We start from the raw sequence: 144,179 nt of genomic DNA, 5'->3' as shown, positions 1-144,179 counted from the left end.
ATCATAAATGGAACTGTTTTCTTAATTTCTCATTATTATTGTATAGAAACACAACTGATTTCGAATGTCAATTTTGTATTTTGCAACTTTACAGAATTTATTTGTTCTAACAGAATTTTTAGAAGGGTGTGTAGAGTCTGTGGGGTTTTGGGCATTTCCGTACATCATGTCATGTGCAAACAGAGATAATTTTACTTCTTCTCTAATGTGAATGCCTTTTATTTCTTCTCTTCTAATTGCTCGAGAAACAATAGAAAATTGCTCTGGCTAGAACTTCCAGTACTACGTGGTACAGAAGGGTCAAGAGTAAGCATCTTGTCCTGTTCCTGGACTTAAAGGCAAAGATTTCAGTTTTTCACCATTGAGTTTTTCTTAGTCTAGCTAAAGATTTGTCCATTTTATTTCAAAAAGTCAGCTCTTAGCCCTTTTGATTTGTTCTATTGTTTCTCTATATTTCTATTTCAGTTTTTTTCTGCTCTAATCTTTATTTCCTTCCAATTTTGCATTTAATTAATTCTTTTTCTACACTTTTTATTTTTTAATGTAGACATTTATCACTACAAACTTTCCTTTTTAATAACTTTGTAATTTTTTATTTTTTAAATTTGTTCTAATTGGTTATAATGACAGTAGAATGCATTTTGATACATTGTACACAAATGGAGCACAACTTCTCATTCCTCTGGCTGTCCATGGTACAGAGTCACACTAATCCTGTAATCATACATGGATATAGGGTAATAATGTCTGTCTCATTCCACCATTCTTCCCACCCCCACACCTCCTCCCCTCCCCTCACTCCCCTCTGCCCAATCTAAAGTTCCTCCATTCTTCCCTACCCTCTGCCCCACCCACTACGGATCCACTTTTCAGAGAAATCATTCAGTCTTTGATTTTTGGGGTTTGGCTTATTTTGCTTAGCATGATATTCTCCAGCTCCATCCATTTACCTGCAAATACCATAATTTCATTCTTTTTTAAGGGTGAGTAATATTCCATTGTGTATATATACCACAGTTTCTTTATCCATGCATGTATTGAAGGTCATCTAGGTTGGTTCCATAGTTTAGCTATTGTGAATTCAGCTGGTATAAATATTGATGTGGTTGCATGACTGTAGTATGCTGATTTTAAGTCCTTTGGGTATAAACCAAGGAGTGGGATAGCTGGGTCAAGTGGTAGTTCCATTTCAAGTTTTCTGAGGAACGTCCATACTGCTCTCCAGAGTGATTGCGCCAATTTTTAGTCCTACCAGCATTGTATAAGTGTACCTTTTTCCCCACATCCTTGCCAACACTTATTGTTGCTTGTTTTCTTGATGATTGCCATTCTGACTAGAGTGAGATGAAATCTTAGTTTTGATTTGCATTTCTTTAATTGTTAGAGACGTTGATTATTTTTTCATATATTTGTTGATCAATTGTATTTCTTCTTCTGTGAAGTTTCTGTTCAGTTCCTTAGCTCATTTATTGATTGGGCTTTTTTTTTGTTTGTTTGTTTTGTTTTGTTTTGTTTTTTGGCGTTAAGTTTTTTGAGTTTGTTATATATTCTGGAGATTAGTGTTCCAAGGTGCATGTGGCAAAGATTTTCTTCCATTCTATAGGCTCTCTCTTCACATTACTGATTGTTTCCTTTGCTGAGAAGAAGATTTTTAGTTTGAATCCATCCCATTTATTGATTCTTGATTTTACATCTTGCACTTTAGGAGTCTTGTTAAGGAAACCTAGTCGTAAGCCAACATGGTTAAGATTTGGACCTACATTTTCTTCTACTAGACACAGGGTCTCTGTTCTAGTGCCTAAGTCTTTGATCCATTTTGAGTTGATTTTTGTGCAGGGTGAGAGATGGAAGTTTAATTTCATTTTGCTACATATGGGTTTCCAGTTTTCCCAGCACCATTTATTGATGAGGCTATTTTTACTCCAATATGTGTTTTCAGCAGCTTTGTTTAGTATGAGATAATCATATTTATGTGGGTTTGTCTCTGTAACTTCTATTCTGTACCACTGGTCTACTTGTCTATTTTGTTGCCAATACCATGCCATTTTTGTTACTATTGCTCTGTAGTATAATTTAAGATCTGGTGTTGTGATACCTCCTGCTTTACTCTTCTTGCTAAGGATTGTTTTGGCTATTCTGGATCTCTTATTTTTCCAAATGAATTTCATGATTGCTTTTTCTATTTCTATGAAGAATGTCATTGGAATTTTAATAGAAATTACATCAAATCTGTACAACACTTTTGGTAGTATGGCCATTTTGACAAATTAATTCTGCCTATCCAAGAGCATATCCAAGGCCTCTTCTAAGACCTTCTTCAATTTTTTTCTTTAGTGTTCCATAGTTTTCACTGTAGAGGTCTTTCACCTTTTTGTTAGATTGATTCCCAGTATTATTTTTTTTTTTTTTGAGGCTACTGTGAATGGGGTAGTTTTCCTAATTTCTCTTTCAGTAGATTCATCACTGATGGCTAGAAATGCAAAAGATAATGCACCACAATCAAGTGGGGTTCATCCCAGACAAGCAAGGTTGGTTCAACATACAGAAATCAATAAATGTAATTCATTACATCAATAGACTTAAAGATAAGAATCATATGGTTATCTCAATGGATGCAGAAATAGCATTTGACAAAATACAGCACCCCTTCATATTCAAAACACTAGAAAAACTAGGGATAGTAGGAACATACCTCAATATTGTAAAAGCTACTTATTCTAAGCCCATGGCCAACATCATTCTAAATGGAGAAAAACTGAAAGCATTCTCTCTAAGAACTGGAACAAGACAGGGATGCCCTCTTTCACCACTTCTATTCAACACAATTCTTGAAACTCTAGCCAGAGCACAGATGAAAGAAATTAAAGGGATACAAATAGGAAAAGAAGAAATTAAACTTTCCTTTTAATATTGCTTTTGGTATAACCCATAAGTTTTGATACATTGGGTTTCCATTTTCATTTGTCTCAAGATTCATTTTCTACTTTCCCTTTTGATTCTTCTTGTCCCTACTGGTTGTTCAGGAGTGTTAATTTCTACATAATTGTGAGTTTTCCAGATTCTGCTATTAGTTTCTAGTTTCATTCCATTTTGGACAGAACAGATACTTGGATGTCAGGCACAGTGGCACATACCTGTAACCCCAGTAACTTGGGAGGCTGAGGCAGGAGGACCACAAGCTCAGGATCAGCTTCAGAAACTTAGCGAGGCCCTGAGCAACTTAGCAAACCCAGTCACAAAATGAAAAGGACCAGAGACATAGCTCAGAGGTAAAGCAGTCCTGGGTTCAAGGATAAAAGCAAACAAGAAAGAAAAGAGAAAGAGAAAGAAAGATACTTGGTCTGTTTTCTATTTCCTTAAATCTGTTGACTTGTTTTGTGACCTACTCTAGGGGATGTTCCATGCACACTTGAGAAGAATGTGTGTTCTACTGCTGTTGGATGGATTGTGCTTTCTATCTGACTGTCTATCCACACACACATGCACACATGTGGTTGTTAGGTCCATTGGTCTACATGTTGTTCAAGTCTATTGTTTCTTTATTGATTTTCTGTGGGGATGTTCTACCCACTATGGAAAGTGGTGTAGTGAAGTTTCCTACTTTTATTGTATTGCTATTTGTCCCTTCAGTTCTGTCAAAGTTTGCTTTCATATATTCAGGTGCTCTGATGTGGGTGTATGTATAATTGTTATGTCTTCCTGATGGATTGATCTTTATTTAAATTTTTTTTTAGTTATTGATGGACCTTCATTTTCTTTATTTATTTATATGTGGTGCTGAGAATTGAATCCAGTGCCTCTTGCATGCTAGGCAAGGGCTTTACCACTGAGCCACAACCCCAGCCCTGTATTGATCTACTTATCATTAATGTCCTTCTTGACTTGCAGACTATTTTTTAGCCACCCCTGCTCTTTTTACTATTTGCAAAGAGTATCTTTTTCTACCTCTTCACTTTCAGCCCATGCACATCTTAAGTCTGAAGTTAGTATCTTATAAACAGCATATAGTTGGCTCTCACTTTTTAAAAAAAATTTTTAGATGTTGATAGACCTTTATTTTATTCATTTATTTATATGCAGTGCTGAGAATTGAACCCAGTGCCTCACACATGCTAGGCAAGCGCTCTACCATTGAGCCACAACCCCAGGCCCTCACTTTTTTTTAAAATCCATTTATCTACCCTATCTCTTTTGACTGGGAATTTAATCCACTTACACTTAAAGTAATTATTTTTTTTTATCTTTATTTTATTTATTTTCAGGTGGTGCTGAGGGTCGAACCCAGTGCCTCACAAGTACGAGGTGAGTGCTCTACCACTGAGCCACAACCCCAGCCCTAAAGTAATTATTGATAGAGAAGAATAGTTTGTTCATCACCTTCTGCCTTAAACTATGCTTTTTGTTCCTCTTTTCCTCTCTTGTTGAATTCCTTTGGGTTTCATTGATTTTTAAAATTATATATACTTCTTTTGGGGGCGGTCCTGGGGATTAAACCCAGGGCCACTCTACCACTGAGCTATGACTTCAACCCTTTTATTTTTTATTTTGAGACAGGATCTCACTAAGTTGCTGAGCCTAACTCCAAACTTGTGATCCTCTTGCCTCAGCCTCCTGAGCTACTGGGGTTACAATGTGCTCATGGCAAATAAAAAAATTCATATGTTTGGATTCCTCCTTTATTCTTTTGTGCATCTTCTACACATTATTTTTCTTGTGGTTACCTTAGGGCATACATAAAAAATACACTTAACAATAGTGTACTTTAGGCTAATTACAACTTCAATTACACACAAAAATTCTACACTTTTACTCCCCTCCTTACTTTGCTATTGACATTGTAATTTACATATTTTGTATTGTGCATTCATTAATATTTTATAGTTATTTTAAACACTTATGTTCTTTCATTTTTATGCTAATATTAAAAGTAACTTACCCACCACCATAACAGTATAATAGGATTATATGTTTGTTGCTTTGGGTCCCACTAAATTCTGAGGTTGGTCTTGAAATTGTAATCCTCCTGCCTCAGGTTTCTGAGTCACTGGGATTACAGGCAAGCATCATCATTCTCAATTTTCCTTCATTTTTTTTCTTTTTTTCTCTTTTGAATGTTCATAAGAGATTTATTTGTACTAGGAAACAACCCAGATGTCTTTCAACAGTTGAATGATTAAACAAAACTGTGGCACATGCATCCCAAGCACAGCTACTCAGAAACAAAAAGAAACTTCATGAACACATCCTGGATAACTCTCCAAGGAATTATGCTGAGTGGGAAAAGCCAATCCCTAAAGGTTATATGCTGCATGATTCTGTGTATATAATATTTCTTTGAATGAGAGAATTTTAGAAATGGGGATAGACTAGTGGTTGCCAGGATTTAGAGGTGGAGTAGGTAGAAGGAGGAAGGGAGGTGGATGTGGTTATAAATAGCAACATCAATAATCTTTTTGGTGATGGAACTGTTCCTGTTCTGTGTCATGAATACAGTGGTGGACACATAAACCCTATGTATGATAAAACTGTTTAGAACTGCACACACACACACACACACACACACACACGTGTGTAAGTAATGATGGCAAATGTGAATGAAATCAGTGAATTGTATCAATGTGCATATCCTAGTTGTGACACTGGACTGTAGTTTTATAAAATGTTACCATTAGGGGAAACTGAGTAAAAGATAAACAAAATCTCTCTGTTTTATATCTTATATCAGCATATGAATCCACAGTCTATCTCTATACAAATTTCATTTTATAAGAAATGATTTCATATACAGTAAAAAGTATATTGAGGGCTGGGGTTGTGGCTTAATGGTACAGAACTTGCCTAGCATGTGTGAGGCACTGGGTTCCATTCTCAGCATCACACACACAAATAAATAAAATAAAATCCATTGACAACTAAAAAAATTTAAAAAATATATATTGAACCTTAACATTCTGATCATTGCAAAGTTCTATTGTTTGTTGTTGGAAGTATAATTTATTTGAATAACATCTTTCTTATGACTCCTAGAAATGACATAATTACACAAAAAGATTGAAAATAAAGGGATGGGAAAATGCCATACGAGGCAAACACCAGTGAAAAAATGGTAATATTAGTAGCTTATGAAATAATCTTTTGTATAAACATTACTGTTATCATTATAAAGAGTGTCAGTAATGATAAAAGAAATAGATCATCTGGAATATTTAATAATCCCAAACTTGTATTATTTAGCCAACATGGCTTTAAGCAATCTAGGGCAAAAAATTAAGAATTAAAGAGAAAATAACAATTAATAACCTTAGATCTAGAGGTCATCTAAAGCATTTTTCTCAGTAGCTATTATTAGTTCATTTTCATCACTATAAGGAAATACCTGAGGTATCTTCTTTTTTTGAGAAGAAACATTTATTTGGCTGAGACTTCTGGAGATTGAAGGGCATGGTGCTCAACTCTGGTGAAGACCTCATGGCAAAACAATGACCAGAGCACGTATGAGAGGGAGTGATCACATGACCAGGCAGGCAGCTAGAGAGACTCAGGGGTCTGGGGTCACTCAGACTATCATAACATAATGCTCTTTGATCACTTATCTCCTTCATTTTTGAAAGACAGTTTTCCAGGTATAATATTTTTGCTTGGCAATTGTTTTCTTTAGCATTTTAAAGATATTACCTCTCCCATTTCAAACCTGCAAGGTTTCTGCTGAGAAATCCGTTTATTGTCTCATAGTAGTTCCCTTGTACATGACAAGTCACTTCTCTTGCCACTTTCAAAATTCTCTTTGTCTTTGACTTTTGACAATTTGGTTATGTGTTTTAGTGTGTATTTCCTTAAACCAGGTTATCAGAAGTCAGTTGGGTCTCCTAGATTTTCTATTTCCTTCCCCAAATGGAAAGTGTTCAGTCATTTCTTTATTTTAAAAGGTTTCTTTTCTCTCTTCCTCAGGAAAGCTCATAATGCATATGTTGATTGCTTAATGGTGTCCAATAAGTCCTTCAAACTTTCTACACTTTTTTCATTTTTCTTTTCTTTTTATTCTCTGGCTGGATACTTTTTAATTGCCTGTTTTTAAATTCACTGAGCTTTTCTTCTTCTTGATTTGGTTTGGTGTTGAACCCTACTCTACTAAATTTTTCAGCTCACTTATTTCATTCTTTAGCTCTGAGATTTTTTTGTTTATTGTTTTATTATCCTCTGTGTTTAAATTCTCACTTCATCCATACACTGTTCCCATAACCTCATTCAAACAGCTTTATGATGACTATTTTGAATTTTATGTCAGGTAAATGAAATAATTCCATTTCATTAGGACTAGTTTCTGGAATTTTATCTTCTTCTTTCGTTTGGGACATATTTCCTGTTTCTTCATTTTATTTGACTCTTTCTGTTGCTATCTGTGCATTTGAAAACAGTCACTTCCCCCAGTCTTTAGAGAGTGGTCCAATACAGAACAGCCAAATATTCTGAGTGTCTCTCAAACTTTTGTGATAAATCCAAACTACCATGTTCTTCTTAATGTAGAGTATGCTGAGTTCCATTAGTGTTTTTAGACAGGTGAAACAGAAAGCAGTGCCTCAGCCCACAGAAAAGTTAGAAAGTTGGGTGTGCAGTTCAATTCCTTCCTTTCCAAGGGGGAATCTGTTTGTTGGGGGTTGCCTTCCGATTACACGAGGCTATGCTGAGACTAGGGAATATGATAAGAGAGTATATTGGATTTCCCCACCAGCTGGTTGGCTGGATTTGGCCTCGCCTTGCATAAAGCCTCTAGTGGTTTCTGGATTTCCACTGAAGGCAATTTGTCTATTTATTATTGTTGAATTGCTATGTCCATGGGGTGAGGAGTGTTCAAGTCTGTCTATTCCACTATCTTGCTGATGTCACCTGTCTGATTAATTTTAATATTGCAACTTATAAAAAACAGAGTTAGATCTGAACTTGAAATCTGATTTTGCCACTTCCCCCAGACCCACTGAACCTTCTGGGCTTCTGGGAGGAGGCCCTAGCACTGATATTTTTAAAAACTCACAGTCTGAGATAATGGCCACTGATAATAGCAGCAGTAATAGCCATTTGCTATTAACTATTAAATATAAAAGACCCTCTCAAGTGGCTTTCCAGTTCATTGACCTTTTCTGCCACTTCATTTCCCTGAACATACTAAGGGAGAAGATGAGGAGAATCGAGTCACAGGCGTATTAGCTTTTCATTTATATAATAAAATATCCGATATAATTAACTTATAAAGAGAAAAGGTACAGTGTGCATCACAGTTTTGGAGTTCCCAGTCCAGAACTGGGTGAATTACTTTGGGCCTCTGGTGGATGTGCTGGCTGGCAATGATGGGGAGCATATGGTAGAGCAAAACCTCTCCCCTCATGAATCAGGAAGAAGAAAGAAGCTGGGGTCCCACATTCTCCTTCAGGAGCATCCTCCCAGTGACCTAAGGACCTCCCACTAGACCCACTTCCTGAAGGTTCTGCTACTCCCCAACTGTGCTACCTGGGGACTAAGCCTTTAGCTTATGTACCTTTGGGGGACATTCAACATCCAAGCTACAGCACCCAGCTTCAGGACACAGAGATGGCTGTAGATGTTTCCAGGATCCACCATCTCCCGCAGCCTAAACTTCCAGGGCCCACCTCCATCCCATTTCCCTTCATATGCCCTTTTCCAATTTTTCAAAATGAGAATTTGTTGTTTTTTCTTTAATCACAAAAGTCATATTTGCTCATGAAAGTCATAAAGATAAACCAAAAACAATGCAGTTACCATTTTAAAAACATTCCTATTATATTTCTTACTAACTCAAGCCCTCTAAGCTCTTTCTGCTGTCTGAATGCCATCTGCCCATATGTCTAGACTGGATGGTTTTAGTTCAGAGCCTCCTGTGTAACCTTCAGCTTCATGTTCACTATGTTTGGGACCAATATTTACAGAGGCGGGAAGTTTTCTTTTTTGCCATATTCACTTCACACACCACACCTTGCTTTGCTTCTTGTTCATATTTCATTTTGGTAGGAACCAAATTTACTTCAGCAACATGAGTGAAGTGCCTACATACACACAAAGCGAAGGGCACCGTCGGCTTGAATAACTTTAGCTGTTGTCAGGAAAGAATCCAGCTTGCACAGATGCTTTTTACAATATACGTCCTTACAAAGGGAAAAGTAAAAACTGGTAGTGATCATGAATACGAGAGGAATTTAAAAAACTGTCCAGATACCTCTACTTAGGAGTGATCTGATGGGCGTCGGGATTCTGACTCCCCTTCTCGTGATATGGCCTGTGACTGGGCTTCAAAATGCCTACTCCCCACATCCCCCCATCGACAAAAGAGTAATTGGAACCAATAAACTTCAGCCTTAAAATGAAATGACCCCAAGGGGATCCTCACTTCAAAATCCTTTGATATTGAGCAGCTTCTTCCTAACTACTATGTCAGCCAAACCGTGAAACTTGGAGTTCTCGTGGCAAATGGAGCAAGTTACTCTGGGTTCGGAGCACAGGGGTCGGGGGTGGTTTACCTTATAAAATGCTTTTCTCCCCCTGTTGTCCTCACCACTCTCCCACTCCTGACCTTGAAGAGGACGAAAGCTGCTGGAGACACTTCCCTGCCCAGTTTCCTTCTCTTCAGAGGGAACATTGTCAGAGGGCCAATGTGGATACTAAAAGGAAACGTTCATAAAGCCTCTAACATGACAATGGGAACAAGGCGGACACAGAGTCATAGGTAATTGTTACTATTATTTATTCCTCCTCCCTCTCCTGCTCATCACCATCACCATCACCTCACCCCAGCCACATTACTTCTGGCGTAGGTGTGGTGCTTTGCTGATGCCCAGTTTAGATTTCTCTCTCCCTAGAGAGAGAGAGATGAATGTGAGAACTTTCATCCCTATAATTTTACGGTGTTCTCTGATATCACTAAGTAACAGCGACTACTCACATGATCCCCTTTAATCAACCCAGACGTGTCATTAGGTAAAACCTAAATGAGCTTGTGGAGAACCAGCACCGTGGGCTGAAGCTGAACAAATTACTTAGTCTTTAAACTAGGGTCTTTAGATCTCTCTTAAGAGAGCCACCAGGAGACTTGTTGGAAATGAACTGTCCTTAATGTGCAAAATGGAACCTGGCACATCTCATTTCCAAAGGAAAGAAGCTATTCAAATAGACTTGGGAGCCAACACAAAGAAGCATGTACCCATCAGAATGGACCCTAGAAGAGAAATGGTGCTGGATTGAAGCAAATCATATGATTAAATCCATGTTTTTAAATGATACCAAATCAAACAAACAAGAAATTATGGATCATTTTTGTAAAATTTATATAGAGAATAATTATTATTTGGAAATAAATCAAGGGAAATAATAATTTTCCCTGTCCTATTAGAATGGAAACTTAAGATGACCAAATACTGGACACAGGGTTTCTCTTTGTGTAAGAATTCTAGCTGATAGGTGAAGATGGAGTGCTAGAATACAAACACGTTCCACCTACAACAAGGAAAAGGGTTAGATATTGAGCATCAACACTTTATAACATATCACAAGGAATGTGTTAGTCAGCTTTTCATCAATATAACAAATACCTGAGATAATCAACTTATAGAGAAAAAAGGTTTGTATTGGTGCAGTTTTAGAGGTTCCAGTCCATAATCAGTTGGGCCTGTTGTTTTTAGATCTGTTCAGCAGCAGCACATCATGGTGGAGATTGTGTGATGGCACAAAAACACTTACCTCATGGCTGGGAAGTGGACAAGACAGGGGAAGAAATGGGACTTCATAATCCCCTTCAAGGGCATGCCACCAATGACCAACGTACCTCCCACTAGGCCCCATCTCTTAAAAGTTCCACCACCTTTCAAGCAACAAGCTGGGGCCCAAGCCTTTATCACATGGGCCTTTGTGGGACATCCCAGATTCAGGCTACAGCAAGGAGAACAACCCAACACTAGGTGCCTACCAATGGAAGTACACCTCTTCCATCCAGTCAAAATATGTAGCGGCTGGGGATGTAGCTCAGTGGTAGAATACATGCTAAGCATGCGTAAGGCCCTGGGTTTGATCCCCAGAACCACACACAGATACACAAGTGAAATCTGCATCTGATAAGTGGGGCAGCCCAACCATGGATATACGGAACATAAAGAAGAAATGGAAAATGTTAAGCAGCACCTTAGGAATGCAAGTAGCAAACTCTGGACTGGAAAGCTCTATAGGACATGCAGTCGGATTTCCTCAATAAATAAATTGTAAGGAGGAACATAAAAAGGAAAGTGGAGGGTAAAACTATAGCTTACAAGGAACTGAGGCATATTCATTAATTGTGAGGTATGGACTTCATTATGACCCTTAGAGCCTGCCACGAAAGCATTCAAAGAGCCCTAAGAACACTATTTTTAAAAAGGCAATTAGAAATTTGAGCAGTTATGCTATTTGATGATACTAAGGGAATATCATTAATTTCTTTAGGTGTGATGATCATGTTGTAGTTACCTTTTCACTTAATTGACATAATTCACTTATACTAGAATTTAAAATGTATAGATTAATAGTTTTGGGCATAGTCACAAGGTTGTGCAACCATTACCAAAATATTTTAAACACTTTAAAACACCCCATATACCTATCAGTTGTCATTACTCAAACCCTCATTTCCTTCATCTTCTGACAACCACTAATCTATTTTATATCTCTATGGATTGCCTATTCTGGAAATTTCATAGCAATAGAATCATATAATATGTGGTCTTTAGTGTCTTGCTTTTTTTACTTCACATGTTTTCAAGGTTCATCCATATTGTAGCATGTATCAGTACTTAATTCCTTGTTTCTGGTTGAATAATATTTCATTAAGTGGATATGCCACATTTGGTTTATCCATTCATCACTTAATGGGCATTTGAGTTGTTTCTGTTTCTCACTAATATGAATAATACAGCTATGAATATTTGTGTACAAATTGTGGTATTAACATCTTCACTTTTCTTGGGTTTAATTGCTAGGAGTATAATTGCTGGGTCATGGTGACTCTGCTTTACTTGTTGAGGAACTGTTTAACTATTTTCACAGTGACCATACCCATTTTATGTTCCCATCAACAGTGTTATGAGGGTTCCAGTTTCTCTACACCTGACTCAACAGTTGTTATTATGGTTTTTTTATTTTCATTTATTTATTTTTATAGTCATCTCAGTGAATGGAAGGGGTATCTCATTAAAGTTTTAATTTGCATATCTCTAATGACCATGATGTTGAACCTTTTTTCATGTGTTTGTTGGCTATCTATCTACACATGTTTTTAGGGACACATCTATTCAGATCCTTTACTCATACTTTAATTGGGTTATTTGTCTTTCTATTGGAGAGTTGTAAGACTTCTCATATATTCTGGATATTAGCCCTTATTAGATATTTGATTTGCATTTTTTCCATTATGCAAATTATCTTTTTACTTTCTTGATACTGTCCTTTGAAGTATAAAAGTTTTTAATTTTATGAAGACCAATATTTTTATTGTCTCTTGTGCTTTTTTCAACATATCAAGGAACATTACCTAGTCTAAGGTGGCAAAGATTTATGCCTTGTTTTCTCCTAAGAGATTTATATTTTTAGCTCTTACATTTAGGTCTTTGACTCACTTTGAGTTAATTTTCAAATATGATGTGAGATAGGGGTCTAACTTCATCCTTTTTCTTATGAATATATGGTTGTTCCAGTACCATTTGTTCAAAGGACTAGTTTTTCTCCATCAAATGATCTGGGCACCCTTATAGAAATCAACTGACCATAGATGTATGAGTTTATTTACTAACTCTTAATTTAATCACATTTATTGTATTCTTGTGCCAGTATCACACAATTTTGAATACTGTGGTTTTATAGTAGGTTTTGAAATTGAGAATTCAATTTTTTTCCTTCAAGGTTGTTTTGGCTATATGTCCTTTGCAATTTCATATGAACTTTAGGGTCAGTTCATTCATCTCTAAAAAAACAAAAAAAGATATTTGGAATTTTGATTCAGTTGTATTGAATCTGTAAGTCAATTTTAGGTTTCATTGTAACACTATTAAATTGTTCAATACATGAACACAGATATATTTCCAGTTATTTAGGTCTACTTTATTATTTTTTTTCAATGTTTTGTAGTTTTTTTTGTTTGTTTGTTTTTTGTTTTTTGCAGTGCTGGGGATTGAACCCAGGGCCTTGTGCTTGACAGACAAGCACTCTACCAACTGAGCTATATCCCCAGCCCTGCTTTGTAGTTTTCAGTGTTCAAGTCTTGTGCTGTTTGTTTAAAGTTTTTCCTAAGTATTTTATGCTTTTAAATATTATTATAAATGGATTTTCATTAACTGAATGATTAGGTCTAATAGTTTTACATGTATTAGCTTGTGTGTGTTTTAGGTGCAAGATTATGTCATCTGCAAATCAGTACAATTTTACTTCTTCCATTCTCATCTGAATGACTTATTTTTTTTAAGTGTCCTTATCTCTCAGAGATAAATGCTGAAATATTTACAGAAAAAAAATGATGTCTAGGATTTGCTTTGGAATAATGGGGTGAGGGAGGCAGGAAAGAGGTGTAGATGAAACAAGATGCCATGAGTTAATGGTTAAAGCTGGGGGTGAGTATGTGGGGGTTCATCATACTAATCTCTTTATTTTTATGAATGCTCAAATTTTTACCATTAAAGGATGGAACAGGAGGAACATAATTTTTAGCAAAATAAGTCACACTCAAAAAAATATTGTTTTCTCTCATATGTAGAGGCAAGAGGGAAAAAATCCTGGGGTGCAGGGGGAGGGAAGCAATGAAGGCAGAAGGGAGACCATTAAAGAAGAGCGGGGGTGCTGGGGAGGGAGGAGGGAAGGCTGGAGGAGGAATTTAGGAGTGAAATTGATCAAATAATGTTTGGAGGTTTTGTTTTGGTGGTGTTTTGTTTTGTTATTTTTCTTTGGTCCTGGAGATTTTAATCCAGGGTGCTTTACCACTGAACTATATCCCCAGCCCTTTTTATTTTTTATTTTGAGACAGGGTCTCACTAAGTTGCTTAGGGCCTTGCTAAATTCTTCAGGCTGTCCTTGAACTTGTGAACCTCCTGTCTCAGCCTCCTAAACCACTGAGATTAGGTGTGTGCCACAGCACCCAGTGATCAAATTATGTTTTTAATGTATGTATGAATAAGCCATAATAAACTCCACCATTCTATATGATTAATATGAACCAATTTTAAAAAGAAGAATTTTATTAAAAATAAAATGAACATGTCTGAAGTCATCACAGATTTTGGACTCAGACTCTCTGGGACTAATGATTAAGGTATCTTCTTTTTTAACAAGCTCCTAGATTATTCCTACAGACTTTAATATTGGAGGACTTCTGCTCCCATCTGTGGAAGCTTCCCTGAGCTTCTTTGATCCCAGCCAGGATCCACTCCAGGTTTTCTCCTGGTGCTTTGGCAAACCCAGGCCTGTATTCAGGAAGAGGTTATGAAGGAGGCCCCTTAACCTTCATAAAAACCTGTGAGTTAGCACAGTGTTATTTATACATTGACTTATTGTATATTTTGGTTGCTTGGGAATGTTAAATTTCTTGAATTTACCACTTAAATAGGCCACTTCCATTAGCAACATCATCAAAAAAGGCTGTGAAGTCAAGCATAAAGGATTGAATCCGAGTTTCCAAATTAATATTCCACTTGTTTATACCTTTTGTCTTACCATCATCAAGCACACAAGTTTAAGGGTTCATTGTCTTCAAATTAAATATCAGTTAACAATGCAGAGTCACACGAACCTATTTTTTTGTTTCTTCAATAGCAGTTCAACAGAAGCAGGTAGTCGTTTTTTAGAATATTAGAAAAATTGGTTGTTTTTTTCCCCTACCTTCTAGATTTTGGGGGGTGAAATTGCAGGCCTCTGAGTCTAATCTAGGGGTGCTATTTTAAAATCACGTTTCCGCCGGGACCCTGTGTTTAAACCACGCAGGCTCCCCCCACCCCGCCACCCCGGGACAGCCCCTGCCGGGAAGCCTGTGTTCCTGGCTGTGCCTCTCTGCAGCAGCCCCATTGGAACTTCAGGTTCCAGCTGAGACCCGAATTTCTGTGTGATACCCTCTGAGCACTTAAGCCTTTGTAAGTGTGTTACTTTGAGCTTCTTGTTGTTAGATTGCTCTATAAAAAGCATCTGTCGTTCTTTCTCTTTTATGTCCCCCCCCCCCCCCCATGAATCCATTCTGTTCATTCTCTTCACAGTCCCTCAGCACAGAAGTATTCAAGAGATGCTACTGGCCGGCATCCAGTCCTATCCAATCTTATTCAACAGTACACTTGCAGAAACAAAGTATTAAACTATAATGGGATTCTGGGCACCACAAAGAAGATAGTAACTATGCATCCAACAGGATAATAGAGCTTCCACCCAAATGGCTGTCTGGGGCAATCCATGCGTTGCCCAAATTTATGCCCTTATCAGTGGAGCGATGAACGCAAATTCAAATATAAATTCATTTTCAACGGAGCAAACGCTTGTTTTTCACACAAATAAAAGCCGGTACGTCAGTGTTTTTTTTCATTTGTGCCTTTCTGTGGAATTCACATATTACATGACTTCATTGTGAATTAACGCCCAGTGCTGCCAGGGAATTTTCAGGGCTGAGCCCCTCATATTGGCATTTGTCCTCAGCCGGGTTGGCCTTCGGTGTAAGACCTGTTAGGAGAAGCGTTTCCTGGAAGTGGAAGAACAAATTCCTCTGAGCAGTCCTCCTGGTGTGAGGGATAGCTTCTCTCAAGGAAGGAATTGAAATCATGTGACCATCTTGCTCCACCCCTACTCTCACTTTCTGACTTTCTAAGAGTTTTTCAGTGACAGGCTCTACTGAGCTGGGAGGGTGTCGCCTCACATGGCATGCAGAGGGGAGCCGCTTGCCTGAGGGACTCTCACCTCTCATTTCCAGCTGAGTGAGGCCTGTGTGTGTGTGTGTGTGTGTGTGTGTGTGTGTGTGTGTGTGTGTGTGTGTGTGTCTTCTCTTAACAAAGCACAGGACCTGACTTGGATCAATTCACCTAATTATATGATGCCTGTAAAAATAAAGCTATAGGGGAAAAAAGTGAAGTAGTGACATAATACTATGGGCTCTCAGTAAGTTCAGTGTATTTACAGTCTAACTTATAAATCCAGTGTTTCTTATCTTTGCATAACAGCATTAAAGGAAGGCTAGAATTATCCTTGAAGCAGAACCCCGAATTTTAGAGATCCTCCGTAACACATTACTTTACTCTTGCCAAGCAAAATACTTGTCAGGACTTAAAATGGCTTAGAATTAATTCCACAGCTGGCAGTTATGATGTTTGACTTGTGGTGTTCCTTCCTAAGGTTAGGGAAATTCCATCAAACTCCCCAAATTCTTTCAGTCTTTTTTTTTTTTTTTTTTTTTTTTTTGGTATGTACAGCATGTAGAATTTAATGTAGCTTATTTAAAAAAAAAAAAAACTATTCAATAACTACAGGATGTTTGTTACAAATATGCCTTACTTACAGCTCATCAAAATTACTTTTTTTTTTTTTTTTTTTTTTTGTGTTCTGTTCATGATTCCTAAGAATGCACAGCTATGGGCCGTAATTGGCAGCATATGGTGCCATTACCTTCTGTAGAAATTCATTTCCTCCTCAAATTTGATGTTAATAATTTAATTCATGAGACTGAAAATTCAGGAAAAGATTATGAACTTTATTCTCCCTTCTAGAATGTTCTTTCTACTGTGTTGATATTTGCTAAGCTCCTGCTCTTCCAAATTTTTCCTTGGATAAAAGATTTATTTACTCAAAAAGCACATACACCATGCCAGGGCTTCACATACATTATCTGACTTGATCCTCATGACGTTGTGAGACAGTTAGGAATTCCTGTCTACAAATGAGAAAAGCAAAGCACTTGCAAGTTTTAAGAAACTTGGTCAAGTTCTTACAACTGACCAGACATGTTGACTCCAATGCTGGGGGGTTCTTTTCGGACATGCAGCTGCCTCCCAGACTGGAGGGCATATACTTGCAATTCAAGATCCAGAAGGACTTCCTGGAGGAGGTGGCAGGATGGGGAGGTGTCTTAAGAGCAGACAAATGGAAGTTTTCAGAGAAATGAGTGACAAAACTACTAAGGATCAACAACATGAAGAAATTAAATAGAAACACAACACATGCCCAGCAGAATTTGTGCTATTTGCTCAATTGCTCCTTTAGTAAGTAATTCATTTCAATGGTTCTATCACATTTATTGAGCACCTCCAACTTGCCAGGCCTTGCTCTGGGTGCTGAAGATGAACCAAGACAAATAATTTCTGCCACAGAGCAGTTAATAGTATCGAGATGAGGCCTCTCCTTCCTTCCTACCTTCACTTACTATTTCATTTATATTCCCATTCTCCAGGAACCCCAGAATTTAAAACCCTGAGAAAAGCCTCAGAGCAGACTACCCTAGCAAGGCAGAGGATCCTCCAGAGTAGCAGAGATGTACGTTGGCATCAGCTCCCATCCAGAAGTCTGTCTGTTTCACACCTGATCCAAGATGGGTGACAAGCAACCCATTTTTGCCTGGGCGGCTTCATAGTCTGTGAAGTACCACTGATGTCTCCATTCCTCCATTCCCTTTGTTCAGTTTGGTTGACTTGGTCCTTGGGCCTGAGGACTTCCTCGCACACTTGTGCATGCCATACTTCTGTGCTCATCTCATGCAGAACATGCCTGCTCTCATTTTTGTCTCCCTTCCTACACAGAAAACACTTCCAAGTAGAGGTTGGCTTGCCCTTCTCTCCATGCAGCTTCCCACAGGCCAGGGTGTGGGAGGGTTGAATCAGGGTTGAGGACAGAGAGAGAGGTACATCTGAGAACAAAAGCACTCAGAGAAGATAGTGAAAGAAAACTCCAGGCAACATCCTTCTGAAGGGAAGGTGGGGTGAACCTGGTGTTGGTTAGCACTGACAGGTGACAGGTGGTTCATCTGTTTTGGGTTGCTACAACAGAATACCTGAGACTTGGTATTTATAAAGAAAAGCAATTGTTTCTTATAGCTCTTGGAGGCTGGGAAGTCCAAGGTCCAGGAGCTGGCATCTGGTGAGGGCCTTCTTCCTGTGTCATAACATGGCAGAGAGTATTGTATTGTGGGATAGCAGGAGCGTGCAAACTCAAGTCTCTTTCTCTTACAAAACCACTAATCCTGGGTAGGAGCCCTCTTCAAATAACTACAAGATGGCACAGCATGCTAGTATGTGTGCACACGTGTGACTTTATCAAACAACATGGTGCAGCCAGTATCCGTGGGTACATGCTCAGCTCTGTTGGGTAACTTGATGCCTTCAGTGACCATGTATGCATGCGTTTCCCAGACAAAAGGAAGGCCACGTGGCACACTTAGCATGCATGCCCTCCTCCGCTGACATTCGGGCACACACACAACCCTGCTGGGAACCCCCACTCGTGTGCCTGCACAGCTGTGCCATAAGCTATGTATGATTTTATAGTATAGAATACCCACGTGAAATCTATATAGGAGTTAACATGTAATGGGGGGTTGGGGGAGAGGGGGACTAGTAGGGGCTATATAAGGCAAAGCCCAGGGGGGTCATCCTTTGGATGAGAATCTGCCTACTCTGTGCAGGCACTAAATAAACACTGCTTCCTGTGGAACGCCCTGGTGCCCTGTCTCTGTGCACAAATCCTGCAACAAATCCTGCATCACAGGGGCCAGACCCTCATGATCTCATCTAATCATAACCATCTCCAAATAGCATCAGCAGATAAATTTGGGGATTAAGTGCTCAGCACATAAACTTTGGGGGGGATACATCCAAACCATAGCAATGGGTGGCTCTGGGGTTAACTGATGTGAAACTCCATCTTTCACCCTTGAAGTCCAGCTGGCCTCAGGTATCAGCCTTATTAGTCACATTGGAATGGTGATCCATCGAATGTGGTTTCCAGACGTGTCAGTTAAAAAAGTTTATTGGAAGAAGATTGCTTTTATAGCACAGTGAGGACAGAACAAAGGCATCTGCCCGCTGACTCAGAGTCGGTCGGTGCCTAGAGGTGCTTTGTTCGCCTTTGGAGGTTTTTTTTCCATATTTTTTTTTTTTTTATTGGTGCATATGGCTGTACATAATTGTGGGATTTGTTGTTACTTATTCATACATGCAAACAATATAATAGTATAATTTGTCCAGTATCATTCCCCAGTATTTCCCCTTTTTCTTCCCTTTTTCTTCCTGAGGTCCCTTTCCTCTACTCTATTGATCTCCCTCTGATTTTCATGAGATCCTTCCCTCCCCCACCCCACAGTCTTTCTTTTCCTTTTTCCTCTCTTGCTTCCACATCTGAAAGAAAACAACCTTTGACTTTTTGAGTTTGGCTTATTTCACTTGACTTAATGCTCTCTAGTTTCATCCTTTTTCCTGAAAATGATATAATTTAATTTTTCTTTATGGCTGAATAAAACTCCATTGTTCATATATAACACATTTTCTTTATCCATTCCTCTGTTGATGGACACCTTGGCTGGTTCCATAGTTTGACAATTGTATGGCATAGTGTCTTCATAAAAAATTAATTTACTGGGTTGGGGATGTAGTTCAGTGATAGAGTGTATACTTAGTGGACAAGATTTGGCCCTTGGGTCACAGTTGGTTAATCTCTTATTATGGGTTGATCTGTGTTCTTCCAAAATTCCTGTGTTGAAGTTTTAACCCTCAGTATCTCCAAAAGTGACCTTATTTAAAGATAGGATCTTTGCAGAGGTAATCAAGTTCAAGTGAGGTCATTAGAGTGAGCCCTAATCCAATATGACTGGTGTCCTAATAAAACAGGGAAATTTGGATGCAGACACATGCAGAAGGGAGATGACATGAAGAAACCTAGGGAGAGAATGGTCAGCAGCACAGTAAGAATCATGCCAGGCTACAGAAGATAGGAGAGGGGCCTGGAACAAACTCTTCTGAACTTCAGTAGGAACCAACACTCTCCACACCTTGCTCTTGGACTAGCCTGGACAACTGGGAGGGAGTTAATTTCTGTTGTTTAAACCACTCAGTTTGTGGTACAGATGCTAATCAAGTTGTGATGTGGTCATGTCCCCATATTTTGTAAGTTGAAAATATCGTGAGCCAAAAATGCATTTAAGGGGCTGGGATTGTGGCTCAGTGGTAGAGTGCTTGCTTCACATGTGCAAGGCACTGGGTTTGATCCTCAGCACTATGTTAAAAAAATAAATAAACAAATGCTAATATATACATATATCTGTTAAATATACGTATGTTTTAAAAATGCATTTAATAATATAAACCAGCAATCATGTCACCTTAGCAACACAGTGTATCATGGAGTGTCAGTTGTTTCTCTGCATAATCATGGAACTGAGTGGAAGCTGCTGCCCTTGCTGCTGCCCAGTGTTGTAAGAATATCATACAACATATCACTAGCCCAAGAAAATATAAAAATTGGGATTATGGATGCAACGGAATGCATATTGCTTTCACACTGTTCTAAAATTGAATCACTGTGAGTTGGAAGCCATCTGCCCCTTGTCAGGTAGCCCTTGCTGACTGATTCCACCCTGCCCTGATGAAGCTCCATCATCTCTTACCTCATGCTGCATCACAGCATGACACTTTTCCACTTCTGCTTCTGCCTTTCCAACCAGCCCCACCATCCACTCCCCTCAGAACAACCAGAGTTGTCTTTGAAATATCAGGTCACCCCCGCCCCAGCTTGAATCTTCCCAGTGACCTCAGTTGCACTTAGGAAATGAAGTCTCACATCCTTCACCTTCCTTCCTCTCCCCTTCTTTCCTCTCTCACATCCTTCAGCCACAACAGCCTCTTCCATCTGGCCAACTCAGTACCCAGGCCTATGTTGTAATTCTCACCTATGGGTGTCTTCCTCCATAAAAATGAAAATGGTGAACATTTTTTCATATATCTGTTGATTGCTTTAGATCTTCTGTGAAATGTCTGCTCATTTCCTTAGCCCATTTATTGATTGGGTTATTTGTATTCTTGGTATAAAGTTTTTTGAGTTCTTTATTGATTTTGGAGATTAGTGCTCTATCTGAAGGGTTCAGCTTCTCTAGTAATAAGAGAAATGCAAATCAAAACTACCCTAAGATTTCATCTTACCCCAATTAGAATGTCTATTGTCAAGAATATAAGCAACAAGAAGTGTTGGCGAGGATGTGGGGAAAAAGGCACACTCATACATGGCTGGTGGGGTTGCAAATTGGTGCAGCCACTCTGGAAAGCAGTATGGAGATTGCTTAGAAAACTTGTACTGGAACCACCATTTGACCCAGCTATCCCACTCCTAGGCCTATACCCAAAGGACTTAAAATCAGCATACTACAGGGATACAGCCACATCAATGTTCATAGCAGCTCAATTCACAATAGCTGGATTGTGGAACCAAACTAGATGCCCCCCACAGTTGAATGGATAAAGAAACTAAGGTATATATACACAATGGAATATTATTCAGCCATAAAGAACAATAAAATTATGGCATTTGCAGGTAAATGGATAGAGTTGAAGAGTATCATGTTAAATGAGATAAGACAATCCCAAAAAACCAAAGGCTGAATGATTTCTCTGATAAGTGGATGATGATACATAATGGGGGGTGGAAGGGAGGCAAGAATGGAGGAAGGATGGATTGTATAGAGGAAAATGGGTGGGGGATGGGGGAAGGAAAATAATAGAATGAGCGAAACATCAATACTCTATGTGCATGTATGATTATGCAAATGGTGTGACTCTACTTTGTGTACAACCAGAGAAACAAAAGTTGTATTCCATTTGTGCACAATGAATCAAAAATTTTAAGAAAGAATTAAAATAAAAACCATACTAACAATATAAAAAAATATGAAAATGGTGGGCTGGGCATATAGCTCAGTTGGTAGAGTGCTTGCCTTGTAAGCACAGGGCCCTGGGTTTAATCCCCAGTGCCGCAAAAAAAAAAAAAGAAAGAAAAGAAAAAGGTATTTATATTTACAACTAGGTATAAAGGCAAATGTAAGGCAGATTGGGTTTGGATTTCTTATACATAGGAGTCCCCCTTTTCCTTGGGTGACATATTCCAAGATAGAAATGAGGTTTTCAGATGTGCCTTTATTCACCAGCATAATGTGATGGATGCCTGAAATTATGGGTAGTACAGAAGACCATATATATTGTTTTAACCATATACATATACATACCTATGATAAAATAAAATGTATAAATCAGGCATAGCAAAAGATCAACAACAATAACTAATAATAAAACAGAATCATTATACAATGTTCTCTAATAAAATTTACATGAAGGTGGTCTCTCACAAAATATCTTATTGTATTCACCCTTCTTGTAATGAGTTGTTATGACTCAATATCTACATGATGAGATGAAGAGAGGTGAATGATGTAGGCATAGCATTAGGCAATGGTGTGACAGTTACTCAGACACAAACACCATGATACCATGATAGTTGACCTGATATGAGAGTTGGCTACTAAGTAAGTAACAGGCTGGTGGCATATACAGTATGGATATGCTGGACAAAGGAATGATTCATGGCCCCAGGCAGAACAAAGTAGGTCGGCAAAAGATTTCATCATGATACTCAATTGAACATTTGTGAATTGTTTATTTCTAGAATTTTCCATTTTTATACTTGGATCATGGTTTACTATGGATAACTGAAATCACAGAAAGTGAAGCCATAGATAAACCATATATATTCTTTGTTGTTGCATTCACTTTTTTGTTCAGATTTTTAAAGAAATTAAAATATTTTCATGGATCCCTAACAGTATTTTGTGCTCTGCGGACTGGGCCTGATGGGAAAGCCAACCGTGGCAGATCCTCTGCCTAATGGTGAGTCTGAGAGGAGAAATCTTTCTTATCAGGAACAAGGTCCTACATGACCAAACCTGAGAAAATGAGGGGATTTGGGTCATGAGCTCCAGGTAAAACATAACCCAGGTGGAAACAGTGCTGCTGGCTCTGGAAAAGCAGACAAGTTCCCACACCTCATTCAACCAGATTGTGACTAAATCACTCCCGTCAGTGACAACCGAGGAAATTTGTTTGGTGAAAATTTCTTGGGGCCACCTGGAATGATATACTTGTGTAAATGTTGGCAAGGTGCTTGTGCAAGTTGGCACAGGCTCCCACCCACGCCCTTAGCTCTCTAGAAATTATGCAGTCGCCTGAAGTACTGTTCCCACCGGCTCTGCTCTGCCACTCTTGGTGCCATTCCCTCCAGAGGGTCAGCCCTACAGGCTCTCGATGCTCACTGGTAGATCAGTCTCTCTGTTAGGGAAATTAGACTGAGTGACACTTAATACTGTTTCTCACTACATACTGGGTTTTTTTTTTTTTTTTTTTTTTTTTTGGATGTTGATAGACCTTCATTTTATTCATTTATTTATATGTGGTGCATTTATTTATATATGCTTCACACATGTCAGGCAAATGTCTAACACTGAGCCACAACCCCAGCCCCAACACCTATTGGCTTTTATGATTATTGTGTTCTATGTCTGCATTTGCCCACCATGATGTTTCAATGCTTAGCACCGTGCCTGGAATTCAGTACATAGTGAATGAATGAATGAATGAATGAATGAATGAATGAATGAATGAATGAATGAATGAAAAGTACTCGTCATTCCTGAAATTCCACCTAAACAGATTCATTCCTTTGGATCGCCACGACTTTATATCTCCTGGGGTTTTCATTAAGATTCAGGGCTAAGGGTGTAGCTCAGTAGTAGAGCACTTGCCTAGCATGTGCCAGGCCCTGGGTTCCATCCTCAGCATTGCCAAAACTAATAAATGAACAAAAAACCTCAGTGGTTATTAGTTAACATAGAAAATGTCTTTCAGAATGAGATGGAGAGAGAGGAGGAAGGAGCTAGTCAGACACTGTTTCCAAGGTGACCCCACAGAGGACCAGCCCTGTGCTCATATGTGCAGTATTCAAAGTCTCTCCCCTCTTACTTTTGGCCTCTTCTCAGGACCCACAAATTAAAAAGGAACTGGGTTAGGGAGTCTATGTGACCCAACACCATTTTCTTTTTTTTTTTTTAATTTATTTTTATTGTAAACAAATGGGATACATGTTGTTTCTGTTTGTACATGGAATAACAGCATACCATTTGCGTAATCATACATTCACATAGGGTAAGGAGGTTTGATTCATTCTGTTATTTTTTCCTTCCCCCCACCCCTCCCACCCCTCTTTTCCCTCTATACAGTCCCTCCTTCCTCCATTCTTGCCCCCTCCCACCCCCCATTATATGTCATCATCCACTTATCAGCGAGATCATTCGTCCTTTGGTTTTTTGAGACTGGCTTATCTCACTTAGCATGATATTCTCCAATTTCATCCATTTGCCTGCAAATGCCATAATTTTATTATTCTTTATGGTTGAGTAATATTCCATTGTACATATATACCACAGTTTCTTTATCCATTAATCAATTGAAGGGCATCTAGGTTGGTTCCACAATCTGGCTATTGTGAATTGAGCAGCTATGAACATTGATGTGACTCTCTGTAGTATGCTGATTTTAAGTCCTTTGGGTATAGGCCGAGGAGGGGGATAGCTGGGTTAAATGGTGGATCTATTCCAAGTTTTCTAAGGAATCTCCACTCTGCTTTCCAGAGTGACTGCACTAATTTGCAGCCCCATCAGCAATGTATGAGCCAACACCATTTTCAATCACACTCAGTTATTAAGAAAACTGTAAGTCTGGGGATGTAGCCCCATGGTGAAGTGCTTTCCCAGCAAGCACTAGGCCCTGGGTTCCATCTCCAACACTGGAAAAAAAAAAAAAAAAAAAAAATCAAACTGGAGAAGGAAACTGGAGATTAACTTCCAAAAACAATTCTACAGTAATATGGTAGGTGCCACAACCCAACAGGAGCCCTCATGTTCTTTGGGTTTTGTCCCTGCTGGGAACTCAGTCTATTCTAACCCTGGACTCTCTGAGCTTTTGCTCCAAGTGTACATCCTGACTTCTCCCTGTGTTCCTTCAATTCTTCCCTTCCTAGCCAGAATTTTATCTAAAATTTCTCTAGATTTCTGTAATTAATATGCATTCAACATTTGAATAGTTGCACAGTCATTAGAGAGAAATTCAACTCATGTTGATTTTGACAAATAAATTATACATTCTTTGTTGGATGAAATGTATACTAGGAGGAGGTAACATGGAAGCTTAGAAACCAGCAAGAGCCTGGTAAAGACAAAATCTATTATGTCTGATCTGTTCATATATAATGAATCTATAGTTTAATCCTGAGTTGTGATTGTTTATTGTAGTTTCAACTATTTAAAAATATTTTCCTTTTGTCTTTTTCGAAATTCTGGGATCTGTGAGATTCATGCTTTCGTTTTCTTTTTTTTTTAACTTGTTCTTTTTAGTTATACATGACAGTAAATGTACTTTGACATATTATATATACATGGAGTATAACTTCCAATTTTTGGGATTAAACATGATGTGAAGTTACACTGGTTGTGTAATTATATGAACAGAGAAAAATTATATCCCATTCATTCTACTGTTTTTCTTATTCCCATCACCCCTCCCTTCCCTTTATTCCCCTTTGTCTAATCCAGTGAACTTCTATCCTTCCCTCCCCATACCCCACTTATAGTGAGTTAGCATCCACATATCAGAGAAAACATTCAGCCTTTGGTTTTGGGGGGATTGGCTTATTTCACCTAACACGATAGACCCCAGTTCTATCAGTTTACTGGCAAATGCCATAATTTCATTCTTCTTTATGGCTGAATAACATTACATGGTGTATATATACCACATTTTCTTTATCTATTTATCTTTTGAAGGGCACCTAGGTTGGTTCCATAGCTTAGCTATTGTGAATTGAGCTACTATAAACATTGATGTGACCACATCACTATAGTATCATGCTGCCATTTTCAAAGAAGCAATCATGACTGTTGTTCGAAGCTTGCTTTATATTTTCACATTATTTAAAAATGTAGCTTCGAATCTATGGATTTTGAATTGCATATAATTGCACTGTCCATTTTTTATCATCATGTCATCTTTTCCATATATATGGATATGAGCATACTCCAGGATCTAGAGGAAGTCTTTTTTCTAAACCTAGTTTTCTCTAAATCGAAATGCAACTTATATTCACCATCATATGCTCCACTTTCTCATATTCTGACCTAGAAAAAAAAAACATTAAAATGCAGATTTAGGCATTCATAAGTAAACCAAGTCCTACTTGGTGTTGACTTAATTTTGTATTATCATCAGTATTAATAACAACCTTTTTTGTAACTAGCCATTTACGAGTAAAAGTATTTCTTTATCCATTATTATTTATTACTATTTCCTTAAAGTTCTAAGGAAATAATGGCTGTTATGTACAGGGCAAAGTTAGATATTGTGACAGCTACCTTGCCCACCTAAATCCTAAAACCTAAACCTAATCCTTGAGGTTAACTCCAGGAACTGAAAGTCTAATAGAATCAGAACAAGGGTACCAAAAACATGACACCAGACCATTCCTCATGGGGAGGAAAGTCCCCAGTACCATTGAGAGTTCAAATGAAAGCAAACTATTAATTTCTGGCTGAGACCATCATGGACAACTTCTTGGAAAGACTGAAGAACAGGTAGTGAAGAATGTTGCTATAAAATATGCCACAAACTGCTGGTTGCAGTGGTTCACACCTGTAATTCCAGCAGCTTGGGAGGCTGAGGCAGGAGGACTGCAAGTCAAAGTCAGCCTCAGCAACTTAGTGAGACCCTGTCTCAAAATAAAAAATTGTAAAAAAGGGCTCAGTAGTTAAACGCCCTTGAGTTCAATACCAAGTATCCAAAAAAAAAAAAAAAAAAAAGTCACAAATTTAGTGGCTTAAAGCAACATAAATTTATTATCTTATAGTTTTGGAGGTTAGAAGCCCAACCTGGATCTCACAGGTTAAAATCAAGGCACCAGAAGACTTACTCACAGTCCTTTCTGGAGGTTTGAGGGAACAGTTTCCTGCTTATTCAGGTTGTTGCAGAATTCAGTTTTTTGGGGTTATAAGAGAAACATCCCGTGTTCTCGCTGGTTGTAAACTGACAGTCGTCCCAGTTTCTGGAGGCCATGTCATTCCATCTTCAAAGTCAGCAGGGAGCAAGTCCTTCTCATGCTGTCACATCACTCTGACCTACCCTTCTGCCTCATACTTTTGTGTGTGGGGTAGGGGGCTGGGGTGCAGGGGATTGAACTCAGGAGCACTTGACCATGGAGCCACATCCCCAGCTCTATTTTTATTTAGAGACAGGGTCTCACTGAATTGCTTAGTGCCTCACTTTTGTTGAGATTGACTTCGAACTCGCAGTCCTGCCTCAGCTTCCCGAACCGCTTGGATATTGGGCATGGGTCACCCCACTCGGCTCGACCTTCTACGTTTAAGGGACCATTTGATTACTATGTGAATAATCCAGGATGGTCTCCCCATCTCAGGGTCTGTACCCTTAATCACATCTGAAGGGCTTTTTTGCCACTTTAGGTAGCACGTTCACAGATTCCAGGCATTAGGTATAGACATCTTTAGGGGGCTATTATTCTGCCTACTACAAATGGGAAGGATAACAAGCTGAGGAGACGACACTCAGGCCTGGAAGGGCATGACCAGGGTATGAAATAGATCGTATGGCAGAAACAGCTATTTTACTGGACTGGGCGCCTGCCTCAAGCATAGCCCTACACCTGGACACAAAATGCACACACAAGGAAAGAGGGCAGAGGATGCCGGAAAAATAATTGTCACTGTATCATGGAGAACATCAAAGTGTTGAGACTTTCTTCAGTAGGCAATGAGGAGCTCCTGAGGGTTTCTGAGCAGGATGTGCATTAGGAAAACTAATTTGGCTTAGAGGTTTGTAGAATGGGTGGGGTAAAGGAAAAACTGAAACTAAGGAAGCCCACTTAGGCCACTGCATTAATCTAAAAACAAAAGCAGGGCTACAAGCTCAGTGGTAGAACGCTTGCCTGGCATGTGCAAGGTCTTGAGTTTGATCCCTAGCACCACAAAAACATTTTTAATCAAAAAATTAAAATAAAAGGGGATGGTGATGTTGTAGTCTCCTAATCAAGTCCAGTTCTTCACCTGTGCTGTAGGTAGTCTCTGCAGATCTAAGGGATTCTAAGTGACTGATTTTATGGGACTGTTTTATGGCAGCAATGGAATAGTAGCAATATTTATATATATGATTCTCCCATTAAAAAGAACATTACTTGATCCCTCATTCTCCTTTGACTACCATCATTACACTTGCCTAACCTTTCCAACTTAAATTTCTAATGAGAGCTTGTGTGTGTGCATGTGTGTGGTACTGAACCCAAAGTGTCAGGTGTGCTAGGCAAGCACTCTGCACTGAGCATCATCCCCACCCCATTTTGAGACAGGGTCTTGCTCAGTTGCTGAGGCTGGCCTAGAATTTGTGATCCTCTTGCCTCAGCCTCCCCAGTCGCTGGGATACAGGCATGCTACACCATACCCTGCTCCCAATGGAGGTTTGCTTTCTCTTTTCTCTTTTTCCCACCCATCCAGTTTCTACTCTTGTCAATCTACCATCAGAGAATGTACTGAAGCTCCAGTACCTCCATGTTTTAAATCCAATGGAACTTTTTTCAGCTCTCGTTTTACTTGACTTTGTAGTAGTGTATATGTTTTTTGCTTCCTCCCTTCTTCAAACACTCTTCCCTTTGTTTCTGTGAAGCCATGCTTTTCTCCAGTTCCCTGACAGCTCATCTGTTTCCTGTGTAGACTCACCTTCCCTCGACTTTGAAATTAAATGTTGCACACCCTCAACATGTAGGTCCTTTCCCCGTCTCCCGTTCTACTGTTCACAGAGGCAAAGTCAGCCATAGCTTTTGCCTCAGTGACCACCCATGGGATATGCAGAAGACTCACAGATCAGCTCCTCCAACTGCCTTCATGGCATTTCTGTTCACTCCAGCCCATTTCAAAGACAACTCTGAAAACACACTTATGACACTATCGCCCACTTTAGAAACCCAGAAATGATTTCCTTCTTCCTTGACCACAAAGCAATCCCATCTTGGATCTGCACGTTCCACCACTGTTACTTCTCCAGGTCCCTCCATGTGCACGGGCACTCTCAACCACTGTCATGCTCTGGTCAGTTTTTCTCCTTCTAATTCTTGGTTCCCACCCATTCTCCACACAGAGTGATTTCGTGGAAACACATCAGATCATGTCACTTTTCTGCTTAAGACCGTTTCATGACTTCCCATTGTTCTGCATGTAAAAACTGAAATCCCATGAAACCCTGGGTACCCTGGTCTCTGAATATCTCTCCACTTTGCCTCCTGGTTCTCACCCCTTTGTCTGCTCATCACAGTGGTCCCCTGAGTGTCTGAAATGCTATATCATGTTCCTTCCCTTGCAGGGCCTTTTCCCATGGAATTCGGTGGTCCCTCCTTATCCATTGGGGGTACATCGTAAGATTGGTTGATGTTGTTCAGTACTAACCAGATAGTACTGAACTCTTTAATGTAATGCCTTTTCCACCTTAACTAAGCACTTCTCATGCACTGTGGCCATAACTTTTGCAGTTTTAGATGCCATGGCAAAATTTACACTAGTTTCTTTTTCCATCTTCACAATTTCACAAAGATTTGTTCTTACTGTAGATCTTAGCAACCTCAGCATACAATATTTTTCTTTCCTTCTTAAGTGAGGAACTTTCACCTTTTCACTGAAAGGAAGCACTTCACAGCTTTCCTTTGGCCTAGATGAACTGACAGTATCACTACTCTTGTGCTTTGGGATCATTATTGAGTAAAATAAGGGCTGTATGAATATAAGCACTGATATCCCAATAGTCTGTCTGATAATCCAATGGCTACTAAATGGCTAATGGGAGGGTAATATATACAACAGGGATACACTAGACAAAGGGATGAATTGCATTTTGGGTGGACAGAGTGAAATTCCATTACACTTCTCAGAAATGTGCACAATTTAAAACATGAATTGTTTATCTCTGGAATTTTCCATTTAATACTTTCAGACCTCAGGTAACTGAAACTGCTGAAAGCAAAACCTCAAAGAGAGAACTGTGGTACTTTCTCTGTTGCTCATGTTGCTGGCTTCTCATCTTTCACATCTCAGCTGAAGTGTTCCCTGATTTCTGAGACCAGGTTGTAGCCCTGCTATTGTAAGCTCTCACAGGAAGATGTGTTTTTCCTCTGTAGTATTAATCACAACCCCAAATTTCCATTCATTTGTAGCATTATCTGATTACTATTTACTTTTCCCAGTGGACTTGTAGGGTCTATGATAACATCTATGTTTATTTATTATTTTTAAAAAATATTTTTTAGTTGTAGTTGTCAAAGGACCTTTATTTTATTTGTTTTTATGTGGTACTGAGGATTGAACTCAGTGCCTCACACTTGCTAGGCAAGTGCTCCACCACTGTGCTATACCCTAACCCTGTTTGGTTTATTTTCTTAAGACAGTGTCTTTCCATGTTGCCCAGGCTGACCGTGAACTCCTGGGCTCAAGCAATCCTCCTACCTCAGGCACTCAAGTAGTAGGACCTAGAGATGCACACAATGCACCAGGTTTTTAATTTGCCAATACATAATCCCAGAGCTATTTCACCTCATGGGCCTACTTCTCTGTTTACTTCATGTCCCTATTTCTCTTAACATCCTCCCTACTTACTCTCTTACAAGTCCATTCTCTACATGCCTCAAATACCAGGCTTTCTCTTGACTTCATTTCTATCCTCCCCCTCTTCTATCTTTACCTGACATATTGGTTCTTCCTCCCACCTGTCTTCCTAAAGGATATTAGCTCTGGGCCATTTTTCAGGTTCCAACTCAAAACCTAGAAACTCTTAGCCTGGGGTTAGCCATTATCATATACCATCTGCAATGACTGCTGCCTGGTTTGTGTAGATTTCCATTTGCTCTCTGAAATTTGGCAATCTCTTTGTCTGGCTTGCTTCTGCTTCTGTGTGTGAAATCCCCTTATCATAATCTCATCAAAGTGTTCATTTTGTTATAGAAATTGATTTTGTTGAGATAAGAGATTGGGCCTTAAACTTTTTTGTTTTTCCTAAAGCAAGTTGTACCAATATTGACTGCAAAAGATTAGATTAAAAAAGTGAATGAGCCAGGCCGGGGAGACAGCTCAGTCGGTAGAGTGCTTGCCTTGTAAGCACAAAGCCCTGTGTTTGATTCCTCAGCACCGCAAAAAAAAAAAAAAAAAAAAAAAAAACCAGGCGTGGTGGTGCACACCTATAGTCCTGGCTACCAGAGAGGCCTCAGCAGGAGGTCACTTCAGCCCCCAGGTTCAGGGACAGCTTGGGCAACAGAGTGAGACCCCAGCTCAACAGCAAGAATATTAAACATCTGAATGGAAGGTTTTGGAGCATACAGAAGTAAAACTTCACCTTTTCAATGGGATTTTTATTTCAGTTATACACACAACAACATTCTGCTCGTGTTTGCGTATGAAATAGAAGTTGCTGTCAACTATAAATGTGATGAAAAATATGTGACTAGCTGGTGCTGTCATAGCTCACTCAGCATAAGGAGTAAGCTAAGAAGGAATGTGGTAAGGAAGAAAATCTGTTGTAGCAATTCACTTACCAATATAAAGTGTCAACATAAGAATTATCTAAGTGCAGAATGTGATTTGTATCTTCACAGTGTTACTTTGAGCTCTGCTGGGAATGGATCTTCTCAAATTATTGAGCAATACTGACTTATGCAACCACATACTTTATTACTCATCTGAGAAGCAGAGTGGCTATTTGGAGAATGAAGTTACTTCGGCATTCCTGGAGGTGACCAGAAGGGCAGGTCTATGGGGACTGGTCAGGGTGCTGCCCCAGACGGTCCCTGAACCCTGGTCTCCTTCTAACTATACACAGGATACTTCTGTGGAGTTCATGAGTTTAATATTGGAAAATACATGCAGGAATTAATATTTAATACAGAATCCAAAATGTTTTCATTATTGTAAAAAATAACACTTAAAAAGTGGTTAAGGGTTGAGGATGTTACTCACTGGTAGAATGCTTGCCCAGCATGTTATAAAGCCCTAGGTTCAATTCTCAGCACTGAAAACAAACAAACAGGAAAAAGGTCAGGATGATTAAAATTTATTATGTATAATCTACCACAGCTTAGAAAATTAAATTAAAACTTAAAAAGAAAATTAGTGGAACTTCTTAAAAAACACAAGATGTAAAAACATTTCTGGTTATTCATCTATTTATTTATCTATAATTCTCTTAAAAATAATAATACTTACTCTCTGTAAATCTGACTTCCAATGATGTAAATCCTAGGGGAAATGCCCAGGAATTGAGGAAGTGAAATTCTTTTAATAGTTAAATAGCCATGACAAAGTCCCAGTTCTCTGCATAGGGAAAGCTTTTAGGAATAAGAAATTCTATTAGCTTTTACATTACATACAAATTTGATAAACTCAGTAATGCTTCTTAGCTAAAAGCAGAATAGTTGAAAATGAGTGAAGTGTACTGTATTACTAAAATTTGTACTTTCGGTAGCAGAGAAAAAAAGTAGCTGATTACCTAACAGGGGCAAAAAGGGGAAAAGGTTTCCCTTCTATATTTATTCTCAATACTCAACACACTTCTGGCGTTTAAGATATATGGAGGTTTTCCCCCACATAACAAGCAATTCTCCAGCACACATGAACTGGGCATCCTATAAAAATTCAGTTTAGTTCTGACTACCTACCTCAAGTTAGAGTCAGATCCTATAGCTTGAACTTTCAATTCTACAAAACTAACCCCACTTTGGAAGTCAACCTCAAGAAGTTGGTTGTCACCTATACTTCTGACCAACTGGCCACAGTTGGCACTCTCATTACCCCTTTGCAGGTTTGATGAATTTGCTAAGTCACGTCATAGAACTAAGGGAAACACATATATTTACCAATTTATTACATCAATAAGGGACATTATAAAGGATCCAGATGAAAAGTCAGACGTGGAGCTGAATGTATTACTTTCCTAGTACCCAGATGCGTTCAGTCTAGAAGCTCCCCAAATCCTGTAGCTCATGAATTTTTATGGAGGCTTCATCATGCTAGCATGATTGGTTATTACCTCAATTTCCAATCCCTCTATCCCTCTCAGTGGATGGGTGGGGGGCAGGAGGGCTGAAAGTTCCAGCTTCTAATCACAGTTTAATCTTTCTATAACTAGCCCCATCCAGGAACTCACCCAGGATCACCTCATTAGAAAAAAAGATACATCCATTACTCAGGAAATTCAAAGGGATTTAGGAGCTCTGAGTCAGAAACTAGAGTCAAAGACCAAATACTGTTTGTGTGGTGTGTGTGTGTGTGTGTGTGTGTGTGTGTGTGTGTGTGTGTGTGTATGGTAGGTACTGGGGATTGAGCTTGGGGTGCTCTACCACTGAGCTACACCTCCAGCCCCTTTTTTAAACAAAAATTTAAGACATCTCACTAAGCTGCCACCAAGCCTGGCCTCCAATTTGTTATCCTACAGTCACTGGGATTACAGGCATGTGCCACTGCCTTCAGCCTCAAAGACTAAATATTAAAACAAAAGATTTTTCCTAGCACCCTTAGCTCCAAAGGCATTAGGAGTTCTCTCTGGGAGCAGGTGTGTGAATATTCCTTCAAAAAACGACAAAACGGACAGGGAAGGAGGAGTTATTATTTAACCAGTAGAGGTTTCAGTTTGGAATAACGAAACTTTTCTTGAAATGGATAGCAGTGATGGTCATATAACATTGTGAATGTGCTTAATACTCCTGAGTGTGTGGTTAAAAATGGTTAAATTGTAAATTTTGCAATAAGCATATTTTAGCATAATAAAAAAGTTAAAAGAGTTCAAGTTTATCATTGAAACAGAATTCTGGACTAGTAATTCTCAGCTGAAGTTCTTTAAGTTTACAAAACCCAAAACAAAGAACAATGAATCAGGAGATCACCTGGCTGACTCATAGAAATGGGTAATATTTTCAACTTTTACACACTGTAATCACAACATCTTGAGTTTACCTAGAGAAAACCTTATAATTCAATGTTTCTAAACTCTGAAGTTAGATCTATCAAGATTCAAATTCCAGTTCTTTGATCTTGCATAACTTACTTGGGTTTTCTGTGCTTCAGGGTGCTATTCTGTAAAAAGAGATTGATAACCTGGTTGTTTTGTGGATGAAATGAGAGAATGCACAAGCTTAGAGCAATACCTGGTACAGAGAGGCACACAGGCACATACGGTATATACACGTTAATCAATTTTTAAACAGTGGTTTTGCTACTATGGTAAGTTTTGTGATCAATTGGCATTATGTTATCTCTTTTCCTCCCCTTCTCAGTTGCATACATTATGAGGCTGATTGTTTAATTTTTAAAAATTAACTATCCAACTGTAGACGTATCAGGAATGATAACACAAAAATTATCTAGAATCACCATATCCATAGACCACCACTTTTAACACTGGGCTGTATACTGTACTATGCTTTGAACTTTAAAAATTATAAGTATATATATACATGTATACCTATATATATACTTATGTATAAGTATATATATAATTGTATAAGTGTATATATAATTTGTTTTGTATATATACAAACAAATTACAAAATGAGATACCATACTCTATTTTGTCAAATGCTTTTTTTTTCCTTGAACATTTCTATCAGGATGCAAACTCCATCAGGGGATAAATCTAAAAATTTTGCACACCATGGTAACTCCAGAGCCTGGTTTAGTACATGGCTCATAGTAGATACTTAAAAGACAAGCGACAACCACCAAAAAACCAGAAGGAATGAATGACTCTTGTCAAATAAACATGTATCCACAAAACCACTAATCATAACATTCTCCAATATGAGTGTGTCATAGTTTTTCCAACTAAGCCCAATCTTGGAAACTTGTTTTCAGTTTGTCTATATTTATTCTTTTTTTAAAAAAAATTCTCTCTTCTATGAATTTTTTTTTTTTAATTTTAGTTGTCAGTGGACCTTTATTTATTTATATGTGGTGCTAAGAATCAAACCACTGCCTCACATATGCTAGGCAAGTGCTCTACCATTGAGCTACAACCCCTGCCCTTTATTTAGTCTTAAAGATGAGAAAATTTCAGGATATTTTGAAACAGGCACAATGAATACTATAGCATGAATTATGGAATTCTATCACCCAGAATCAACAACTTTTAAAATTTTGGCAGTTTTGATTCCATTTTTTAAATTAAAGAAAGCAAGCATTGTTGATATAATAGAAGTCCTAATTTTTCTCTCCTGTCCAATTTCTCTCTTTCCTTCTCTAAAGGCAACAGTCGTCATGTTCGGTATATTCTTTGTAGTCTGTGTCTGTACTTATATGAAGTATGTGATTGGTACAGGTTCTGTGGATTTTTCTTATTTATAAAGATGGTATCATAGTATATAGATAGTTCTACAACTTGTTTTTTAAAAAAAATTCACACTGATTTTGAATTCTATTTGTAATCATTTATCCTTTGACAAGTACAAAGTCCATTCAGTTAGCTGTCTTATCATGTGAATAAAAAAAACTTTTGTTTTCCAACTCCTCTACTCTTGGACATTTGTGTTGTTTCCAATATTTCACTCTTGGTCTGTAATGGTCACTGTAACCGCAAATCTTCTATTTGACATTTTACACATAAATTTTAAAATCCATTTATGTTAGTAAGCTTTCTGTCAAGCACAAGGCGAACACTCTACGGACTGAGCTATCTCCCCAGCCCCTGAAAAAAACAACTTTAAGAAGGTTTATTTTAATTCATATTAAATGTCAATCCATGGTAGGTTGGATCTGTAGTTTTGGGGTTTGTAGTGAGGTTGAACATCACAGCAGGGACTGAATGATGGAGCAAAGCTACTCACCTCATAGCTTCACAGAAGGGGCTGGCATTCCAATATTCCCTTCAAGGGCACTCCTCCAATGACCTAATCTCCTTCCACTAGGGCCCACCTCCTAAAGATTCTATCACTTCCCAACAGTGCCACAAGCTAGGAACTAAGTCTTCAATTATGGGTCTTTGGGGGAATCCTAAAGATCCAAATCATAATACCATTAAATTCCTTTTACTTTATAATATTCTCCATTTGACTAAAAAAATTATTTTTTCTCAAATAAATTTATGCCTTTGAAGACAGTGCAGGGGCAGCACCTTAACACACACACACAAAAGTCCTCTGGCAGCCAACCATGTGACTTGAGGCTAGGGTGGAGAGAGTGAGTGTGAGAGTGAAAAGATACACAGGTTAATGTAAGTGGAGCTCAGATTTTATAGAATATTGGTTGGAGGCTTATTCTGCTCCCATTTCTGCCCAAAATATCTGTGTAGCAAACAGGATAAGAGTGAAAAATGAAATTGAATTGTAAGCTGCATGACAATGGTTTAATTATTGCAGCACACACAAAAAAAGAGAAATCAGGAGAGACATCTGAGAAGGTACCTTGGAAGACCTAAGAATTTACCAGAATTAGAGAGATGAAGGAGGGGAGGCAAGCGGACCAGGGACTGAAGGCTAGTGAGGTGGTTAAAATAGTCCTGAGATGGCAAGGGATACAGCTCAGTGCTTAAAAAAACCTGTGCATACACATGTGAGGCCCTGGGTTCTATCCCAGCCCCACAAAGCAAGAAATACCTGGGACTAAATGATCTTCAGTATTGTTTCTTCTGAAATTAAAACTTTAAAATGTCACAAGTTTATTAAAGAGAAAATTAGATTGAGGAAAAACTGAGTTAGTCCTCATGGTCATTTGCCAGACTGTAGGTGGTAGGAAGTGTGATGTTAAAAGGAGAGCCAAAAGTAGATTAAGGATTTGGCATCCATTCTATAATTTCTACTCTGCATCTCTGCACAACACCTGCTTATGTCTTTGAACCAAATCCTCAAATGCAAATATGATGAAGTGGCTGAAGTGCAAAAACCACTGTCTCACTTGTTGATATACACATTACTGTTTTGTCCTTTACATGCAAAACCTTTTCATAAAATGTATATAGGGGAGATAGTTGATTAAATTATACCTGATTAACGTGGACATGTTAGTCAGCTTTATTACTTGAGTCCATGTCCCAATAGTTGTCCCACTTTCAGTGACTAGCACCTTCTTAGCAACTTGCAGCTCCCTCGGGCCTGCTAACTTACTTTTTTCACCAAGAATGGAATAAGGTATTTAGGAAAACGTGGCTTTAACGACAGTTACCAACTTTGAATTCAAGAAGAGCGGAGGGGATCAATACAAGTACAGAGGCGGGGCCGGGGGCGAGTGACAAGAGCGCATATGGGTCCGCGAGGCCTGGCGGCTGGGAGGCCGCGGGCAGGTGGCGTTCGCAGCCAAGGCCCGAAGCCGCTGCTGGGCCGGGCGGGACGGGGCGGAGCGGCCGGCTGCCGAGGAGCGAGGGCCGCAGGCGCCCCGCCCGGGCTGGTATGCGGCCGAGAGTGACGCGGGAGGCGGGGTCACGTGACGCCCGTGGAATGCCAACAATGTAGCGAATGTCCCACTTGGGTCTGCGCGTTGGAACCGCGGCGTGAGCGCCCCGGGAAGATGGAGCAGCCACCGCCCGCGCCGCCGCCCGGGGCTCCCCGGTCCCTGAGGGGCCAACAGCAGCTCCAGCCACCAGCGCCTGGTCTCCCGGCGCTCCAGGCCCAGGAGCCGCGGGCCAGGACGCCCCCGAGGGTGTAGACCGCGCCCCAAGAGGTGAGGGGCCGGGACCGGGGGGCGTGGGGCTGCGGGCGGCAGCCAGGCGGGCGAAAGTTTCCGTGGACCCGCAGAGCCTCGGGGCTCTGAGCGCCCGACCTTTGGCCGCTGGGGGCCATGGCTCGGAGAAGGACGCCGGGGCTCGGCGGGGCGGTCGGGCGGAGGAGCGGGGAGCGGGCGGCCAAGGAAGTTTGTCCAGACGGGAGCTGCGCCCTGCCCCCACGGCCCCGGCCCGGCCCAGGGGCCGCCTCCGCCCTGCCGCGCGTCGTCGCGGGCCGTGGGGAGCCCGCCGGGCCGGTTCCTGGGAGCCGGAGAAGTTGGGCGAGAGCGCCGGGCCAGCGGAGAGCGCGTCGGGCGGGGGCCGGCGGGGCTGCGCCGCTTTGTTGTGCAGCGGCTGGGCTCCCGGCTCCTGGCTGGGCAGGGGCGGCCGCGGGCCGGGGGCGGCGTCTGTGACGCTCTGGACTACCCGAGAGGCAGTCAGCGCAGGGCACGTCTCCGCCTCCACCGTCCGGTGGGATGGCGGCTCGGCTTTTACCCAAATGCCCGGTCCGGCGCCCATGACAGCCCCAGGACCGCGCGTCTGGCTGCGCCGGGGTCACACCGAGCTGGGGCGATCCCCTCGGGCCGCGCCACAGTACCATGGGCCAGCCAGTTCCCCACCCGTCCACCGCGGGCGAGCGCCTTCTCCCCTGGGTGCTCCCTCCCCGCCCGGTCCTCCCAGTGCCGAACCATCCACTCCCCACTCGCCCACCCGCACGCCGTCGTCGGGATCCCTGCAAGCTGAGCCCGCTCCTGTCCTCTCCGACTTCTCTTTTCCTGCACCCGGTACCCTGCTGGCCGCGCCGTCCACCTCGTGGGCTCATTAGTCCCGCCGAGGCCGCGCCGCTGTTCCCCGGGCAAATCGTGCTCCGGCTCCCCGGAACCGCACAGGCCACAGAGCGAGCAGGCGGGGAGCCAGGCCCTGTCTGGCGTCCGCTTGCGCGACCCTTGAGAGTTTCCCGGGTCTTGGCGGGACTCTGCTAGAGCTGCAGGAGCGCTTGCTTTCGTGGCTGTGAGAGCGGGGCCGTTGCATAACACGCCTTTCCTGCGCCCTAGTTCTGCTGACTTTTCTGGGACTTGTCTTTCTCTTCTGATGCAACCTCACCTGCAGTGTTTCCCTGCTGGCCTCCGGACATGCGGGTCTTGACAGAATCCTCTAGGCAATCGCTTTTCCTACAACCCCATTCAGGCACCCGGGAAGATTTTCTTTTGGGGATAAAGTCCGGTAGGACTGCCAGCCTAGAACGAACCTTTGTGGAACACAAGACTCCCGTGCCGGGGGTGGTAGTAGCCCTCCAGAAAACCAGGGCCCTGGGTGACCTGGCTGCGGGCAGCGTGTTCTGAGGCCCTCGGATGAAAATGTACTTTTACAAGCATCACTGTGATTTCTAGATTTCTATTAATGAGAAGTTTTTACATGTTCGCCTTTCTCTAGCGTGGACGTGTTATTAATGTAATAATCTAGGCTTTAAAATTCTAACCTTGCTATTCGCCTTTAGAGTATTACGCTTGGCAGGTAAAAAATTCAAATTCATAGTCCAGGAACTCTCTTCACAAAGAATTCAGCAAATATGTAGACTTTTAAAGGAAAGTTTGCCCGCATTTATAAAGAAACTTAAACCTAATGAAATTTAGGTGGAAAACCACAAAAATGTGTGTGATCCTACACAGGTGTTCTGCTTAAAATTTTACTGTAGCTGGGGCTGGGGCTGTAGCTCAGTGGTAGAGTTCTTGCCTCGCACGTGCAAGGCACTGGGTTCTATCCTCAGCACCACATAAAAATACAGATATTGTGTCCACCTACAACTAAAAAAATATTTTTAAAAATGTACTGTAGTAGATTAGGGGCCTTCAGGTAGTCGTGGAAAAAGCAACGTGTGGCTGTTTACTAGAAAATTTGTACGAAATAGATCTTGCTCCATATTTTTAGTTTAATATCAGCTTGAATTTGAATGATGCCCACTATTTTTGAGTGCTAAATCAAGAGACAGAAGCTTTTGTTTTTTTCTTTAGCAACTGCTCTAAAAAGGTATTAACAAAAATATTCCAAAATAAGAACAGACTATTCAGAAAGACTGTTTTAACTGTAATAAACAAGGCATTCTGTTATTCAACCTCTCAAAAATTTTCTCATTATCTAAGTATAGAAAACACTGCAGAATGAATCTCCCAGTATTTCTTTGAAATTAATAAATTCCCAAATATTAACCAATGTAAAATGGTACCTGAACAGAGACCATCATGTAAAAATATTAAGGCAAATTACTAGATTCATTTGTAGAGCTGGAAGTGATTTTTCTAGCTTCTCGATCTAGTTTGAAAAAGTTTCATAAATGTAAATTGGAACTGTATATATTTTTTTCCTTCGCAAATCACAGCGTTTGTGGGAGGGATTTAAAATAACAAGAATACTTGTTATTTTAAATACTGTGTTGTAAATAACCCAGCCCTGGGCTCCTAAAACCCACAGGAGGGTGGGGTGGGGGTTGAAGCTGATCAGTTCATTCAAAACATATAGGAAGGATTTAGTGAAGCTTTGGGCATGGAGTGGGGGCGTGGTGTTTTGTATTGAAAAAAAACCAGACAAATACAACTTTTGAAAAGCTGCTTTTGTATTCATTTCATGTTTTTAATAGCCTGAAACTTGTAAGCAATATTCCTTACTGACCTTTTAAAAATAGGGGACTTGAATAAAATGCAGAAAATAATCAATGCATTTTTTTCTTGATTGCAAATCTGTTCTAAAAAAGGGTAAAAATCCTGACCCACAGAATGAATCAGGCTTGAGACACTGCCTTCTAAATAAAACATTTAAAAGGGCTGGGAATGTGACTCAGTGGTTAAGCACCTCTGGGTTCAATCTCCCCCCAACCCCTATACAAAAAAAAAAAAAAGAAAAAGACCTATTGCTTAGTAATTTCTCTGGACAGACTAGGCCTCCAAATTGCACAAGTCCTGGGCATTGATCCCATTGTATGCTAGGTCAATGCGCCCTCTTTGAAGGGCTCCCAGAGTTTGAACGCAGCCCCTCCCCCCTTTTTTTCCTGTATTTTTAAGGCAAATGTTATTTGATAGATTGCTTCAGTTTGAAAGTATCAATAAAACAAAGCAATGTTGTAAATAAAAATAATTGGTGGTGATGCTAAAATTAGGGTGGAAGTTGGGCATTGCTTAATGTTTGCCCTTTACTCTGCAAAGACTTATGTTGGTTATGGTCTAGACCCTGTCAACTTAATTGTGACAAGTGGTTTCTTTTAAGTTAAATGCTTTTTGTTCTTGTGCCAATATTTGACATACATAGGATTTTTTTCTGGAGGATGAATGGAAAATCTTGTATTTCATAGCATTGATTTGTATTTGCTGTTTACACTGATGGTTATGATACTGTGGCACACCCTATAAACCCTAAATCAGGATGGTAATGTCTTAGAGAGTGTAAATTGGATTTTGAATGGAGTAGGTCTCAGTGAGGAATAGTAAATTTCATTGCATTCAGGCGGTTATCTTGAACTGGAATGCTAAGGGCCAGCACTTTCCATTACTAATTAACTCCATCTTACCTCCTGCGTCTCACTCCTGCTTTTTCATTAAATGTCCCTAGACAGCACTTACCCCCTCCCCAACAATTGTCTGCCTGTTCATTTTTCTTTTCTGTGTTTGAGCCTTTTCACAGGAAGTTCCAGACTCCAAGAATAGCTTCACACTTCCTCCATCAAATCATAGCCCTTCAACCTTTCCAATTTTGGTGAAACATCCTTTCTCTAGAAGGCTTTCTCCGAATAATCTCAACACCTTCCTGAAGAGTGCTCCTCCATAGAAATAAACATGTGTGGAGGAGTTGTTGGAGCAGTCACAGTGTTTATACCTATGTCCATGGCAGCACTTTTAAAATGGAATGGGTCCTCCAGCTCCCTCCTTGGAGCATAGCTGAAACTCTGAGGTACAGAGAGGGCAGGACTTTCTCAAAGATGGAAAGCATCCCCCCCACCCCCCCTGCTGCTGCTACCGCTGGGTATGGCCTTGACTATAAGGAGACCCATCCTGTTCCCTTTCTTACTGTTAAGAATGCTGCACAGAACTAATAATAAACTTATCTTCAACCTGGTCACTCACTTGAGATATCTTGAGTACAAACACCTTATGGTTCCCTTTTATTTATGTCATTGATTTTTGCACGATTTGTATTATACAAGTACCACATACAAAGCTATCCAACAGAGAATATGGTGATCTCCCCCCTCCCTGCACACCCACTGTAAGCTTATTTAGAGGCAAATCCCTGTTTTCCCCGTGAAAGCTCACAATGTCTTACAGTGTCCGGCATACCTGTTACACTGTTGACCTCCCCCTTCCCCAGGCTTTGTGATGGAACTATTTATGGGAGAGTGGGAGTTCTAGAGTGTTCTCCTAAATCCCCAGAGGAATGCAGTCACTGCTTTCCTCAAAGACCCTCATTATGCAGGGTAGCCCTTAGCCTGTGGCTTCCTGGCCTGTACCATGCTAGAGTGGTACATCCGCATGGTGGTTTATAATTCTGACATTTAGCATCTGGCTTGAGGCCTGGTCCGTCTGCCTGATTTAGTTTCAGCTTTGCTAGTTAATTATAGTAGGGATATGATTTAAATAATAACTTGAATTTTAGGTCCAAGAAATACTTTTTAAAAAGTGCTGATGTGTGTCATTAGCATGGGTCCCCTGGGACATTGGTTAGGTTGGATACTATTGGTGCTTGATGTGTGTTTGGCAGCTTGTGAGGATTTGAAGTACTAGGAGAATTAGAATAAAAATTTTTGAACATCTGATAGCATTTTCCAGGATTGGATGGAGGATTGGAAATGGGTTTGGTAGGACCAAATTAAAGGGATGCTTAAAATATTGCTCTCACATTGTTTACTTAAGACACCTATGCTAAGCATGGAATTTGGTAGTCAGCTCCAGATTTGACAATGAGGTGTTTTTGTTTTATAAGTTGTTACAGCTTTAAAATTCCAAAGTCTTATAGTTTCTTTTAAAGCATATTTAAATCAATTGATGATGCTAAATAAATTTCAAAAATTAGATTTACTTTAGTTAATATCCCTGTTTCGGAAAGTCCACATTCCTGAGAGTCATATTTATAAAACTCTTGATGAAAGAAAATTTCCTGTAAGTCAAACCTTAGTAAAATGGTGGAGTATGTCAAAGTAGCTCATCTCCAGCCATAATATTAATTTGACTGATGAGTATTCTCACGAAAAGTTCTTTTAGAAGTTCATAATTTGGCCATGAAATCACCTGCCTTCAAACTAAAGTTTAAAACACAACGTCTCAAATTGGAAAGTACTTTCACCTTTTATGAAACTGAAGGGAAGTTTTATCCTTTCTAGATTATTTTGGTAGGAACAATTTATCATAGCTGTTTTACATACTGTCTTAAGAAGATAGGGACAAACCCTGGGGTGTTCCTAGGACCCGTCCTGGAGTTCCCAGAAGACTGAAAGAAAATCAGAACAGGGAATGGTGTCCTCCTCCTCCCTGCACACTGAAGAAAACCAGGTGGTAGGTTTATGGGGTGTCATTGACTAATCCTCTCAACCTTTCTGTATGTTTGAGATTTTTCATAAGAATGTGGGGGAGGGGAGGAAAGAAAGAAAAACCAAGACTCCTGGCCCTGCTGCTGAATAAGGGCATAGCACCTGGTATTTCTTAGCTCGTGCATAAATACACCAACACAAGGCTCTCCTGCCTTGGGTTTTATGATTGGAATGTTTGCAGGCACGCAGGTACTCCAGGAGCAGGACTCGGTAGAAGGAATGGAGTGCAGTGTGCAGCACCCCCAGAGTTCAGATGTCACTCTGGTTGGGAACTTTGCCAGTCTTTTTATTTGTGAAGCTGTGTAGAAGGGGAACCATTATTTGAACATGAGTTACCTAAATGTGAATAGTTAGGTAACTTCTTTTTCCCATTTTTATTTAAATGGAGGTAAAATAAGTATTACATTCTTTAATCATTCATAAGTATGCAATTTAGTCTAGTGGCATTAAACATTCATGTCATTGCTGCAGATATTACCTCTGTCTATCCCTAAAACTTTTTCATCCACCCATTAAATAACAACTCCCTAACCCCTCTCTCCTGGTAACCTCTATTCTCCTGTCTCTCTGAATCAACTCATTCTTGGTAACCCACGTTGAGTAAGCTCATACAATACTTGTCATTTGTGGCTGTTACTAGCACACTAGTTCTTCAGATCCATCCACATTGTAGCTGATGACAGAACTTCCTTTTGATGGTTGAATAATATGCCATAGTCATGTGGCTTTTTTATACCAGTTCTGCATGTCCTTTCCTCCTGTCCATTTCGTTTACACCTGTGTGATAAACCTCAGAGAAAGCTCCTTTATGGATGCATGGCACTGTGCTCCACACTCTCCTGTAGCACCGCCTTGGACTGCAAGGTGACAGGCTTCAGCCCCAGTGTGGTCATGTGTCTCATTCAGCAGATGCACCACAGGCCTGTGTGCTCTAGGCCAGGCAGCTGATGGGGTAACCAAACGGAATGCTTCTGCTTTCTGCATCTTACAGCTCAGGTCATTCAAGAGGAACCGTGCCCAGTCAGCCTTACCTGCAGTGACTGTGCTATAGGAAGGACTGAGTGAACAGCAGGTCCCTTAGGACACCAGGAATGTTCCACAGCAAGGGTTTTAAGTTGAAAATCTAGGAGTAGGAGTGAATCAGGCTGGCTGATAGTGGTGGGGTTATTTTTACCTAGCAGAGAGAAGGGTCCTGCTGAGTTCTTTTTTTTTTTTAATAATTTTTAGTTGTCAATGGGCCTTTTATTTTATTTATTTATATATGGTGCTGAGAATTGAACCCAGGGCCTCACACATGCTAGGTGAGCACTCTACCTCCAAGCCACAAACCCAAACCCATCCCCCCCTGAGTTTTTGAGGTAAGGAAGGACCTGGCATTTTGAACTTGCAGAGTTGCAGAATCAAACTAGACCTGGTGAGGGGCCACTGGCAGTTCCTGAGGCTCAAATACTGCTCAAACCTGAGCAACTTGGCACTTGGCAGCACATACACATTTTAGTCAGCCTAACAACTGGAGCCTGTTCCTCTTCTCTCTGCTTTTCTCTTTAAAGCACAAAGGGAGTGATTTTAACTTTCTAGCATTATTCTCAAATACTGATTTAAAGAAGAGTCAGTTGGAGTGAGCATGAAATTCCTGTTTGTGCATTCAGTTTGGTATCTTTTCCATGAAGCCCATCTTAATTTTGCCCTGGCCTTATCTCCTGACCTTATCTCTAGCTTTTTTGCCTAACCTATTCTGAATCTTAATTAGCTGTTACCTTTGCAATACTGTAACCAAATATTTGAGGGTAATCAGCTTAAAAGAGAAAAGGTTTAGTTTGGCTCACTGTTTTGGAGATCTTAGTTCATGGTTGGTTAGCTCCATTGCTTTTGGGACTGTGGTGAGGCAGCATATCATGGTAAGAGTGCTTTGCAGAGGAAGCGGTTCATCTTACTGTAGCCAGGAAGCAAAGAAGAGGAGGAAGAGTCTGGGATCCTACTATCCCTTTCAAGGCTGCACCGCCAGTGACCTAAGACCCCCCACTGGACTCCGCCTCTTAAAGGGTCCTCTATTTCCCAGTAGCACCAAGCTGAGTGCCAAACCTTTAACACACGGGCCTTCATAGGACGTTCTAGATCCAAAGTGTAGCAATTAGTAATGCTCATAATTGGCCATGTATCATGCATTGTAGATCTAGAGTGAGTTCCCAGGCAGCACCATGCGTGACCCTCAGGGCAGCTCTGACAGACAAAGCAAAGTTTTAGGCCAAGCAGGGGACTAAAGGGCAGGGAGGTCAGGCAGCATGTCCAAACCACCTAGAGCCCAGTGCACTAACTAGGGACAGGCCCAGGCCTTTCACCTTTCACCTGCTGCTGCTTGGTACTAAACACCCATTTTCTTTCTTTCTTTTTTTTTTTTTTGTTTTGTTTTTGTGGTGCTGGGATTGAACCCAGGGCGTTGTGCATGCGAGACAAGCACTCTACGAACTGAGCTATATCCCCAGACCAAGAAGAACTTTTTTTTTTGTGGTGCTTGGGATTGAACCCAGGGCCTTGTGCTTGCGAGGCAGGCACTCTACCAACTGAGCTATATCCCCAGCCCCCCATTTTCTTAACAAGGCTCCCCAACTGAGTCCTCATCTTTGGTGACTGCCTCTCCTCTACAGCAGAAACTGCTTTCCTGGTGGTCCCCACTGTCCATAAAACTCAGAGAAGGGCACCACCATTGACTGTTCCAAACTTGAAACACTTTCTCCAGCTTTCAGACTAGTCCCCTCAGTGATCATCACCCATCATCCTATGGGTTCTACCCCTTGCTGTTGAATCCAGTTACTACTCTATCTTCCACACAGCCTGTTTCAGATCCCTGTAATTCTTCAGGCAAACTGGTTGTCACATATATTATATTGTATTTAAATAATTGATTTTCTTGTCTGCCTCCCCATCTTAAAGTACAAACACCTTCTGTCAGAGGTTGGTCATTGTTTTCTCCATGCCCAGAACCTAATAAGAGGGCCATCTTGTATGAGTGTTCAGGTTGTACACCTCTCAAGGACCCTATTTGCATCAATTTGTAGGCATATGCAGTTTATATGAAACGCTCCCCAGGCAAGAGTTGTTTATGTTGTACAGTAATAGATCAACATGCCAGATTTATTTGAGAAAGGGGTGCCTTGTTCTCATCTCAAAGTTGCCCCACCAGCCACCGTGGGCTCTGCCAGTAACTATACAGAAAGTATTGACATGATGGGGAAGCAAGGTCTTGGAAATTGACCAGTCACTTCTCAATACCTCAAAGCTCAGGACCTTACACCACGGAAGCCTTAAAGGCAGCATGCGCCATGTGCAACAGACTCCTTGTCCTCCAGGGCAGAATGTACCAATAGGTTATGGTAGAGTCGTACATTGAATAGTACTGGGCAATGAAGAATGACAGCTGCTGCTATATATCATGGGTATGAGTGAGCAAACAAAATGAGCCATGAAACTTAATTCCATGGATGTGAAGTACAAAGACTGGTCAGAGGAATCCTTGGTGTTAGAAGTCACTTAAGATGGTTTCCTTTAAGGCATGGATCTGTTGGGGACTGTGAGCTTCTGCAGTTGTAGTAATGAACAGTACACCTCTTGCCGAGGTTGCTGTTTTCATAAGAGTGTGATCTCTGTGGATGTGTGTCCTTCTGATTTATGCACTTTACAACACATCTTACACTTAAGTAAAATATTGTCCCCACTTCCACCCTTCCCCACCAAAGCCTCTCTGCTCCTCTCAGCTTTCAGCAACTTCCCTTTTTTAGAGCAAATTCCAGAGAGAGCTTTGAAACCTCAGAATCCACCAAGGCCTCCTTCAGCTGCTCCTGCGTCCCCTCCCTCTACTGATGTGACTGAGCAGAGGGCATCCCCTCCTCCTGGCTTTCATGTGGAACTTTCTCATGGCTCTTTTTCTTCATCCTGGACCGTCTTCTGTGGCGCTTGCTGTTTCATAGCTGAGTGATGAGCAGCTTGCCTTTCTCTGCAGTCTGCTGGCGTCACTTGGTAGCAAAACAAGGTTGTCACATTCTGCCACTCCCTCAAGGAACATCTGCTGGGATGTTCCCTCACCTGATGGCTCCATCTCATCAGTCAGCAGACAGTCCACTGACTGGGTAAATGTCCTGGATGCTCATGGCTCCCCTCCCTTTGCCCCTCTAGCCATGGTGTGATGAGATTCTGGAGCCCCCACTCTCTCCCTGTGGTTGCTGCTCCACAACCTAGCATCTGTCCTCTGTCTGGACTCATCCATTCATTCAGGTTCTAGACTCAACTCTTTGAAGGGCAGTTCTGGCCAGGTCCCTCCAAAGCTTAACCACAGACAGTGGCTCCCCAGCTTCTGCACTGAGCTCCAATCTTGACATGCCACGAGGACCTTTCCAGACTGAGCCCCTGTCAACCTCTGTGGTTTCAACCCAGGAGATCCCCTTCCTCTCTGAGCTGAGTGTGGTGACCGAAGCCTGCAGGCATCACATTCCTCTGTTCTTTGTGTCTGCCATGCCCTTCACCTGGAATTCCATTCTTCCCAGGGCTCAGATTTGATTATCTCTATTTCACAGCTTCTTCTGACATTCTCCTTCACTCTTCCATCCTTTAATTGCTTTTCCCCTTCCTTTTGGACATCTTTTTTTGTTTCAGTTTTTGACCTTGTTTATTTATGCCTCACCTTCACCTCTCAACTGTAAAACTTGCAGAAGAGGAGATTGTGTACTCATTCTGTTGGTGCCTGACTCTTAGTCGGCATTTAATATATATTTGCAAGATAGATGGTGGTGGATGTGGGGTAGAGGAGTGGGTGGTGGGGGAATTTAGACATTTTGATTAGGAGGACACCTCCCTGCATATGTCAGGCCCCTCCCTTGCACTAGCGTTTGTTGTGAAGGGAGTATGCTTGTGTCTTCTGTGTTTTAGTTTTCAAAAAAGGAAAGAAAATGAAAGATGGGAAACCAAGTGATTAGTGTGAATTCCTACTGGGAAAGAAAGAACTCTTCATCGTATTCCCAGGCATCCGAGTCAGGGCTAGGATCCTCCCTATGTGCTTGGCAGGCTTTTGAGAATCCCTCCGTTTTTGTCGGAATCTGAGCTTATGGTTTTAGAAAGTTAGGTCTTTGGAAACAGATGCTCAGACCACGAAGTCACTGGAAATGAGCGTGGTTGCAATATGCCCCATTTTACACCAATTAAACAGAGCTCTGGGCTTCTGGGCCACAGCCAACCCCAGTCTCAGGGGAACCTCAGCTGTCGCTGAGTCTAATAGCTCACTATCTATACAGAATTACACAGTCATCTCAGTGACTTCAAAATACTAGAAGTTGTGCATTAAGATAAGGATTTTATGTTGTAAAAGTTACCTTCTAAATGGAGTCTTCTTTCAGTTACATTGAGAAAGTGAACAATAAAACTTTTAAGACCATTGTCCCCATCAAGAAAGTAATAGTAATTTTAATTTCATTTCTTAGTGTTTCCTATTGTAGATGGTTATGTAATAGATCCATATAAATAATTTCATGTAAAACCCTTTGGACAGTGCCTGGCATATAGTAAATACTGGATAAATATTAGCTACGCATACTAACTTTTTCCTACATGAAAATGTCTGTGAAGCAGAGTCCCATTTTACAGTTACAAAGTTACTAACTGAACCTAAAAGTTCAGAGCCCCCTGCCTGACCTCTTAAGAGATGCCTTTTTTGGATCAGTTTTTCTTTGTTCATTAAAACTCAAAGTGATTATCCTCAAAGTCTGCTTATTGAGTTCTGTGGAGTAAGGAGGTGGGTAAGGTGAGAACAAGATGAAGATGCAGAAGGGGAACAGGCCACTAAACTTCTGTATTATCTTAGGGGCATCTGCTCTACCGTTACCACCATAGGCATCCCTGCTGGTTAGGATAGCTGGTTATGAAGTAATTGCTCAGTGAAATATATGAAAATTTCATTTGTTTCAGGTCTGAAGGCTCATGGGGTTAAGTCCCAGTAAGCCCATCATAAGTTGGAAGTACTCTCAATGGAAAAAGCATTTGATCCACCTCACCTGCCAAACATACTAGCACAGCACACCATATTACATCGATTTCCCCTCAAGATGGCAAGCTGACTGGGAACAGGGTTACTGCCACTGCCTTGCATCAAGAGAGGATCAGGCTGCATATCGCTAGCCTGGGGATAGACCCAGAGTCAAAATCCCAAGTATGGTTTCTACTAAATGCATATTGCTTTTACATTATCATAAAATTAAAAAAATTTAAGCCAAACCATCCTGAGACTGATAGTACTGTAGATTGGATCACATGTATCATCTTACTCAGTACTTAGCACCACACTGCTCCAAGTCTAGATTCTGTTGCATATCCCAGAGTGCTGAGTGAGGGAAATTAACTGACTCATCCAATTTGGCGTGACTGACAGGTGACCAGAGCTGGCTGCTAAGGGTACTGTCAGGGAATTAGGCTGGATTTTGTTTTCTGAATGAAAGAACAGCAGAGTAGTTGATGAATTAGGCCTGGGGTAAGTACACTTCACCTTGGAAAAATGCCTTTGTGACGTCTAGCTCTGTATAAGGAGACCATTTCTATGCTGGAGTGGTAGATGGTCTACGCTGATAACTTATATGATACAGCCACTTGCTGTTAATGTGGGCACAGTGCAGTCCAAGAACAAAATCACTCCCATGTGCCCAGTCCCTTTCTACATAGGTATCAATTTCTGCAAGAAAGATATTTTTATTTTGCTATTCAGGTCAAAATGTTAAGTGCACACCTTGTAAAAACCAAGGAGGTCATTACTACCTTCAGTCTCATAATACATCATATGGAAACTTCTTTCAACTGCAATATAGGACACCTGTAATATGACAAGATCGGTGTTGTCACAGGAAAGTTGGGAAGCTTTATGAACAAACTTTTCCAAAGATAGGTAAGGACCATCACCCCAGAGAGGTGGGTAAAGCCATAGGATGAGGGATGTGGACCAGGACTTACTTGATTTGTTGTTAGGAACAAACCAGAAGTCCATGTAGAAAATTTAGTACTAAATATACTCAAGTCATGGCTTTCAAAATGAAATTATATCATGATGAAGTATTTTAAATGTGTTATCAATTGTTGATACTACTGTTCTTACCCTTAGTTGGATATTTATGGAGATTTACTTGATTGCAGACTACATGCTACAGGAAACATCTTGGGACAGCCCCAGATGTCATGTGTTTTGACCAGAGCTGAAGAGTATTTTGGTCATCTGTGAAAGCACTGCTGTTCTTTCTTATCTCCCCAGGTGGAATATTTCAAAGATCACTATCCATTTCTGCAAAGTAGCATTAACATTATGTGAAAACTACAAATGAACATTTTTTTCCCATTTATTTTCTTTTTCAGAGAGTGATGGTCTTCAAAATGAAGACTCTGGAGAATTTTAGGTTCTCTATAGGAATTACAAAAATTGAAGGAAAGAAAATTTTCAAAAGGAAATTGTTTTGAAAGTATGTTTACAACTAACTGATTCTATTGACTATTTTTTAAAAATAATAAAACACTTTGAGAAGATTGTATTTATGGTAAAAGGAAACTGGACTAACAATGAGGCCAAAGACTTTTCCTGCCACAACTTATTCTGGGAATAGCCGGCAGCGACTTCAAGAGATCCGTGAGGGGTTAAAGCAGCCGTCCAAGTCTTCGGCTCAGGGGCTGCCCGTGGGACCAAACAGTGATACTTCCCTGGATTCCAAAGTCCTGGGGAGCAAGGATGCCACCAGGCAGCAGCAGATGAGAACCACCCCGAAGTTCGGACCTTATCAGAAAGCACTCAGGGAAATCAGATATTCTCTGTTGCCTTTTGCCAATGAATCAGGCACTTCCGCGGCTGCAGAAGTAAACCGGCAAATGCTGCAGGAATTGGTCAATGCAGGATGTGACCAGGTAGGCATAAATCTCCTCTGGCTTCCCCTGGGGGTGGTTACAGTGAGGAGCCCACTTGGAGGATATTGGGGGCAGCCAGAATACCTTGGCAGCTACTGGAAGGCTTTGAAATGTCTTGAGGTTAAAAATTCAGGGCTCTTTTATGCATCATTGAACTGTTCTCTACTTTGTCTCCAAAATAGTCCTTAGATGCTTTTTCTTTTCAGGCAAGATCCAGAAGTTTCTGAACTCTCTCCCAAAATTGTCCCCCATGTATTTTCTGTTCTATTCTTTCTTTTTAGGTCCCTGGGATTGAACACAGGGCCTAGGCATGCTAAGCCTGTGCTTTACTACTGAGCTATGTGTACTCCAGCCCAGTTCTGTTCTTAAGACGACCAGAAGGGCTTTCCTAACTAGCCTTTTCTTCTGGGGTTTATTGGGGTTATTCTGAGTTATCATGGGGAAGGGATTAGCTTCCCTTATTTTGTTTTTGGTTCATGTACTTTTTTAAACTCTTTTTAGAAGTATTGGTTAATATGCATTGGCTATGCTGTTTTCTCCTATTTTAAAAAACAATGTATCTACACAAAATAGGAGATATAACTATATGCAGAAAATGAGAAAAGCCAGAAAAGACTTGAGAAATCATCAAAATGTACACTTTAACCTTCTCAGTTGCAGAGAACGAAGGTGGCATCATAAATACACAATTTGTAGCCATGTGCTTATGATTCCTTAACAGTGCACATACCTAAATAAAATAAAAGTCGAACAGGACAATATAAAGTGAAATTAGTATCAAACCAAATATAAATGTAATTGTAAAATTTAACTAGCAAAACTATGATTGTATTATGAAATGACTTATGAAAGCCAGTGCTTTATATTTCCACCTATCATCTTAAAAAATCACAATTTTACAAAATGTAAATAAACAAAGTAGTTTTGCTGCCTTCATGCTCAAAGCACATTAGGATGGTGAAAGCACTTTTAGTTTCCTAGAAATAACCTAATTACCTACCCCAGGCATCGCAGTTTTAGGAAAAGGCTAACGGTGTCATTTTTTGTTTTCAAAGACAATCTCAGTCCTCATTGTGTTGGAGAAAACTGACACTACTTGGATAATGTTTGTGAAACAAATCCTGCTATTTTGTAGGGGGCTTCCCTGACACTTGGGGATATGCTAGGATTAACTAGCATCTAGCTAGCATTGTTAGGTTGAGTTGAGTTTGTGAAGCACAGGATCATGAGCAATGTGGTGTGGTGTGTTAGCTGTGGAAGCTGACAGCAAAGGCATGACCTTGCTCATGGTGAAAGTATGAAGTTAAATATGCTGCCAAGTGCTATTCCCTGACAAACAGAACACAGTGGTTTTGAAAATAGGGAAGGAGCAGTCCTAGGGAAACATGCGGAGGGACTTTCAGACCAACAGCAAAGCCTAAAATCTTCTCCTGTAAATCAGTTGCAAACAAAAGAGGCCACCAGAGCCCTGGTGTTCTTTTCTGTTGTATTTCAGCAATGAGAAAAAGAACAAGTCAAGCAAATAATCCAAAGTACAGGTGGGATCTTATTAGGGTAAAAATCTAATGATAATTACAGTGCAAGAATTAATGAAGTAATACTGTTTCTTATGTGGTAAAATAAAAATAATGGGAAAATTAAGGATTATGATACCAATGAAGTTCCCATCAACATTTAACTTATGTTAATTGCTAGCAGAAAGGGCTCCATTTGCCGTATTTAATGCTTCTGAAATTATTCAATCAGTTCAGTGTCTAGCTGCACCTCCACCCATGCCTTCCAACTCAGACAAGGGTATGTTTGCCTTAAAAAATTTGGGGTAGGAAGGTCATTATGTGAGCCAAATAATGTGAGAAAAAGCTCAGTGGTTCATCTGAAGCTGCATGCATCTGTCGGATAAAGCAGATTATTAGAATTCCAGTATAATAGGTGAAGAAAATTTCTATCTTTGTACCTTTTCCCCCTTTGTCTCCTGTTGTATTAGATGCAGTTTTAATTCAGAGGCAGTTTTGTTCTCCTGCATTTTGAATTTAAGTGCTAACTTTAAATCTCTGTATTCATCAGAGTGGCAGTAAGTGCCTTGTTTTCCCAAGGTCTTGCAGGTGCTTGCGCTGGCACCTGCTTTCACATGCAGAATCTTATTTACTGTGCGTGCATATACACATCTTTATAATGATGTTTTATTTTTAACTTTTTATTAAAGTAAATTTTACATTTAAAAAAATGTATAATTTGGGCTGGGGTTGTGGCTCAGTTGTAGAGCACTTGCCTAGCCTGTGTGAGGCACACTGGGTTCGATCCTTAGCACCACATAAAATGTAAATAAATAATAAAGCCATTAAAAAGGTATGATTTGTAAGCTTACAGCCAGGTGAATTTTCACATATTAAGCACATCCATGTAACTAGCATGTATGGGTTTATTTTAAATTAAAATGTCTAAAAAGCAACAATTTCTGGAAAACGTGACTTTCTTTTCTATGTGATGATATAATGTGTATGTCAAATAACATGATAGTCATAAATCATTTGCCCATAAATTACTGAAGACTTATGAAAATTCCTGTAGGTAAAAAGAAACTAGGCCAGTAGGTTAATATTCCTTAAGGAAGGAGCTGCTCTTTAAATATAGCTTTGAGGAATTGGAATGTTGAGTTTTTTTATTACAAGTTTCATATTTTGTATCACTGGATACTTGTTATTGTCATAAGTAATCACTTAAATTTAACTTTTACTTTACTGCCTGATAACATTCAATTCTCTTTCTTTTAATCTTTGTGGTTTCAAATAATCATATTTCCAGATTTTTCTCTTCTGAGTTTTTTTAAAATTATTTTATTTGTCCTAATTGTACACGGCAGTAGAATGCATTTATACATTTTGATAGATCATACATACATAGAGTGTACTCTCATTTTTCTGATTGTACATATTGCAGGATCACATAGGTCACTCTTCAGGGTTTTTAAAAGCACTGATTTGCAGTAATATTAATGTGTGTAGTGTTTCTCTGTTCCTCAGAATTAGTGGCTTGTGTTTTCCGAGTTGCAGTGGGTTAACAGGTTGGTACCTCATGCCGTGGCACAGAGGCGTTGCTGAGCTCACTGTACCTTAGTGGTGTAGTGGTGCCTGAGGTCTTGTGGGAGTGAGGATCCAAAGCAGTAGCTTCTGGGTCAGGCCCATGGCTCTGGGACCCCTTAGAATAGCAAAGCAGTTTATCAGGTTGTGTCCCCTTGAGGAAGACTTGTGTGAAAAATCTCTTCCAGATGTGAGTACTAGGAAATGCTTTTGCTTCCCTTGAGAAATCAGCAGGCTTTTTCTTCTCTGACAACCTGTCTTGTGATCTGCCGAGAGGTGCCCAGCTTGTGGCTCAGCATTCATCCATTTTCTTGGTCCTGAATTTCTGTGTCAGTTATGATTTTCCTAATGCCGATTTAATCCAGTTCTCCTCCACTTTATTGTCTATGTTTAAGTGACTTAAATCTTTAATGGAATGAGGATAGGGAGAATATAAACAAAGTGTTTTTATCAAACCAATTTTGGCAGAAGGAAAACAACAAGTAATTGGGATGTGCATTCAGAGGCAGGCACCCTGAAAACAATGATCATTGTACCCAGGGAATCGGGGATGGATCTGGTTAATAAGCAAAGGAAGTCTAATGCATTTTTAAGCCAAAAGGGCAGAAAAAAATAAATTTCTCCACCTACCATACAAGTTATTTACATAGCACCACAAGCGGGTATGGCATGAGGCTCCAGTGCTGTGGGTTTCACATGGGAACAGCCCTGGTGTTTGGAGATGCCTGTGTGCCAGGTACCATTCTAAGCACTTGCCAGGTATTATCTCATCAGAACTGCATAGCAGTCATTTGAGATGGGGTCTAGTCAGTGTCCTAGTGTTTTAGAGGAACTCCAGTTGGGAGAGTGTCAAGGGGGTGACTCACACAGTGTCCTGTCCCACCTGAGCGCTTGTGAATTGACCTGTGTGCTGAGCGCTTGTTATACTTGCTTGTTACTCACACAAAACAAGTGCAGGTCTGAGAAGAAGGAGTCAGTGCGCTACTCCCTGAGGGTGGTCTTTCGGAGATATGGCTTTGATTTATCCTGTGTTCATCGCTGTCTTCTTGCTGGATGGCTGCTTCCTTTTCAGGTTCCGTGTTTCCATTTGCTATGTCTTTTCCCCCTTTCCCTTATGTCCATTGGGGTATGCTGTTGTCACTTATTCCCTCTCCTTTCACTTCGTTGGACCCATACACAGACCTTGCTGGCTCTCGATGCCCCCTCTTGCTCCAGCTACAGATTCTGGTCCACAGCACATGTTCCCTAATTCCCCAATACCAATGAGCTCTCTCTAATAAGGATATTCAGCATGACCTTCTCCCAGATACCCCTTTCTACTCATTTATTTGAGGACTCTTTTAGTCAGCTTTTTTGCTGCTGTGACTGAAGGACCCAACCAGAACAATTGTAGAGGAGGAGAAGTTTATTTGGAAACTCAGTTTCAGAGGCAGGCACCATTCCCTGGGGCTCAAGGTGAGGCCGAATATTATGGCAGAAGAGTGTGGCAGAGGGAAGCAGCTCACATGATGATCAGAAAGCAGAGAGACTCCACTCACCAGATACAAAATATGTACCCCAAAGCCATGCCCCTAATGCCCCACCTCCAGCCACATCCCACCTGCCTTCAGTTACCATTCCATTAATCCCATCAGGTGGTTAATTCACAGATTGGGTTAAGTCTCTCATAATCATTTCTCTGAACCTTCTTGCATTGTCTCACTTGTGAGCTTTTAGAGGACACCTCACATCCAAACCATAACAGGGACTCTTTCCACATACCAGTTTTGTTGGCTGTTCAGGTCCTCTTCCATCTTCCTCCTATTTGGATTCTGGTATCTTTAAGGCTCAGTTTAGTATGATTATTTTTTTAACCATTGGATCTTTGTTATGCTTCCCTTGGAAATGAACTGTTCCTATTTAGACTTCATAGCAATCTAAGTCATAAGCAGTGGATGCACAGGCCTTGTGTCGGCAGGTTGGGCTCTTTCTTGTCTCACTTTCACTCCTGTGGAGGACTGGATCCTGGAGTTTATCCCTGTGTGCCTGAAGGTCTCCCAGCTGCTTCTCTGGGGCACATGTTCAGTTAATATTTGCTATAGGAGGACTGGGGATGTGACTCTGGTAGAGTGCTTGCCTAGCATTCACGGAGCCCTGGGTTCAATCCCCAGCACTGCAGAAAACAAACAAACAAACAAACAAAAAACTGAAGCAGAGATGATCCATAACTAATCCAGATAAAAGCTCTCTCTATTGTCAGACTTAGAATAAATGTTTAAGTGAAAGGCAGCTCTTAGATTTATTCTGTTTAGTTCTAACAATAGGCATTATCAAGAAAACTATAGAGAAAAGACCTAGGGAAACATTAGCACTAAACTGTTGTTTCTTTGTCTTGGTAGGATCCCACCCCAGGATTGTTTCAGTGAAATAAAAGGTTTTTGCTAATGAGTAAAGAAATTTAGGCAACATATACATTTCCTCTTCCTCCTTTCTCTGGAAAGGGAACCCCTTTTTGGTGTGAATGACTCCTCACACTGCCCTGAAATACTAATCAAAGGAAGAAAGAAACACTGAGGTTTAGGAATGTCAGTAATTTAACAGGAAGTCCTATCACAATGGCTTTTGGGTGTAGCAGTTCCTTGGCTTTTCCCCACTCTTTTTTTTTTTTTTAATCTTTCAGTTGTAGATGAACACAATACCTTTATTCTATGTATTTATTTTTATGTGGTGCTGAGGATCGAACCCAGTGCCTCACATGTGCTAGGAGAGCGCTCTGCCGCTGAGCCACAACCCCAGCCCCCCCTTTTTTTTTTTTCCACTTCTTTTTTTAATGCCTTTGGAATCAAATTTGACCCTGCCAAAAGGTAAACTTGTGTACCTTTTTAAAGAAGGATTTAAAATTACCTTAGGACTGGGAGTGCAGCTCAGTGGTACAGTGTTTGCCTACCTGTGCAAGGGCCCGGAGTTCCATCCCTAGCACTGCAAAAAAATGTAAATAAATACATACTTTTTGAAAAGTAGATTACTTTGACAAGACACAAGTAGGTCATACCTTTCTGTGTCCTACTCTCACTCTACAGTGTTTATTAGCTACTAAAGTGTGTTCCTTGTGTATGTTTGGAAAATATAGAACAGGATAAGAAGAAAATTCAGAGTGCCTGTAGTTTTTCCAGCCTATATACGCTCACTCTTAACATTTTGGGTATAAAAATGGCTACCTTTTTTCTAATAAAAAATGCATATAATGTTATATATTATAAAACAGTGTATATATGTAATGTGTACACTTATTTTTCATAACAGAATGTGTCACCTTGCACATGTTGTTTCTGACCTGCTCTCTCCCCTGTCACCCTTGGGTACTCTTCTGTCATTTCCCTCCCAAAGCCCCTCTTTAGCTATTCCCTGCTCTTTGCGGCCCAGGTCTCTGCCTTCACTCCTGGAATTACAGTGTCTTCCACTATCTCTCTTGTCCCTCTCCCAGGCCTTCCTTGTGCAGTATCCTCCTCCAGGGAGAGTGCATTCTGGAAAGGGAAGAGTCAGCCATTTCCCTTTTGGAAACTTTTCTCACTGCTCTTAGGATGGTGCTCTGGAGCCTGAGGCCTCAGGCCACACCCTTCCCTGCAGTCCTATTCTGCCCTTTGGACTTTATCAGGTTCCCAGCACTGCTCTGCTGCCCGCCCCTGGACAATGCCCACTCCCTCTTGATGGCTGTCTTCATGTCAGTGATTCAGAAAAGTTTTGATCTCCCAGTCTAAATTAGACCCCTTCTCTCTCATTATACCTTAATTTCCCCCATAATACTCTTTATCAGAACTTGTTGCTAAGTAATGGTTCATTTTGTTAAATATCCACTTCTCCTGTAGTCTTTAAGCCTATGGTGGCAGCTTTGTTCTGGTTAGTGCTCTCTAGGACCCAGATTCACAAGCACAAAAACATCTGATGAGCCGGGCGTGGTGACACATGCCTGTAATCCATCAATTTGCCTGTAATCCCAATGGCTTGGGAAGCAGAGGCAGGAGGATCATGAGTTCAAAGCCAGCCTCAGCAATTTAGTGAGGCCCTAAACAACTTAGTGAGACCCTGTCTCTAAGTAAAATATAAAAAAGGGCTGGGGGTGTTGCTCAATGGTTAAGTGCCCTTGGGTTCAAATCCTGGTACAAAAAAATAAATAAATAAAAATAAAAACCAGTGGGCAAACATTTCAACATAAACCTTTTCATGCCATTAAATATTCTTTTAAATTAAGAGTCTTAAGGTCTGCAGTATATTCCGTAGTTCAAATAGATGTTCCATAATTTATCATAAAGAGCTAGTAATGAAATGAGATACTTCTACATAAATCTGTATGAATATCACTGATTTCGTTAGACTACATTTTAGAAATGGAAATAAGAGGGTACATGAGGGCTTTTATAGTTTTTGTTTTGCTGAGTTGCTTTTTCAGAGTTATTAAATTGCATTTTTTACTTTCTGCCTACAATTATTATTATTATTACTACTACTAAGAAAAACAACAACAGTTTATTAATTAGTTAGCTTTGTAGTCTTATTGCAACATGGATGTTTGTGAGAATAAATAGAAAGTAGAAATGGATCGGGCATGGTGACACATGCCTGTAATTCGGCTCCTAGGGAGGCTACAAGTCCCAGTCTCAGCAATTTAGCAAGGCTATAAGCAACTTAGGGAGACCCTGTCTCACAATAAAAAATAAAAAGAGCTGGGGATGGATCAGTGGTTAAGTGCCTCTGGGTTCAGTCCGTAGTACCAAAAAAAAAAGTGGAAATGATTCTCCAATTTTGAATAGTACATAATGGCATGTGAAAGGGGTTCTTACTAAGTGTCTGAGGCTAGACCCACTTTCCTGTTACAGTGGACTTTTAAGGATTGTGTCTTTTCTCTCCTCCCTGAGTGACTAACATTTTAAGTGGTGCAAAATCTAGGTTGACATTGGAATCTGTAGTTCTAGTGGATTTGCAAAAAAAGAGCTGGGCACTCAGGCAAAGACAAAATCTGCTCCTTGGGGAGATAGGCAAGCTGTGCAGGTACCTGGGAGCAGTGCTTTCTGACCCCCCTGCTCAATTTGCTGTAGTTTCTTGCCTGGTTTGGGAACAACTGGCTACCATTCTGCTGAGGTGTTGGTCCCTGCTGCCCTTGGAGAGATGAGTCTCTGGGCTGTATTTTGAACAACCTTCTCTCATTATCCCAGCATGCAGTGTAGGTATTAGTATCCTCTGTGTGTGCCATTATGTGAAAAATGTTGACAATCACGGGTTTGGTTTGCTTAACACCTGTTAGGTCACACCCAACAGTTTCCTATTAAGAATATTATTTATTGTCATGTGGTTGTAGGGTCCAGGTTGTCATCATGTACATCCCAGGTTAAAATCACAGTGACCTGGAATTCAGCTTGATGCAGGGGGTAGGGTGTTAGATGAGGGGTTCTGGGGTTTCAAGTCTTTGGTTTGCATGCAGTCTATCTGGAGACTTCTTTTTAAACTGTTACTTTCACAGCCAACCCATTTGTGGATTTAAAGAGCAGGGGAAGAAACCAACAAGGAAATTGAATTTTTAAATGTTGTCTAACAATAATCTCTTTTAGAACTATTTTTAAAAGGGTCATTATGAGTTTCAGACTTGGAAAAAAAAAAAAAAAAGAAGCCACGTCAGTTAATCACAGTCACTACCCAGCTTCTCTTTACTTGGGTATTAAAACTGAGTGACTGGAAGCATAATGCACTATGAAATCCAGTATGAAATTTTTATATATTAGGTTTTACCAGTCTTAGATTTATTTTGTTAGTGCCCTATTTAGAAGGGAGATTTTTTTTCGTGATTATATTTTTCCGATTTTAAATTTTCTATAATTGACTTATTTATTGGTGGAACAATTTGAATTTTGATGTGTCATTGATGTCTTGCCTGTAGGGTGGGAAATGGTGGGAAATTTCTCTCCCCACTTTCCCATTCATTCCCCTGCTCTGCATGCTATCCACAGCTTTTAACCTGGCCCTGTATAAGTAGTGGGTACCCAATGATGCTTCAGGTGTTAGAGGCGGGCTGACCCTATATTGAAATCCTGACTGAACTTGCTTGCTATGTCTCTTGAAAATTGAATTGAGCTGCCATACAGGCATACTACCCATAGGTAAAACAAGGAGGATAACTGGAGGGGAGCAGGCAGGTGGCTTCTCTTCAATCACCATTCCAGGCAAGAGGCAGGGGAAGGGCAGCAAACCACCACTGGAGCCCTCGTTTTTTGTCAGGGAGCTTCTGCCACACCTAACTGGCCAGGACCTAGCTGTTTAAAACAGCCTTGGAAATGGATACTTTAATTGGGCACGTGGCCACTCCTAACAAAACTGGATAAGCAAGAAAGGGAAGATGACTTTTGTTAGGAAACCATGGTAGAACCATGTGTCAACAGCCATGTGGCACCAGGGCAAATGACTTCCTTTCTGATTCGTGAGATTATTGGGGTAATAATTATTCCTGCCTCATGAGTTGTCCTGCAGACCAGAAAGAATATTTCTGTGGTGGCTGGTGTATATAGTTGGTACACAGAGTTGGTGGCCAAACTCCAGCCCTGTGTCATCAGTGAAGTAGTCTAAGAGCTGGGTTCAGGGCACTGTGGCATATTTTACTAAATAATAAGATTATTGTTCTCTTACCAGCCTCGGGGCCACTGGTCCCCTTTCCTACAAAAGTCACATGAAGAAAATATGCTCAGATTCAGGAATGTGTGTGTCCTTGTGGCTTTGATATATATTTGGGGTATGACATTAGAAGAATTATTAATCATGTGATAGAAATAAAGGTTGTTTTGTACAAAAGTAAATGATTAACCAGTGAAAAATTTCCCTAGCCAACAAGTAAACAGTTAATGCAAACTTGAAGCAACTTCATTTGGTTTACAAAAGCTTTTATTCAGTAAGAGAGCTGTTGTAAAACTGGTGGCATTGGCATCTAGGAGGCCCAAGAATGTGGCTGAGCAGTGGAACAAATTGGACTCTGTGCCAGCTGTCAGCCTCAAAGTGAATTAGAGGAGACCTCAGGGACACTGCATGTGGTTCTGTCACCTTTCCTTTCTGTCTCCATGCCAAATGACTTCTTTGAACTCTGCTGTTTTGGTGTTTCCATTTTTTTCTGGTGTTTTAGGCTAGAAATGTTCAGGTAAGAGGCCTCACCCTGTAGCTGGAATCTTGGTGTGGTTGCTTCTAATCTGCCATAGGCCATAGTGTTTGAGATCCCTAGTGTGGCAGCAGAGACAGCTGACCCTGTTCTTTCAGAATTTCCTTGGTAGTTTCATAATTCTCCTAGACAGGAAGGTGCACCTTCTTTTTCTGTCTCTTTCTGGGCTTCTCCTTCTCCCCACCTCTTATTCTCTCCCTCATCCTTTCTCTGGCACAAGAAAGTCTGGGAGGAGTTCTTAACAGAAAGTGTGAGGTCTTTGTCTTGGATTTGTCTTAGGCTCTAGTCTTCACTTCAGTCACTATTTTGATGGTACTTTCCCTAATACCTACTGTTGTTTTCCAAGTGACTTTTAATTCTGTCTTCTTGCTGCAGGAACCCTGCTATAGGCCTGGATTCTTCTAAATAGTCCCCTGACCCACTAATTCTTCAATAAACTTTTTCCAAATGCAACTGTCGGCCACTCCTTAGTAACCATCGCACCCTTCTTCCTCCTCTGATCTGATCTCTGCTTATTAATCGAACGTCATTATTTCTCGTAGTCTAGCCCTCCTGCTTCACTTGGGTCTGGCTTTCACACACCACCTGCCACTAAGCTGTGTAACTTTCTCCTGCACTGTCTTTATTCATGCAGTTACCCCAACATGAGTGTACTCCCCCAGACAGCCACAGCTCCCCCTCCCATGCGTCCCGCGTCCACCATCCTCTCCAGCCATTGAGTCCAGCACAGGCTGAGGTCTCACTTTTCCGAATTCCTGTTTGTGTCAGTATCATCCTGGGAATCCTGGTATGTCTCCATGAGGTCCTAGGGATTACCTAATCTAACCCAGTCTTTCCACTGTTGAATTACCTGAGACCTAAAAGGGTGACATGTTCAGAATTAGACCAGACAGCAAGTGTCTGAGTTGGAGCTAGAAGCTTCCCAGTTGTGTCCAGAGGACTTGAAAAAGAGATTCTCCTGACGCAGTGAAATATGACAGTCTCACATAGGAAATTTCATCTCTGAATCCACTACCCAGAATGCGTTTACTGTTATTTAGTTATGTATGTAACTTCTTTTTTGGTTTTGGCTACTTTTCTTGTTCTGGAGAATTTTAGAAAGCAAAACAGCATAGTAAAATGCCATGCATCACCTCACTTTAACATTTATCACTGCACTTTCTTTTCTTGTTTCCTCTGTCTGTGGGAGTTTTTGTTGTTCTACAGATTGAACTCAGGGTACTTAACCATTTGGCCATGTCCCCAGTACTTTTTAAAATTTTTTTTATTTTGAGACAGAGTCTCGCTAAATTGCTGAAGCTGGTCTCAAACTTGCTATCCTCCTGTCTCAGCCTCCCAAGTTGCTGGGATCACAAGCATGTGCCATCACACCTGGCTGTCTGTGAGGTGCCCCCTCAAAACTGGCATGTGAGAGAATGCAGGAAAGTTCAGAGAAGAAATGATTAGGTTACGAGAGCGTTAACCCAATTAATCCCCTGGTGGGATTAACTGAGTGGTAACTGAAGGTAGGTAGAAAGTGGCTAGAGGAGGTGGGGCATTGGAGGCGTGCCTCTGGGGTGTACATTCTGTATCTGGTGAGTGGAGTCTTTCTCTTTGCTTTCCCATCATGGTGTGAACTGCTTCCACACTCTCCTTCCATGATGTTCTGCCTCACCTCAAGCCCCAGGGAATGGAGCTGGCTGTCTATGACTTCTGCAACCATGAGTCGTCAAATAAACTTTTCCTCCTCTACAGTTGTTCTTGTCAAGTCTTTTTAGTCACAGCAGTGAAAAAGCTGACTAAAAGATTGGGATATTTTTGAGAATTAAATTGAAGGTATAATAAGGTATTTACGAAAAACAAATGCCAGGCATCATATCATTTATCACTCATAAATATTTAACTATATCTCTAAAAGATAAACAATACAGGGCTGGGGAGATAACTCAAGTCAGTAGAGTGCTTGCCTTGCAAGCACAAGGCCCCGGGTTCAATCCCCAGCACGGCAGAAAGAAAAAAAAAAAAGATAAATAATAAAAAAACAAGAGTTAAAACCATAGTCATCACACTATTATCACATTCAACAAAGTAAACTAGTATATATTTAATATAATAGCATAATTTTTATGGCTTTTTGGCTAACATGATTACTCACTCTAAAAGTTAAATTAATATTTCAACCAATTACTAAATGATTACTGTATAAAATTCTCCCAGCAAACCTGTGAGGAAGAGTCTATTGTTTTCTCTTCTTTACAGATGAAAAATTTGGATCACAGGTTAATTTGGCCAGGACAGATGACATGGTTACTAAGTGGTAAGCTAAGGTCAACTTTTGTATTCTGAATTCTTTCCTCCTCAACATTTGTATATGGAGGATTTCCTCATACCATAAAAACATTATTCTAAAATGCTTTAATAGCATTTATATAGTCTGTCACCTGTCAGAATTCATTTAGCAGTTCCTCTGTTTTTGGGCCATGAAATTGTTTTCAGTTTCTTACTATTACAAATTATATGTGAACATCTGTCTTCCTTCCTTCCTTCTTTTCTTTCTTTCTCTCTCTCTCTCTCTCTCTCTCTCTCTCTCTCTCTCTCTCTCTCTCTCTCTCTCTCTCTTTCTTTCATCACTGAATTACATCTCCAGCCCTTTTAATTTTTTTTTATTTTGAGACAGGATCTTGCTACAAGGCCAGGCTGGCCTTGAACTTGCAGTCATCCTACCTTAGCTTCCCAAGTACCTGGGATCACAAGCGTGTGCCTCCACGTCTGACAATCTAAATACATCTCTTATACTTTTCCTTAGGATATCTCACATGTGAAATTACTCTAGGAATCTTGTATTATAAAACTGTTTCATCCAAGTTAGTTTTGCCCAGAGATTAAGGACGATGCCTGTAATCACACGATAGTAAATAACTGGTGGAATGAGAAGTAAACTCAGGCTGTGTTCTCAGTCATCTTCTCAGCACATGTTTATTGAATACCTACTAGGTGCCATGCACTATGCTAAACATTCAGATATTTGAGAGCTGACACCTAAATATCTGATTGGTTTTGTACTCTTTCTTGTGCAGCAACCACGTGCAGAAGCATTTTCACACTAAGGTAGAGGGGTTGGTTAAGTTGTGGAGTTAAGGAACCTTTTTTGTATAAAAATTATAAAAACTGATTTGCATTATGTGCAACTATAATGCACCAGTAAAAATATGGAAAAAAAATTTGAGATTTAATAAAATTAAAATTTAATGCCTCAGTCATATTAATCCTATTTCTTTTTATCCATAATGAATACTTTTTTGTTGTTTGTTTGTTTGTTTGTTTTTGCGGTGCTGAGGATTGAACCCAGGGCCTTGTGTTTGCGAAGCAAGCACTCTACCAACTGAGCTATGTCCCCAGCCCACAATAATCAATACTTTTTAAATTTACTGAGAAATGGTTGACAAAAATTATATATATTTAACGTGAACAGTGTGATGTTTTGGCATATAAAAACTGATTTAAAAATTAAATATTTAAAGGTATTGTAAAGTGTTCAAAAGTAGATAAGACATTGCAAGAGAGAGATTTTTCCTTTGTGGTTTTTTTTTTTGTTGTTGTTTGTTTTTGTTTTTTTTTTTTTTTTTTCCAGGATTGAATGCAGGGGAGTTTATTGAGTCACATCCACAGCCTTTTTTATTTTGAAACAGGATCTCACTAAGTTGCTGAGGTCCTTCTTAAATTGCTGAGGCTGGCCTTGAACTTGCCATCCTCCTTCCTCAGCCTCTTGAGTCTCTGGAATTACAGACATGTGCCACCACGCCTGACTGAGAGGTGTGATCTCAAAAACTTAGTGGGAAAATGTAAAAATTGAGAGCTGTGAATTTCTAGCCCAAGAGCCTTGTCTGAATCCTATAGCTGCAGAAAATGGAATGAGAAAGAAAAAACTTCAGCCTTCCTGGCTAAACATACCAGAAACCAGAGTTGAGAACCAGAAAGGCTGCAGGAAATTTAAAGGGAGAAATCTATACAGTGAGAAAATGGCCACAGTAAGGTCAAAATTCTTAAGCATAAACTCTTCCAGATCCCTGGTAACAGCTTATGCTATGCATGTGTTGAGACGGGGGCACCTGGTGAAAAAGCAGGCAAAGACCAGAGAGAAGTATATGCTTGAAAGATGAAACTGTGGGATTAGGCTTCCAGGTTTGTAGTTTTTGTAGCCAGGTGCATCAACCATATGCAGCTTTGGTGGCATAAAGCTGAACCCTAAGGCCTCAATTTCAGAAGACGGAGCAACAGAAAACAGTGGGAAATCAAGAAGAATCCGTACAAGCACAAAATTAGAGAAAAGATGAACTCCAGCTCTCTTCATGTCCTTTTCTCATCACCAGATTGCATAGGCACAGGATCCCAAGTTGAATAAGTACAAAGCCACACAGCAGAGATATTGGTTTCTATGTGTGCAGTTTGATTCTAGTCAAGTTACTGCCTATAATAACCAAATAATGGCTGGGGAGATGGCTTAGTTGGTAGAATGCTTGCCTCACAAGCACAAAGCCCTGGGTTCAATCCCCAGCACCGCAAAGAAAAAAAAAAAACAAGTAACTAATCTCAGAGCCCAACAATACAATGTTGCTGCAGTGTATTATCTGCAATGTCCAGTTTTCACCTTTCATTACAGCACATGCAAAGAAAAAGGAAAGTTGTGATCCTTACTCAAGAAAAAGTCAGTCTTTAGGAACAGACTCCAAGTGGATCAGACATTGACTTTAGGAGACAATGAATTAAGAGCTACCATGAAATGGTTAAGAGGGCAAATTTTGTCACGTGGGATTTTCCCCCTTAACCATGGTTTTTAAAAACCTATGAAAATATGCTCAGGAATGAAAAGAAACTGTACCAGAAGAATTAAAAGAAAATGCAGCATTAGTGAATACATAATTCGAAAAACTTAACAGAGAAATGGAAACTATAAAAATTGACTAGATATGCTCAATATAAGATTAGACATAGCAATAGAAAGAACCAGTGGACTTAAATATAGATCAGTAGAAAGTATCCAATTCAAAAATAAACAGAACATTAAGAGAAATAAACAGGTTGTACTTGCCTAGCATGTACAGAGCCCTGGGTTCAATTTCCAGCACTAGAAAAAAAAAGGGGGGAGGGGTAAGGAAAAAAAAAATTGTTTTCAGAGACCTGTGGGACAATATCAACTGTTCAAATATATGAAATTTGAATCCCAGAAGCAGAGAGAGAAAGGAGACAGAAAAATGTTTGTGGCAACAATGACTGAAAGTTTCTCAAATGTGGTGAAAAACATTTATGTAGATTTAAGAAGCTTATTAAACTCAGAGTATAATGAACATAGAGAAAACCACTCCTAGAATATCATATTTCAACTGATGAAAGCCAGAGATAAACAAAAAATCTTGAAAGCAGCCAGAAGAAGTGATGTGTCACTGCTTCAGTTTGGATAGGGTTCCCCCAAAGGTCTGTGTGCTGAAGACTGGGTGCCAGCCTGTGGCACTACTGGGAGGTGGTAGAACCTTTAGGAAGGAAGTGGAATGAAGTTAGGTCATTGGGGGCATGTACTCGAAGAGGGGACATTAGATCCAGTCCCTACCTCCTGACTGCCAGGAGGTGAGAGGCCTCCTCCCCTGGCTCTTGTTATGATGTACTGTGCTGTCGCAGTGTCAAGCAACCAGGAACTGAAACATCTGAAACCTTAAGCCCAAATAACCCTCTCCCCCTGTTTACAAGTTGATTACTTCAGGTATTTTTTCGCAGTGTTGGAAATGGATTAACACAGTTACATACACGGTGATGAACATGAGATTAACAAATGTCTTTTGATGTTCTAAGTGCTGAAAAAAAAAAAGTCCACTGAAAATTCTTTTAAAAGTTTTTATTAGTTGTTGATGGATCTTTATTTTGTTTACTTATTTATATGTGATGCTAAGAATAGAACCCAGTGCCTCACACATGCCAGGCAAGTGCTCTACCACTAAGCCAGGACCCCAGACTCTCCACTGAAAAGTCTGTATTCAACAAAACTGTCCTTTAGAAATGAAAGTGAGTAAAGACATTTTCAGAGGAAGAAAAATCAGAAAATTTGTCACCAGGGCACCTGCATTAAAAAAATGCTAAAGGGTATATAGGAAGGAATGAAAAAAACACTAGAAATGGTAGCTATCAGTAAGTATGAAAGACAACTTCTCTTAATTTCTGTAAAAGACACATTAATATTTAAAATAACACTGTATTGATAAATTTATCGCACATATAGAGGGACTGTACAACACTGTGGATGGGGGCAGTTAACTGGAAATATACTATTGCAAAGTTCCTACCTTCTTTAAAAAATTTTTTTGCCAAGTTCTTATAGTCCAGTATAATTCATGATTATCATTTAAGTAGACTGTTTTAAGAATATACATTGTAATATTTAGAACAACCACTCAGTTACAATGCAAAGAGGTAGAGTTAAGTGGCAGTGTGGAATTAAAATGGATTACTAAAAAGAAATTAATACAAAAGAAGGCAGGGAAGGAGGAACAAAGGTATAGAAAATCTGGTGAGACAAATAGGAATGGCAGACCTAAATAATTACATTAATTGTAAAGGGTTCATCACCCCAATCAAAAGGAAGAGATTGTCTGACTAATAAAACAAGGTCCACATATGTACTCTCTACATAAGATTAATTTTGAATACGAGGATGCATATAGACTGAAAGTGAAAGACTGGAAAAAGGTAAACCATGCAAACACAATCAGATGTAGGTAATGTTAATACGAGACAGTGCTCTTCAAGGTGAGGAGGAGTAGTCAAGCCTAAGAGGGACACTTCACAATAAAAGGGTCAGTACATTAGGTGAAGTAGTAAGTATGTGCTTAACAACAAAGCTTCAGATTGTGTAAAGCAAAGCTATATAAAGCAAGAGCTGAAGGAGGAATAAGCAAATTACAGTTGATAAAAAAAAAATATCAGTAAGAATATAAAAAGACTTGATCAGCATTGTGAACCATTTTAACCTAATTGAAACACATGAAACATCACAATAACTACAGTATACCCAGTATTTTCAAGTGCACAAATAAAGGTCACAAAGACAGCCATCTGTTTGGATATAGAACAAGTTTCAACAAATTTTCAAACACTGAAGTCTTACTGTGAATATGTTCTCTGACCACAAAGAAATTGAGAAAAAAAAAAATCATTAAAAGGCACAAATAACTGGATAACTACTACGAAGCAATTCATAAATCAATGAAGAAATCACAAAGGAAATTATAAAGTCTTGGATCCGAAGAGTAAAAGTGCAATGTAAAAAGATTGTGAGGAAGACAGAAGAATGAATCAGACATAACTTTCCTATGTTCGTATATGAACTCATAAACCAGTGAAACCCCATATCATGTACAACCACAAGAAAGGGATCCTTAATGTATGTATAGTATGCATGTATAATATGTCAAAATATACTGTCATGTATACCTAAAAATAACAAATTGTGAGGATCTGGTAAAGTAGTGTGTACAGGGAAATGTGAAGTTTTAAGTGTTTATTTTTTATTTTTATTTTTCTAGTGGTGCTGGGGATTGAACCCAAGACCTTGTGCTTGTGAGGCAAGCACTCTACCAACTGAGCTATATCTCCAGTCCTAAGTGTTTATTTTAGAAAAGGAGAAAACTCAAAAATAAATTATCTAAACATCATTATTCTATGTACATGTATGATTACACAGTGTGACTCTACTTTGTGTACAACCAGAGAAATGAAAGTTGTACCCCATTTGTGTACAATGAATCAAAAAATATTAAATAAATTAATTAATTAAACTTTCTTGGGAAGCTAGAAAATTAATTTTCTAGTAAATTTAAACCCCAAGGTAAGTCAAGAGAAAGGAAATAAAAGAATAGACGAATAATAAAAAACCAGTGATAATGTAGATGAAACCAAAAGCTAGTTCTTTGAAAAGATCAATAAAATTGATAAACATCTAGTTAAACTAAATGAAAGAAAGGAATGGAAAAGGAAGAACAAAGGAAAAAATCAGGAAGAAAGAAATGACCAATTTCAGGAGTAAAAGAAGGAACATCACTCTGGAACCTATAGATAGACATTAAGATTATAAGGGAATTATAAACAATTAACTTATTATCCAATAATTTGACTACTTCGGTGAAATAGACACTTTCTTGAAAGACAAAACTACACCAAAACTGACACACACACAAAAAAAATGGGAAAGTCTAAATAGCTTAATTTCTATTAAATGAAATTCAAGAAAAATAAATTATGTCATTTGCAGGAAAATGGGTGGAACTTGAGGCCATTAGGTTAAGCAACATAAGCCAAACTCAGAAGGTTAAGGGTCATATGTTTTCTCTCATTTGTGGAAGCTAGAGAGGAAAAAGGAAAAGAAGGAGCAAGGTGGCTCTCACGAAAATTAAAGGGAGGGGAGGAGGGTAGCAAGGTGGGGAAGTGTAAGGAGTGATATTGGCCAAATTGTCATATTGTGTGCATATACAAATACGTAACAACAGATTTCATCATAACATACAAATATAATCCACAAATAAAACAAGACAGAAAAACTATAACTGTACTTTGCTACATAATTCTGTAATACTCCAAAGCAACCCCGTCCTATACGTCATATCCACATCCAAAGCAAAAATAAATTCTATTTTAAACACATAAACACACACAATAAATGAAATTCATGATTAAAGTCCTCCTACAAAGAAAACTGTGGACTCACATGACTTCACTGGTGAATTCTATCAAACAAGTAAGAAATCATAGTAATACCCATTTACTTAGATTCTGTTTTATTTATTTATAAATTATTTAATTTTTGCCGTGCTGGGGATTGAACTCAGGGGCAGTGTATCACTGATCTACATCCCCAGCCTGTCTTTTACTTTGAGACAGGGTCTTGCTAAGTTGCTTAGGCTGGCCTCGAACTCGCCATCCTACTGCCTCAACCTCCCAAATTGCTGGGATTACAGGCAGGCACCATTATATCTAGATTAGATCTTTAATTTGCTCAGCAATGTTTTTTAGTTTTAAATACACATATTTTGTTAAATTTATCCCTAAGTCTTTGTTTTTACTTAAAAAAATTTTTTTCTTTTTCTTTTTACTTTTTTGCAGTGCTGGGGATGAAATCCAGGGCCTTATTTATGCCAAGCAAGGGAGTCTACCACTAAGCTACAACCCTAATCCCAACCCCTAAGTATTTTATATTTCTGAATGCTACTGTAAATGAAATCACATTTAAAATTTCAATTACCAAGTGTTTAATGTTAGCGTGCAGGAAAAAAACTTTGATATTTATTTATTTATTTATTTATTTATTTATTTATTTTTGCATCTTGACTCTGAATCTTGTGTCTTTGTTACATTATTATAGGATATTAGTAGTTCCGGTAACTTTTTTATAGATTGATTAGGATTTTCTATTAAAAAAAGGGTCATGTCCAAGGTCAGTAAAGATCATTTTTCCCCAATCTGTATACTTTTATTCTCTCTCTCTCCTTATCACACTAGCTAGGACCTTCAGTTGAAATTGAAAGTGGACATCCATGCTTTATAGAAAATTTTAGAGACAAGGTTGTTGTTGTTGTTTTACATTAAATGTTGATGTTAATTGTGGATTTTACACAGAGATCCTTTAGCAAATTCAGAAAGTTTCCTTTTATTCCTAATTTGGTGAATTTTTGTCATTGTTGTTACAAATAGCTGCTGGATTTTTTGAAATGTCTACCCTTCTAATGAGATGATTAAATGGTTTTACTTTCTTTTTTGTTGCTCTGGTGGATCACACTGATTCTCTAATATTAAACCAAATGTGCATGTTTGCAATATCCTACTTGGTGTTGATAAGTTACCTTTTTACTGAATGTAATATGACAACATTTTTGCAAGAATATTTGCATTTATGTTAGATATTGGAATATTGGCCTGTAGTTTTTCTTAGTGTCTTTGCCAAGTATTCGAATTTTATGTGGCAGAGCAAAGGACCTAAAATATAAAAACTTCCCAACTTCAAGACTTACACTACTCAAGACTTTGAACTAGACTTTAGTGGAGAAGATTAAAGTTTCAATAGTCATGATAGTATGGGATTGGCAGAAGCATAGGACATACAGATCATGGAATCGAATCCAGAAATAGACACAGGTCTATTATACTCATTATAATTGATTTTCAACAAAACCAAGAAAATTTAATAAAGAAAAAAGGGATTTTTATTTTGTTTCATTTTTTGTTTTTTCTATAAATGATGCTGACACAATTGGATATCTTAATGGATAAAAATTAACTACTCTTACACCATTCATAAGAATTTAATCAAAATGGATAATAGCCTTAGATATAAAACATATAACTATAAAACTTTCAGAAAAAAAAGCATAAGAATCTGCAATGCTGAGAAAGTCAAAGTATTTCTTAGAACTTTTAAAATTTATAAACTAGACTTTTCCAAAGTTAAAAATCATTGCTCTTCAAAAGACATCATTAAGACAAAAATTCAGTCTATAGAGTGAGAAAGATATTCCCAACATAGTAGATTTGCATCTGGAATATATAGAAAGCTTCTGCAATTCAATAATAAAAAGACAAGGACTGGAGTTGTGGCTCAGTGATAGAGCACTTGCCTAGCACCTGTGAGGCACTGGGTTTGATCCTTAGCACCACCTAAAAATAAGTAAGTAAAAGAAAGGTAGTATGTCCATCTACAACTTATAATATTTTTTTTAAAAAGACAAAACTTTTAAAAATGGGCAAAAAATTTGAGCATATGTAGGAAGGGCCTGTAAACATTTGAAAAGATAATCAACATCATTTGTCATCAGGGAAAATACAAATTAAAACCACAGTGAAACTCTACTACATACTCATTACAAAGGCTAAAATTTGAAAGTCTGAATACCAAGTGTTGATGAAGATGTGCAGTGACTGGAATTTTATTACAACTCAAGTTAGACATATAGCTACCATATGTCTTGGTCATTTTCCCATGTATTTATCCAGGAGAAATGCAAATGTGTATTAAAAAAAACTTGTGCATAAACATTGATAGCAGATTTATTTGTAATAGCCCCCAAATTGTAACAACCCAAATGCTCATCAGTAGTTGAATGGATAAATAAGTTGTGTTACATCTATACAATGAAATACTACATACCAAACTATGGAACTACTTACGTAACGGCATGGACGAATTTCAAAATCATGCTGCATGAAAGATGCTAAACACATCTGAGTACATACTGTTAAGTTCATTTATATAGTGTTTTAGAAATGTAAGTGACTCTCAGTCATAGTGACTGAGAGTAGATCGTTGATTGTATAGGGCAGGGGTGTAAGGGGCACTAAGAAAAGCTTGTGCATCTTTGTTGTGATGATGGTTTTACTGGTGTATACATCTTTCTCAGTTGTTGAACTATCCATCTATAATGGATGCAAGTAGATAGTTTATTTTCTTCTCCCACTTACTACACTCTAAAGAAGCATGGGGCCTCAAGTGAAAGTTCCAGAGATTAGTATTGATCTCATGGGTATCCTCTTTATGGCCAGTACTTTCAAAGTGGCTTAACAAGGATTGGGCCAGTTCTTGGACAGGGGGAGTAAGGTGGAGAGTCTCTTCAAAAACATCAGCCAAAATCAGAGTCAAAAACAAGCTATACTCTTAAAACCCCTTGTGACTGCAGCCCTGTTCCAGTCCTAGTCAGACAGCAGAGGCTGATAAAGAAGCCAGTACAGACCTACAGAGCTGTATGACCAACAGTAGCTTGTCTTTGCATTGCTGCCTGCCCCTAGCCTACAGCATTGAATGAGAGGTTGCAGTAATAATCTCACATTTTCCTCTGTACTGAGTGTAGGAGATCTCACCCCGTGAATGAGCTGACCCATAGATTTATTACCATTCTTCATGATGGTATGAATACCATTAAGTAGTAGAGACTTGGTAAATGTCAAGTTCCGAGTCTGTCTTGGTTAATAATTTTGAGTCCAGACCTAATGAAATCAAGGCAGTTTCATGATATACTACCTCATGTATCATGAATAGAGATGAATACCTAAATATTCCTATATGGAAGGCAAAAATTTTGAACAAGCTCATTCCACTAATCTTCATGCCTTTCCCTGTTCGGGTCTTCCTGGTCTTCCTGCAGGTGGCCCCATGCCTGACGCCCTGGAAATTCTTTCTAATAACCATAGAAATACCTCATGCAAATACATTTAACTCATTGAGAATAACAAATAGTAGGTTAGACACAAGGGAATATTGATTGTAATTAATAATTGTTAACTAAAGAAAAGTCAGTGAATGAAAAAACAGAACAAGAAGTTACACGGGAAGCCCTGGTCTCCTGGGCTCTGTGTCAGTGTGGAAGGCTCTTTGACCTGGCTGAGCTCTAGGCCTGTGCTCTGGGACAGCCCTAAGCCACATGTGGCTGTGGAGCTGTTGCTGGTCCTCATTGAGATATGTAGTGAGTATATGATTCACTCCCAGTTTGAAGGATGAAATGCTTAAAAGTGAAGATCAAATGTCTCTGGCTGGGAGAGTAAATCAGTGGTAGAGCACTGGCCTAGTATGTGTGAGGCCTTGTGTTCCATCCCCAGTGTTGCCAAAAATGTCTGTTTTTTCTAACATTGCAGATTGAAATGATAATATGTGGATGTTTTGGGTTAAATTATTACATTTTAACATCAATTCCTCTTGTATGTTTTGTTCCTTTTCAGATAGAGACAATGGTAAATTCCCTGTGTGATTCATTTTTCATTTTAGCTGGACTGGACTGCACCTAGCCCTAGGTGATGGTTAAGGTGAACTCACAGCAAGATGTCCTAAGCCTTTAGATATGACCTGCCCAGAACCTCCCTCACTAAAGATTCAGTTAACTTAGGGTAACTTTTATCATATCTATCTATTCATCCATCTATATATATATTTATATTTATCTATATTTATATAGATATATACTTTTTTTTTGGAGGGGGGTGCTACTGGGGATTGAACCCAGAGTTGCTTTATTACTGAGCTACATCCTCAGCCCTTTCTACTTTTTTTTTTTTAGTTGTTTATGAACCTTTATTTATTTATATGTGGTGTTGAGAATCAAACCCAGTACCTCACACGTGCTAGGCAAGTGCTCTACCACTGAGCTACAACCCCAGCCCCTCTTTCTACTTATTATTTTGAGAAAGGTCTGGCTAAGTTTCCCAGGCTAGCCTTGAACTTGCCATTCTCCTGCCTCAGCCTCCTTTGTCACTGGGATTACATACAGGTGTGTACCACCATGCCTGGCTCCTAACAAGTCCCTCTGGTGTGGGAGCTGGTTCCAGGGCCTTGGGTGACTCTGGAGCCCTCTGTTACAACTCTGGTTCAGGGTTGATGCAGGGAAAGTGTGCTTGGATGAAATTTAGATACCAGCCCTGAAGTTGCTTTGTCACCTGTGAGACTTAGCAGGCACTGGGAAGGGGGTACAGCTCAGGATTGCAGGGCTGGCTGGAGGGGCTCAGAGACACCCCACATCCCTTGACTATTGTAGTACAAGCCTGCACCTCATGACATGCCCTGGCTAATGAATGAGAAGACCAAAGTGTCATTGCCAAGCATCCAGCTGAAGTGAAAAGGGGAATTTTTATTACGTGTGTGTGTGTGTGTGTGTGTGTGTGTGTATGTCCTAAGCCTTTAGATATGCCCTGCTCAGAACCTCCCTTACTAAAGATTCATATATATATATATTCATATATATATATATATATCATCAAGATCATTGATGGGTTTCAAAAAAAGTGATTATGTCTTTTGAAGCAGGATATTGTGACTTTTTCCCCAAAAGAGAATCTTATAGACCACTTGGTAAACATCATAAGAATCTTTTATTATATACCTTTAATCCCAGCAGCTCAGGAGGCTGAGGCAGAAGGATTGAGAGTTCAAAGTTAGCCTCAGCAACTTAGTGAGGCCCTAAGCAACTTAGTGAGTCCCTGTCTCTAAATAAAGTATAAAAAGGGCTGGGGATGTGGCTCAGTGGTTAAGCACCCATGAGTTCAATCCCTGATACAAAAAAAAAAAAAAAAGAAAAGAAAAAAAAAAAGGGAATCTTATTTGCTATTCAACTCCAGTTTCTCAAAAACACACAAACTCCCCCACTTTCATATACGTTATTGTTGGGATGTCTTGTTGGGGACGAGGTCCCTGGTGTCCCGAATAAAGAATTGAGCAAGACACACAGAAGTAACAGGCATTGTACAAATTTATCAAAGGTGGAGCACAGTGGGCAGAGCATAGGAGGCTCAAGGCTCCAGTGTCTGGAAATTAGTGTCTTATATGCTGAACTCTGAGGCAGTCTCTTCCCTGTATACAGACCTGATTGAAGACCTTACCCCATTTGCTTCCATTTTTTATGATACCTGATTAGAATATTGTCCAATTTTCCCCAATTGGTTACTTTAGAAATCCTAATTAGAATAGTCCACTTTACCCCCATAGGTTGTTTTGGAATACTGAACTTATGACGGGAGTTATCATGGGTGATGAGTTCTCAGTGGGAGGATGACTCATCTCCCTGTCTTGTCCTCCAGTGGCATTTTTCTTGTACTCTGCCTCTGCCATCTTGGCGTCTTTGTGTGTTTCTGTAGTATCCCTTGCCTCCATTCTCCTGCCTGCTTGAGTGTTCAGTTTCTCTGACTCTGTTGGTAAGCATAGGATTCCTAAAAGCACCTTGACAACAAATAAGAATCGTTCCTCTGACTTTGGACTGCCTACCTCATCTCTTCAAACATTTGGGAAGTCCAACAAGATGCATTTTGTACAGTTAGAATACCAATGGATGCAAGGTCTTTGTGGACTGAGCTTGGTATGATATAAAGAACTCCTCTCCATCAGCATAATCTGGAGGTGAGATGGCAGGAATTTTAGGGTTGTGGGGCCATTGGGAGAGAAAAGGGGCTGTGTTTGAGTTCTAGAACATCTTAGATGTATGCCCTCAAGCAACAATTTTAAACCCTGGCCATCTGGTAGACTCCGGGAATCCCAAAAACACACATGTATATGACTGTCACGTGTGCACATACTTACATGCACACATGTACACACACATTTACATGCTCATTCACTCACATAACTTGCCCATGTGCATACCCCTCACGTGCACATAACACCCCTACATGCCAGCTCCACAGGTTCCAATTCCATTGGCCTTGAGTGTGTTCTAGGCACTGGTATTTTTCTAAAGCTCTTCATCACATATGAGGAACACTGCACTGTCTTCTCATCCATTTCATCTTTGTACATCACCTTTCACTTTAATGTTATAAGACCAGCTCCTCCAAGGAAGAAAGCATGGAAACAAATAGTCCAAGATCTGTTCTGGTTCCCTCTGTCAGAATGGTGTGTGGCACTGAGCAGATTGAGGAGCTCGTGACTTCTGCTGCTGTGTGACAGAGCTGGTTTCTGTGGTGCTGTGTAAGGCATCTGGGGTTCTGTCAGGCCAACCACGTGTCAGTGCTGCCTCCCAGTGTAGAGTTTTCCGCAGTTTCTACTAAGGATAAAGAGAAACCTGAGCATCTGAAACACTGATAAATTAATAAGAACTTAAAAAAGGGTTGGAACAAGGACTTAGAAAAGGGTTTTGTTTCCTCTGGAAACTTAAATGTGCATATCAGAAGTGCCCTTTCAAAAAGTTGAATTATGGGAAGTTTTTAACATATTCAAAAGCAGACATTATGAAATAATGAACTCTTTTATACCCACTGCCCAGCTTCAGCAGTGACCCATGCATGGCCTGCCTTGTTCTGTGCTCCTCCCTCCGCTGTCCTCCCAAACTCTCTTAAAATAAATCTTAAAAGAGTTGCCTTTTAATTTTGAAGAATCAGGGTCACCTTCTCCACCACTGCTGTGTGCATTAAAGATAATAAGATGAATTCAGAACAGAAGGTAAAGTGATAGTGCTGAAAAGCACTTCCTTGATCCAGATGGCCACACAGTGATGTGACACAGTGACTCTGTGTTAATCTGGGTTGCCTGAAAGCAGGGGTGGCCATGTCTTGGGAGGTTTTGCTTGAATGACAGGGTTGCCTATTCCACATGGAGCATTGTTGACTTCTGTCCCAGCAGCATGGTAGAAACCGTGTCTTCTATGAAAACAGTATTCCTGGGGGGGCGGGGGGGAATCCTTATTCTTTCTGTACCTATCAAGTTAGTCAGTGTTCCCCAGCTGCAGAGAGGCCCAACAAGATGGCCCTGTGGCCACGCTGACCACTGATGGCTGACTGACTACACACAGCCTGTGTTTTAAGCAACTTATTTGTAGCTACCTAGGTGTGTTTAAGAGAAATAAATGGTGATTTTTTTCCCCTTTAAAATTCCTTAGTAAGTAAAAGCAAGGTCTTACAAGAATGATATCTGGAAACTGGCTTTCTGTGATACTTTTTCTTTGGTACTTCCTGGGTGAATCGCCCTGTGTGCAGAGACAATGAAGAGAAAGCATTTTGGTTTTCTTTCTGCTTGTAGACCTGTCAATGGTGGCTCTGAAGTGAGGCAGCTGCTTTCAAGTCCTTCTTTGACTGCCATATTGGAGAACTAGACTCGTCTATACCGGAAGTTCCTGGCTGCTTCCCATGCAGAATTTTACCAGGCTCACCTGTTTCACAGTGGGATTTATATTGTAACATCTAGGTTGACTTTAGGGATTATCTAGGAAGGAAAAGATGTATGCCCACCTTCAACCACTTTTGTAGAGTAGGAAGCTATTAACAAAATAGCCCATGTTCCCTGTTCTCTAGAAAAATGTACCAGTGAGGCTAATGAAAAAACAAAAAGTTCAGTCTTTTTTTGGAAAGAGAGACTAAAAATACTTATAAAGTTCAAAGGAGAATATTAAATAATTTAACACGCCCAGGTTCAGCCATCTGTTGTAATGCAAATTGTGAGTATTCACCGAGAGCCCACTTTATACCAGGCACTGCCTTCAGCACCTGATATGTGTGAAGGAGTAGGTATGGTTACCAAATCTACTTCACAGAGGAGAAAACAGACACAAGGCTGAAGAAACTTCTCTCCCATCACACGGGGAGAGGCGGCTGACCTACGATTCAGACTCAGGTTGTGTGGCTCCCCACTTAACTCTGAGCCACTTGCAGGACAGATGCATGAAGAAGAGGCCAGGGAAGACTCAGAAGGAAAATTAGTCCAATAGAGGGGACTCAAGTGGCATGCACTGTTAAACCTCTGGATGAAGGATGTCAGAACACTGCCTTCCTGGCCCCATGGCCCAAGCAGGGTGTGATCTGCCTGGGGAACTGCTGCTCTCTCCATCAAGCTAGAACCATCCCTCCCCCTTCTGAACTCTTGCTCCTCATACATTACTTTCATCCGCGCTATGGCATACTTTTGCTTTCCCTTGTCAAAATCCTTGTCTCCTTATCTGGCCCACTGGACTGTAGCGATGCCTTCAGTTTTGTGGCACGCCTAGCCCAGTACCCACACTTGACAGATGCTGTGGATAGGATCCTCTGCCCCAAATCAGAAAGAAACTTGCTTTTATTTCCATAAAGAGTATTTTTTTAAAGTACATGTTTACTTTCTAATTGAATTCTAAGTATTTTACGCACGCCTATGAGAATATCTTAGGTTATGAAGAGCTTTTTGGTCTGTCGATTTACATATCAACTAACCCCCCCCCCCCAAAATCTTCCCTTTTTTTGTACTGGGGATTTAACTCCAAGGTGCTCAACCACTGAGCTATATATCCAACCCTTTTTGTTTTTCATTTTCAGACAGGATCTCCCTAGGTTGCTTCAGGCCTCATTGAATTGCTGAGTCTGGTTTCAGACTTACGATTCTTCTGTCTTAGCCACCCTCCCCTCCAAGTTGCTGGGATTACAGGCGTGCACCACCATGCTCAACTCCAAAAAAATCTCTTAAGCATCAAGACCTACCTGACCATCCTGTATATAACTGAAGCCAAGGGAAATCCATCCAGATGAGTGAACTGAAGTCAGCTTAAAATTCCTGCCTCTACTTGGTAGCTTTCAATTTAGAGACTAGAAAGAAATCCTTAGCTCTAAATTGAAAGGAAGCATTTTCCAAAGCCTCACATTATTACTGTGAAGAAATGAGCCATCTTTGTAACGGAAGGTGTCAATTGTTGATGGTCTCCAAGCATCCTGTAGCGTCCCCTACTTTTCAAACTGCAGAGTGACATCTTTGAGCTGGTCAAGCATTAAGTATGGTCATCCCTAGATCTCCCTGGGAGTTGGTTTCAGGACTCCCATGTATACCAGATCCAAAGATGCTTAAGTTCCTTATATGAAATAGCACTTATAAGCACATGCATCCATACAAGTCATTTGTAGATGGCATATAATGAAATTGCTACATGAATTATTATACTGTATTATTTAGGAAATAATTACAAGAAAAAGAATCTGCCATTTTAAATTTTTTTTTGAATATTTTCCTTCTGGTTGTTTGAATGTGCAGCTGTGGAACCTGAGGGAGCAGAGGGCTGACCAGAATCATTTGAGTCTTTACCACTTGTAAAAGAGAACAAGTGTTTTGGGTCTTTTATGAAAACATAACCAACCATCCATACATCAGCTCCATATAGTGCTAGTTTCCCCCACATGGGAGGGTGATGTGACTGTGCTCTTTGTCTTCCTTCATTGTGCCAGGTGCTATCCAAGTGCCAGGCATTTTGCACAGGGCTTGGCTAATGATTTCTCACCTCCTATAACTGCTGTAATGCATCAAATTCTTAGAAATCTGAAAGGGAAGCATTTACAATGAAGATGAATCTGTTACCAGTTTTGCAACATTCTTCTCTGTAGGATTTGGTGTGCCTGTGTTTTCTCATGAGTAATTTGGTGCAATAATTGTCCTAATGTCCAAAGTCCAAATGCATGGCCACACATCCTGCAAGGCATTCTTTGTCTTGGTCATCCTGATCTTTAGAAGACTGGACTTAATGATGGGAAGCAGGGTGTTCTGTGAGCTTTGTCAGAGGTTTTCCTGAAGATTTCTCTCTCTGGTGTAAACAAACCAGGGTTGACTTAGAGGAACAGCTGGCTTTTAGTGTAGGTCACATGAGAGGCTGCTGTGGGCACCTCAGCATCTGCAGCAGGGCACTACTATTTCCTGAGTATTGGATAGGGGTGAATTGCAAAGAATTTCATTTCAGGTACCTCAATTTCATTCTGAATTTCATTTCAGAACTTTTTGGCCATTTTTAAGAACTGATACAAAGAGGGAAATGAAACTTTTCACACACTGCTGATTATAGAAATCAACTTAATTTTTGACAGTCCCCTGAATATTATTTGTAACATCTACTGAGGAAAATTTTTAAAAGTTGAGTACCAATAAAACTAAAGTTACTTTGCTTGTCTTCTTGTGATAGATGTTTATGAGTGATCTGGGGTTTTGTTGAATTCATGTGTGTGCTGTGGCTTACTATATCTTTGGCTGTGTTAGCTGTTTTTAATGGTGCATGGGTATTTCTTTCATCCCATCTCAGAAACTGTGCCACAGTAAGCCAGGTGCCTGCCACCTACCAGAGTCCTGGTCCATCCTGTATCTGAAATATGTAGCATCATCTTGAGCAGACTTCTGAGAGTAACAACAAAGCAGCACAAAACCTGCCTGTCACAGAAGGTAGCTCTGCCTGCCCTAGTCATCCTCCATCTGGCTGTCCTGGACTTTGACTGCCAGCAGGTGATGTTAGAACCCTTCAGACAGGGATTTGATTGTGGAAGAAGAGTTTAAAAAAAAAAAGTGTCCCTACCCATTCTTGGTAAAATACAGTCTTGGTTCATATCAGTGGCACCGTTAACACCTCAGTAATTCAGGAGGTTGGTTCTAGGACACGCCATCCCCATCCAATACCAAAATCTGCAGATGCTCAAGTCTCTTCTCTCTGCAGATGCTCAAGTCTTTTATAAAATTGTATAGCATTTGCACAAAACATATATATATATATATATATATATATATATATATATATATATATATATACTCCTGTGTACTTAAATCATGTCTAGATGACTTATAATACCAAATACAATGTAAAATGTTTTGTAAATAGTTATTGTACTATATTGTTTAGGAAATGATTACTAAAAAAGTCTTTGTATGTTCAGTCCAGACATAATTGTTGTTTTGAGTATTTTCCAACCAGGGTCAGTTGAATCCATGGGTGCAGAACCTGCAAATACAGAAGGTCAACTGTATGTACAAAGAACCCAGAGAGTTATGTGGTTTTTACTGAGAACATCATACATACATTTGAAATTCAAAGGGTTTTGTGTTGTTTTGTTTCGTTTTTTGTTTTGGTGGTACTGGGGATGGAACCCAGGCCTTTGCACGTGCTAGGCAAGCACCCTACCACTGAGCTATACTTCAAGCCCTCCAAAGGAATTGTTCGTCAGCATTAATCACCGATTCTGCACATCTTGCAGGTGTCTTCTGTGTGCCAGGTGCTGTGTTAGGCCCCAGGGACACAGTGGTGAACGTGGTCTCCATTCTTAAGAGTTATAGTCCAGGCTTTCATCCAGGCAACAAATACATTGTTGATACCTCTTTCCAAAACTAACTGAATTGTTATAAAACAGTCAAGCTCTCAGAATAGTTTAGATCATCCTAGCTGGAAAAAGAATGTTATATGTTATTTGTGAATTCCTAAGAAAGGAATTTTCACTTACTCAATTGTGTAATCTTGAGCCACTCAACAAACTTTTTTAAAATCATCCTATTCCTCGTTTTCTTGGCCATGTGATATTTATTTTCATCACTCAAATTGAGGCCAGTGGCAGCAGTGCCAACTGCAGAATCAGATTTCTTCCCAGTTAAGTGAAGTTAGCTGAGTGTGTTTAGGTGCTGGGCTGACGGTTTGGACCATTGTGACATGGAGACTGGGCAGGCGTCCTATTTGCGTGAAGTGTTAGCTTTGCCACATGCTACCTCAGTGTTGTGGTGAAACCTTCCTAGCAAGTAGTTTGCAAATGTATATTCTTAAAAAACACTTCCTTCACAGAAGTTCTGTAGAAAAACTTGTGCTTTACTCATTCACAGTATTCAGCTGAGCCAAACTGTGATGGCAGCAAAGGGTGGCGTTTGGGGTCTGTTTAATCTAACTGTGTTTCTGCTTTCTTTGGCTAGTGTGTTTTGGTTAGGATGGATCATGTGACCAAAGAGAATAGCCAACTGCCTTGCTCAATGCTCTCCTGTTCACTTTCATTTGTGGGAGAACAAGAAGGGAAGCCACTGGATTCGGAAGTGCCCCTCCTACCCATCCAGTGGGTGGCCTGGGAGCAGCCTGTGCCCCTCTTCCCTTGACCTAATGTTGCCCTGTTCCTGCTTTTTAGAAAAATTTTCTTTTATCTGTTTTCCCTATATTATTTGGCATTTTAATCCCACTTTCTCATTTCATTTTAAGGACATTTCAGAGAGTAAAGAGATCTCTTCAACATAAACATTAAAGGGACATCAGGAAAATGGACCTTTTACAAAGGCAAGACTTTAAACCAGTACAGCTTTTTGCCCTCTAGGTAACCCTATCATTGCCCTTTCTGTTTTGGATCTTGTCTACAGAAAACTGGACTCCTTCCATGAACTTTGTAACTAACAAACACTAATTTTTACTTTTATTAAATATAATAATTAGTATTCCCTCAAGCACATTAGTCATAGTTAAAGAAATGGGAATGATTTTAGGCTTCTAGCCAGGACAACTGTTCAGGTTGATTTGGACCAACTCAACACAATTCCATAACCCTGATGCTGTTGATCACCCCAGAAAGCAGCCCTGCTCTTCTGTCCCTACAGCTGACTGGTCATACTTGGCTGAGCAGACAAGCAAGAACTTTCAAATATAAGAACACACCCTTCCACTAGAATGAACACTGTCTTCACTGCTGCATCCCCAGTACCCAGAACAGAGAGAGCCTCACAGTTTCGTTCTTCAGTAACTTTTTTTGGGTACCAGAGATTGAACACAGTGATGCTTAAACCACTGATCCACATCCCCAGCCCCTTTTATTGTTTGAGACAGGGTCTCACTAAGTTGCTGAGGCTGGCTTTGGGCTTATGATCTTCCTGCCTCAGCTTCCAGAGTCACTGGAATGTACCACCACGCCCAACTAGTAACAGTTTTGAATGAATGAAATATTGCAGTTGAGACCATGAAGTCACTCATTTGTAAAAGGTCTTTCTGCTTTAGTAGTTTTACAGTAGAAACAAGCACTTTCAGCATCTCCTTTTCCCACTGCCCCTCATCCATGTATCTTTGTAACTTCGATAAATTGACAATGCACTTTAGTCTCAGTTTTTCTTTCTTCAAAACAAAACATGGCTGGTGCTAGAGATACAGCCTTAGCTAGAACTCTTACCTAGTATGCACAAGGTTCTGGGTTCAGTCCTCATCCTATCTAACTAAAAAAATAAAAGAGTCATTTGAAAAGTATGATTAGTAATGCTTATTTCCTGGGGTGCTGGTGGGGTTGCCAGGTAAAGAGCCTATCACAATCCCTGGCCCTTCATTGACACTGGTTATTCCATCATCTTCTCTAACCTCCCATTTCCTTTAAAAACCTGCCAAGAACTTCGACTCTGTCGACTACCCAACAGAGCCCTCGTGAGCATGTTCTACGAAAATAATACTAAGATAGGAACTACCACTACGTAAAAATTGGACCAGAAAATTTCCTAATTGAAGAGTCGAAGTACTTGACAATTAATTATAAATGCAGCATTCTGGTTTTGTTGTTTTGTTTTTCGAGCTTTGTCAACTCTTCAATAGCCAGCCAGTATTTTGCCCCAGATTTTCCAGAGTCAGCAAAGAAGTACAGTAGATATTTTTTTTAAATCCTGGAGCAAGGCTAAGTCTCTTAGCAGTGAATAGACTGAGAACCCCCTTGCAGTAACCCAGCACGTGTCACTCAGCCTTGCAGAAGAACCATTTCCTCAAAGAAAATGCCACCAGATCCAAGGAGTTGTTTGTGTGCTTTCTGATCTTTAGTTTACTGGCTCTCTTGTGAGTACAAGTGGCCAGTTTAAAAATACTAGTGTTCTGCCAGGAGAAGTATCCCTCCAGCCAGATTGCCTGTAGCAGAGTAGCAGAGTACAGATTTCATGAATGTCTAGGACCCCTGGAAGGAAGGAGAGGATCTATAGACACATATACACCTTTAAAAGCCAATGGTCAGCCTTTGATAAAGGCCATGTAAAGAAGAGCAGATATTTCAAAATAACTGCCAAGAAAGAGTTAAGAGGAAGCAGGAAGTGCCATAAATCCTGATCTGAGATGATTGGCTATTAATTGGCATGCATTTCTGTAGAAATCATCTCATCACCATGAAGTGGCCATCATTACCATGTCGACCTATGTCTTTTTTTTTTTTTCTTTCTTTCTTTTTTCTTTTGGTACTGGGTATTGAACCCAGAGGCACTTAATCACCGAGCTGAGCCACATCCCCAGCCCTTTTTTATTTTTTATTTTGAGACAGAGTCTTACTAAGTTGCTCAGGGCCTCACTAAGTTACTGAGGCTGGCTTAAACTTGTGATCCTCTTGCCTCAGCCTTTAGAGTTGCTAGGATTACAGGCGTGGGCCACTGTGCCTGGCTTGAAATATGTCTTTTTGATGTATGTTTTGATGCTATAATTTTTAATTTTACAAAACCAAGATCACTTACTGTGTATTTTGGTTTGTTTTAGCTTTTGTGTTGGAAAATCTTACCAAATATTCATTGGCCCTGGGCTGTTTATGTTTGGGAGTGATGCACTAAAGAAGGGCTGTGAGGTGGGCCTGTGCCTCCAGGGCTTTATGATGGGGTGATTGGGTAGGCAGCCAGACTCTTCACTGGGGACCCACAGATGTCTGTGTCTGATATGCTTATCTCTGGTGCCCTTGAGTTTTTCCAGAGGAGATCCTCAGATCTATAAGGTGTGAGGGACTTAGAAGAAAAGAATCGAAAACCTATAGTGGATTTAATATGTTCACTTTCACTTGATTGTTTTATTCCTGTGTTTCTTGTCTACCCTCCCTGTGCAACCATCTCTGATTCAGTGTCTGTGTAAAGAGGGAGGGGAAGATCCAGGGACCCGGATGCTCCGCATATGGCCCTCTGGAGAGTCTCCCTTTCCACCGTCACCCCAACTTTATTGCCCTGTGGCCCATAGCATGTGCTTGTGTATCAGCCTTTGCTAGGTGGCAGAAGCTGCCATTCCTACATTCAGTGTCTCTGTTCTATCAGGTATCAACATTTTTTTTTTTTTTACTGTGACTGTTACATAAGAGCCACGATGAAATTTTAAACAGAGTAATGAGGTAGTGATTTGGTGTGGTTAATGCACCATGTGTAACCAGAAATCCCATATGTGTTTTTGTTACCCATTTCGTTGTTGTTTACTTAATGTTATATTGTAAACATATCCCCCGTGCCACTAAATGTTATGCTTTGAGACATTGAAAAATAACACATAATATACCACTGAAAGAATAGGAGAACTTCGCTTATTTGGGGACAGAAGCAAATGTCAGAGATCTGGTCTTCAGTTAACTGTTTTAGTTTACACCTAGGATAAGCATAAATTCTTAGACATGATTTGCAGGGCTGAAAGAAGTAGATACATTTGAGACTGGTTGTCCAGCCAGAATTAAAACCAATTTACAGGAGTGATTTCTATGTAGGTGTTTTTTGGTTTTGGGGTTTTTTTTCCCTCCCCTGTGTAGCTCTTGAGAAGAAAGGGTGGCAGGAACGAGTTAGAGGAGATTAGTTGTTGAGCACTGAGCAAAGTCCTCCAAGGTCCTGAGCTGGATGGGAGCTGTGCTTGTACCTGCTTCCAAGGGACTGACCATGAGGTTGGGGAGACAAATATGGAAGAGCTGGCTTGTGTACATCTGTTTGTTCATTCATTCCTTCATTACCAGATGTGACTGAGTCCCTACTTACCCAGCACAGTGGCTACAAATTCATTTCTTGGCCCAAATGGCTGACAAGAGAGGGGAACAGCATTGTGAAGAAAGAGTGGGTCATGGGATAAACAACCCAGACCTTCATTTCACTATTGGATATGTTTCACGACAATTAATGATGTATAATATTTCAAACATTTGTGAAAGCAGAGAAAATAGCACTTTCCCACATTTGTTTGAGGGACTTTTAAAAGAAATGCACTGTGGCACGTGCCATGGAGCCTTTGCTCTGCGACAGCCTGCACCTGCCCTCCCACTCTAGGTAACTGATGTCCTTGCTTGAGTTTCTCAATCACACTCATGTTTTACCCTTTTGCTCCAGTAGCACATTATAGCTGATCAGTAGTCTGGTTTTGTAAGTTTTTAAAAAACTCTTACAGTGTGATTCTGCAACTTGGTTTTTTCATTCATTGTGTTTTTATAATTTATGCGTGTTGATAAATGAGTCTCTAATTCATTTAAATTGGTGAACTGTGTTGTGTTGTATCATTATTCTACTTATTCTTTCATTATCCTGTTGATGGACATTTAGGTTCCCAGTATTTCATTGCAAATGGAAGTGCAGAGAGCATTCTTCTATATGTCTCTTCCTGCTTATGAGGAGAACTTCACTAGAGGATGGAAGTGGGATTTCAGAGTTGTAGGAATTGAGCATCTTTAACTTTACTAGACGATCAAAGTATTAATTACCCTATGTGGGTTGGACCGACTCATACTCCTTTCTTTAGGATATCAGTGCAGGTCTCTATCCTTGCCAACACTTTAAATATTTGTCAATCTAATGAGAGTGAAATGTCGCTTGTGCTTTTAAAAATGAAGTTCTGTTATTACTAATGATGTTAGATGTCTTTTAACTGTTTGGGTTTTCAATTCAGAGTTTACCACTGACTGTGTGAAATTGGGAAATGACTACTCATTCTGAGACTCACTCTCCTAATTTTGAAAAAACATGAAATACCCACACTATAGAATTACTGAGAAGTAGAGACCATACCCAGAGAACACAGTTCCTGGCTCTGATTCTTAGTCTTGAGTCTTCCTACCAGCATCACGTTGAGGAATGCTCCCTCCCTATGGAGAAGACCCCCAAAAACTATTGTCTGAAGCAGCAGGAGCCAGAGAGGTTCAGTTGGAGCTGGTAGAACTCTCCCATGAATCCCAGCAGGAGTCCCAGGAGAGCCATATGGACACTGTGCCACATCTAAGCCCTGGTGGCTGGGGATGAAGCAGCTAGTGTCACCACATGCCTGTGGCATTGCATTAGCATGTTAACCCATGTTGCCTGTCTCTCTTCACCTCTTAGCGTATTCTCCACAGAGCAGCCCAAGTGATCCTTATAAAACAGAAGCCAGATCTCATGGCTCCCTGTCTCACATGGGTGAAAACCAAAGTCTATATTGTGGCTTTTATGGTAAGTTTTCAAACTAAGGTCTCTTGCCCATTAGTGAATCCCAAAATCAATTTAAAGGGTTGTGGCCAGCATTTTGGAAACGTGAGGTAGAGTTGAATAAAAGTTTGCACCATGTTGCTAGTGCTGATTCGGTTATGTGCACATGTACTGAGTTTTCATGCAAAATATATTTTTTTCCTGCAGTCATAGAGTAGCCGTGATGCCTGCCAATCCAGATTGAATTTTGTGCTTCTCCTTGAACATACTTGGGCCTTTGCAATGGCTGTTCCTCCTTTCAGAAACCTCCCGGTCTCTGCTCAAATGTTCCCATATTAGAAAGGCCTTCTTCAGATATCTTTCATCCTTTATAAAATAGTAATCCCCCTCCAAAACTCAGCACTTTTCTCCATGTCACTTGTCACCATCTAACATCCTATTTACTCTGTGTTTGTTATTAGATCTACTAAGATGTCTGCTCCTCCGTCTTGTTCACTGCTGTCTCCCCAGGGCTTAAGATGGTACTTTGTTCATCTGCCCACAGCAAATGTACTTCTTGAAGGAATGACAGAGTAGTGGGCTTTCCGTAAGTCTATGACTTCAGTTCTACAGTGGTGTGTGCAAGGCTTTGGTACATAAACGACAGTTGTTCTGCTTGGATTGTTGGGGGGCAGGCACAGGTCAGGTGGGTGTCATGCTGGATCTAAGGCTTGAGCTGAATCTACTGTAGACATTGGACCAGGGGAGCTGACATTCCAAGAATAGGAAACCACGTAAGCAAAGGTCTTGGAATGTTAGACCCTATGATCTGTTTCTATGGTGCATTTCCAGACTGGTAAGCCACTCAGTGTGGCCTGCATGGTGGGTTCAAGCTGAGTACTGCAAGCTGGATGGCTGTGCAAGCAGAGGCCCCGGACAGCATCAGTGTGGTTGTTTACCACAGCATCAGTGAGGGGTTTACCAACAAGTTGGAGGAGTCAGATAAAAGAGCAGGCACCAGAGTTCAGACACTAGCAGGGATGTGGATGTGTGTATTGCTAGGGGGCTGATGGAAGGCTGTATTTCCTGAATATATACATAATCAAACTCATGGTAGAAGATGTAGGAAAACTGCAAAGAAGAATTTAAATTCATAGACAAGGTGATGACAGAGTTAACATTTAATTGTGTGTCCTCTATTGTGTATCCACTATTTAATTGTGTATCCTCATTGCTAACAATCCTTTCTCTCCAGTTATGAGAAGTTTTGTGAGATGTTTAGGTCAGAAGGATGGGAGGCCCCTAGAGTTTGTTAGTGGCAGTTATTGGCATGGAGAATGCTGGAGATGGAGCTTACGTGGGTGTGATCCTTTCGGTAATTTTCAAGAAGTCACTTTTTAGCCTTGTCCCCCAAATATAGAATTACATCTATTTCAGATCCATTATTTGAAAAGCTAACCTCTCTCTGTGTCTCTCCCTGTCTGGGTGCAGTCCTTTCTCCAGTTTTGTTAGAAGATCAGGTTGGAAGACTGGGGGGCTAAGGTGGCCTGGCCTGTGCTCACCCCCTGACAGATGTGCCACTGCAGAGAGCTGTGAGGCTCTGCAAGTGCCCAGAGTTACTCATTCAGCAACGTGTGTCCCGAGATTTCAGTGTTCTTAACGGAATAAATAAAAGCAGAAATTCCAGCTGGTGAATCACAGCTAAATCTCAAACAAAATGATGGAAAATGGAAGCTGTTGTAGAGATTCTGGACCTTTGGAAATACGAATCAAAAATTAAACTCCAAGGGAGGCTGAGTAGAATCACTTGAGCCCAGGGGTTCAAGATCAACCTGGACAACATAGCAAGACCTCATCTTAAGAAAAATTAATTAGTTAATTAAAACTAACTAAATAAATAGAAAGTGAAGAAGTATTTATCAAGTTTCTAAAAAGCCTCAAGGTCAGGGCCAAAGGCATGTCTGGATAAGATAGGCCTCTGGGCTGTTTTCAAGTAAGGGGATCTTTCTAATAGAGATGATGGGAGCATCTTGCAGGCAGCATTCCATTTGTCTAGATGTGAAGACCAGCCAGTCTTCCCACATACTCAGCCGACTTAATTCCAAGAGCCAGCATTGGCCTGTAGCCCAAATAGGAGAAAATCTGTTCTTACAGAGTCACGTTGAAGCTATTCGTGCTTTGGCTCTGATGACTCTGTGGCTTGTTTTTTGGCTCTCTCAATGCTTGGTTATGGCACAAGTTCGTCCTTTCTAAACTCAGCCTCATCACAACATGAAACTTAGGTGGCAAAACAATCTACCCATAGAGATGAACCTATTATCCTCTTCTCCTTTTCAGGGACATGGATGGCGGGTGCTGGATACCAAGGGCAGATAGTGGCTGTCTTTGAGAACTGTGTGCATGTCTCAGGCCCCGCTGTGTTCTTCCACTCACCAGTGACAGATTTCCCTACCTTCTCACAGACCACTGCCCCATCACCTTTCTTGCTATGATTTTTCTCGCAGCATCATCTTGGGCAGAAATGGAATCTTTTTCTTTTTGAAGACCTTTTTCCTCTCAAAGTAGAGTCCCCAGCAAGAGTATGAATTAAAACATTAGTTAATTTCCTTCTTAATTCTGCCCCTTACCACCGCGTATGAGCTCTGGCAGACAAGTGGTCACGTGGCCTTTGTCTTTCGCCATCTTTATCTCCACCCGTGTCAAGGACAGCATTGGAAGTTCAGAACAAAGTTTACAGATGAATTCCTTCAGCTGGGCAAGCCCTTCTGACTCCCAGCCTAAGCCCACCTGGGAAGGGAGAGAAATATGCCCTTCAGCCTGGGGCCATGCAGCTCTGGCCGGCCTGAGCATGGGCCAGCAGAGGGGTCAGGAGGCTGTCTCCGACTCTCAGCATCTCTCTGCTTCACATCCCACACTATCAAGGTCAAGTGGTTTTCTTTCTCTTTGCTGTTTGCATAGGATCCTTCCCTGTCCCCCAGATGGTGTGCAGAGTCACCTTCTGAATGCCACCCAGCCCCACCTTCTATCTGACAACTCCTTTTGTAATTGCTGCCTCCCTCACTTAGTTTTAGGTTTTTTTCTTGTGTCGGGAAAACATGGAGCTCTGCCTATTTTGTAGATGGTTCCTAGAATTTTCCTTAGCACCCATCCTCTGTGGAACCATGGTTCCTTCAACTAGAATGCATTGCCTCTGTGCCGTCTGTGGAAGGCTTCCTGGCTTTCCCTGAGCACTCAGAACACCAGGCTGGTCTCTTTCCCAGGCATGATGATTCTAGCCTGGACTGATTTGAATTTCCTTCTTTGTTTTCTTGAAAATAGAGATTGTTTCCAGTGAAAATGAGACACATGATCATTCCCCCTGTGGATTTTGTGTATTATTTTTTGGTGAATTATACAAGCCAGATTGTAGAGTACCTGATGTCCTCCTAATAAAAACAGAAATTTCTTGGTAGAGACCAGTTCTGGAAGGAGACAGAATCCTGCTTGGCAAAGCCCTTGCGGGGTCTCAGGTGGGCCTGGTTCTCCCTGGTGCTGTTAGAGTCAAGGGTTTCCTGTCACAGCAGAGGGGGCCTTCCAGGTTGGAGGTTGGGGCAGGAGCCACTCAGTGCCTGGTTTCCTAAGTCCTAAATGACAGGCTGGCTGTGTGTTTGCACAAGTTCATGCTTACACATGTGTACCCACACATGCTTGCTGGTCTCTGTGCCCAGTTATGTCTTATACAAAACACTGGAGCTGAATGGAACATATACCTGTTAAAGGTTGATTCTCCCGTTCTGAGTGTATTTTTCTCAAAAAGAGATCGGACATAATAATAGCATCCATACCTAAGGATTTTAGCATATCTTTAAGAACAAAGGGGTTGGGGTTGTAGCTCAGTGATAGAGCACTTGCCCACATGTGAGGCACTGAGTTCAATCCTCAGCATCACATACATACATACATATGTGCATACATACATACATAAATAAATAAATAAAATTAAGGTGTCCATCTACAACTAAAAATATATTTTTTAGAAAAGAGCAAAAGCATTTAAAGATATAAAGTAATAATTTTTTAGTAAAATAGTAATCCAACCAAATGTTTATTTTAGGGCCTATAAAAAGACAAGACCATGTAAAAAGGCACTCCTTACTGCTGACTACACAGCCAAATTATAATAAATAAAGTAGATATTTTATGATTGGGGTCATTATAGGAAAACTAGAATAACCTAATGGAATATACTGGGATGAAAAAAATATATATTTAGGGTTTCAAACTTCACTATTCACACCAGCAGTCAGTATTAGAATAATTATTTTCTGATGAAATGTTATTTCTTAGCATTTTGTTTAGTCTCTGTATTAATAATGATGTAAACTTAACCTTTCAGAAAACTTTCTGATCCTAAGTAAATTTAGTTTCTTTGGGCAAAAGCTTAGGAGACCAAACCATTCAAAATTTAAGATAAAATAAATAGATTTGTTTTCTAGATTATACACAGCAGAGAAAGAAGTAGGGTCAATTATCAATTATCTGTTGTGTAACATTCTGTGTGGCTTAAAAACAATGCCAATTTCTTGTTGCTTATGACCCTGTGGGTCTGCTAGGCTCAGTTGGGCAGTTCTTCTCCCTGTGGTGTCAGCTGGGATTTGTATAGCTCAACCCCTGAGAGCTCAGCAGGGGCTGAACATGCAAGATTCTTCACTCATGGGTCAGAATTGTAGCAGGGCTGGCTGGAAGAGCTGGGCCTTGCCGGATCTTTCCAGTCCCTTCCTGTCATTTCACTGATCAGGGCAAATTACAGAGCTGCAGCCTACACATAAGGCTATGGGAGGAATTGCTGGCACATATTTCTAAATACTAAGACAGAATAGAAATCTAGGATTCAGGATCCTTGAAACTGTGGGTATGTCAAAACTAGTAGGGAATTTGGGGCATATTAAGTTTCCATGGAATGTGACCCATACCTCTGTTCACCTCTATCAGTGATGGAAAATGTTTAATCTTATTTTAGCAAACTTCTCTTGATCATGGAGTTTTGAGTTAAAAGGACCTTTTTGATTAACATATGAAATCTTATCTTACCCTCTCATTGGACTCTGCTCTGACCTGAGAATTTTTGTGATCTGTCTGTAATTATGTAGCTATATACAGCACAGGCAGTTTTTATTATAATGGAATTTGACATATGTGGAAGTATTCTTGTCCAACAAAAAGAAATCATTGCTGTTTCAACATGAAAATGGTAAAATCCAGGGCTAGAATCGTGGCTTGGTGGTATTGCACTTGCCTCTCAGGTGTGAGACACTGGGTTTGATCCTCAGCACCACATGAAATGAATAAAGTAAAATAAAGATATTGTGTCCATCTACAACTAAGAAAAAAATTAAAAATAAAACAATAAAGTCAAACTTTTATTTTCCTCATATTCTAATTAAACTCCTTGTTCATAGACATTGTGATCCGTACTTTGTTATAGTATGAAGTGAGCATGTTTCTATGTTGTTTACACTGCTGGAAATTCTGTGTTTTATTTACTGCTGCAGGCTCAGTATCCAGAACAATAGTGGAGGCTCAGCCAAGTTTGTCAAGTAAAATAATCATGCTTATAAAAAGTATTTCGATAGATGTGTTAAATATATTCTAAGAAATATACTAATTATAGCTAACTTTTGCCATTACTGGATAGTCAGGCTCTAACTCCCACCTCACAGCCTCATAGTTCAGGGCCTAATATATTATACCTAACTGTGACAGATATTATTAAGGAAATTGATTTTTAAAATAGAGTTCTTTTAAATTAGCCTGAAAATAAATTTTCAAAAGTAAAATTACTTAATGAGGGCACCAAAAACTTCAATAGTTTTTGATACTTACAAATATTCACCTGAAAGAGGTTTTAGGGTTTACACTGCCATCAAAAATATATAACTGTTTACAGTTATATAGCATTTCACCAGCCCGTTTATTTTGTAATTACCAATTTTATTTTGGTCCTAACATAGTTGTAAAATGCTATTTTATTTTATTGGTGTTTCTTTGATCTGATATTGGCAATGGAGACAATTTTTCATGTTGGTTTAGTTTTAGGCCATATTTCTTCTTCATTCTCTGCCTTTAAGTTATTTTTAAATATACTTTTTCCTCAGAAGTGTTAAGCATTTATCTTCCTCTGTGCACTGGCTGAAGAATACATTAAGATGAAAGAGCCATAGCTTCCTCAGCAGGCACGAAGAGGCCATTGTTAGGGGCTGAAACTTCTGTTTGATGCACTGATGTCCATCTTCCTTTCATGTACATTCACTGAAAATTCAAAGATTACTTCCATTTTTCCTTCACTTTGTTTTTTCAGTCATAGCTTACACACACACACACACACACACACACACACACACACAGCTTGTGAGGGCCCATGTTGAACTCTCTCAGTTCTCTTCAGGAAGTACATAGAATGCAAAGAAGGGTGGGCGCCCTGTGATTCACACACTCTGCCTGAGGCTGTGTTTCTGATTAAGGCCTGACAACTGGCAGCAGGATGCTTGGAAACACTGTGTTCCACTTCTCTTCCAAAAGGGCTCCTGGAAGCACTTTGCTCAGGGAATGAAGCCCAGCCGCCAGCTCTGGAAGGGCAGCTTGGGGCCTGAGCAGGAGACCTTTGCCAACCAAACTTCATTTGCTTCACCCTGACCCAGCTGAGGAGCAACATCCTTTAGAAACACCGGACTCTTTCTTCCTTTTCCTCCTCAGTTCTCATCAAGGAATTGCATCCCACAACAGCAGGGCCACCATGGCCTGGGGGCGCAGCTCCTTCAGCCCATACCTCCTGGACACTCTTTCTCCCCATCAACTGAAATCACAAGCTACTTGAAAGAGAAAGGCAGACATAGATAAATGAGAGGCCTTGGGAGACCCAGCAAGTCCAGAGTGCTCATTTCCAGTTTTTCAGCCAAACCTCATAGTTGGAATGTTAAAACATTGGGATATGACTTTGCTAATGTTTGAAAAATGCTTCTTCACCAGGAAGGGGTGAGGGAGGATCTCCATAGGAAATTCCTTCCTTCATACATAATAATTTGTCACTGAATTTAAATTACTCTCAGTCACGTAGTGATGCTGGTAAAAATGTTTTTCTGCATAGAAACTGTGATCCCAGCTCTTGCCTTCTTTGAACTGAGAGAAATTGTTGAGGAGATCTGGGTCCATCCCTGCAGGACTTGTGAGTAGTAGGGAAGCACACAGTGGAGAAAGGGTGACATTGGCAGGAGAGCAGAGGTGGCCCATGTGTCCTTTGTGACTGAATCCTTCCCACTGGTTGTCGGCGACCTGTCATATGGGTGGCAAGGCTGGCAGGGCAGGGCTTCTGAGGGAACACCCCACCATGTGGGCTGGGCCGGGAGGACATTGAATGGTGACACAGCTGCTGCAGAGCCTTGGACCATCTCATGGAAAGCTCTGTGGAGTTGGGTAGAGTCCCCTAAATGAAGCAACCAGCCCACAGTCCTGTCGGGCTATGTATCCCAATGCCTGGGTCATTCATTGGGCTGGGAATGTAGCTCAGGGGTAGGGCACTCACCTCGCATGTATGAGGCCCTGGGTTCAATCTCCAGGAACCACCGTCTCCCCAAAAGACATAATTCATATAACCTAAGGTGGAGTTTATGAGAACTGTTGGTGGCACCAGGAAACCAATAAAGTTTGAAACTTCAGTTTATCTTACCCTCCTTAACTTCCCCAGTTTCTGTTTTAGACCAAATATGCTACTGAGTATATATAATTCTTACAGGACAATGATCAAGGAGTAGTTTTCTTTAAGAAATAGTTCTACTTAAAAAAAACAATACATGCAAATAAAAGTAATTTAAATATTCAAGACATTAAATGCAGGTCTGTGACACCAAATTGCTATTTAATATGCTTTGTATCATAGACTATGAAACCACCACCCCCACCTATGGAGTGTCAAGCTGACACCCAAGACAAGTGAAGCCTCCCATAATTCAATATCCCACTGTTTTTAGACTGTGCCAAAAAAATAACCAGCAAATTATTTCACTTCTTAAAAAAAAAAAAAAAGATCATTTGCTCTTACAAATGGGATGAGGTAGGATTCCCTCCTTTTTAAAAATGTTCTAGAGCTACTACAATGTTTGTGTTTAGAAATATTCCTCTGGATTGTACAAGAAGGGAGTCCGAGACCAGTGATAAGACATGGTGTGTGATTCTTTCTGCTTCTCCATAGGCTAGGCTTTCCTGATTTTCAGTTTCTCTGTTTTCTGCAGGTAAATCTTCAGTTTCTTGATTAGCTGCTACTTCAGCCTATTTTCCTTTGGCTCCCCTTTTCCCTTTGCGCTTTTTTGTCCAAAGATATATCTTTTCCTGCTATCTTTTGGGGCTTCATTTCCACTTTTGCAGGAGCAGGTTTAACTGACAGCCTCACCTGTCTCTTCTTGGGCTTTGAGAGAAAGGAGGCAAAGGAGTTCACAGACCACCCACCTCCCAGAGAGAAGCAGAACTCACCTCCTCCTTCCCATCCCTTTTGGCCCAGGTGTCCCTCCTCTTGGGCATCCTGGCAATGCAGGAACTTACCCTGCTGTGGTGACCCTAGCTCTTATTTTTTATCTAAATTGCTGAGGCTGGCCTCGAACTTACCACCTTCCTACCATAGCTTGCCAGGTTTCTGGGATTGGAGTATCTCTGGGCCAGCACTTCATTTTTTGACACCAAAGATCCTTCTGTGAACTGTAACAGCTAACCCTGAAATAATGTTTAAATGTGCCTTTATCCCCTTTAATCCCTACAGCAACTCAGTTAGCCTTATTTCACAGATGAGAGAATAGAAGCTCAAAGTAAGTAAAGCATTTGCTGAACTCAAAGTAAATAAAAGAGTTTGCTAGGCAGCAGAGGAGCGGCACAAAATCGGGTATCTGGTCTCTGTATCTGGGCTCAGCACTACCCTGCCGTTTTTTGGAATGGCCTAGTACCGTTCTAGATCAGGACTCTAAACAATGATCTCTGCACATTGTTGAGAAAGGAAGGTCAGAGGCCAGGCTCCTCAGTTAGACTTCAGGCTCACCTCTCTGCCACTCCTCAGGAGACCCCTGCTACTCCCCACTGTGTCTCTGCACATACACTCTGTCACCCTAAAACTTGTGTTTCTGATAGATTCAACATAGATTCTGGATTTCCATCAGCTCTTAAAACATAGATGTTATAGAAGGGAGAGCATAGCTCATAGTAGGTGACTCCACTAGCATATGCAAGACCTGGGATTCAATTCCTGGCACCACAAAATACAAAACACCATAGTTGTATGGATATGCGTAGTAGCATCTTCCGAGTACTAAAGTATAGAAACTATATATGTTTGCTCCATGAGGGGTGATGCACAAATAACAAGAGCAGGCCTCGACTGACTTAGATTATTCGAAGGTTTTATTTATAAACAAGCTGACTCATGAATGTGGTTGTTTTACGACTTGAAATATCCCTGTGAGCACAAGTCTTCACTTGTGGTCTCCTCCTGTTGATTTACTTTGGTTAAGTTCCTAGATTTGAAGCACAGATCTTGAAGTAGTGGAAGAGTTTTGAATTCGTACACAGGTGACACGGCCTTTCATGAAGTTGTCACCTCCTTGACTGTTATCAGGTGCTTAAGTAATGTGCATGGGCTGGCAATTCCCTCTGAAGGAGACAGGACAGTGGTCATGTTTCACAGGAAGCAAGTGAATGGTTAGTGCTGATTGATAGACTTGTGGTTAGTATTGACTCTGACACATTTTTCAATGGGCACCAAATGCTCCAGGGCTATTCTGCTAAGATGTGGTCTTAAGCGTGCCTTCTTCTAAGCCCTTGAGAGTCTTGCAGACATGATCTCATCACATAGCTTGGCTGTGAGTAGGGAAGGTGAAGTGTCATCACCCGTCTGTAGACGAGGAGGAAGTGCTTCAGGCCTACACTCTAGTATCTTCTCCCCAGTGCTCTTCCAGGTGATATACAATGTGCCCTTCCTGTCAACCCAAGTGCCGCCATGCAGAACAACTCTCTTATTATTACCATTTCCCAATCTGCCTCTTAAGCTGTCACTTCTGTTCTTTCCCTCTGATGCCACCTGTGTGTTGGTGGCACCTCCTCAGGCCTCCCATCTCGTTCTTCCCTGGTGCCCTCTCTTGCCCTACCATCTTGTAGGATCCCACACGCTCATTACTGACTTCATAGCTAAGTCCAGTCAATGTTTTTGTCCTGCCACTCAGCTAGTGTACTACCAGGAATAGAAAACTTGGTTTCATGTTAGATGACCATTGGACATTAAGCACTTAATTTGTTCTTGGTGCTTTGTGAGGTGAGTGGATATAGCCATGAGTAATGTGGCATTTAAGGACCTGCCAGTTTCTCCTGGTGATGAGGGGGATAAAAGTCAGAGGTATGACAAGGCCTATCCAGGGGCAGTGGGGACAATGCTCTCTCTCCAGAATGGTTCAGTACTCCCATGGCCACTGGCTGCCACCAAGTGGCCCTGAACAGCCTCCACTAAGATCATTGTCCTTTATCCTCTTTTTCCCTCCTTCTTTTCAGTCTCCTCCTGTCCACCTCCCCCTTGCCCTTCACAGTGCTCAGCATTTCCATCTATAGAAGCCCCTTTCGCTGCCTCTGCCTGCTTCATCTCAGTCCAGGAGTGACCCTCCGTGGGGTCCTTTCCCTCTCCTCACCCTCGCTGTCACCCTGCAGCCATGTTTCTTAGTCCCCAGCCATGTTTCTTAGTCCCCTCCTGCCTCTTTTACCTCCCTGCCTGAGAGTGCCTCAGTCTCTGAGCACCCTGAAGCTGTCCCCAGATTCATCTTCAGACTGCATGTCCCTGTTTGAAAGCCTCCATCACTTTGCAAACAGGGCAAAACCCAGGGTAGTCTGTTCCCTGTCTCCTCTTGTCTCCAAGTGCTCCTGCCATTCAGCCCACTCGTCCCCACTCCTCTGCTCTAACAGTTCCTCTGCTTAGAATACCTATTCTCTACCTGAATTTTCCATGTGCCCAAAGACCATTAGTCTTTGAAAAGCCAGCTGTCCTGCCCCATCTGTCTTAGGTGGAAGGAAGCCTTCTTCTCTGACCTTCTTCCACCCCACCTATACCTCTCCTGCAATGGCTACCAGTTTCTGTCTTCTGTTTATCCCAGAAGCAACTGTAAGAGACCTGTCCTGTGCCTACAGGACTCCAGGCTCCTACTTCTTTTTTCTTTGTAATCAGATCCCTAAGGGTAAATCTTTACTGCAACAGCCAACAATGGTCATTGTAAACAGTAGGCATTCAATAAGTATTTCATTCTCTTGGAAATAGTAAGGAAGAACAGTGAAGTAGAGGAAGGGGATGAGAGGGGAGAATGGGAAAGAGGAAGCATGAGATTGACCAAATTATGCTATGTGCATGTCTGAATATATTGCAGTGAATCCCACTTTTATGTATAACTATAATGCACCAATTAAAAAATAATAAATAAGTAGAAGGAAGACTAGTAGAGGAAGGAATTCAGTAGGAGGGAGGAAGAGAAGGAAAGGAAAAGTACTCGGAATTGAAATGGAGCAAATTATATATATTTATGAATATCAAAATGAATCCCATTATTATATAATATGCTAATAAAAACATATTTAAAAATAAACATTTCATAAATGACTTTTCAGTAGCCATACCTCCCCTTCTGGGGCTCATCAGCTGGTCACAGAGTTAACCTGGCGGTGAGCTGGGATTAAAGCCAGGTTCTCTGACTCCTGCTATTCTTCCCATAGAACTTTTCTGGTTTTAGGATCATTTTGAATTTACCAGTCTAATTACCAAAGTTCTCTAAGAAGAAGAACTTAGGTTTCTTTCAAATCCACCATCAAAATTCTCATATGTTCTTGACACAAGCTACACAGTCTGTGGTGTGGTATGTGCTTGGCTTTTGGCATCTGCAGAATGTGCACATTCTGAGTCACCTGTAGCACCTTGCAGGCTCCAGTAGTCACAGAGAGGCAAAGTATCATAGCACAGTCGGGCACAGAGTGGGGAGAGAAGTCACGCGTGGCTTTGTTTTACAATGATGGTGACACACTCTTATATCTCCACGCTTCCCTCCCAGGAAATGGCAGGCAGAGCGCTCAAGCAGACCGGCAGCAGGAGCATTGAAGCCGCCCTGGAGTACATCAGTAAAATGGGTTACCTGGACCCCAGGAACGAGCAGATCGTGCGAGTCATTAAGCAGACCTCCCCAGGTGAGCCCAGACCAGCAGCAGGGGGCGGTGAAGATTTGTGATTTAAGAACACAGAACAGTTTGCAGGAAGAAGTCCCGCCTGGCCTTGGTCAATAGATAATCTCTTAGCACATTGTCTTAGGTAAGCTGAGTCTGCTCTGCCCTGACAGTCAGGCCCTGGAGGGACCCTGCCACAGATCATGGGACTTTCCTGGGTGCTCACCCCACCCCTATCTGAAATAACCTGTGGTGCTTCCAACCTGGAGAGTTTGTATGCTTGTTCGTTTTATGAAAGATTGAAAAAGGGAGTAAAAATGTTGTTTTTACTTGCTATTGGGACTAGAGGGGTCTTTGAAAAGGGAGACTTATCAATCCTAAAACATACCTTTTCTCACATCGTAGCCTTTGAGAGCAGCTGCTCAGTGGAGGCACCTCTCCAGGCCCGAGCTGTGAGCAGTGTGCTGGGCTTCCCTCTAGCGTCACCTGGGAATAGCTGAAGGCACCTGCTCTGCTTCGGTGACTGTCAAGGGATGTTCCTCTCTGAGAATGGAATAGATGAACTCTGTTTTTGGTATTTGAAGTCCCTGGAGTGTAGTAAAGGATTCATGATAATTTTCAAAAGGAATTTTTCCCATCTGTGGAAGACCTGGTATGAAGCTCATTTCGTGTAATGAATGAGAAAAATCTCACAGGTGTTGTAAGATCTGTCTGTTGTTGTTAAGGAGAACATACATTTCTGTTTTCCTCTTGAGAGAAAGCCATTCTCCAGCTGGCCATCCATGTCATGATTCTTGAGACCGCAGCCTTAGAGCATGATACCAAAGGGAAACAGCAGGCCCCCTCCGAATGATTTCCTTCCTCATTGCCTTTGGTGTGGTGTGCTCACTGATGCATCTTTTTGGCCCTGGCAGCACAGAGCCATCATTGGGCTCTGACTTCTGCTCAATGCCAAGGTTACTGAGGCCTTTACTCTGCCAGGTATTTAAAGGTAGGTGGGAGGACACAGCCTTTGGACTACAGCACCCTCTGCCAAATCAAGCAGAGCAGAGCAGTCGTTGTAAGGAACTGAAAGGAGCCTTTGTCCCTCCTTCCAGGCGTGTTTTAAATGAGTAGAGATTTTCAAAGTGGAAAAGTCAGGAATAAGGAAGCAGCAGCAGAAATCCATCTGGGTATTTGTAGAGGGATTCTGCGTGGTTTTTACTGTTGTTGTATATATGTTGTTTTGTTTTGTTTTGTTTTAATAAAGATGAAAATCCTTAATTTGAAAAATAGATGAGGGTCTGGGGATGTGGCTCAGTGGTAGAGTGCTTGCCTATCACGTGTGAGGCGCTGTGTTCGATCCTCAGCATCAAATAAAAATATAAACAAAATTTTAAAAATTTAAAAATAGATGAAAATAAAGTGGACATTTGGATAATGGCTATGATTCTACTTTTAGAGAAAAGCAGACTGAGAATCATGTGATGGTAAACTTGTCCCAAACAACCTGGGTATGTCATGGAGAAAACAGAGCCGACTATTCAGATGGTTCCCTAGCATGACAAGATGGTGTCCTGGGTGCTATGTCCCCAGGAGGACTGGGAAACTACAGTCCTTATGGCCAGTGACCCTACTCTGTGCCCTTTGGCCTGAAGTCTCCCCCCCTCATTCTGGTATTAAGGGGAGCCCTCAGTTGAAGGCCCTGTGCCAGCCCCAGGGATACTGCCAGTGTGGGGATCAGTCAGAAAGTGCCAGAAGCACCTGACCACACTCTTCTGATGCTACCTTCCCATTCTTTCTACTGCAGGAAAGGGCCTGGTGCCCACCCCGGTGACAAGGAGACCCAGCTTCGAAGGCACAGGGGAAGCGTTCCCATCCTACCACCAATTGGGTGGTGCAGCCTATGAGGGCCCAGGCTTTAGCACAGATGGCCCCACACCACTGGAGGAAGTGCCACGACAGTACATGGATTTCCTCTTCCCGGGAGTTGGTCCCCACAGTGTGCCTGGCCACCAGCACTCACCCAAGGCCTATGGTGCCAGCATGGAGGCAGTAGGAGCACATTTCCCAGCCACCTGCCCCGCCGGTCCGTCCCTGCCACTTCCAGGTGCGCACTATGGCCGCACGCACCTCCTAGTGCCCGGGGAGACCCTGGGCTACGGTGTGCAGCGCAGCCCCTCCTTCCAGAGCAAGACACCACCCGAGTCAGGGGGCTATGCCGGCCTGACAGCCAAGGGCCAGGGGGCCCCACCAGGCGCCAGCATCACCTTCCCAGCGCCCACTGCCGGACTGTATGGCCCTCATGTGCACCACAAGCAGGGTCCTGGGGCCCACCAGCTGCACGTGATGGGTGCCCGGGGCCAGGTGTTTGCTGGTGACAGCCCACAGCAAAGTCTGCTGGTCCCCTCCAGAAACAGCCTCAATGTGGATCTATATGAGCTGGGCGGTGCCCCAGTGCAGCAGTGGCCAGCAGCCACACTAGCTCGCCGTGACTCATTGCAGAAACCCGGCCTGGAGGCGCCACGCCAGCATGTGGCCTTCCGGCCCGACGGCCCAGGACCCAGCAGGACCAACTCCTTCAACAGTCAGCAGCCGCGGGCCGGTGCACCAGGCCAGGCTGAGCCTTCCCTGCCTACCCCCAACACTGTCACAGCCGTGACAGCCGCACACATCCTGCACCCAGTGAAGAGTGTGCGGGTACTAAGACCTGAACCACAGACCGCTGTGGGCCCCTCCCACCCTGCCTGGGTGCCCGCACCTGCCACTGAAGGCCTGGACTCCAAGGATGAGCATGCCCTGGGCCTGGGTGCCACTGGTGTCTACCCACTGGACGTGGAATACAGTGGCCCAGACCGCAGATGCCCACCACCACCCTACCCCAAACACCTGCTGCTGCACAGCAAGTCTGAGCAGTACGACCTGGACAGCCTGTGCGCCGGTGTGGAGCAGAGCCTCCGTGGGGGCCCAACTACAGAGCCCACCGATAGGAGCGACAAGAGCCACAAGAGTGCCAAGGGAGACAAAGGTGGCAAGGATAAAAAGCAGATCCAGACCTCTCCAGTGCCAGTTCGCAAAAATAGCAGAGATGAAGAGAAGAGGGAATCGCGCATCAAGAGCTACTCCCCATATGCCTTTAAATTCTTCATGGAGCAGCACGTGGAAAATGTCATAAAAACCTACCAGCAAAAGGTCAACCGGAGACTGCAGCTTGAACAAGAAATGGCCAAAGTAATTTCTCATTTTATTCTTACCGTTTGCCTGGCTCTTCCCTCCACTGGTAATAGGAATCACAAGAGAGACGTACTATTCCTAATTTATATACCTTTATCACAGACCATAATCTGGTTATGGGACCAGCAGCTTGGAGTACTCACAAATGTGAATACCTCCCTTTCTCATTTCCTCTTCTTTCTGATTTCAGGAGACTCTGATAGCTGTCCATAATGTTGCTAAAAGGCAAATTAACAAATTGATTTTTATGGTGTGGCTTTACACAAATTTCTTCATAGCTTACTTGTTAATGTAACATTTTGGAAGAGCAGAAATAAAGTTTGAAGTTTTATAAATTAAAATTGGGGTTCATAAAGAAAAATATATCTAGTAATAATCCAGTTATCCGTCCTTAAAGTTTTAAACTCGTAAAGAATATTTTAAACGTATTTTATTTAACACTCAAGTACTAGGAAAGGTGATTTTTAATGAAGTTTTTCAAATTAAAGTATAACACTAAATTTAAATCACACGAATTTAAATCACTCTAAATTCTAAAAATCAAATGTGTGTTCTTCCTGTTGTCCATATGTATTTACTTGTTTTGTTTTCTCATTTCTTTTGATCTAGTGAAGTATTAGATTGTTCTTGGAGTTCCAGGAATGTTATAGTCCCTTTTCCCACCAACTTTCATTAATAGAGGTTTCTCTTAGTTTTTGGAACCTAAAGTCACTTAGAGAAAGAACTCTATTCTCTCTGACCTTTGGATTTCCTATGTAGGTTCGTATCTACATATGAAAATAAGGAACAAAACTGATGATTATTTTGCTTGTAGTAGATTAGACCCATTCTTCTGTATTTTCCTTTCTGTAGCATCCACTCAGTTCCGGGGCCTCCCCCGCCTCTTTCACTTGCTACCATAGGATCCCTCTAAAGTAACTCCTTCTGATTTTCCTTGTGTGCAGGCTGGACTCTGTGAGGCTGAGCAGGAACAGATGAGGAAGATCCTCTACCAGAAGGAGTCGAATTACAACAGACTGAAGCGGGCCAAGATGGATAAATCCATGTTTGTGAAAATCAAGACCCTGGGGATCGGTGCCTTTGGAGAAGTATGCCTTGCTTGTAAGGTGGACACTCATGCCTTGTATGCCATGAAGACCCTGAGGAAGAAAGATGTCCTGAACCGGAATCAGGTGGCCCACGTCAAGGCTGAGAGGGACATCCTGGCTGAGGCGGACAATGAGTGGGTGGTCAAACTCTACTACTCCTTCCAAGACAAAGACAGCCTTTACTTTGTGATGGACTACATCCCGGGGGGGGACATGATGAGCCTGCTGATCCGGATGGAGGTTTTCCCTGAGCACCTGGCCCGGTTCTACATTGCAGAGTTGACTCTGGCCATTGAGAGTGTCCACAAGATGGGCTTCATCCACCGAGACATCAAGCCTGACAACATTTTGATAGATCTGGATGGTCACATCAAACTGACAGATTTTGGCCTCTGTACTGGATTCAGGTGGACTCACAATTCCAAATACTACCAGAAAGGTATTATCTTAGGCATGCCATATCTAGTTTCCACTCTTGATGTATTTTAATTATACAAAATAATCATTCCCCATCCCAGTGGCTCCTAATCATTTTGAAATTATCCATCACTTCATTATTGTATAAAGTGTGATAGCCTTCCTTCCCTAAAGGAAGAGTATGATATGTGTGAGATTTTTTTATTAACCCATTAAATCCCACATTTTCAATTATAAATACTTCAAAAAAATTGACACAGGTGCATTAAAATAAGTTGGAAATCATATTCTAGAGCTTATATTGTTATATTAATATTATATCATAATTATGATTCTATATAAGTCTATATAGTGATTTTATACATTATATACTATATTTAAGTTTTCATAGGTGTTCCACATCTGGGCTGATGGGACAAAATTCATTGTTAGTGGATTTAATTCTTACCACATTTTAGACATGTCATGGGACTCTTATGAAGAACTATCACTCTTCCCTATTTAAGCAAGTAAAAAGTACTTTACTTTTACTTTTAAAAAGTAAAAATCTCAGAGGCTGGATTCAATGATACAGGTCTGTAGTCCCAGCTACTCACAAGGCTAAGGCAGGAAGATTACTTGAATCCAAGAGTTGGGGGCCTGCCTAGGTAATGTAGCAACACCCCATCTCAAATAAATAGAAGCCTCACAGCTTCCCAAGGAGTCCTTTTTCATAGCTGACCTGGATCTGTCTAATATATAATTTAATTCCACTTCCGGTGGTTCTGCTATTTGGAAAGGTCAAAAACAGCTGTTCACTATCTTACTAATGGCTGGGATACTTGAAATAGCTGTGTTAGTCCCAAAGCTCAGACTTTTAAAAAACTCAAAATGAACCTAAATCATTCACTTTTTCTGGAATTTAAGTCACTTTTTTTCATACTTTTAAAATTCTTTTTAATTGTCCCATGCTTATCAGAGGCTTGCTAACGCCTTTTGATATTAGCCTGATGATGATGCCCCAAAGTTCTTCCAGGCTGTATTATTCACGTCTCACTGCCAGCTCAGCACAGTGTAGTTGGCTGTTAATGCTCCAGCCATCATTTCTGCCTTGGCACTGATATTTACCTCACAACTTGTGTCTCAGAGCCCTGGAACAGCAGCTGTCACTGTGGAGCAGTTGGGGAGGATCCTTCGTCCTAACATGTCAGCAGCTGATTAGAATTACTTTTCTGCTAAGCTATGGATTTCATTTCATTGTTTAGTAGTAAAAACTCATTTTGTTTTGTTCTCTTCTCTCACTATCCATGATTCCTCGGTGAAGGGAACCACATCAGACAGGATAGCATGGAGCCCAGTGACCTCTGGGATGATGTGTCTAACTGTCGTTGTGGGGACAGACTGAAGACCCTGGAGCAGAGAGCACGGAAGCAGCACCAGAGGTGCCTGGCACATTCCCTAGTTGGAACCCCAAATTACATCGCACCGGAGGTGCTCTTGCGCAAAGGTATGCCACTGGGCTGCTTACTCCCACAGCCAGCTTCTGGCTTAAGGCCATCCTTACCTTCAGCTGCATGGAGCCAGGTGACCTCTAAGAAGTCTCTCCAGCTCTAGCTTTCCAAGACTAAACTATCCCTAATAAACAAGCCTCCTGCTTCTCACCTCTGTTCTGGAAGTACCCTTGCTTCACACACCATTAGGCCAAAGTCTACTTGTCCTTTTCTCTGGCTGAGATGTATGGGGTGTGAGCTTTCTACCTGAGGACCAAGGGAATGGCTTTAGAGTTGGTTTCCACAGAGTCAAATGATGGAAACAACTCTGGGGCCACTCAGTCTGCCTAAACCATCATTTATGGGCTTTCTCTTAAATCTCTTTTGCCCAAGTTCCCAGCCAAGTTATACCACATCCAACTCATAAATATTGTTTTCCACCAAATCTCCCTACTAACCCAAAACCACCTAGGAGGTAAGATTTACAGACGATAGTGGGCATAAAATCACCATTACTCAATAAAATTTGTCTCCTAGATGGATGTTTCATTCTTTCAAATACAACATTTGATTCAGAGCAAGAGGATCCTTCAGTGATCCTGCATGACCTCTAGTGACAATAGGCTATTGCTCTGATTCCATATAATAAAATCTAGACTTAGGCTGCCTTTCCTTCACACACATTGTTTGAAGTGTTTGCAGCCAGCAAGACCAGTTCAAGTCAAGGTTTCTGTTAGCTGTGGTAATCCAAGGCAGATCACTGAACCACTCAGCACCACGCATATGGCAGTTAACTCCTCATGAGCTTGTGAATACTAACCCTGGTGCCTGGGAAAGGCCTCACATCCCCTGCCATGTGAACCGTTCCAGAGGAGCCAGTGGTCAGGGTTATTCTGTAGCCTCCAGTGCCACCTGGGACAGGAAGAGACTAGATGGAGGGAGAACACAGGGGTCCAGCAGGTCTCCCCGTAAACTGACCTCTCACATGTTTCCCACTTAAGAAGGGTTAGGTGACAAGAAGACTAGCCTGGCTTGATTGGAACCTGGGGCTCTGAAAGAAAAGTGGGAGGAAATCAAAGATAAATAAACCTGCTTCACGAAATTCTTGAGGCTGTCCCTGATCACTCCAGATGGGGACTCTGAGGCTCCATCAGGGTCTCATACAAGGAATATGTCTTGGGTTATAGTGAATATTGTCCCGTTGTCCCCTTTGCCAAAATAGCCTGCTCTCATCCTCCTCGTCTTTATATTCTTCAGCTTGTTCCAAAACTGACTTAGAAGCCTCCCCAGGAAGCCCTCCCTGTCTCCTTACCTGTCCATTTCCCAGTCACGGCACTTTGTTTTATGAGTGTTTGTTTATGTGATCTTTAAGAACTTAAAATTCCTTTTTTTTTTTTTAAACTGGGAATTGAACTCAGGGGTGCTTTGCCACTGATCTACATCTCCAGCCCTTTTTAAGATAGGGTCTCACAAAGTTGCTGAGGCTGGCCTTGAACTTTCAATCCTCCTGCCTCAGCCTCATGAGTAGCTGGGATTATAGGCGTGTGCCACTGTGCTGGCAAGAACTTAAAATTCTCATTAACATCTAGTATTGTTTCTAACAATATCAATAATCTCTTTAAATTAAAAAGTCTTTTCTTACTATAAAAGCGCTGTGGCTCCTCTCTCCCCCGTGATGACTGTAGCATCCTGATCCTAGCGCCTTCCAGCCCACCCTTCTCAGTCTTCCTGTGTAAGGATGGGCATTTATGTAGGTCTCTCTTCTAGCAAAATGCTACATTAGCCTGCTTTCCCACTTCACAGTAAATCTTTATGTTCAGGATCTCATAGAACTTGCCTTTGAGAAGAATCTGCCAGTGCTGGGATTGAGTGAGTGACCTTTGTGTTTCAGGGTACACTCAGCTCTGTGACTGGTGGAGTGTTGGTGTGATTCTCTTTGAGATGTTGGTGGGACAGCCACCGTTTTTGGCTCCTACTCCCACAGAAACCCAGCTAAAGGTAAGCAGAAAGGAACTTACACTTGCTTTTCGCAGAGCACTGTACTTTTCTGAATCATCCATGAACCCTTGGTTGGTGTTTGACCTCTTACTATTTGGAGTAGGAGAGAAATGGCAGTTCTGTATGCTAAGGTTATTTTAAAGTAATACTGTCTTTTAAAATTATTATCCTTCTTTTTTCTTTGTGTCCTCCCCCCCCCCCCCCCCGGTGCTGGGGATTGAGCCCAAGGCCTTGCACATGCTAGGCAAGCATTCTACCACTGAGCTACCTCCTCAGTTTTGTTTCTATTTGAGGGTCTCCCTATATTGTCAAGGGTGGTCTCAAATTCAAACTTGCAATTCTCTTTCCTTAGCCTTCTGGAGTAGCTGGGATTACAGGTATGCGCTATCACACTCAGCTATTATCCATTTAAAATTTTTTTTTTTCATTTTGATAAATAGAACCACAAAATTAGACCTCAGGCCCCATATGTTTGTGTATCTGAAATTTTTAATCCATTTTCAGTATAGCATCTTGTTATTCCCAGGCCAGAACTACACAGTGAGAAGCAGTAAGGGCACATAGCAGATCACCTCTTACCACCATCTGTGCCTACTTTGCAAAGAACAAACAGAACTTCATGACCTAAAGCTAAAGAAATCATTGTGCTTATTTGGATGTTATCACTGCTGTTTGCAAATTATCAGTTGGTTAGGCTAGTTGTGTGTTCCTAATACTCATCTTAAGTCATTTAATCTGCCAACTGGTCATTTAATACCAAATAATTCATTTTAGAAATGACAACCATTTGCTTTCTGAAATAAACTATTACTTAGGGATTGAATTGAGCATTTGAAATCTACCCTCTGATGCACAACTTAGGAAGTTTTCATTTGCCCTGGAGCCCATGGTAGAGCCTGTTTAGTTTAGGCAAACCTTAAATTAAGACTTAGTTTTACTCTAAGAATAATACAATTGCAGTTTGGCCTTTTCTGCATTTTTATTGAATGCTGAACCACTCACTAATTTGCCTGTATAATAAACCAGATTCTTTTTATATTGTGGTAAAATATATGTAACATAAAATTTACCATTTTAACCATTTTGAAGTATGCAATTTAGTGCCATTAAGTACATTCACAATGTTGTGTGACCAACTCCACTCTCTATTTCCAAATATTTAACCATGAAACAATAACTCCCTCTTCCCCATTCTGCCCCCTCAGCCTCTCCTAACCTCTATCCTTTCTGTCTCTGAAGTCACCAAATTTAGGTACTTCATATATGTGGAATTATACATTATTTGTCTTTTTGTGACTACCTTATTTCACAGCATAACATTCTTAAGGTTTATCCATGTTGTAGCATATGTCAGGATCTCCTTCCTCTTTAAAGCTGAATTATAATTCTTTATGTGTGTGTACCGTACTTCATTTATTCCTTCATCAATTGATGGACATCTGGGTTGTTTCCCCCTCTTGGCTTCTGTGAATAGACATGGATGTACACATATCTGTTTCAGTTCCTGCTTTCAATTTGGATATGTACCCACAAGTGGAATTTCTGGATCATAGTCATTCCATGTTTAACTTTTAGGAAACTGCCAAATTGTGAAGAATGCCAAATTTGAGTACTTCATATATGTGGAATCATATATTATTTGTCTTTTTGTGACTGCCTTGTTTCACTTAGCACCATAGCATCCTCAAGATTCATTCCTATTATAGCACGTTTCAGAATTTCCTTCCTCTTTAAAGCAGTATTTTACTTTCTCACCAGTAGGGTATATTGGTTTCAGTTTATCCACATCCTTGCCAGTGCTTACCACCACACCTCCACACACAGCTTTTTCCTAAATAGTAGACATCTTAGTGGCTGTGACGTGGTATTTCATTGTGGTTTTCATTTTATTTCTCTAATGATTGGTGATATTTAGCATATTTTCATGTAGTCATTGACCATTTGTGTGTTTTCAGACATACAGCTTTTTTAAGACCTTTGCCACCTTTTTATAATTAGATTATTTGTTGTTGTGTTGTAGTTTTTTATATATTCTAGATATTAACTCCTTTTCAAATATATGCTTTGCAAATAGATTCTTCTGTTCTATAGATTAGTTTTTCACTGTCAACAATATCCTTTGGTGCATAGAAGTTTTTAGTTTCCATGAAATCTAGTTTGGTTTTTCTCTTGTTGCCCATGCTTTGTTATCATATCTAAGAATCACTACCAAATCCAATATCATGAAGATTTTACCCTATTTTCTTCTGAGTTTCATAGTTTTAGCTTTACTAAACAAACAAAACCACCACCAAAAAAATTCCTTAGGTTTAGCCCTCTCAAACAAATGCCCACCTACTTCTTATGCCTCACCCACGTCCTGTTACCCCAGCTGGTAGCCAGTTATATTGACCTTGTCTCACCCAGAGTCTAGGTAAAAAATAATACGGAAATCCCTTATGGTTTCTGTTCACAGTAGACACACCTCCTTGACAAATGTATTTAATGAACTTCCTAATGGCTATGTACCGTGGTTGAGCATTATGAACATGAGGCTAAGGCCAGGGATCTTTTTTTTTTTTTTTTTTTTGCCCTCCTACAAAACACTAAATCAACCATTTCTTAGGGCTGGGGACATAGCTCAGTGTACTTGCCTAAAATGCTCAAGGCCCTGAGTTCTGTCTCCAGCACCAGAAAAATCAATCAACAAACTAACCACTTGTCAATTATAATGAGCTTTGCATCTCTGTGATGGCACAGCAAAAATCCATTTGTAGCTATAGAAGCAGCTCAGACATCAATCTCTTCCTCTTTATGGAAAGCCCAAGATTCTTTGGCTATACAATATTTCTGATAGAAGAAAATAAGTATCTTTCTGTCTGTATTCACTTCAGCATCCCAAGTCTTGGCCTGTGAGCCACCTCCTAAAACCCCGCTGCCTTAGAGCTGCCCTGATCAACACTGCATCTTGTGTGGTCTGTTTTAATTGCCCTCACATTATGAAACTGGAATGGTTGAAAAGCTGTATCATCAAGTACTGTCCAAGAACTGCCCTACTGCCCTAGGCGGGCCTTGAGTCAAGAGGAGAAACTAAAACTTTGGTACTGTTGTCTCTGTAGGTGATAAACTGGGAGAACACACTCCACATTCCAGCCCAGGTCAAGCTGAGCCCCGAGGCAAGGGACCTCATCACCAAACTGTGCTGCTCTGCTGACTGCCGCCTGGGGCGGGAGGGGGCGGACGACCTGAAGGCCCACCCGTTCTTCAGCGCCATAGACTTCTCCAGCGACATCCGGAAGCAGCCGGCCCCCTACGTTCCCACCATCAGCCACCCCATGGACACCTCAAATTTTGACCCCGTAGATGAAGAAAGCCCGTGGAACGAGAATAGTGAAAGCAGCGCCAAGACCTGGGACACGCTCACCTCCCCCAATAACAAGCACCCTGAGCATGCGTTTTACGAATTCACCTTCCGGAGGTTCTTTGATGACAATGGCTACCCCTTTAGATGCCCAAAGCCTTCAGGAGCAGAAGCTTCGAAGTCTGAGAACTCAGAATTAGAAACTTCAGATCTGGTGGACCAGAGCGAAGGCTGCCAGCCGGTGTACGTGTAGGCTGTGACCCGGTGACACAGCTCATGACTTCAAAGCCCGAGTCGCCTTGGGTTCTTGAATAGGCAGATGGGAAGTGCAGGGCGAGTCTGTTTGCAATTAGTCTGTTGATTACATCACTTGAAATTCTGGTCTTCACCAAGAAAACCCAAAACCAACAAACTAAAAAAAAAAAAAAAAAAGGACTGATATCTAGCAGATCTTCATTTCCAGATTCTGTTTGATGGGTGTCAGGAATGGTCAACAGGTCTTGGAACTGACTTTGAAGGCCTTCACTGCATTGAAATAAAATTTTTAAAAGTTTAGTCCAGTTTAGAAAGAGCACTTATTTTGTTGATATCCAATTTTTCTTACTAAATTATAGGGATTAACTTTGACAAATCATGCTGCTGTTATTTTCTACATTTGTATTTTATCCATAGCACTTATTCACATTTAGGAAAAGACATGAAAAGTGAAGAACGTGATAAGAAATCTCTGTGCAATAATGTTTGAAAAAGAAAGATAAAACTCTGTTCAGATGTCACGGAGACCATTTTATCCACACAATGGTTTTTGTTTTGTATTTTTTTCCACATTTCAAAATTGTGATATAATGTTAAAAGCTGCTTTTTTTTTTTTTTTTTTTTTTTTTTTGCTTTTTGCATATTATAGCATAATAGAAAGTGTGAGCAAAGTGATATGGGTGTGATTTCAGGTGTATGGCGTGTGGAAAGTACTGCATGGGCAGGGTTTTTCTATTATAAAATTACCATATCTTGCCATTCACAGCAGGTCCTGTGAATATGTTTTTACTGAGTGTTTTTAAATGAGGTATTCTAGACAATGTGCTGATAATGTATCGTGTGGGTGAATTCTTCGCTGTGATTGTATCCCTTATTGTTTTGTTAAAGAAACGCAGATGTGTAACTGAGAAGTGATTTTTGTGTGTGTGTCTTGGGTATGATTGGATTCTTTGGGGAGTAAACATAAATATTTGTCATGTACTAAACTTATGTACATCAAAAGGGATTAATTCAGCTATACCAAAATATTTTAAGTTAATCATAGATCTGTGTCTATTTCTTGCTCTTTTCATTCTTGGTATAGCTGGCATGTGGAATCCAGTAACTACCCTACTTAATTTTTTCACCAGCAGCCCACACTGAAAGGTTAAATGAACTTTATTCCTCCTGTTGTCTTAAGACAGCTGAGATGAAATTAAACAATTTTATGGTTCTTTCCCATTTTTTAAGTGTGCTTTGAAGTGTCAAAACTTGGTTTAAACAATATATTTAGACAAATGTATTATCAAATCATTTAAACATTTTTCTAAATGTATTCTTTTGTTTAAAAAAAAGAAAGCAAAGATTCTTCAAAGTAACATTGGAATAAAAAAACAATTAAGCCATACATATTTTCTTAGACGTATAGGTGTATATATAACTATATAGATAAACACACAAAATATTCCTTATTTCAAATTAGTATGGTTCCTATTTAAAGTGATTTATATTTGAGTAAAAAGTTCAATTCTTTTTTGCTTTTTAAAAGAACTGATGCATCATATTTTTCATTATATTATTCCACATATTTTTGAAGTTCTTAGTGTAATGTATCCATTATTTAGTATATATCTAGGCAACAACACTTACAAATTTATCAATATCTAAAAAAACAATTCCTGTGTACTGGTTTACATTTGTATGAATGGCATATTCTGAAGTCTGCTGTGCTTGTATCATGACTTACAGTATTTTCTCTATTTTATAGTAATGCCATGTTGTTATTTACAGCGCTCTGACATACTTTCATGTGGTAGGTTCTTTCTCAGGAACTCAATTTAACTATTATTTATTGATATATCATTTGCCTTTGAAAAGCTTCTACTGGCACAATTTATTATTAAAATTTTGAGTCCAAATCCCTTAGTTGGTGTCATGTTTTATTGAAATTTGTAAGAGCTTGTCTTTATCAGCATTTTTTAACCTCCCCCAACACACACACACACACACACACACACACACACACACTTTCCTGGGGGTAAAATTTACCTCTTTTTAGGGTTTTGTGAGACTTAAGTGGGATATCAGATATATATTGTGGGTGATAAAATAAATCATGGATAGGAGCTAATACTTCTGCATCATGATACAGTTAAACTAAGAGGATGAGTGTAGTATCTACCCTTTCATTTAAAATGGTCAGTGGTATTAAGAAATTCGGAGGGACTGGGGTTGTGGCTCAGTGGTAGAGCACTTGCCTAGCATGTGTGAGGCACTGGGTTTGATTCTCAGCACCACATATAAATAAATGAATAAGGACTGGGGATATAGCTCAGTTTGTAGAGTGCTTGCCTGTCAAGCACAAGGCCCTGGGTTCAATCCCCAACACCGCAAGAAAAAAAAAAAAAAAAAAAAGATAAAATAAAGATCTACCAACATCTAAAAAAGTATATTAAAAATGTGATTTGTAAAAGATTGATTTGCTTTCAAATGGGTACAGTCATTTGGTTTAAAAATCAAGATATATATTCACACCTGTAATTCTAGTGACTTGGGAGGCTGAGTAAGGAGAATTGCAAGCTTGAAGCCTGCCACAGTAACTTGGCAAAACCCTAAACAACTTAGTGAGAACCTGCCTCAAAATAAAAAGGACTGGGATGTAGCTCAGTGGTAAAGCACCCGTGCATTCAGTCCCCAGTATCAAAAAAATAAAACATCTAAAAGAATATCCAAGAAATTTTGCGATCATTCCTCTCCCCACAGAAAACAAATGATAGTAGTTATTGTGCGTCCTGAGAGAAATGAAATCTTATGTAGTACACAGTATAAGAAAATGTGTATATGTTCTTTATTGCTTCCTACAGAAATAGGGGAATTTTTTTTGCAGCTTTTTTTCACTTGACAATGTGCAATGTGTCTTGGCAACTATTACAGCATGGAAACTTTTTTTCAGTGTTAGGGATCACAATCAGGGCAAGCACTCCACAAAACTACATCCCCAGCCCTCTTCTTTTTTGTTATTACTGCATAGTATTCCGCTGAGATGGTGTTATAATCAAACCAGTCTCATGTTGATAAGCATTCAGTCATTTCTGATCTTATTGCCATGTTAGAAAAAATAACCTCTTTATATATGAGAAAGTAAGTATATAGGACAGAGTTTTAAAAGTGGAATCACTAGTTCAAAACTTAAGTTTATTTGCAATTTTTATTGCCAAACTGTCCCACACTAATATTGGGAGAATGTACTCTACAACTCTCCTGCACACCTCATTGCATATGCCAAGAATGCAGGACCTGACCCTTCTTCCTGGGCCATTTCTCATGGTTTGATTTGCAGTAAGCAGCTTGAAAGAAGAAGGTGCTCTTCAGAAACAAGAAGTTTGGATCTATCTGGGTCTAAAACGTTGTCCTTCTTGTCCATTTGGGGGCAAAATGAACTGACAAACATGCTAAAGTTCATGCTGTACGCTGTGCTGTGAGAAATTGCTTTGTCTCTGATCCAAAACACTCTTGTCTTATTCCAGCATTCATGAAAGGATAAAGGATAAACGTCAAATCTCAGACCTGACAACAGGTATTGTGCCAATGCATACTCCCAATAGAATTAAATATATGGGACCATTTGCCTACAGTTTACCAACCACAGAATTTTGAAAGAAAAAAGTTGAGCATCTTTGTATATGCTTAACATCCACCTAAATATTCCTAAAAGTAATAATCCTAACTTTATGTTTTGAGTGTTGATGCTCAATGCCTACTTTAGAGAATCCCAAAAGATTTCCATTCCCTGTCAGGCTTGGTGGAACACGCCTGCAATCCCAGGGACTCGGGAGATTGAGGCATGAGGATCACAAGCTCGAGGTCAGCCTCAACAACTTAGTGAGACCCTGTCACAAAAAAAAAAAAAAAAAAAAAAAAAAAAAGGAACTGGGAATATGATCAATGGTTAAGTGCCCCTGCATTTGATCTTCAGTATAAAAAAAAAATTTTTTTTTATTAAAGAAAGATTTCCATCCTCTTTTCCCTGTTCATCTTCCTTTCAATTAAAGTGAACTAATTGGGCTCCCAGCCAGATAATAGATTACGCAAACAGACCTTTCAGCATTTCTGCCACTTACCATAGGAAGGGAAGCCTCTGCTCAGAGGCATAGTCAGGCCTGGCTTTAGCATATTTGTGGTCATGCTTGGGTGACTGAATTCCATGGAGGGAAGAAATAGCTTATCACATTGCTTTCAGTTTCCTTCACACTTTCATCCTATGTGTTTCTTGTTAAATCTAAATGCAAGTTATAAAGACAAAAACGTTAGCCAGTATGGTAAGCTTCCTCCAAATCTTCTGTGATCTAAATTATTTTGCTTCCCCTGTCCCTGCAGGTGCTGGCCTTGTGCATTGCTAGGCAAGTGCTCTACCACTGAGCTACACCCCCAACTCAAGTTGTATATTTTTTAAATAGTTTGTCAAATTCATCCTACTTTTTCCAGCTGTGATTTGTAAACCCAATTAAAGCCTCAGTACTTTTTTTTTTTACATTGCCACGGAGAATTGTATATATTTACTAGGTACAATATAATGTTTTCAGGTACATATACATTAAGGAATGACTACTGTTAAAATGTACACTATATAGTCTCAGCAACTAACACTTTATTTCTACTACCAAAATTCAGCATAATAAAAAAAATTAGCAAGGCACAGTGGTGAATGCCTACTAAAGAGACTAAGGAGGATCACCAGTTGGAGGTCAGCCTGGGCAACACTATATAGTGAGACCTGTCTCAAAAAAATATTTTTCTATTAAGTGCAGATTTACAAGTAGTACTGTGCTAGTATTAACCACGCTGTATGTTTTTCCATCAGTGAAGAAACTTTCGTGGTGGGATATAGTATATGATTGTAATCCCAACTACTAGGGAGACTAGGGCAAGAGGGTTGCAAGTTCAGGGCCAGCCTCAACAACTTAGTGAGACCTTGTCTCAAAATGAAACAATGAATAATAGACTGGGGATGTAGCTCTGTGGTAGTGCACCCTGAGTTCAGTCCCCATTTTAGGTAAGGAAGGAAAGAAGGAAGGAAGGAAAGAAAATTAAAAAGAACTTTTTCCTTAGTAAGATTTTCCATCTCCAACAGTAGAAGCCAAAGATAGTGGGAAAAATCATCTTATTCACCCTAAAAAGAAAAATCTTATTGCAACTGGGATGAAATACACATGGCCTATTATTAAAGAGAAAAAACTTCCCTGAATGGAACATGGTTCTGTTTCTAACTCAAATCAAATGGCATTATATGTTTGTTTCAATGATCAGACATACTTTAGAAAACAAAAAAAATCTATTGCTTTTATGGATGTCTTTGTTTACTATGTTCTCTCTTCCTGATGTTCCAGGAGTTTTTTATGCTATTTGCTTTTATTTTTTGTTTAACTTCTCCTTTCCTTTTTAGAGAATTACCCTAGGTTTTAGGTTAAATCTACTGATGATAAATTTTTTCCTTTATCCAAGAATGCCTTCATTTTCTCTTCTTTCCTGAAAAGTATTTCCACTGGCTATAGGATTCTAAGTTGAGGGTTCTTTCTTCTTTTTTCCTTTCCCTTTCCCTTTCCCTCCCCCCCCCCCCTCTCTCTCTCTCCCCCTCTCTCTCTCTCCCTCTCTCTCTCTCTGTCTCTCTCTCTTTCTCTCTCCTTTCTTTCTTTTTCCTCCTTCTTTTTCACTATTTGAAAAATAACGAGACCAGGCACAGTGGCACACACCTGTAATCCCAGCAGCTCAAGAGCCTGAGGCAGTAGAATCCCTAGTTCAAAGCCAGCCTCAGCAAAAGTGAAGTGCTAAGCAACTCAATGAGACCCTGTCTCTAAATAAAATACAAAATAGAGCTGGGGATGTGGCTCAGGGGTCATGTGCCTTTGATTTCAATCCCTGGCACACCCGCCCCACCAAAAAAAGAAAGAAAAATAATGAGCGACTTCATTTTGTCTTTGTAAGAGAATCTGTTGTTCTAATTATTTTTCCTCTAGAGATCAATAAAGTATTGTTTTTCTCTGGCAGCTTTCATGATTTTTTCTTGGATTACTTTTCAGAAGTTTGATAGTGTACTTTGGACTTCTTTGTAGTTATCCAGTTTGTGATTCATTCAACTAAGCTTCTTGAATCTGTAGGTTCATTTTTGGTTAGAGTGAGAAGACTTTCGTTGGGACTCTCTTTGTCTATGCTTGTTGGCATTTCTGGGTTGCCAACTTCTTCACATCCAAGGCTGGTAATAAAAAGGCAAAAATAAAATCTAGAAAACTCACCCCTGTGCCATTCCTCAGGTACAGAGGTTCCCAGCTGGTCTGCTCTTCTCCCCACTTCTCAGTGTCTTGTGTTTACATGAGTTTTAGTTGTTCTTAGCAGAAGGAATAAGGAAAAGTACCTCTATTCCATCTTCCTGGAAGTAAAAATGGGTTTCAACTTCAATTTTAACTATAAATTAAAATTCTTTTTCTTAGTCACACCAGACACATTTCACATGTGCAGGAGCTAAATGTAGTTACTGGCTACCATCTTGTCTGAGAGGACCATTCTCTATATTTGTTTTAATCTTTGCATTGACAAATATGGTGCTGAATCTGAAGACTAGTGTAAACAAGTATTGTGACACTTGGGCAGTGGAGAATGCATAGTATTCACCAGGGAGCAGAGTGCTCTGAAGACATAGGGTGCATCCAATACTGTCAGACTCAGCTGCATCTCTGCTTTATTCCTTTCCTGCTTTACTGCTGAACGAATTGGTACCTCCTATAATCACCAGTTTTCTGATTTTTGTTTTGTTTTGTTTTTTGTTATTTGGTACCAGGTATTGAACTCAGGGGCATTCAACCATTAAGCCATATCCCCAGCCCTATTCTGTATATTATTTAGAGGCAGGGTCTACATTTAGTTGCTTAGCACCTTACCATTACTGAGGCTGGCTTTGAACACTCGATCCTCCTGCCTCAGCCTCCTGAACTGCTTGGATTACAGGCTTGCACCACTGTGCCTGGCTTCTGATGATTCTTTAAGCTAGCTACTAATGTCTTTGAAAGTGTTGTCTGTTTTGTGTTACTATAACAAAATGCCATACACTGGGTAATTTACAATGAACAGAAATTTATTTTCTCATGGTTCTGGAGTCTGAGACATTCAAGATCAAGGTGCTAACATATAGTGAGGTCCTTTTTGCTGCATTTTCATGTTGTGGAAGGTGGAAAGGCAAAGAGGAAAAAAGGGCCAAACTCACCCTTTAATAACTGTATTAATCCCACCAACAAGGGCAGGGTCCTCATAGACCAATCACCTCTCAAAGGCCCACCTCTTAATATTGTTAAAATGGCAACTAAACAATTGCTGGCCATGGTAGCACAAGCCTCTAGGCCTAGTATTCAGGAGGCTGAAGTGGGAGGATGACTTGAACCAAGAAATTCAAGACCAGCCTGGACAGCATATCAACAAATTAAAAAATTAAAAATTAAAAAAAGGAGCAAACATCCAGACTATAGCATAGATCATGATAGCTTAACCATACATAGCAAGAATAACATATGTATGGTATGCCAACCCGCTCCTAAAGACAACACCAATCAGTCAAGGCAACCTGAACAAACCCAGATTTAGCCTCAAAATCCAACTCAGTTCTCAGAGCAGGTCTTATTAATTGATCAAACTAAGCACCTGAGATAAAACCTACTTGTCAGTCTTGGTGTGACCTCTTAATGTCCCTCTTCCTCCTTTGATCCAGATCTCTCTGAGTTCTGTCAAAGTCTCAGCTCATTTTCACTTTCCTCTGACTCCAGCGCCAATGTGATCCACTTTGTCTCATTCTTTGTTTTGCATTAGTGTCTCTGTACTCTTTATTTTTAAATTCTAGAAGTAGGACCATATAAAAGAGTTCTGGGAGAGGAGTCCTGGGCCTTGATTCTAAGTCTAACTTACATAACTTTTGTTAAGTTAGAATTTATATCAGGTTTATTAGTTCTAATGGGGTAGAGGGAGTCTGAATTGGTAGTTTTTACACTATTTTGAGTTCAGAACTTGTTTCTAAGAGGCATCTCAGCAGAGGTGAGAGTCGCCTAGAGTATCAGAGTAGCTGTTCTTATTTATTCTATTTTTTTGTTAGGTTAAAAAAAAAAAATAAAAGTATTCTGCTAGCATAGCAAGTTTAAAGACTACTGTTTAGATGATGGATAATATCCTTTCTTTTGTGTTTAAAAATCTTAGTTAATATAAATAGAGTAAGAATATATCATTTTTTTTTAAGTTACAGTCCTAAGAAAAGTCATCTCTGTCCATCTCTGGCTATTTCTTGCTCACTAAATAATCATTCTCAACTTCTAAGTTTCTTCTGGAATTTCCATTATCTCACTAACATGGTTTTAATGATTTTTCCTTTTTTTTTTTTTTTTCTTTTCAGTACTAAAAATTAAACCCAGAGCCACTTTACCACTGAGCTCTATACTCAACCCTTTTTATTTTGAGACAATGTCTCACTAAGCTGCTAAGGCTGACCTAGAACTGGTGATCCACCTGCCTGAGCACCTGGGATTACAGACACATACTACCATGTCTGGCTTGTTAATGGTATTTCTTGATTGACATATTTTAAATATTTTCTATTAACTGCATATAGTAGTCATTCTTTTATATCCCCCACCCCAAGTTTTGTGTCCCAGTATAGTTCTATCATAATTTTTAGGTAAATCAATTGTCACATAAATATTATTAAGATCATGCCAAGTAAACTTTGAGCCACATAATGCATTGTGATTATATTTCCTTTTGGTACAAAATTTATTTCCCTCTTGTACTTATTATCTTTTTTCTTTTTTCTTTTGCTTTGTTTTCTTTGAAACTATAAGTTTGGGTTTTTGTTCTTTTTGGTTTTTTTCCTTTCCAGTTTTTACAATGGATCTATCCAAGGCCAGGCTGTCATCCAGAAGCACAAATGCCTTGTCCTCCTCCTCCTACAGTCTGAATGGGTTGCTTTCCAAACCTGACTAACAGTTGTCATTTCCAGAGTTCTCTTTGTCTCTTTCCTGTATTGAATCCTATTTTTGCCAAATGCTGTATCTTCCTTTTTCTTGATTTATGCCTGAAAAAATATTTAGTCCTTGCTTTACAAGAATGTCCCCTTTCTACTTGACTGAAAATATGAGTATGCATCGAATTCTAGGGTGAAAATTCACCCTGCATTTTTTTTTTTTTTCACCCTGCATTTTGAGGACCCTTGTGCTTTGTTTCCCTGTTTCTGGTGTTGAACTGCGAGAGGTCTGATCCTTAGACCTATAAAGTGAACTTTTTTAAAAAAATTTTTTTAGTTGTAGATGGACACAATACCTACCTTTGTTTTATTTATTTATGTGGTGTTGAGGATCAAACCCAGTGCCTCACACATGTGAGGCAAGCACTTCACCACTGAGCTACAACCCCAGCCCTGTAAAATGACCTTTTAACTTAATTTTATATTTCCTGAGAAGCATTTAAGATTGTTTTGTGACAAGTAACAGGCTTTGTGGTACAATAGATAGTGCACTAGATTTCTAGTCAAGTCTAGAGTGGTCATTTCATGATGATGTTTCTTATCATAGATTATTTTTATTTATCATACTGAATGGTCTTAGAGTTTCCAACATAGAAGCACGTGCCCTTGGGTTTTCAGATATGTTCTTGCATCAATTCTCTCAACTTTATTCCCTCTATTCTTAACTCCTATGAGCTGGATATTGGGTCTTCTGATTGTCCTTCTATTATGCTTAGGTTTTTATCTATATGTCTGTTTTCCCTCTGCTCTCACACCATGGTAATCAATAGAAGGGACTTCTATGTTCTTAAAAACTATAGGTATTTCTCTCCACCAGCAAGGAAATAATCAATTCCACAGTCACAGACACAGACACAAAAGAAGTATCTGCTAACCCAATTCAGTTCTGCTACCAACCACCTGGAAATAGTGTTGAATCTCACAGGTTGAGGGACCAGTCCCCAAGATTGGCCCTTGGCGCAGATGCCAACTGTAACCAAGCAATGCCATTAACATACACCCGACACATTTGTGTCTTTTAACACACTATATCATTTTCATCAGCTTTAATTCACCAAAATATTCATGATCACTTGGTGTCATGATCAAGGCAATCCACAGGTTCTTTATTCCATTCCAATCTTTGTATGTGTGTGTATGTGTGCGTGTGGTACTTGTTATTGAACTTAGAGAGGCCTTACCATTGAGCTATTCCCCCAAATCCCTCCTTTTTTAAGTTCTACTTTGAGACAGAGTCTCACTAATTTGCCCAGACTGTTCTCAAACTTGTGATCTTTCTGCCTCAGCCTCCTGAGTAGCTAGGAATACAGGCATGTGCCACTACATCAGCTATTCCAATCTTAATTAATAATATCTATAACATTCAAAGCACACACAGTTACTTTACATGATGACATATAGGTTATAAAACAGCTAAGAAAGCATTAAGGTGACACTAGGGTTTCAAGAGGACAGACCAAGAGCAAAGGCAGATACAAAAGCACACAAATGCAAAGTCACCACATATAGTCAGATAAGATTATGACCTCATTCAGGGCACAGAGCTGTTCAGAGCAAGGAACTTTTTCAAGGTGAGGTTCCAGACAGCAGGGCAGTTTTGAAATAAGCCAGGTTAAGCAGGGAGATGGAGCTGAACTGAAGCCCCAGAGATAGTGTCAGGAGTTTGTCACCTGTCGACCTTATGATACATTCACTGGATGGTCTGATAAGATGATGAATCAGGGCTGGGGCTGTAGCTTAGTGGCAGAGTGCTTGCCTAGCATGTGTGGGGCACTGGGTTCAATCCTCAGCACCACCTACAAATAAATAAATTTAAGAAAGGCATTCTGTCCATCCACAAATACAAAAAAAAAAAAATTTTTTAAAGATGATGCCACCATACCATCTCAGGTGTTTCAGGTGGCGGGACCACATCCTTCAGTGGTCTGGTGTGTGTGATAAGCTCATGGGCCTGGTTTCTCTAATATGAGAAATGGTGTCAGATCCCACAGGTTGAGGGATCAGTTAAGAATGCTTCCACTTGAGATGCCAATTGTCATACTCAGGCTATGACATTAACATAGACCTGACATATTTATGACTTTTCAAAATGCCAGAATTTATTGAATATTAATAAATTCACAAGCTACATGACTTTCATTGGCTTTAATTCACCAAAATATTCCCACACATGCATCTGTGGGCTTCTGATTTAATTTGATAAGTTCTCTGATAGTTATTTTTTATTGGTTTGTCCCTGATAGTTGTGCATTTCATCTGGGGGTTATCCTTTTCTATAAGTTCTGTATGTCCAACATCTGCTAATTATGTTTGCCCAGACAAGTTACCCAGTCATTCTGCCTTAGGACTTACACTCAATATAGAGAAGTTCCTGGTGCAGAGCTGAAGCTATCACAGGAAAGCCTCTTGTGTTCTGACAAAAGAAAATGTAAAGTCAGACACCAAAAGCCATGCAGGAGAACTTTATTATAAGTGACAGTAGAATGAAAGTGAGGTGAAAATAAAGCAAAAGCAAAATGAGGTTGAAGCAGAGAGCCCTCTCAAGAGAGAGAGTGGGCTGTCTCCAAGCAGAGAATGACAAAGGAGACAAAACTGTCTCCAACTTTATTACTGCTTGATGTTTACCAGGAGAACTGGGGACCATTTTCTGCACACTTTGCCAGTCAGGTTTTCAACTCCTACTTCATATCAAGCAGTGGAATTTTTGACCTTAGTTGGTCCTCTGAAACTGTCATGGTGGCCATCCTATTCAAGATGGGTCCTGTCAAGAGTTAGTTCCATAAATCCTTTTTTCTTGAGGCACCCCACCCCCCATTATCTCTTTTACTTTTGTTTGTTTTGTCCTCAAGGTTTGTGTACCAATGTTTTTCTACAGTTTATCAGTTACAAATTATTCACTCATCTGAATATGTAACTTAAAGAAAACTTTGAGTGACTTAAAGTAAACCTGTGACCTTGCCATGCATTTCACTGTTCACTGCTAGCTACTAGCTAACAAAGCAACTGCAGGAATCTGCAGCAACCTATTATGACCTGGCAGGAAGAATTTTGAGTTGCTCAGAGTAAAAGGCAGGAGTTTATTAGAGAGTGAGTGACAAAAGGATGCACAGTACTGTGGTAGGGACTTTCTCAGAACAAAGGAAAGATAACATGACACCATCACTATCAATGTGCACATTCCAAACTCTGTTGTAACACTTTTGCAACTCAATAGTTTAGAAATAGAATGCCTAATCAGACTGTCTATTACCTTATATGGGAGCCAAAGAACTTGCAAATAAGGAGGAGCTAACAAGACATTTATAAGGCAACACCTGCTGTGTTGGGTGCTCAGCCTTTGAATATGAATCTGCTGGGCCAGTGCTGGCACCAGGAAATGCTGCCTCCTGCCGAACACCCTGGGTGCCCTATCTCTATGTGCAAGAATCCCACAACAGAATAAGGTACTCTGTGGTCCATCTCCAGAGAGAACAGGTGGCTCTCACAGAGTTGAGGCTTTTTGAGGGATTTGGGTTTCTTTGTTCTTGTCCCAGTTTTTCATACCTCTTAAGAGGTAATAATACGGTGATCCAAGATGGTGGACTAGAGGGTGACTGCATCTCCAGTCACTCCAGAACCCAGGATTCAAGAAGGGGAGGCATTGAGAGACTCGGACTAAAATAGAGCCATGGGATTAGTCTCCCCCACCGGGTGAAGCTCGGCCTGGGCGGCAGGCCTGGATAGGGGTGGATTATCAGAGTAGGGCAGGGCAGCTAGAGTCTTCCCCAGGTAGCCCTGCTCACTCTGGCGGTGGGCTCCTCCCACACAGCCAGCTTCTCGGAGCAGGCCACCCAGTGAGAGTCTTTCTGCACAGAACCAGCTCCAAGTCCCAGAGCCAGCGGTGAGCTCCGGCCCGCAGGCAGCTTCAGGGACCAGGACAGGGCAGCCAGGAACTTCCCCAAGCAGCCCCGCTCCCTCCAGCGGCAGGCTCCTTTCACGGCCAGCTTCTCGGAGCAGATTGCCCAGTGAGAGCCTTTCCGTACACAGCCATCTCCAAGCCCTGGAACCAGTAGCGGGCTAGGGGCAGCTTTCTTCGGAAGCACTGCATTATCAAGTTCCTCCAAGACTTCAGGCTACTGAAGGCTGGAAGGTGATACACTGGAAATCTACAGGGACACGATAAACCAATAGAGGAAATCTGCAATATCTCAGAGTCCCACTGACATCTGACCAATATGAGAAAACAAGGGAAGAAAATATCTGAAACAAATCGAGATACTATATCAATAAAACCCAATGACAGCACAGCAGAAGAAATGTCAGAAAGGGAGTTCAGAATGTACATAATTAAAACAATCAGGGAAGCAAACGAGGAGATGAAAGAGCAAATGCAGGCATTAAATGATCGCACCAATGAACAGTTAAAAGAGCAAATACGGGAAGCAAAAGATCATTTCAATAAAGAGTTAGAGATACTGAAAAAAAAAAGACAAACAGAAATGCTTGAAATGAAGGAAACAATAAATCAAGTTAAAAACTCCATAGAAAGCATAACCAATAGGATAGAACACCTGGAAGACAGAACCTCAGACATTGAAGAAAAAATATTTAATCTTGAAAAGAAAGTTGACCAAACAGAAAAGATGGTAAGAAATCAAGAACAGAATCTACAAGAATTATGGGATATCATGAAAAGGCCAAATTTAAGAATTATTGGGATTGAGGAAGGCTTAGAGAAACAAACCAAAGGAATGAATAATCTATTCAATGAAATAATATCAGAAAATTTCCCAAATCTGAAGGATGAAATGGAAAACCAAGTACAAGAGGCTTATAGGACTCCAAATATACAAAATTACAACAGACCCACACCAAGGCACATTATTATGAAAATACCTAACATACAAAATAAAGACAGAATTTTAAAGGCCACGAGAGAAAAGCATCAAATTACATTCAGGGGGAAACCAATAAGAATATCAGCAGATTTTTCAATCCAGACCCTAAAAGCTAGAAGGGCCTGGAACAATATTTACCAAGCCCTGAAAGAAAACGGATGCCAACCAACAATCTTATACCCAGCAAAACTTACTTTCAGATTTGACGATGAAATAAGATCCTTCGATGATAAACAAAAGCTAAAGGAATTTACAAAAAGAAAGCCGGCATTACAGAACATTCTCAGCAAAATATTCCATGAGGAAGAGATGAAAAACAACGATGCAAATCAGCAACGGGAGGAACTAGCCTTAAGGAATAGCCAAATAAAGGAGAAACCAAAGCATATCAAAAAACAAAAATGAGTCAAATGCCTGGGAATACAAATCGTATCACAATAATAATCCTGAATGTTAATGGCCTGAACTCATCAATCAAAAGACATAGACTGGCAGATTGGATTAAAAAGAAAAATCCAACAATATACTGCCTGTAAGAGACTCATCTCATAGAAAGATACCCATAGACTAAAGGTGAAAGGAGGGAAAAAACATACCATGCACACGGACACAGCAAAAAAGCTGGAGTATCCATCCTCGTTTCAGATAATGTGGACTTCAAGCCAAAACTAGTCAGAAGGGATAAAGAAGGACATTACATACTGCTTAAGGGAAGCATAAATCAGCAAGACATAACAATCATAAATATCTATGCCCGAACATTGGCTCCTCCATGTACGTCAAACAAATCCTTCTTAATTCCAGAAATCAAATAGATCACAACACAATAATACTAGGCGATTTTAACACACCTCTCTCACTGCTGGACAGATCTTCCAAACAAAAATTGAATAAAGAAACCATAGATCTCAATAACACAATCAACAATTTAGACTTAACAGACATATATAGAATATACCATCCAACAAAGAATGAATACACTTTCTTCTCAGCAGCACATGGATCCTTCTCTAAAATAGACCATATTTTATGCCACAAAGCTACTATTAGCAAATACAAGAAGATAGAGATACTACCTTGCACTCTATCAGATCATAATGGATTGAAATTAGAAATAAATGACAGAATAAAAAACAGAAACTTCTCCAATACCTGGAGATTAAATAATACACTATTATATGATGAATGGATAACAGAAGACATCAGGAAGGAAATTTAAAAATTCTTAGAAGTAAACGAGAACAAAGACACATCATATCAAAACCTCTGGGACACTATGAAAGCAGTACTTAGAGGAAGATTTATTTCATGGGGTGCAGTCAACAAAAGAAGTAGAATTCAACAAATAGACGACTTAACACTACAGCTCAAAGCCCTAGAAAAAGAAGAACAGACCAACAGCAAAAGTAGTAGAAGACAGAAAATAATTAAAATAAGAGCCAAAATCAATGAAATCGAAACAAAAGAAACAATCAGAAAAATTAACAAAATAAATAGTTGAGTCTTTGAAAAAATAATCAAAATTGATAAACCCTTAGCCACACTAACAAAGAGAAAGAGGGAGAAAACTCAAATTACTAAAATTCGGAATGAACAAGGAAATATCACAACAGACACCACTGAAATACAAAACATAATTAGAAACTATTTTGAAAATCTATACTCCAATGAAACAGAAAACCTCGAAGACATCAACAAGTTTCTAGAGACATATGAATTACCTAAACTGAACGAGGAGGACATACACAACTTAAATAAATCAATTTCAAGCAATGAAATAGAAGAGGTCATCAAAAGCCTACCAACAAAGAAAAGCCCAGGACCAGATGGATTCTCAGCCTAGTTCTACAAAACCTTTAAAGAAGAGCTCATTCCAATACTTCTCAAAGTATTCCATGAAATAGAAGAGGAGGGAACCCTCCCAAACTCATTCTATGAAGCCAATATCACCCAGATAGAGACACATCAAGGAAAGAAAATTTCAGACCAATATCCTTAATGAACATCGGCGCAAAAATTCTCAACAAAATTTTAGCAAATTGCATACAAAAATTTATTAAATTTATTAAAAAGATAGTGTACCACGATCAAGTGGGTTTTATCCCAGGGATGCAAGGTTGGTTCAACATACGGAAATCAATAAATGTCATTCACCATATCAACAGTCTTAAAGTCAAGAATCACATGATTATTTCAATAGATGCAGAAAAAGCATTTGATAAAATACAGCATCCCTTCATGCTCAAAACACTAGAAAAAATTGGGGTAGTGGGAACATTCCTTAACATTGTAAAGGCCATTTACGCTAAGCCCATGGCCAATATCATTCTAAATGGTGAAAAACTGAAAGCATTCCCCCTAAAAACTGGAACAAGGCAGGGATGCCCTCTTTCACCATTTCTATTAAACATCGTCCTTGAAACTCTAGCCAGAGCAATTAGACAAACCAAAGAAATTAAAGGTATATGAATTGGAAAAGAAGAACTCAAAACAATCCCTGTTTGCTGATGACATGATTATATATTTAAAGGAACCTGGAAATTCCACCAGAAAACTTTTAGAACTCATAAGTGAATTCAGTAAAGTAGCAGGTTACAAGATCAATGCTCATAAATCCAATGCATTTTTATACATAAGTGATGAATCTTCAGAAAGAGAAATTAGGAAAACTACACCATTCACAATAGCATCAAAAAAAAAAAAATACTTGGGAATCAATCTCACAAAAGAGGTGAAAGACCTCTACAATGAGAACTACAGAATACTAAAGAAAGAAATTAAAGAAAACCTTAGAAGATGGAAAGATCTCCCATGTTCTTGGATAGGAAGAATTAATATTGTCAAAATGGCCATACTACCTAAAGTGCTATACAGATTCAATGCAATTCCAATTAAAATTCCAATGATGTACCTTACAGAAATAGAACAAGCAATTATGAAATTCATCTGGAAGAATAAAAAACCCAGAAGAGCTAAAGCAATCCTCAGTAGAAAGAGTGAAGCAGGGGGTATCTCAATACCAGATCTTCAACTCTATTACAAAGCAATAGTAACAAAAACGGCATGGTATTGGTACCAAAATAGACAGGTAGATCAATGGTACAGAATAGAGGACATGGACACAAACCCAAATAAATACAATTTTCTCATATGAGACAAAGGGGCCAAAAATATGCAATGGAGAAAAGATAGCCTCTTCCACAAATGGTGCTGGGAAAACTGGAAAACCATATGCAACAGAATGAAATTAAACCCCTATCTCTCACCCTGCACAAAACTCAACTCACAATGGATCAAGGACCTCGGAATCAGACCAGAGACCCTGCATCTTATAGAAGAAAAAATAGGTCCAAATCTTCAACTTGTTGGTTTAGGATCAGACTTCCTTAACAGGATTCCCATAGCACAAGAAATAAAAGCAAGAATCAACAACTGGGATAGATTCAAACTAAAAAGCTTTCTCTCAGCAAAGGAAACTATCAGTAATGTGAAGAGAGAGCCTACAGAGTGGGAGAGAATCTTTGCCACTCATACTTCAGATAGAGCGCTAATTTCCAGAATATATAAAGAACTCAAAAAACTCTACACCAAGAATACAAATAATCCAATCAACAAATGGGCTAAGGAAATGAACAGACACTTCACAGAAGAAGATGTACAAGCAATCAACAGATATATGAAAAAATGTTCAACATTTCTAGTAATAAGAGAAATGCAAATCAAAACTACCCTAAGATTCCTTCTCACCCCAATTAGAATGGCAATTATCAAGAACACAAGCAACAATAGGTGTTGGCGAGGATGTGGGGAAAAAGGTACACTCATACATTGCTGGTGGGGTTGCAAATTAGTGCAGCCACTCTGGAAAGCAATATGGAGATTCCTCAGAAAGCTTGGAATGGAACCACCATTTGACCCAGCTATCCCACTCCTTGGCCTATACCCAAATTACTTAAAATAAGCATACTACAGAGAAACAGTCACATCAATGTTTATTGCTGCTCAATTCACCATAGCCAGATTGTGGAACCAATGTTGATGTCCTTCAATTGATGAATGGATAAAGAAACTGTGGCATATATATACAATGGAATATTACTCCACCATGAAGAATGATAAAATTATGGCATTTTCAGGCAAATGGATGAAATTGGAGAATATCATGCTAAGTGAGATAAGCCAATCTCAAAAAACTAAGGGACAAATGATCTCGCTGATAAGCGGATGAGGACATATAATGGGGGGGTGGGAGGGGTCAGCATTAGGGTTAGGGTTAGGTTTAGGGTTAGGGATAAGGAGGGTGGTAAGAATGGAGGAAGGAAGGACTGTATAGAGGGAAAGGAGGGGTGGAAGGGGTGGGGGAAGGGAAAAAAATAACAGAATGACTCAAACAACATTACCCTATGTAAATTTATGATTACACAAATGGTATGCCTTGATTCCATGTACAAATAGAGAAACATGTATCCCATTTGTTTACAATAAAAAAAAGAGGTAATAATACCCTTTGTATATCCCTTTCTTATAAAATGTAAAACTCAAGCCTAGACACTGCTGTTTTATACAAAATGGAGTAACTCAGAGCAGACAGACTGCTCACCACAGGAATCACAAACCCCATGTTCTTTTGCAAGAGCTTCTGATCAGCCAGATATAAATTGGGATTCTACAACCCACTCCTTGGGTTCAACTAATTTGCATAACCTTTTCACAGAACTCAAGGAAACACTTATGTTTACAGGTGTATTATAAGGATGTTTATAAAGCATACAGATGAAGAAGTATATAAGGAAAAGTCTAAGAGAAGAGGCACAGAGCATTCATGCCCTCTTGCATCGGCCTCCAGGAACCTCCATGGTCACTTGTCCAGAAAATCTCTGAACATTATTCTTTTGAGTGTTTTGGGTTTTTTGTTTGATTTGGTTTTTGGTACTGGGGATTGAACCCAAAGACCCTTTACCACTGAGCCACATCATCAACCCTTTTAATTTTTTATTTCAAGTTAGGTTCTCGTTAAATTGTTTGGGGCCTCACTAGTTTGCTAAGGCTGGCCTTAAACCTGTAATCCTTCTGCCTCAGCCTCCCAAGTCACCGAGATTATAGGTGTGTGCCACCATGTCCACCTCTTTTGAGTTTTTATGGGAGATTTATTACATATGCATGATTAATTCCATCCTTGGCCACTGATAATCAGTTTAACCTCCAGCCCTCTCTCCTCCTCAGAAGTTGGGGGATGGGGTTGAAAGTCCCAACCATCTCATTCTGACTTAGTCTTTTCTATGTCTAGCCGCTATCCTTCAGCACCAGTCAATAGTCAATACATTAGCATACAAGAGGCACTTATCACTTTGAAGATGCCAAGGATTTCAGGAGTTTTGCCAGGAAACTGAGACAAAGACCAAATAAATAATACACAATATCACAGTCTCCTATCATCTATGTCTCTATTTCATTTTCTGAGAGATTTCATTGGCTTTATTGCAGGGTGCCAACCATGACTCGTGTGAGCATTGTCCAAAGCTATATACCCAGATTTTATACACATTAAAATTATTTTATAAAAATACGTATTAAAAAAGAGTAGATGTTACAAACTTGAAACAAAAACAGGATACTATTTTTTTTTTTTTTTTTTTTTTTTCAGTACTGGGGATTGAACTCAGGGCCTTGAGGCAAGCACTCTACCAGCTGAGCTATCTCCCCAGCCCAGGATACTATTTTTAAAAAAATTATTCAGAGAAAAAAAGAGAAATTTTTAAATTAAAAAACAATGATGACATAAAAATGAAAAAAAAATTAGTAGAAAGTTAGAAAATAAAGTCAAGGAACTCTTCTACACACACATACACACACACACACACACACACACAAATGTACCAAAAATAAAGGGAAAATCAGAGGATAAGTCCATGCCTACTGTCTGCACTGGAGAAGTTTCATAAAAAGCAAAAATTTTTCAAGTGGAATTAAAGAAATCATCAATTTAATAGTTCAGGAAAATAATCCAAAGGTAACAGGCATGTTTCTAGACTAAATGGGGCCTAAAATGAATGCCCAGAATAATGGACAAATGAAACACATACAAATGCACATCATCACAAAATTTCAGGATATTTGAAATAAAGAAAAAATCTTACATGTTTCCAGAAAGACAAAACAGTTGAATAATCAAGAATCAGAATGACTTTTTCTTTTTTTAATACCTTGGATTGAACCCAGGCCCACTTAACCACTGAGCCACATCCCCAGCCCTTTTTTTAATTTTTCATTTTGATACATTAAGTTGCTGAGGCTGCCTTTTGAACTTGTAATCCTTCTGCCTCAGCCTCCCAAATTGCTGGGATTACAGGTATGGGCCACTGCACCCATTTTCAGAATGGTTTTATACTGAGCACAGTTCTAAACACTAGAGAACAATGAACAAGACTTGCAAAGTGTGTAAGGATAATTGTTTCCAACTCAAAATTATAAACATAGAAAATTTCTTAAGAAGGAAGGCTAAATAAAGACATTTTCAGACATCCAAAAATTAAAAACATTTTCTTCTATATGTTATTTTTCAGAGTGTTGTTGGAAGATGTGCTCCACAAAGCCAGACATTAAACAACCTAGAAGAAGACATGGGGTCCCAGAAATTATATCCAACAAAAGAAAGGATGTTGAAGCCATCTGGGATAACAGCCACACACCTCTAGTAGAGAGCAAATCAGTTGCATGGGATGAGTCAGAGGCTTTAGGGAAGATGATCAAAGAAGATTTTGGCACTTGGTGAACAGTTGGAGTGGAACTGGGATAAGTACACTGAAAATTAGGCAAAGGGAAAACACAAGCCAATTATGAATTCTAGAGAAAAATAAAGGCTGCTTTTTTTCATTGCTGTGACCAAAAGACCTGACAAGAACAATTTTAGGAAAAAAGTTTATTTGGAGGCTTACAGTTTCAGAGGTCTCAGTCCATAGATAGCCGGCTCCATTCCTCAGGGATCAAGGTGAGGCAGACCATCAGAACAGAAGTGTGTGGCAGAGGAAAGCACTCAGGATATGATAATCAGAAAGCAGGAGAGAGAGAGTCCACTCGCCAGGGACAAAATATATACCCCAAAGGCATGGCCCCAATGACCCTCCTCCTCCAGCTACTTGCCTAGTTACCACTCAGTTAATCCCTGTCAGGCAATTAATTCACTGGTTGGGTTAAGGCTCTCATAACCCAACTATTTTACCTTTAATTGTTCTTGTATTGTTTCAAACGTGAGATTTTTGGGGACACCTGGTATCTAATCCATAACAACTGTGTATAAAAGGAAAATGAATTATCTCTTATGACCATTTGGTTCATTTGGGAATGACATTTATATAATAATAATATTGAAATAATGAATATTGATTTCATTAAAATTATTACAATACTGTATTAGGATGGGGGCAGAGAGTTTAAAAAGTTACACTCTTGCCTTCTATAATGGGAAATAATGAGTTCATGCCTAAGATGAAAAACTCATGGTGCTACATTTATAAGAATATGGCCGTGCTCATCCAATTCCTTCCTTCCTTCCTTCCCTCCTTCCTTTTGTGATGCTGGACTTCACACATCCTAGACAAGCACTCTATGACTGAGCCATAGGCCCAGCCTCAATTTTCTTAATGTCTTTTAAGGAGCAGAAGGTTTTAATTTTGATGAAGCCCAACTTATTTTATCTTTTATGGTTAGTTCTTTTTGTGTTTTATTTAAGAAATCCTTTTTGTCCCCAAGATCATGAAGAAATTCTCATGCTTTCTTCTAGAAGCTTTTAAGCTATATTAGAATCTTCTGTTTAGTAACTTTTATTAAAGTGAATGTGTCTCACTCCCCATAGATTCCCCAGTACCTAGCACAGAGCGGAATTTTTATTAAATGCACTTATTCTCCCATAAGCCTCTTTGGAGCAGGGCCTGTGTGTTATCCATGTTTGTTTTCTCTGTGCTTTTCCTACCACCCAGTGCTGAACACAATGCTGTACATAATAATAACCTTCAATGAAGAGGTGCCCAAAGAATCCCAGAACAAAGGTCATAACTGTGTTTCCTCCTTGCTCCTGGGAACAAAGGCCAGGTTCTCTTTGTCCCAGGACTCAGGACCTTCCAGGCACATTCCAACAGATGGGGAGGAGACTTGCCCTGAACTCACTACAGCAACTGGGAGCCATGGGAAGTGGGCCCAGATAGGCCTAGTGATTAGCTTCCGGTCCGGTTTTTCTGAGGTTTCACACACTACAGAGAAGCTCATTGCTGTCTTTGGTTTGCAAGTCTGTCTGGAATTTTAAAGATAATTTTACCTGTAAGCTGAGGCCATTCCTTTTCTCCCTAGGAAAACTTTCATCTTAAACTTTACCTCATACTAGTATGGAGGTAAAGTGAAAATAAGCCAGTGAGAAAAAAAAAAAGACAACTACTGTATGATACCATTAGTTGCTAAGCAGGATTTTTTTCCTAAATGTTGATAGACCTTTATTTTATTCATTTGTTTATATGTGGTGCTGAGAACCTAGTGCCTCACACATGCTAGGCAAGTGTTCTACCACTGAGCCACAACTCCAGCCCCTAGGCAGAACTTTTAAGGTCAAGCACCTGTGCTTGCTGGGGAATAAGCTGTTGCTCCCCTGACAACTACTAACATCCATCCTTTCAAGCTGCTTTGTTGTTGTTGTCCTCTTTGTTTCAGACAAGGCTTTCCCCCAAAGGCCACAAGGAACCAGTTTAAACCAGCTAAAGCCACCCAGTCCCTCTTATAGGATATATAGAGTAAACTGTGTTCATCATAACCTCATTATAGTGCTAGATGATCCACTTCAGGAGCGGGTCTGTTCACTGTTTTAAAATGCGTGATAGGCAGGCTTGGTGGCACATGCCTGTAATCCTGGCTGCTTGAGAGGCTGAGGCAGGAGAATTCCAAGTTCAAAACCAGGCTCAGCAACTTAGTGAGGCCCTAAGAAACTCAGAGAGGCCCTGTCCCTAAATAAAATATTAAAGGCTGGGGATGTTGCTCAGAGGTTAAGCACCCCTGGGTTCAATCCTCAGTACCAAAAAACAAACGGGATATGTGATATATGAAGAAGTATGATCTCAACCCGCACATGCTTAGGCACATACCTGCCTCTACATGCAATGGCAAGTCTCTACAGTGTAAATATGTTTCAATCTCCCCAATAAAACTACCTTGCTCCCTTTGTCCAGGGAGAGAATTAAATGGAAAAAAACAAAGTAATGCCATTTTTTCTGACCTGACTCCACTGTATGCTTGCTTATAATGTTTTCTTTTCAGCCTCCTGAAACTGTATCTATGTTGACAGAACAGAACCTTCCCACATCCCTGACTATGGCCCTGATATATAACAAAATGATTCTGAAATGTATAATCAAAACAATTCTCTCGTGTAATTAAAAATCTGCCTTAACAGGGTCTTTCTGGCCTAAATGCGCCTCAATTGTTCTTGTAGTTTTTGTGGTTTTTGCCTTTATAAACTCTGTACTTCCAAAACTCAGGTGCTGGGAGTCTTTGAGGTGTTAGCCTGCTCCTGCCACTGCTTGCCTGGCATGCTCATTAAAGAACCCTATTTTTCCTTTTTGGTTTGGCTCAGTATATGTGGTGGTTTGTAATTCTTGTGCACTTCATAACAGAGAATGCTTTGGGCATTATCCCCAATAGTGTCTTTATTTACTGAAAGTAATCAACATTCCTTCACTGTTTTAGTTCCTGGTATGGTTGTTGGTTTGCATTCACCAGGAGGAGAACCCACTGTACTTGGGCACAATTCCATTTATATGAGGTTTTTAGAGCAGTCAAAATCAGAGACAGTATATAGAGACAAAGTATATAGCCTTCTTTCAAAACAAAGAAACTAGTAAGACTGGCTAAGTGGAGCTGGGAATAGGGGAGAAAGGGGAATTGTTGAATGTATACAGAGATTCAGTTTTGTAAGATGAAAACGTTCTGACAATTGGTTGTGAGATAGGAATTTACGGATAAAGAAAAAGAAAGATATACTGAATGTCAAAAAGAGGAGCCCATGAGCTGGAACCTTTGAAAGGCAAAACAAGCAACCCAGCCCAGGCCCTTAGCCCATGTCCTTGACTACAGCCCTTGGCCCGCCTCCTTGCCTGCAAAAAGTAACATGATGTGAGACAAAGTGCAAGCACTAGAAGTGTCGCAACATTGTGTTCAGACACTATCCTTCTGTAAATGTTAATACTCCACACCAAGAGGTTTCTGTTTCTCACTCTGGAGATGGCTCACATTCTCCCTTGAGTGTATATTCCTTCCTGTACCCCAAAAGCTGCTCACTCTCAAGATGACCAGCATTCTCTCTTGGGTGGTATCTGCTTTCTTAATAAATTCGTCTATCTGGTGTGATCTGAAATCTTTTGCAATATATATGCCTCATTTGTCCTGAGTCTGACAGGTAGCAGATAGATATGATCTTTGTTTGCTATACTTTTACCACCTTTTATATCTTGCTTGAAATTTTCTCCTGCAAGAACACAGAGCTAGCTGAATACAGTAGTGCACACCTATAATCCAAGCAGCTGGGGAGGTTGAGGCAGGAGTATAACAAGTTCAAGGTCAGCCTCAGCAGCTTAGCCAGACCCTGTCTCAAAATAGTAAAATAAAAAGGGCTGGGGATGTGGCTCAGTGGTTAAAAGGCCCTGGGTTCAATCCCTGGCACCAAAAAAAAAAGAAAAAGAAAAAGAAACAGAACTGAGAAACAGAATACAACCCCCACACCACTGCCCATAACAAGTCAAGGTCCCCCCTCTCTGGGAACTCCTCTGGTGACTTGCACAACAGTATGAATATAATTAACATGACTGAATTGTGCACTTAACAATGGTTAAGATAGAAATTTTTATAAGCTTTTTACCACAAGAAAACAAAAAGATTTCATTACTCCATTTTAACTGATGTTTATCACATGCACACAATTCAGGAAGGGCATATATAAGAGCTACAATTCCGGACATGGGAATATGGGATAAGGTCTACAGTTTCATTGTAATATATCTGGGAAGTGATTTTTTTAAACTTTTATTTATATATTTATTTTTATGTGGTGCTGAGGATCGAACCCAGTGCCTCACATGTGCTAGGCAAACACTCTGCCACTGAGCCACAATCCCAGCCCCAAGATTTTTATTTTTATTTATTTTTTACATTTTGCTTATAGATAGGGTCCCATGGAGTTGCTTAGTGCTTTGCTAAATTGCTTAAGCTGGCTTTTAACTTCAGATCCTTCTGCCTCAGCCTCCTGAGCCTCTGGAATTATAGGTGTGCACTACCACACCCAGCCCAGTGAAGTGATTTTTAAAGAATTATTTAATAAAAATGTTACTGAAAGGTTGGTCCTTGTCCCCAATGCCAATCCAATAACAAGGACATAGTTTTGAGAAAAAGGGAAAAGAAGTTTTACTGCTTTGCTAGCAAAAGAGAAATGGGAATCTTGGTAGGCTATGATTTTCCTATCAGGGGGAAGAGAGGTTTTTTAAAGATGTGATTCAAAGGCTACATTTCATATGTTCTCTTGTTGGAATAGTAATTCACTTGTTAATTTGGAGATCAGTTATTTCTAAGATCTTTTGGTGCCATCCCCAAAGTCGGAATAACTTCATTCAGATCGTGGGTGCATGCTCAAGGACAGATAACTCTGCCTAGGATGGAGAAGAAAGGTAATCCTGTTTCCCCTGAGATTAGGAAGGGGGAGAGGTGAGGGAGGGAGAGAGATGATAGAGGAGCAGGGAGAGAGGAAAAGAAAGAAACATGTCCTTTAAAAAATAAGTTGCAGTGGTAGAGCAACAAGGGCTATATTCAAAGCATAAAGTGTACCACTGTTACAAAAGTACCTTAAATGTTTACAGAAAACAGAAAAACTAAAACAAAAAGTACTTTCAGCTACTAATCTGATAATAACTGTTGCTCAGTTTTTATTGTTGAAAACATCTCTACATCTGCCTCTTCCATTAATTGACCATCACAGATTTCACTTTCCATTGGTCACAATGATTGGTCACAAAATCCATAACCCTTTGGGCTGGATGACTTATTTTAGCTTAAAATACTTTCATGTCCATGATCTCATATAATATTTCTCACAGATTTAAAAGCTAGTGAATATCAGCATTTCAGTTTACAGTTGAGGAAACTAAAGACTGGGAGACTTGCCTCCCAAAACTAAAACATGTCACCTCTGTGCTCTGAACCCAAGTCTTCAGATTCCTGTGTGCTAGATAAAATTTTTGTTCTGAAAAAAGAATACATTCTTCTTCTCAATAAATAACCCTCTGTTCACAGCAGCATTGTTCAGAATAGCCAAAAGGTGGAAACAACCCAAAGTGTCCATCAGCAGATGAATGGCTAAAGAATATGTGCTCTCTCCATACAATTACACATTATTCAGCTTTAAAAGGAAGGAAATTCTGACACATGCTACATAACATGGATGAACTTGAGGACCTTAAGCTAAGTGAAACAAACTAGTTACAAAAGGACAAATACCATCTGCTTCCACTTAGATCAGGCACCTAAAGCAGTCAAACTCAGACAGAAAGTGAAGGGTGGTTGCCAGGGGTGGGGGTAGGGGAATAGACAGTGATTGATGGACATCATTTTTGTTCAGGGAGATGAGGTGCTCTGGAGATGGGTGAAGGTGATGATTGCATGGCAGTGTGAACATACTCAATGCTCCTGAATCGTACACTTAAAATTGTTAAGTTCCGTGGCCCCATCTCTCAGCCACAGTTTTCAGAAAAACTGGTAAGGGGCGATGGGGGATTGAGAAAAGACAAACAAACACATAGAGAAAGCTGGGGCCAGGTGGGACAGTACCCTCTGATGGAGGAATAATGACTCAGAGCTAGTATAGCACATTTGTTACATAGGTTTCATCATCAAAAGGCTATTGGTGGGAAAGTTTCAGCAAACAATCTGAAGGATGCAGGACTAGAGAGACATTAGGGTTATCTTGTTATGCTCAGAATTCTCTATCCCTGGGAGCTGGTGCCTGAGTTCAAGGTCCAGACTGATAAAGCTCTGCACCTTTGCACGGAGCCTCCTCAGGCCAGGCATCACAATAGCAACTGGGCCATCTTGACCTGCTCCTCTGCACCTTTGCACCTTTTCCCAGTGCAATGCAGTCATGAAGTAGAGACCCATGATTCAAGTCACTGCTCTCCACAGTTAAGATGGTGAAGTTTTTGTTATGGATGGAAGGAAGAAATCCAGAACGGAAAGAAGGGAATGAGGGAGGGAAGAAGGAAGGAGCACCCTCCAGGGAATGCAGGGCCCAGGCAGCCTGGGCACTCTGGCTTCTGGGAAAATGTCATCATGTGTCTCGTCCAGCGAGTACAATGAAGACTCGGCTCTCAGATGAAGTTTTAAGGTCTTTATTTTTATGGGAGAGCTTCTGAGCCAAGTGCCTGGTTCTTCTTCCTCCTCCACTGCCGCCGTCTTCTTCTTCCTCTTGTCGCACAGCTCTCTCTCTTCTTTTCTCTCGCGCAGCTGCTGCTTCTCTCCTCGTGCCTCCGTTGCCTCTCTTCTTCTCTCGTCAGGCAGCTGCTGCCTGCCTTCCTTCGCCACTCAAAGTATGTAGCTTTATGGGATATCACAGCCAATCACCTTAACGGGTCAGGCGTTTGGCTCGTGGAGACTTATTGGTGGGTAATGAGGACATGTACTGATCACGAGCTAAGCACGGGCGTGGAGGAGATCAGTCAGCCAATAGAAAGCACTTCCTTAAAGTTGTTTTTCTTTGCGGTTGGGCTTCTCGGCGCCATCTTAGGGTGAAGCCAGCTCCCACTGCGGGCCCTATAGGTCAGCGGCCTCCAACGTCTCCCCCTTTCTGTTTTATTAATGGGCTTAGGATCAGGTCATCATGATAGCTCATGTGGCGAGCACCATCCTTACCCGTCATCGGAATTCTGACCTCCAGGCGTCAGAACCCTGTCTTAGGTTGGTATGGGCCCCCATGAGCCTATCTGTGACTCTGGATCCCCGGGATCGTGCCTGTCTTAGGTTGCATAACAGCAGAACATATTCTTACCCGTCATTGGTATCTCACCCATCTTGGGATGAGGACCTGTCTTAGGTTGATATATGTCTCTGTTTGCTTACCTGTCATTGGCTACCTATCCAGCATATTTAGCCACACTTGGGGAGATGTGCCAGTTTCAAGCGCCATAAGTGCCATTTTGATGGTCTGACGTTCTCCCTGTTGTTGGCGTCTTACGTGCCTAAGGCATCAGATCATTAGTCCTGAGCCCAGTACCATAAGTATTCCAAGAGCCATGATGTCTGCCCATGTTTCAGTCTCTAATCCTAATTGAGTGGTAAGGTTATCAGGAGTACAAGATCAGTTAAGCCAGCCTTTAAGTGGGCATCGATAACCTTTTGTGTTTGTAAAGCTGAGGCGGCTCTTTCAGCTATATTATTGACAGCTTGTGCTATTGGTATTGTAGTAGCTAATGCTGTCGCTGCTACCGCAGCTGCAGCAGCAGACACAGCCACCGCTGTAACCACTGCTGCTGTAATGCCGAAGTCTCTTTTGTTTCTAGACAAAATCATAGGCAGCTCTTCATCAGTTATGGAGACTGGTTATTGCAACGGAAAACTGGGAGGCATTCCAACATTCTGAAAGGAAACAAGTTACGTTAGCATCAGAACAATTTAGGACAGTAGTACCATGGTTAGTTAATAGAAACATGAAAGGGGGTGACACACAAACTGGAGTGGGAGGAAAGGTTATGCTTCCATTACAGGTAAGAGACTGAGTAGCAGATAGGAAAGAAGAATTGTCCCAATTAGAGGAGTTCCACTGGCACAATTTATGTTCCGCTCCCAGAAGGCTGAAAAGTGACTATATATTAGTATATTCTTTTGTGTTAGAAAGCAGAAGCCAGTTATCATAAGGATTGACACGTTTCATTCCTAACTGAACATCATCCTGGTAAAGAAAAAGACGTAGCATTAAAGGAACGGTCTGTGAATCAAAGGGAATTGCAGGCACTCCTGTCGAAGCATTGGTACTAAAAACAGGTGGAAGAATAGAAGAGGTATTAGTTAATGGTAAAGGATGATGACGTCTTAGATGCGGGTCTTGTTAATCTCTCTGGGATCCAGACTGGTGTTTTTTCACCCTGCGGGAAAACACATATGGAGCCTCGACTCCAGAATAACACTGGATCCAGGCCTCTCCATTGTCCATTGAGTACATCCTTCCATTGTACAAGGATCTTTGGAGCCACTATAGGATTTTTGTGTCTATCTGCGGCTGTTTTTCCATCTTTATCCAAATTTAGAAAATTTAAAGTAAATAATGCTATGTTTAGTTTATCTTTAGGAGACCTGTATGTGTCTCCTATTCCCCCTTTTTGTTTATTTAAAACAGCCTTTAGTGTGTGATTGGCTTTTCAATGATTCCTTGTCCCATAGGATTGTATGGAATTCCAATGGAATGGGAAATATCAAAGGTACTTAAGAAATTTTTAAATGATGCAGAAATATATGCAGGCCCATTGTCTGTCTTATATTATTTAGGCTTTCCCCAAGTCGCAAAGGCCTATAAGCAATGTGATATTACGTCTTTTATTTTTTCTCCACTATGTAATGAAGCAAATATAACCCCTGAGTAGGTATCGATAGTTACATGAACAAATTTGAGATTTCCAAACTCTGGAATATGTGTTACATCCATTTGCCATAGATGGTTGGACAATAGGCCTTTTGGATTAATGCTATTATTAGGTGAATTTATGTATGTTACACAATTATTACAGTTTTTTACAATGGTTCAGGCTTGTTCTTTGGTTATATTGAATTTTATTTGTAAGGTTTTACATAAAATTTACTATGGAAGTTTTGTGCTTCTTCTATTATAGAAAAAACATGAGGATCCCTTGTGGCTAGATCAGCTATATTATTGCCCTGTGTTAACGGACCTGGCAAGTCTGTGTGAGCTCTTAAATGTCCTATGTAGAATGGCTCTGTTCTACTCCAAATGTTTTTGTAATGCTAAGAGTATGTTGGATATGGTGGAATTTTTGTTGATTAGACAGGTGTCTTCCAGTTGTTGAACTGCATTAACAGCATAATGGCTATCTGACAGAATATTTATAGGAACTTTATGAAAATCTTTTAATGTTTGTTCTATTGTTAATAATTCTATTTGCTGTGCAGAAGACTTTGGAAAAAGAAATGTTTGTACCTTGTCTTTATGAAAATATGCTCCAGTACCATTATTGGAACCATCAGTAAACACTACCACTGCTTGTCTTATAGATTCCCTTTTTGTAATTTTTATTTGAATCACAGGATTTCTTACATAAAATTGTATATATGGATGTTTTGGATAATGATTGTCAAATTGGGCAGCAGTTGTGAACATAAGAATTGCCCAATCATTGTTATTATTGCTTAAGTAGGAAATTTGTTCTGAATTATATGGGGTTATTATCTTGTCTGGAGATTTTCCAAATACTATGATGGCTGATTTTAATGCCTTGAATATTATTTGTGCCATTACTCCAGGATAAGAAACTATTGTTTTTCCTGGAGAGTAGGGTAAATGTATCCACATTAAAGGTCCTTGTTGTCAGAGGACTCCTGTAGGGACTAATTTATTTGGAAGTACTATGAGTGATAGAGATGCTGACAGATCTATACGATCAACCTGTGCCTCATTTAGTTTTTTTTGTACTACATCTAGGGTTTTTCTAGCTTCCTCTGTAAGTTTTCTGGGTGAAGAAGGATGAGCATCTCCCTTTAAGGTATTAAATAATGGTCCTAAATCTTGAGTAGTTAATCTAAGGTAAGGCCTTATCCAATTAATATCACCTAATAACCTTTGAAAATCGTTTAAGGTATTAAGATGGTCGAGTCTAAGAGAAGTTTTTAGGGGTGTAATGATGTGCTGTTTATTTTAGCACCTAAAAATTCTTGAACTTGTTGTCTTTGTATCTTTTCAGGTGCTATAATAAGTCCTCGTGTCTTTAAATGACTAATTAGATCAGTAAATACCTTATCTAGTATTGTTTGTTCTGGATGGCAAATTAATATATCATCCATATAATGGTATATAATTATATCTGGGTACTTATTTCTGATTGGTATTAAAGCACTATTTATGTAAATTTGACATATGGTTGGACTATTGGCCATCCCTTGGGGTAGGACTTTCCATTCATATCTGGCATCAGGCTGTCCATGATTAATGGAGGGGACCGTAAAAGCAAACTTTTCTATGTCATCAGGGTGGAGAGGAATAGAGAAAAAACAATCCTTTATATCTAATATTATTGATTTCCAGTCCTTTGGTAATGCTGATAAGACTGGTAGGCCCAACTGAATTGGCCCCATGGATTGCATTACGGCATTGAAGGCTCTTAGGTCATGTAATAATCTCCATTTACCTGATTTCTTTTTTATAACAAATATGGGGGTATTCCAAGGTGATGTGGAGGGCCTTATATGCCCTGCCTCTAATTGTTCTTGTACTAATTCCTGGGCTGCTTTAAGTTTTTCTGTATTTAGGGGCCACTGAGGGACCCAGATTGGTTTTTCTATATTCCATTTTATTTTAATTATTTCATCTGTGGCCCCGAGGAAAAATCCAATCCCTGTCTATCTCCTTTTTGTTTAATTGATATTGGTTCCGTTATGCCTTGTTTATTGATTCCTATGCCCTTTCCCCACTTGTGCCCTTGCTTTTTCATTATGTTTTGTGCTTGTTCACTGTATATTTCTTCTGTGGTTATTTTCATCCCCATTTGATTTAAAATATCTCTACCCCATAATGTCACTGGGATTTGTTCTAAGACATATGGTTGGAAAAGTCCTTCTTGACCTTCTGGGCTTTTCCGTTGTAGCCACATGGAGCTCTTTTTTGGTTCTGTGGCAATACCTAATCCTCTCAATGTTTGATTTGCCTTTTGTGTGGGCCAATCCTTTGGCCAGTCTTTTTCTGCTATGAAACTTGTATCTGCTCCCGTGTCTAACAATCCATTTATAATTTTTCCTTTTACAATTAATTCTAACATAGGTCTGTTTTTTAGTTCCATAGTAAGGCAGGCCAAATCAATACCTGTAGATCCCATACCCTTATCTCCCCTAAAACGTTGTTGTGACAGGAATGAGCCATGAAGACTAGGTAGTATACAAAGCTGAGCTATTCGGTCTCCCGGAGAAATGGAAATAATGCCTTGAGGTGATGAAGCAAGCACTTTAATTTCTCCTGTATAATCTTGATCTATGACTCCTGGAACTATCATTAATCCTTTGAGTGCACTGGAGCTTCTGCCTAAAAATAGTCCCATGGTGTTCTCAGGTAGGGGACCCTTAAAGTCAACAGGTATGACTTG

General features: G+C 40.3%; 1 protein-coding gene across 3 annotated transcripts; it reads left to right on the top strand.

The window, feature by feature from the left end:
* The first annotated feature begins 37,577 nt into the window (after positions 1-37,577).
* LATS2 (large tumor suppressor kinase 2) lies at positions 37,578-113,799 on the top strand. Of its 3 annotated transcripts, XM_079138833.1 has the most exons (8): positions 37,578-37,807; positions 50,800-51,339; positions 100,006-100,138; positions 101,904-103,324; positions 104,272-104,854; positions 106,136-106,318; positions 108,193-108,299; positions 111,398-113,799. In XM_079138833.1, the coding sequence occupies exons 2-8, from the start codon at positions 51,001-51,003 to the stop codon at positions 111,890-111,892; spliced, it is 3,261 nt and encodes a 1,086-aa protein (XP_078994959.1). In that variant the 5' UTR covers positions 37,578-37,807; positions 50,800-51,000; the 3' UTR covers positions 111,893-113,799. The 3 variants fall into 3 exon arrangements, with proteins under 3 accessions (XP_078994959.1, XP_078994961.1, XP_078994960.1); XM_079138835.1 differs by lacking the exon at positions 50,800-51,339; XM_079138834.1 differs by lacking the exons at positions 37,578-37,807; positions 50,800-51,339 and adding an exon at positions 63,842-63,883.
* The last annotated feature ends 30,380 nt before the right edge of the window (positions 113,800-144,179 follow it).

This window comes from Sciurus vulgaris, assembly GCF_902686455.1.
Source record: "Sciurus vulgaris genome assembly, chromosome: 4".
Classification (NCBI taxonomy): Eukaryota; Metazoa; Chordata; class Mammalia; order Rodentia; family Sciuridae; genus Sciurus; species Sciurus vulgaris.
The sequence above is the reverse complement of the archived record's forward strand: the minus strand, read 5'-3'. Positions and strand labels throughout refer to the sequence as shown.

Excerpts from the sequence above, each read along its gene's own strand:
- LATS2 (XM_079138833.1), top strand. The coding sequence starts at position 51,001 with ATGAGGCCAAAGACTTTTCCTGCCACAACTTATTCTGGGAATAGCCGG. Across the intron at positions 104,855-106,135 it reads TTCCAAATACTACCAGAAAG|GGAACCACATCAGACAGGAT; the intron begins GTATTATCTTAG and ends TCCTCGGTGAAG. Across the intron at positions 108,300-111,397 it reads CCACAGAAACCCAGCTAAAG|GTGATAAACTGGGAGAACAC; the intron begins GTAAGCAGAAAG and ends TTGTCTCTGTAG.